At 37.0% G+C, this 144179-nt stretch overlaps 1 protein-coding gene across 2 annotated transcripts; it reads right to left on the reverse strand.

The window, feature by feature from the left end:
- Nucleotides 1–14965: 14965 nt before the first annotated feature.
- On the reverse strand, nt 14966–89136 carry HYCC1 (hyccin PI4KA lipid kinase complex subunit 1). 2 transcript variants are annotated; one of them, XM_014830607.3, is made up of 12 exons: nt 88911–89117; nt 56392–56470; nt 49904–50005; nt 45180–45359; nt 44014–44094; nt 43411–43526; nt 42930–43025; nt 37856–37972; nt 34818–34905; nt 34144–34303; nt 19882–20177; nt 14966–19079 (listed from the first exon to the last, which is right to left on the reverse strand). In XM_014830607.3, the coding sequence occupies exons 2-11, from the start codon at nt 56440–56442 to the stop codon at nt 19909–19911; spliced, it is 1260 nt and encodes a 419-aa protein (XP_014686093.1). In that variant the 5' UTR covers nt 56443–56470; nt 88911–89117; the 3' UTR covers nt 14966–19079; nt 19882–19908. The 2 variants fall into 2 exon arrangements, with proteins under 2 accessions (XP_014686093.1, XP_014686092.1); XM_014830606.3 differs by lacking the exon at nt 19882–20177 and having other exon boundaries at nt 88911–89136.
- Nucleotides 89137–144179: the final 55043 nt, after the last annotated feature.

Genomic DNA, 144179 nt, shown 5'->3' on the forward strand with positions numbered 1-144179 from the left:
AAAAGAACCAAATGGAAATTCTGGAGTTAAAAAGTGGAATAAATGAAATGAAAATTCATTAGAGGAGCTCAATGATAGATTTGAACTGATAGAAGAAAGAATCAGTAAATTTGAAGGTAGAATGATAGAGATTATAAAATCAGAGGAACAGAGAGAAAATAGAATGAAGAAAAGTGAACAGAGTCTCAGAGAAATATGGGACACATTTAACTGAGTGGTAAGGAGTGTACCAGAAGGAGAAAAAAAATGAAAGGAGAAGAAAATATTTGCAGAAATAATGGCTGAAAATGTCCTGAATATGTTGAAAAAACATTAATCTACACCTGCAGGAAGCTCAACAAACTCTAAGTAGCATAAATGCAGATATACAAACTTTGACATATGATAATAAAGATGCTAAAAGACAAAGACAAGAAAATCTTGAAAGCAGCAAGAGTAAAATGTCTCATCATATACAAAGGAATCCCAACAAGATTAACAACTGACTTCGCAGCAGAAAATGAAGGCCAGAAAGCAATGGGATGTCGTACTCAAAATGCTGAAAGAAAAAAAACTGTGAACCAAGAACCATATTCAGCAAAAATATCTTTCAAAAATGAAGGCAAAATAAAGACATTCCCAGATAAAGAAAACCTGAAAGAATTCACTGCTTGTAGACTCACCTTACAAGAAATACTAAAAGAAGTTCTTCAGGCTGAAAGCAAGTAAACCCAAATAGAAATTCTAATCCACATTAAAAAAACAAAGACATGGATAAGGGCAATAATGTAATTATAAAAGTATATTGCAGTATAAGTGCATGCTGCTGCTTCTTTATTCTCTGATTTGCAAAGCAATTGTATAAAACAGTATGTATATAATTGTGCTCTTGGGCCTATCACATACAGAAATGTAATGTATTTGGAAATAACACTACAAAGGGGGTGGGCTGGAGCAAAGTATTGGAGTAAGAAAATGACACCAGATGGTAAATCAAACCAACAAGAACTAGGGAAGAGTACCAAAAAGGTAAATAAGAAGTTAAAAATAACAAATGCTATATATACATACTTTCTCTCCTTTCTTTTCTCAGCTTCTTTAATAGTCATAAAATTACATAAAGTAATAGTTATAACAATGTATTCTTGGGTTGATAGCATATAAAGATTTAGTATGTATAACAATAATACCACAAAAAAGGGGGAAGGGGAAAAGGAATAACATTTCTATAGCTCAATGGAATTAAGTTAGTTTAATCTGAAACTGATTCTGACGTGTTAATATGTATTTGGTGAGCTCTAAAGCCACTACTAAGAAAAACTCAAAAGCCTATAGTGAAAAAAATAAATGAGTTAAAACATTACCCTAGGAAATGTTCACTTACTGCAAAAGAAAGCAGAAAAGAAGAAATGGAGGAGCAAAAAAGACACAAGACATGGAAAACAAAAAATAAAATGGCAGGTAAATCCAACTATATCAATAATAACATTAAATGTGAATGATTAAATGATCCAATCCAAAGGCAGAGATGGTCAGACTGGAAAAACACAAGATCCAATAATATATTGTCTACAGAGTATACATTTTAGATTCAAAGACATAAATAGGTTGAAAGTAAAAGTATGAAAAAATATGTATCATGCAAACAGCAACCATAAGAAAGCTGGAGTGGCTATACTAATATCAGACATAACAAAATTTAAAACCAAAAAAAAAAAACTAGAGATAAACAGTGACTCTTTATAATAATAAAAGGATCAACCCATCTATAACCCATCTATAACAATTATAAACACATATGCACATAACAACAGAGCCCCCAAAATACATGAAGCAAAAGCTGGCAGAAATGAAAGAAGAAATATACATTTCAACAATAATTGTTCGAGATTGCAATAACCCACTTTCAATAATGGATTGAACAACTAGGCAGAAGATCAACAAAGTAACAGAAGACTTAATGTTTCCCATAAATCTGAGCTAACACACATCTATAGAACACTTCAGCCAACAGCAGAAAACATACTCTTCTCAAGTGCACGTGAAACAATCTCAAGGATAGACCATACATTAGGCCATAAAAAAAGCATAACGTATTTCTTATTAACATAACAAATTCTATAAAAAAGATTTTATACCTTTAACTCGTAGGCTTTATCCCAGGATTGCAAGTTGGTATTACATTCAAAAATAAATTAATGTAATACACCATATTAATAGAATAAATAATAAAATCTACATGATCACGTCAATAGATGTAGAAAAAGCATTTTTGAGGGGCTGGCCTGGTGGTGTAGCAGTTAGGTTCACACGATCTGCTTCAGTAGCCCAGGGTTCGGATCCTGGGTGCAGACCTACACACTGCTTATCAAGCCATGCTGTGGCAGGCATCCCACATATAAAGTAGAGGAAGATGGGCACAGATGTTAGCTCAGGGCCAATCTTCCTCAGCAAAAAGAAAAGAAAAGAAAGAAAGAAAGAAAAAGCATTTTTGACAGGGGGAAGGGGAATGGAGGAGGTGTTGGTCAAAGGGCACACAGTTTCACTTAAGCAAAATGAACAAGTCCTAGAGATCTACTATATAGCATGTGCATACAGTTAACAATACTGTATTAGATACTTAAAAATGTGTTAATAGGGTAGATCTTATGTTAAATGTTCTTATGTAAAAAAGAAGGAGGGAGGAAACTTTTAGAGGTGATGGTTAAGTTTTTGGCATTGTAGATGGTGGTCGGTTCCATGAATGTATACTTATCTTTAAAATCATTAAATATGTACAGCTTTTTTGTATGTCACTCATATCTCAGTAAATAAATAAAAAAATAAATATCCACACTCCCCTCAAAAAAAGAAAGAAAAAATATTTGACAAAAATCCAACACATTTTCATGATAAAAACAATCAATGAACTATGAATATCAGGGAACTTCCTCAATCTTCCTTCCTCTTCCTCAAATGGCATGTATTAAAACCCCACAGCTAGCATCATAATGGTGAAAGACTGAACCTCAGAATGTGGCCTTATTTGGAGATAGGGTCTTTGCAGATGTAGTTAGTTAAGATGGGTCATACTGGATCAGGGTGGGCCCTAAATCCAAAGTCCTTCTAAGAAGGTCATGTGAACACACAGGGAAGAAGGCAATATGATGAAGAGCCAGAGATTGGAATGATGCAGCTAGAAGACAAGGAATGCCAAGGACTGCCTGGAGCCACCTGAAGTTAGGAAGAAGCAAGGAATGATTCTCCTTTGAAGCGTTTAAAGAGAGCATGGCCCTTCTGACCTGTTAAATTTAGATTTTCAGGCTCCAGGACTACGAGAAAATAAATTTCTGTTGTTTTATGGCACACGATTTGTGGTAATTTGTTAGAGTCACGCTAGGGAACTAATACAGATTTTGGTACCAGGAAGTGAGGTGCTGCCATAACAAATATCTAAAATTGTGGAAGTTGCTTGGAATTGGGTAGTGGGTATAGGCTGGAACGATTTTGAGGTGCATGACAAAAAAGCTTATATTGCATTGAAGAGATCGTTAGTAGAAATACGGATGTTAAAGGTGGTTCTGGTGAGAGCTCAGAATAAGATGGTAGCAAAAGCTTCTAACATCTTAAAGAATATATAACACCGTGAATGGATTGTTGGTAGAAATATGAAAATTAAAGATGCTTCTGATGAGGTCAGAAGGAAATGAGAAATAGGCTATTGGAAACTGAATAAGTGATCACTGTTACAAAGTAGAAGAAAACTTGGCTTAATTGTGTTCTAGTGATGGGTGAAAAGGAGAAATTGTAAGTGATAAACTTGGATTTAGTGGAGATTTGGAAACGAAGTGTGTAAGGTACAACCTAATTTCTTCTTGCTGCCTATAGTGAGAGGAGAGAGATAAATTGAGAAAAGAACTGTTAAGCAAAAAAGAACCAGCACTTGATGATTTTGAAACTTCGCAGTCTATCCAGATAGAAAAAGATTAGAAAGCACAGTCTAGAGAGAACACCAAGGATGTGGCTGGATGAAATTTTGCTGAAAAGATTTGTGTGACTTGTGGATACAATAAACTATCTCCACAGAAGCCAGGAATAGAGTTGGGGTTATCCAGGAAAGACCTGTGAAGGACCCTCTTGTCTGATGTCTTGGACTCCCATGAGCTGCATGGAGAACTAACAACGTTTTTGGGGAACACTGCTAGTCTGGAGTGAAAGGGACAGAGATGGGATGAAATGGAAGAAGAATGACTCCAAGGATCAAGCCATGAATGCAGAGGGTGAGGTCTCCACTACTGCAGGCCCAGAAGATGGAGCATGAAGCTACAGAGGATTTATTCTTAGACTTTGAAACCTAACGGAATTTGGAAACCTGCTGGGTTTTGGACTGGCTGGGTATCAGTAACCCCTTTATTTCTTCCAATTTCTCCCTTTTGGAATGGGAATGTCTATCCTATGCCTGTCTCACCATTGTATTTTGGAAGCAGATAACTTGTTTTCTAGTTTCACAGGTCCACAGATAGAGAAGACGTTTGCCCCAGAATGGAACATACCAGTTCTCACTCATACCTGATTTAGATGCTGAGACGTAGGACTTTTTGAGTTGACGGTATTTAGATGAAAATTTGAACTCAGTGTTGATGCTGGAATGGACTAAGACTTTGGGGGAATGTTGGGATGGGGTAAATGTATTTTACACTTGGGATGGGTATGAATTTTGGGAGGCCACAGGGAGGACTATAAGGGGTTGAATAATGTCCCCCCAAAATTCGTGTCCACCTGGAATCTCAGAATGTGATCTTATTTGGAAACAGGGTCTTTAGAGATGTAATTAGTCAAGTTGAAGTCATACTCAATTAGGATGGACCTTAAATGCGATGACTGGTGTTCTTAAAAGAGGGCCATGTGACAAGAGAAGCAGACATTGGAGTGATGCTGCTACAAGCCAGACCTTCAGGGAGCTACCACAATTGAGTCAAAAGCAAGGAAGTATGCTTGTCTAGAGCCTTCAGAGGGGGCACGGGGCTGCTGATGCCTTGATTTCAGACTTTCAACCTCCAGAACTGAGAGAGCATAAACTTGTTGTTTTAAGCCACAGAATTCGTGATAATTTGTTACTGCAGCTCTAGGAAGTGAATACACCATCCTTGAATTACTAGGGCAAATTCTTGTTGATCTTCTGCCTCATTTTTATATCAATTATTGAAAGTGGGATATTGAAGGCTCCAACTATTATTGGATTGTCTATTTCTCCCTTCAATTCTGTCGATTTTTGCTTTATGTATTTTGGGGCTCTGTTGTTAATGCATACATAATTGTTATATCTTCATGATGGATTGACCCTTTCATCATTATAAAATGTTTCTCTTTATCTGTAGTAACATGTTTTGTTTGTTTTAAACAGTAATGGTTTGATATTAGTATAATCATTCTGGCTCTCTATCGTTGCTGTTTGCATGGTATATCTTTTCAGATCCTTTTATTTTCAACCTATTTGTGTCTTTGAATCTATAGCGTATCTTCTGTAGTCAACATATACTTTGATTTTTTTATCCAGTCTAAAAATCTCTTTTGATTGTTTAATCCATTCTCTAATCTGCTTAAACATATATATTGAGTTCTTAATTTTAGCTAATGCATTTTTCATTTCTAGATTTTCTAATTAATTTGAGAAAAAACAGATTCTGGCTCTCATGAAGTTCTCCATCTTGATTTATTTAATCAAAACTATTTTTAAGTCCATCTCTGATAACACTAATAACTGGGTCATCTTTTGATCTGGTTTTATTGCCTTTTTCCTCTTTGGCATTCTTTGTAATTGTTGACTTAATGCTGGATATTGTAGATGATACACTGTACAGTCCCTGGATGTTATCTTCATACAGTGAGAGATCACCCTATTTCCTGGGATAGGGTGGTAGCAGGTAGATTCCATTAATTCAATCTATAATTCAGTGGATGTGAAACTAGGTTGCAATTTTTATAAGGCTGAATTTACTCTGATTCTCTCCCGGTCTTAGAGTGTAGCCCTCAGAGTTCTTGAATGAGATTCTGGGGTATGCAGTAGGCCCTCTCCCTCTTGATGGGTCCTGAAATGCAGTTTTTGCATCTTCAATGCCATGATACAATATATATTTTTTAAAAAAATACCTCACTTTGGCTTTCAGCAGGTTTCTTTCTTTTTTTTTTAATCTTTCTGTTCCAAGCAGTCCAAAAATACAGCAAATACTCAAGAGAAAAACCAGCAGAGTGTCAGGCTCACTTCTCTGAACCTTCCTGTCTTAATGAGATCTCAGGTCTCCCAAGTGCTTGTTGGCTTGGTGACCCTCACCTTTTTGTCTCTCCAGGCCCGTGTGGTTGCTGGGATTTGTTTGCTTCTCTGATTCTTAGCAGTAGCTCTTTTCCTGGGCCTTCTACCCAGGTTTGTGTCGATTCCACAAATGGAAATTCCATAAAGGAAGAAGTAGCTGCAGAATGCTCATATCTCTGGTTACCTTCTGTGTTGAGAGCCCCTAAGACAATCCCCAAGTTCCGTGAGTCTGTGGAAGGACTCACAGGACTCAGAATACATTCATACTCATGGCTACAATTTATTAAAACAAAACAATACAAAGCAAAATCACCAAAGCGAAAAAGTGCGTGGAGTGAAATCCAGAGGAAACCAGGCACAAGCTTCCAAGAATCCTTTCCTTGTGGAATCACACAGGATACACTTAATTCCTCCAGTATTGAATTGTGACAACATATGTGAAATGTTTCTTCCAGGGACGCTTATTAGAGACTTACTGCTCAGGGTCTGCATTGGGAGCTGGTCACACAGGCACCATCTGCCTAGCATATATCCTAACTACACGCTCCCAGGAGGAAAGTAGGTGTTCAGCATAAACCATGTCTTTTGTATCAACAGTTTATACATAGTAAACTGCCTGATCAGTTAGAGAATGGTGGGAACATTCCTGTAATCCAAGTTCCCAGATGCCAGCCAAATGCCAACCTTGCAAACAGGGCTTTCTAAGGATAGTATCAGGCCTGTTTTTTTTTTTTTTTTATTAAGGTTATGAAAGTTAACATCCTTGTGAAATCACAGTTGTACATCATTATTAGTCATGTTGTAGGTATGCCACTTCACCCCTAGTGCCCTCTCCCCACCCCCCTTTCCCCTGGCAACCACCGATCAGTTCTCTTTGTCCATATGTTAACTACCACCTATGAGTGGAGTCATACAGAGTTCGTCTTTCTCTGACTGGCTTATTTCACCCAACATAATACCCTCAAGGTCTATCCATGTTGTTGTGAATGGGACTTTGTTCTTTTTTATGGCTGAGTAGTATTCCATTGTATATATATATACACACCACATCTTGTTTATCCAATCATCAGTTGCTGGGCACTTAGGTTGGTTCCATGTCTTGGCTATGGTGAACAATGCTGCGATGAACATAGGGGTGCATGGAACTTTTGGAATTGCTGATTTCAGGTTCTTAGGATAGATACCCAGTAGTGGGATGGCTGGGTCATAAGGTATTTCTATTCTTAACTTTTTGAGGAATCTCCATACTGTTTTCCATAGTGGCTGCACCAGTTTGAATTCCCACCAACAGTGTATGAGGGTTCCCTTTTGTCCACAGCCTCTCCAACATTTGCCACTCTTGGTTTTGGATATTTTTGCCATTCTAACAGGTGTAAGGTGATATCTTAGTGTAGTTTTGATTTGCATTTCCCTGATGATTAGTGATGATGAGCATCTTTTCATGTGTCTATTGGCCATCCATATATCTTCTTTGGAGAAATGTCTGTTCATGTCCCCTGCCCATTTTGTAATTGGGTTGTTTGTTTTTTTTATTGTTGAGTTGTGTGAGTTCTTTGTATATTATGGAGATTAATCCTTTGTCGGATAAATAACTTGTGAATATTTTTTCCCAATTAGTGGGCTGTTTTTTTGTTTCAATCCTGTTTTCCCTTGCCTTGAAGAAGCTCTTTAGTCAGTATCAGGCCTGTTTTTAATGCTTTTTTGAGCACATACTTTCTAGGATTTTGCCTAAAAGTTCTTCAATGGTTTCAAACAGAAGTTTTAAACAATTTTACCCAGTGTGGCTAGTTGTTCTCAATGAGTGTTGCTCTGCTGTAGAAGTGTCTGGTTATTTTTTCTTCTCTGCTAGACATTTAATTTGAAAAATTGTAGAACTTGAGGCTTAAGATGATGGGTTTTTTTCCCTCCATGCAGTATTTGTTTGTTTGTTTATTACCAGGCACCTAGGGGGTTACTTTAATCCAATTTCAGAAATTGGGATGATTTGAGGCTATGCTGAATTCCCTGTGTATGTGTGGGGGGAGGGTGCATCTTCAGTTCATTTTTACTTCTCTGGTGGAGCTTTTTAGTGTCCTGAACTAAAGCATGGGAGTTTTCTAAGCCCTCCCCATGACTTGGCAGGTACCAGTATGCAGTTTTTGTCCTCCTAGCCTTCCAGGGGTAGTATAAAGCACTGCTTATCCCCTTAAGTGTTTCTGTTAGAATCAGCCAATACCTCTAGGTAAGAAGTGGCCCCAATGCTGGGCTTGCTTGTCTAGATTTTCACATTTTAAAAAGACTTTTTTTCAGATTATCAAGTTGTCCACGGAAATTTTGATGTGAATTACCTAGCCTGCCAGTACTGGAAGCAGAATTCCCTCTCTACCTTACTTCTTACACTATAAAAAAAATTCTTTAGATGCAATATTTTTGATGAAAATCATGATGGTAAATAGAGTGCTCACTGTTGCATACAGAAGCATGGCATACAGGGATGGGAGATCTAAATCCAGATTCACAGTAACTATTCTACAAGGACAAATAGCTGCCTATCCAGAGAAAAGAGATTTGATATAATCAATCAATCGAAAGTTGCCACTAAGCAACTATTTGGTCACCCTAGAGCATGATATCTTAGGGTTGGTCTCTCCTGTTGGCAGATTGGGCTCTTAGCAGTGGCAGTAATCAGGGTAGCCTTGATGAAAGGACGGCCATATTGTTGAAGTCCATGGATAGCCCCAGTCCTTCCAGTATAGCTACTTTGTTCATAAGCTGATTGAACAAGGATTGGGATATCAAAAAAGGAGATCTACTGACATCCTCAGAATCATCTTGACTATCATCATTTAGCATCTCCTTCACAATGGGGCCCTTCTTCAGTATTTATGTGGGAAACAATTATTTCTACAATCAGAGCCCATTTTGAAAAGTCCAACCATACATTTAGCTCCCAAATTTTCTCACTCACCCTCCAAGCTTATTACTTCTATGTCCTCTACCACCTGGCCAACCATGAGTCATAAAATGGTACAAATATGGACCTTGAGACATCTCACCTTCTGTGCAGACAACTAAAATACTGCTCAGGGGGCTGGCCCTGTGGCCGAGTGGTTAAGTTCGTGTGCTCTGCCTCAGGGGCCTAGGGTTTACTGGTTTGGATCCTGGGTGCAGACCCACACACCACTCATCAGGCCATGCTGAGGCAGCATCCCACATAGAACTAGAATGACCTACAACTATGTGCTGGGGTTTTGGGGAGAAAAAAAAAAAGCAAGATTAGTAATAGATGTTAGCTCAGGCCAATCTTCCCTCACTGAAAAAATAAATAAACAAACAATAAAAATCTAAAAAAAAAACTGTTCAGATTTATTCTTACTATAAAGAGTTTCTTTTTTTTTTTTGCTGAGCAAGATTCACGCTGAGCTAACATCTATGCCAATCTTCCTCTATTTTTCACGTGGGTCGCCGCCACAGCATGGTTGCCAATGAGTGGTGTAGAACACAACCCAGGCCGCCAAAGTGGAGCATGATGAACTTAACCACTAGGCCATGGGGTCAGCCCCAAGAGCTCCTTTCCTTACTGTCCTCCATAACTGCTGTTGACTGCAGTTACAGTACCATAGTCTGCTTCTAGCCACTACCAGTATACCATGCGGTACTGCTTGTATAACCAGGCTCAATTTTTTCCTCCTCAGTGAACTGGAGAATAAAATATCCTCTCCTATTATAAATATAGTTCATGGGTTTGCTTCCTTGCTTTCTCCTTTTTCAAACATATACCGCCATGTTAAATTCAACTTGGTGGATATAAATGAATATTGAAACAAGTTCTACGCTAAAGTGGAATTAGAATACAAGAGGAAGCAGTGACATGTTGTTCCAGAGGGTTCCATTTCAAGAGATTTAAAGACGACAACGTTAGTAAAAATTATACAATACAGGGGGCAAGACAGAAGTAGAAGCATCTTGGCTAAATGAAGAGAGTAAAAGTTTTAAGATAAACGCAGCACAGGCCTTCACTAAGTAGCAGTGGACCTGGGATACAAAAATTAAATATACTTGTAGCTTCTATAAAATGAAGAAAGTGAAGGAAGAAGTGAGAATTTGTAGTGTCAAAGTTAGGTCTTTCCTACTTCGTTTTCTGACAAGTCTAGATATCATTCATGTGTAACACAGATATACAGAAGAGAATACAACAGAAAATAAGAAAAAAAATAAATAAATGTCAAACACTAGCCCAGAAAAATCTTCACGCTATTCATTACATTAAGTAAAAAGAAATATGATGCATCATAATTTACTCTCAAAAAACTTTTATGCAGATACACTTTAAAGAACCAAAATAGTCAAGTTTTACATCCTTCCTCTTCTCCTGAGACATACATTAGAGAATCAAAGGAGTCTCACAGACTTCCTCTGAATGGAAGAGGAGTAACACAGTATCTCCTATGTTGCCACCCATTTCCTGGATTGGATTCACAGTCTATCTAGTAAAACAAACCTTTATTTATTGTCACATTTTAGGTAGTCTACTAAACTCCTACAGGGCAATGGTCTAGTGAGGGAGGCAGATGTGTGAAAAGACAATCACAGTACAATGTGATAAGGATTATGTTAGAGCACTCAACAAGTGTGAGCCCAGTGTGATAGGGCTCAAGAAACTTCAGAAGACATTTTTGAGATCTGTAGTAGAACCCTAAATAATTATTAAAGACATATCAATATGCTGTATTTATAATATTGACTTACAATCTTTGACTAGAGAGAGATAAACAGACTTGAAACCATCAGGGTCAATACAGCCAAGAAACTTGCCAAGGAAATATAAGACTGTAAACAAAACAAAACAAAAAAACAAACAGAACAATCTCTAATTTTTTGTTTGCATAATGAAATTCCTACAAGATGGAGCCAATAATCTGCTTACCTGGGCAAATAGCCGGCTTATCAAATAACTGTTTACTTATCAAGACTCTTCAAGGCCCTTGCTGGTTGTGTTTACCAAGCCTAAACCATTTCATTAACTTTGCCAGATCCAATTAGTTTCCTGTCTTGACAGATATGCCATAAACCAGTTGAGCACAGATCCTAAAGCTCTACAAATATCTAATTTTCCAGTTCTGAGACACAGCTAAGTATATCAAGGTAGTGCATTCTCTTACTGCAGTAAGTTTTAGTACTTAGTTTTGCTTTATTAACAGGTCATCTGATGATATTTGGGAGAGTTCAACAATAACAAACTCTCTTTTTCAAGGATTGCTCATTTAACTTGTATGTACTATACAGTAGAATCATTTTTCTGTCAGGCCCATTCATCTTTCATTAACAGGTCTATGTTGATGTTAATCAGTGCTAATTGGCTTTATCTTAGGGAGGCCCTGGTTAGAACACAAGATCTCTTCAAGAAGTCTGAGCGTTCTGAAACAAGCTAAGTGTCCATCGATGGATGAATGGATAAAGAAAATGTGGCACATATATATATACAATGGAATATTATTCAGCTATAAAAAAAGAAAGAGATTTGGCCATTAGTGACAACACGGATGGACCTTGAGGGCATTATGCTAAGTGAAATATGTCAGAGGCAGGAGAGGGGGGCAAAATGGGTAAAAAGGGATAAAAGGTACAAACTTCCAATTACAAAATACATAAGTCATGAGGATGTAATGTACAGTATGGTGACTATAGTTAATAATACTGTATTGTATATTTAAAAGTTGCTAAGAGAGTAAATCTTAAAAGCTCTTGTCACAAGAGAAAAAAATTTGCAACTATGAATGTTGACGGGTGTTGACTCAATTGTGGTGATCATTTCGGAATATAGACAAATATTGAATCATTACACTTTACGCCTGAGACTAATAAAACGTTACATGTCAATTGTAGCTCAATAATAAATAAAGTAAAAAAAGATTGTCCTTTCTAAGTACAAACCACTACCAGACACACAAAGATAACCAATTCACTGCTGTCAGCTACTAGGCCAAAGGTTAAATTTGTATAAGAATCAACTGAGGAACTTCTTAGAAACCTAGGTTTCTATGCTTCACTCACAGTGATTCTAAGGGGATTAGCACAAGGCCCAGGAATCTCCACTGTATAAAGCACCAGTTTTTCCTAAACCAGGCTGTCTTTAGATCACATTTAGAGAAACAACGCTTTCCTCTCTGCATACCAGCAAACACATGTGTGTGCATGTGTATTTATATAAATATATTAAACATATATATGTATATATAAATATACATATATACACACTCATATTAAATGTTCCAAACACTTCATGTGAAAATGGGATCATACTATACACACATATATAGTTCTATGACCTACTTTTTTCAAGGAATATTATATAATCTTTCTGAATCATCACATACAGATGTGCATTGTTTTTAACGGCTACATCATATTCCACTATATGCAAGTACCATAATTTATCCAGTCCTCTATTTAGATTGCTTCTTTTTTTGTTTTTGTTTTTCGCTATTATAAGCAATGCTGCAATGAATACCTTTACACATTTGTGCTGAAGTTTCTATAGAATATAGAAAGTGGAATCAACACAGAAGAGTAGGATGGCTAGGTCAGAGGGTTATGTGCACTGTGAAGTTTGACAGATCCTGCTGAATTGCCCATCAACTTAGTTGTACCAATTTAGATTCCTGCCAATGGACTTGGAGATTAATGATTTCTCCACATCTATACCAATACTAGTATTAATCTTTTAAATCTTCATCTGACAGATTAAAAAAAAATCGTAATTTGCATTTTACCATGTTTTTAATATCAGAAAAACCAGCATTCAGTTTACCACTGAAACACAATTAGCTGACGTTCTACAAAACATATCATAATCCATTTTTGAAAAACTTTCATTTTTATCTTAAAACTTTATCACCTATAAGACAGATGGGATGAGCGAATTTCAAATATATGTCCATTATGTAAGTATTTACCTAGTAACTTCTTTTGCCAAGTGATATAAAAGAAAAGTCCGAGTCATAAGACCTGTATTCAAGCCCTCGCTTTGCCACCCAGCATCTAGGTGACCTTGGGCAAGTCAACTGCTCTTTTGAGAGCTTCAGTTTCCTCTTTTGTAAAACAGGGATTCTACTCCTTTTATGGATTTTTTTTGAAGCCTAAATGAGATTATAATTTTAATTATAGATATTAGCTATTATTACCACCACAATAACGATGCAAAGGAAATTACCAAATGACTACAGTTGTTTGTTAGTCTTTCTTAATAATTATAAAATAATTATGTTGGTATTACTAAAGTCAGACTCAGTTAGGTGAGTGGACTATTTATTGGGATAACTAAAGTCACTAGAAGAGTGAATATTTCATACAGCTAACATACTGGTTACAAAGTCACTGCTCTGGCTCTCTATGAATACTCTTCTAACAGTAGTTCAGAGAATATCTCCTCAATTACTTAGTTCCTTAGATGAAATGGAATTATCCAAATATACATGGAGATTTCCTAGAGCCAATAAACAAAATTCTAAAATTTTATTGTAATATAATACATTGGAGACCTTATCCTTGATTCTTTCCCCAAACTAACATCAACCTAACTTACTCATCCATTAAGTGTCTCAATACCTACCACGCACAAAGTCCCATGCTAGGTACTAGGGGCACATAATCTCTGCATTCAAGAGTTAGAGTCATATTAAAGACAAAAAGGCAAAGCATCGTTACCTAAATTTGCCTGTGCTTCTGCTGTGACAAATAATCAGCCAATGGTGTGTGACCCACGGACCTCATCTTCTTCTGGATAGACACTAATAGACTTGTCACACTTTTCATCCCCAGGCCATGTAAAACATAAAGCCAGGAATGAGACATCACTGTCCTATGGCTTACTCCCAAAAGCTCTCAATGGCTCAACTCACCTAAGTCTTCCTCCCTTACTCTCTTCCTCTGCATCATGACTTGTGCAATATTTTATGATAATTCTTTAATGAGTAAAATAATCTGGAAAAAATACTTTTTCAATTTTTATTTCAGTAAAATAAGAGGCAACACTGCTGTATACGTATTGCATGTGGAGAACACTTACGCAAATATACAAAATTTCAAAAAACTGAACTCCAGTTTATTTCCATAACCTTAAAAAGTAGAGAGCACATAAAAATATCCAAAGTCATAGTTTAGTCTTTAGGAATGTAAACTCTAGGAACACAATTAGAAGCAAGTATATCTACTATGTAAAGATCACTATCACTACATGATTAGAAGCAAAGATAAGAGGGATACAATAAACTGCATATAAGAGAAAGCAACAGTGTGCAAAAAAGGATCTTGAGTTTACCAGTAAAAACTTCATACCAAGACACAGATACTCTACAACTCTACTACAAAAAACAAAAACATCTTCCAAAATGTTCGCTGCCAGTCTCATTAGATATGCACAAGTTACAAAGCACAGAAGACAACATATTTATGTTCTGTGATGAAGAATTTAACAATATTAAACATAAATGTGAATAACTCAAAGTACTGAATATAATTTTACTAAGCAACAAATCTAAAAGTCTAAATTCATGCTAATTAAAAGGACTAGTGAGTTCAAATTTTGTCCAAAGATTGGGAACACACTATTACATGTTAATTTCTATCTACAATGCTTAACTTAACTACCTATCAAATTACTCTTCTTTTTAAATGGATTCTTAAAAATATTTTTTCAGTTACATTATTTAACATATATATTTCCTTGATGTGCTTCCCTTTAATAAAGTGTAGGTTTATTGTGCCTATAAACTCAAATGTTAGTCTTACTTTAAACATTTTTTTAAAATTATGTCTCAGAGTACATTTTTTCTCTATAATTTAAATGTAAAGATTTTAATACTCTTATTCTTCCAAAATAGGCAAAATCCCTTAAAACTAGGATCACTTTTATCTATTTTGGTTTAAAAAGTATATTTCCCTTTAATTCAACTTTTTGTTTTTAAATGAGCAATGTTTGTTAAACAGTTGCTTCATAATTGAAAAGGGCCATGAAATATTGCTTTTTCAAAAGACAATTTGCTGTCATTTAAGAATTGAGAATTGCTGCTCTTCAAGTCTACAGAGCGGCCTTAAAGAGTCCAGGATGGTATACGAGGGGTTCCAGGGCGCTCACTTGCCCTGGGTCCTCTGGGACACTCCCTTGAAAAGTCTACTTCGTTTCTCTTCCCACTTGGATTTCAAAAGGCAAATGGCGGGGTCTAGCTTCACTAGAATACCCCAGATAGTTGGGTATTCGAAGAGTGAGAGGTTAGGTAATCTCAAGAATCTCTAGAGATTTAAAGTGTACAATTTCTGCTCAAATCCTGTGAGCTGTGGGGTGCAAGGCTCCAATTTTGTGCAGAATCCTTCTTGTGATAAAAGAGATTATTCTGGATGTATAGGAAGTCTGTGACTGAATGGTCACATGAACGTCTGCATGAGAAAATGACCTACGAAAGCTACCCCAATATTCAAATTTGGAAAGGTGAGTGGGAAGAGAGTAGTAGGGATAATTACAATTGTTACCAGAGATAGCATTATCCAAAATTTATAATTGCTATAAAAATTTTCAAATGTATAATCCTTATTTGACACAGTATCAAAGGTACTATAAAAGAATTTTACTGTTAACATAACGCCACAGAAAATCAACTGGTGTAAATTACTTGGAGCAAAAATTCTGAACTGCTCCACTTAGTAAGCCTTCAGGGTTTTTAAAGGAATATACACATACAGATTTGTTGTGCACTGTGTAAAAGGGTGGTACCCCTTTCATACTTAAAATTGTACACATTTACAGCTGATTCCACTTATGGTTGACAAGAAAAATACAAAACCTTACATTTTCGTTGTAAAAATAAATAAGAATCATTAAAAATTTAGAATTAGAGGACTTAAGTCAAGTATCATTGACACTATTAAGAAATTAATTAGTTGTTAGAAACAATGAAGACTACAATGATCTAATATCTAACATTTGATCTAGGGTGGTGAGACCACTGAGAATTCTAAATATTAGGTAAGCGATTTGCTTGGACTTTGATCCTCTCTTAAACTTTAATGTGCATAAAAATCACTTGAAGATCTTGTTAAAATGCAGATTACAATTCAGCAGATCAGGGGTGGCTCTGAAATTCTGCATCTTTAACAAGATGCCAGGTGATGCCAATTACTACCTACTGGTCCTCAGACCACATGAGCAGCAATGATCTAGAATATTACCAAAATGAGGTTCCACTACAGAGGTTAAACATTAAAATCTGGTCTCTCATTTGTGCCAGCTAATGTTTCCTCATACTTATTCTACAATGTTTCCTAAGCACCTTAACTTGCGATCTTTTAAATTAGTTAAGACTATTAATACTGTTAGTAGCTATGCCTAGGGGAAATTCTTTGTTAAAGAATTACAAAAAGGCAATAGGAAATTCACAGTGACATTTTACAAATATTTTAAATTGTACACAGGATTCCTACTAAATTAATACTATATCAACTTTCACTGTCTGGTTGCCTTACCTTTTTTTTTGCGACAATTTATGCTAGTAGATCTTATTCCATTTTTATTACTGGAACTAAAAAAATCAAATTCACTTACATTAAGAATCATATTCTTTTTAGGGTTGATGAATGAAAATTAGCTCATGCCTTTTGAAGAATTAGATTTAAAATGGTAGCCAAAGCAGTTATGGTCAAAACTGCATTCATAGTGTAAATGCTTTAGCACTCTTCAACACATACAAATTTTTCACATATTTGAGCTCTGCATAAGCAAGTACAAGAGGAAAACTAGCATTTTCTTTGTGTGACCACGGGTAGGGACTGTGAATAAGGAAACCACCATGTGCTATCAGTTAAAGAGACCAAGTGGATAGCCCCCAAGGCCTCCTCCCCAACCAATTTACTCTCCTCCTCAGGCCTGCTTTCTCTCTCACTCTGAGTTATTACTTATGTATTCTTGATTTACAGGGAACCTCAAACATAGCTGAGATCACCACCACTAGCAAACACCAAACTTTTACTTTGATCTAGAGGTCACACAGTTCTCTATAGCTACATACAAGTTTGTTTAGCTTTTCTGCCATGTTGCCTTTTTTATTTTTATTTTTTGATTGGGGCAACTACACTGATTATTCTTTCTCTCATAACAAGAACATTTAAAATAGGCCTGTTCACAAAACAAGAAACACATTTAGTTTTTTCCATATTTTATAATTTTAAATTTAAGAACACAAAAATAAATAACCCTAAATTAGTTAACATATACATGTCCTTTGTCCATATTTCACTATCTTTATTTTCTTTCATGACATTTTATAGATGAAAAATTACCTAATTTCCTTCATTTGCAGACCAACAATTCAATATCACATGGTTGACACTGGTATCTTGAGAGCTGTGTTGCAAGATTTACAGCGATTTCCAGGAAGTCTTCAGTGATCTGTGCTCTGAATTATAGGAATCCAAACTAACTAGGATTTCCAAAGCCAAGTGGCAGGATAAGTCAACTTTATGGTTACATGTTAGGAAGTGAAAGGGATTTTCACCTGTTAAATCCAGCTCAAACACTTCAAACAATACATCTACTGCAATCTGACTTTTGATATAAAATGTTCCAAAGATAACCACAGAAATCTGTCTGTCCATCCCCTGGAATCCTATAATAACCTAGATACTGAGTTACCAGGCACTTTCCAGTGCTTTATATAAATTGCTCTACTAATCGTAAAGATGATCTGGTTACAAATATTTTTATCGGGCACTTTTCACACACTTCATTCTTGTTTTTCACATGCCTGATTTTCAGACTGGCTTGCTGAACAGGCAGCTGTAGAGTTCCTGGGCTTGCACCTCTGCCTCATCCTTTAAAAACAGTTCCCACACATGGAGATTCCCTTTTACTCTGAAGGCCAAACATACACTACCAAAAGAGGAGGTACAAAAAAGCAAAACAAAAAACTAACCACCGCACATGAGATGTACCCAATCTGATCAGACAACCTGCCAAAACGTATTGTCACACTGACAATCTTAGGGCAACAGAAACAAAGAAAAGACTCAAATCAAGGGGAAATAACAAAACCATTATTTCAACTTACTGCAACCTAGACATTACTCCCTTCATAAAGTCAAGGCAGCCTTCAGACTTTTAGCCATCAGGGCTCCTGTCAGCAACAGGGATGAAAGACCCTGGGCACTTTCACAAAGAAGCAGTCGTATTCCCAGATTCACTGGTTATGTAAGAAAACGATTACAAATTAATCTGTGGTTAGAGTAATGCTAATACTAGGAGGTCTCTGCTGACCTGGTTGATGCTTCATTGGAAGTTCAATCCTTTCAGAAACATAAATAAGCTTTTCTTCTTGGAGACTACAAGCAGAAAACCTATTGGCATCTGTCCCAGCCCCACAGCCAACAGCAGATGATGGGTTATGTGGGACTGTGACACCACTGACTTGTTCAAAGGATTTACTAAATACAGTTGCGGCGGTCTTAGCCAAACCATGGCTACTAGGTTTAGGCAGGGACTGGCTGGTTGTTAACGTAAGTCTCTTCAAAGAGAGAAGCTCAAGATTCTCACTTTGGGCTCTCTGAGTTTGTTTTCGAGCAAAGTGATCCTTGCAAGACTCCCCTGTAGTTTCTTTTTCTTTTCCTCCAGTTTTGCTTCCTCCTGACCGTCTCTGAGTCTTTCCTACACTTGTCTTGTTACTAGAATTGTGATTACTGTTTGATAAACCCGACTGGCTGGTATTAGACGCAGCCCTGGAATAAAATCCCTCGTCAACTTCAGATATCTCCATCAATTCTTCTTGACCTGTTAATTCGGTATTTCCTAAACAAAGAAATAACAAAGATAAATTAACATTAAGTATTTTAAGTAATTCTTTTTTCATGTTTAATACCAAATCAATTATACTTTAAATAAATTAAACTTTAGCATAATTACATAAAGCAACAGATTATAGACCAAAATCAAAGGATAATCAAAACATTCTACAAAACGTCAAAAAACAGTTCAGTGTAATTAAATGAGCAATTTTGAGTGTATTAAACAAAAAGCATGCCATAAATCACACCCCACTGTGCTTTTAGAAAGAGTTCTCTTACTACTCATGCAAAAGATCAGAAACAATTAGGAAAAATATTACACAGTAAAACTAGGGGTAAACTCTCCCCCAGTAGCAAAGAATATACTCTCAAAGGCCTTACCAAGGAACTTATTAAAAAATGGTATTAAAATATTTTAAAGATTTCTTTTAAAAGGTTGCATTCTACCTACCAGATTATTTTACTAAGAGAAAAAAACATAGAACATTACGTAGTCAAGCTCAAACTTGTTAAAATTCTATATACATTATCCTTCATACTAAAGATGGCAAAATACACAGATGAAAAAATAATTTTAGACCTCAAAACATGAGCAGAAAGTTATTTTGGAAGCAACTTTCCACCTCAGTTTTTGTAACATTTACTCAGAGACAATATAGGTATGACCATTCCAAAGAGCATTAAGAGTCATTGAGAAATTGTGGTGCATAATTCATGCATTTTGATTATTAGGTGACATGCAAAATTTTTGTGACTGTGCAACTCTTGCTTAAAACATGCAGCAGTGGCCCTCTGCCATGAGATACCTTGGAGTGCAGCTATAAAGTGCTCTGCTAAAACTGCACTCTGCCAGGTGAGTTTATTCCATCCTCCATCATTTTTCTTACAGATTTTTGCCTCCTGATCTCTGGCAAGCCTTTGCTCTCAGTCCTAGGATCTGTGGCTGTTTCCTGCACACCCTGTATATGCTGAGCATCAATCTCTCCTAGTGTTCTGCCTTTTTCCCCATTCCCGGTTCTCTCTCCGGCCACATTTGTGACACTAATCTCAGGAATGACAAGGATGCCCAATTCAGTAGTATCATTATTGTTGTCAGGTTGCTCTAGAATTGAAGATGATAAGACAAAATGATGGCTGAAAACAAAACAAAATAAAAATGCAAAACAAGAAAAACAAAATATCTCAAACAAAAATTGGACGACTGAATGTTATGAGTTAAGCCAAATATCTGTACTGTAAAATTTCCATAAGTTACAATACTCTGACAGCACTAGGGACAATAGGGTCATGTTCTTCTATTTGAAATGACAATGAAAAAACTCACAGAGCATCAATTCGTGTTCTGCATTTTTTCACACATATATTTGACATGGACTATGAAACAGACTTTTTTTTATAAATCAAAATAGAATTTCTATTGCTTTTAAGATAATATTGTGACCACTTGAACTTAGGTCAAGCCTTAGACAAATGTTCAAGGATGTACAGCCAAATCACTAGCTCTTGTCAACATGAGGAACCAAGCCACTTAGGAATTCCCCTTGCACACTTAAAATTCTACTTTTTTATTAGATTACATTGAGGCTGACAATAAACCAAGATACTGGAAAACTGCTTATTCATGTATGACACCATGGTTAGTAATGCTACAGGTATAGTATTTGTCTCACATACCAATCATCTTGTATATTAGTAAACATTAATATGCCTGTGACATAATTAAACAGTCTATTCCTTCAGACTCATACTAATTCCATAAGTTCAGGCCAGCTTGTAACAGTTCATTACTAAACTGGAGACAAATAAAAACGTATTTGGAAAAACGAAATGGCTGTTGGTCTTTTATTGTGAAAATGGCAAACTGTAATCAAAACAAAGGAATGAAATTCCTAACTAATTAATACTTGTAGGTATTTTATTCAGTGTCTTAAGGCATGGTTTTATTTAAAGTTGTCAAGCAAATATCTGTAATAAATGGGAAAAAACAACATGAATTTATCTACCATGGGCCAGTAATGGAAAGTGAAAGTTCAAAACAACATAAGACTATGTAAAACTGTATATACTCTTAAAAACTGTAGACCAAAAATCTGCTTGAGGGACAATTACCTACTACTTTCAAATGTTTTTTCATGAAAGGATTATGGAGCTCTCACTAATGGTGCTAAAGCATGTGAAACAGAAGTGGGTGGTAACAGAATGGAGGCCAGAGCCACGTATTCCTGTGAGTCTCAAACTCTGCTGTACACTGGTATCACCTGGGCATCCTTAAGAACTAATGCCTGGCTCTCACCCTAGATATTTTAATTTAATCAGCACAAGGTATAACCTGGGCACTGGGATTTTTACAAGCTCCCCAGTGACTGACATGGAGCAAAGTTTGGGAAGCACTGCTCTATTCTGATTCTTTCAAATTTTGAAAACTTAAAACAAAAGTTAATATGGATGGCTTGGGTACTCCAGACCTTGCAGCAATATGCACTTCTAGGGTCCTCAAAGCTTCATGTTGCCCTGGGCTGGTGAACCCATGTGTTGGTATAATAATTTCCCATTTACTTAGTGTTTCATAAAGTTTTGACTTAAGAGTCTCTAAATGAAATTTTCATTTCCTAGACAGGCCAAAGCAGGTTGGTGAGATAGTATCACACTGCTGCTTCTGGGTACTCCCTAATAGGGGTTTAATGAGACTAAAAAGTTCCAACCAAGCCTATTTCCCATTGCTAACAGATGTCTTCAAAGTGAGGGCAAGTAAAATCTAATTGAGGTAAACACCAGAGGCCACTGCAACTGAGAGTAAAATCACCGTGGCACTGTTGGGTAACAACCATGACTTGGCCATTTACATTGTAAAAGCAGTTTCACAAAATCTATTAAAGGGACCATCAGTCCAAAAAAAAATGATAAACTATGGAAATTATCCAGACAAAATCAATGAATATTAAAATTTAGCAAAACTTTAAAAGATAAGCATAAGTGGTCTAATAGAATAGAGAACAATACTACTTACATTTTTGAGCGTGTTCACATATTTTATTCAATTATATTCTCAAAACAATGTATTGGTGAGCCTCTTAAGTAGGCAATTTGACTCCCATATACAGACAAGGAAATTGAAATTCAGAAAAAGCTACACAACTATTCAGTGGGGGAGCCACACAGTAAAATCTTTTGATCTCAAATGTTCATTCTAACATACTATAAATTCTAGCTCTTCCATTCCTTAAAGTCAATTTGAGTTAAATATTCTCTGACATCCTTCAATTAGTTTAACTTATTTGCTTAGATTCCTGGTTATTTCATAGAAAGCAAATAATTTACTTTGGCTGAACAGAGGGCAATAGCAAATAAAAGTCTCTAAGAAAACCTAAATAAGTCATAACTCTCAAGGTTAGTTTATTTTTTTAAAGTTGGATTTATTTTTTAAAAGATGCCAATGAAAATCATTCATTTAAAATTGTACTGCAATGGTGAAAATGTAGAATTTTTCAGGAAAAACTAGAAAAGGACAAGAAGAATATTATGTAAAACAGGACTAGGTGATTGGATTGCTAATTACATTTACTGGCATAGTGGTAAAGATCTGCAGCCCAAGAAACAACAATATTAAATTTTTTTAAATCATGAAATTAAACGGCAAGTAGAAAAATGAGATCACGTGTTTTCCCACAAGCACAAATCTTTGACTAGTTTATGTATGTTATCACTCAAAAATGGTAAAAATGGCAAATTTTTTAATTGTTTATTAAAGTAAATTCATAAAAAGAAAAGCATGTAATTCTGTACAGAGCTAGAAAGAACAGAAATATAATTCTCAGCAAAATCATAGAATAAAGAAAATTATGCAATTCAAACAAACATTTGTTACATGATCGTGCTCTCTTGTTTCTCCAACTTCTTCAGCTATGTAAGTCTGTGATCCAATCCTCCTACACAGACCTTCTTCCTTGTCTTGCTATTCCCTAGGCCTGGAATGCTCTTCCCCACATAGCTACATGGCTGACCTCTTTACTTCCTTCAGGTCTTTTCTCAAAAATTTCTTCCTCAGTGAAGCCTTCCTTGATTATCCCATTAAGTTTCAATATCCCCATATCTCATAAACCCTCTTTCCTACTTTGTTTCTTCTTAAAGTTTAATCACTCCCTAACCTACAATTATTTATCTTGTCTCTTAGATGTAAGTTCCATGAGGGCAGGGATTTTTCCCTGATCAGTGCTGTTATACGTAGTACCTGGGAAAGTAGCTTGCATATAGTAGGCGCCCAATAAATATTTGTTTGAAGAATTGAGTGAATCTTCTGTTATGAGATGAAATTATTAAAATAAAGAGGAAAAACCATGCAGAAGACATGAGAAAGGTAAGCTGGGAATATGTTACTTCATAAAAGGACAAACAGTATACAGCCTATGCTATTAAGAATTTTTAGATGGCAGAGGAAAGCAAACGCTCTTTGTTTTGGAAACGTGAAGTAGCCACCTCTAAACGAAGGTTTAATAAAACGCTTAGTAACATCAAAAACATTTTTTTTAATCTATAGTTCTTTTATTATGTTATCTAGAGGATATGTTATCTAGCTAAGGAGAGGAAGTTAGCATTTTCTTTAAGAAAATTATAGAAGAGATGTTTTAAGAGAATATAAATGCATAAGAAAATAGAATCTATTTAAAAGCCCAGAACTTAAAAGTCTATGCAAAAGGTATCATAATTGTTCTATACCTATAAAAAATAATACTTACATTTGACTCCAAATAATTTGAAAAGTTCAAAAAAGATCCAAAGAGAAACTTCTCAGAGAATACTTTATCTGTATAACCTCTATAAATGAATAGGTAACCTTCTCTCCATATTATAAAGAAATGGGGAGTTAAAGAATACTTCTAATAGACATTTCCAAATTGGTTCTCAAAGGCACTCAAATCATTTGTCCCTACAAAATTTCTTCCAGCTTTGAGGGGAAAAAAGGTGAAACAAATTGTGAATATTATTAAAATTGATCATGAAAAGTTGTGATTTCTGTCATGTAATTTTATAATCTCAAATACCTATTTCATTATGTTACTCATGAAACTCTTTATCTTAATTTTAGCTTTTAATTTTTATAGCTGCTCTGTTTACTACGTGACAATTTAAATAAAGGAACATTTTATTTATTCATACAATTTACACAGCTCTGTACTCAGACCACTTTATAAGTCTAAAGGAGTCTGGTTATGACCCAAGGCATTTACAAATTTATTTGCAAAAATAAGTTGAAGCTCTAAAAAGATTAATCTATACCTTAAATGTCTGTATCATACAATTTTGACATTAATTATGAAAAATATTTTGGAGTAAATCCAAAAAGAAAGGCATACAAATTCCTTTACAATTTATAAGATACAAATATTTTTAAATGTCATAAAACACTTGAACACCTTCATACTCTTTAATCCAGTCAGTTTATGTTTATAATTTGTTTTATTCAATGGAAGGAAAATGCTATCTATATTCATTAAGCTATTCATTGCAGTGTTATCTATAATAGCAAAAAGTTAGAAACAAATTATTTAACATATTAAGGAAATGGTTAAGTAAATGATGGAACATCAACTCAACGCACTATTATGTAGCCATTAAAATAACTGGACTTACTAGGAGAACTTGGGAAAATGTTAGACAATGTTAACTGAACAAAAACGAAATATCAAAAAAAATTAAATAGAGCATAACTATGAAAAACATATACACATACAGAAAAAAATGTAAAACAGTAACTCTTTAAGTACTGGGATTATAAGTGACTACCCCTCTACACAGCTTCCTGTCATGATGTTACACTGTTAATAAGAAAAGAAGGAACAAATTGTTCAGTCTACGTTATAAATTTCTTTACCATTCATTCACTCATTCATGCATTCAACTACTATTTATTCACCTCTGTTACATGCCAGACATTTTTGTAGGTGCTGGACATACAATGGCCAACCAGACAAAGACCCTGCCCTCACAAAGCTCACACTGTAGTATGAAAATTAGATAAATGGGAGAATTTTAGACAGTGGTAAATGCAAGGAAGAAATAAGAATAATGCGAAAGAGTAGGTAGGGTGGTAGAGGAGAAAGTCTACTTTAGACGGGTGGCCTGGGAAGACCTCTTTGAGGAAGGGCTATTTGAGCTGAGATTTGAATGATGAAAAAGCACTGGCTACACGAGGATGTGGAGGAAGAGAGTTCAAGCTGGCACTTTCTCATCATTCAAATCTCAGCTCAAATAGCCCAGATTGTTAGTACAAAGCTCCTAGGCGGAAACAACTTAGTATGCTGAAGGGCTAGAAGGAAGGGTAAGAGTGGTCTTCAAGGGAGGTCGAGGTCGAGGTCGAGGTCGAAGCGATAGGCAAGATGTCATATCACTAGGGTCACCAGTGCCGCACTACAGAACTTGGACTTGGTTCTCACTGCAATGAGCAGCCATTGACAGGTACACAAATAAATTATCTGCATACTTCATTAGCATTTTTTATTAATAGAAGTCATATGTGTGTAACACACAATATTGAGCATGAAGTGTGTCTTGGGTTAGAAAGAACAGCACTGTAACAATCCACAGCCTGGCAGGTAATTTGCAAGGCAGATAAGAGGAAAGTGAAGCTGCCATAGAAACACAGAATAAGGACCTGGCAGTTACAGGGCTGCACTCTGAGCAAGGACATAAACAAAGCCTAAGACTTAGAAATCTGGATCCTGAAGCCGGAAGCAGACTTTCCAGATAATAAAAGAGTACCCTGGGGCACAGAGAAAAACACAGTCTGGACCAGAACAATTTATTTATAGGCACACTGGTTAGGAGCTATTACCAGTTTCCTTAAGTAAAAAATAGTCAAATCTTTAGCTTTTGTTGTGTTTATAGTAAATGATATCATTCTCCTTATCTAAGTGGATTCAGTCACTCTCAATGACTTCTTTTATCATCTCTACTAAGTTTCAAGTAAAAAGAAAAAAAATTCCTTCAAAAATTGCAATATATGGATGCTGCTGGACCAGACGAATTCTTCTAGATAACTAGATCCTCGTGACCAGGCAGACCAAAAGGAGGTAAGCAACAACAATTACAAAACTATCTATACAAGCTTACTTCTTCCTCTGTGTGCAATGTGCAACAAATGCTCCTAAAGAGGTGGTGGGGGTAGTGCTCAATAATAAGTAACAATAAATAACAACTTCCCTAACTACAAGAATTTGTAAGGCCTCCTTAGTAAAAAATGTGGAACACAATAATTTATAAACAAGTGTTTTTGCCTCATAAGACCAAAAATTCTGAAATATCTTGCTTCTCTGTGTCAAAAGTTATTTTGTTTTATTCTACCTAGAAATAGACTAAGATTTTTTGTTTTTTTCTAAAGTTGGCTAAGCCAGGATTCTGAGACTACTGTCTTTCCTCTTTAAACCTAATGTTCGTATGTGTCTGTTGTACCAATGTTATATTTTAGCTTTTTGGTTAATACGTCATATTTCTTTGAGTCATCTAATATTTGCTAATATTTTATTTTGTCCTCCATGAGTATAAAGTTCCATATCAAGAATGCCAGTTCTAATTCACACAGTGGTCACAAGGAAATGCTTATTTTTGGCCCAAATGTTTTATCATCTATATTGGGAAAGGAAAATGTGTTCCTCAAACAGCATTTTAGAATCTGAAAATAATGGAGCTTCTCAAAATGATACTAAAATCATTTAAGCCTTTTTATAAAACTAGCAGATAGGGGTTTTTTCCCTAAATTTCCTTAATAAGTATGGACAACTTTTAAAATAAAAGTATAAGCATTATAAATTTCTAATCGCAGATGTAAAATTCCAATAGCCAAGTGTTTAAAATTTGCTACTATTGAGTTTAAAATGACAATTTCTGCATTTTTCAAAACACTTTTGTAATTATTAGCAACTTTGTTTCTCCTCAACTAAATGCTTTATAAAGTCAGAAAATCAGATTCACAAAATAAATGTTCCATCCCAAGACTTATGACATTTATTTTCTGCAGTATCTCAAAATACTACCTTAAATGTTTTGAAATATTTATAAATGATTATTTTTAAAATACCTAACTGAAATGTATCTCTTATAATTACCCAGATTTGTGCAACAGTTAGAAAGTAATGTCCTGTTTCATTAATGTTATTATATGATAAAAATTTATTAACATTTTATAAATCAATAACCAGTTTTAAGTACATTATTTTCCAACATGAATTGCATCTTTTTATTGTTCTTTTTATTTTCTCATCTAATAAGTTAGTGCTAAATCACTCAGAAAATTGAAACAAATCACATTTTTTGTCATTTTAAAAACATAATCACAGGGCTCTGTGAACTTTGTTGTAATTGTTTTTATTTATTTAACTACCTTGGCATTGTTTAAGTAGAAACTTAATACTGAAAATGCAATAAAACTACAGTAACAACATGAAACTTCACTTTCTTTAGATTCAATCTATGTAAACTGTAGTTTGTTTGATTTTTCACTTAAATATTCCATACAATTAATTCAATACTCTAAAATTCTCAGGGTACTTACTTTGTATTACTAAGTTAGAAGACTTAAAATATATATAGCTCTTATTTTCAATTCATTTTCACTACTTAAAACTTTATACTCTTGAATCCCCTAAGTCAAAATAATGAAATGCAATGTTATACAAATAAACCACTTAACATACGCCAGGACCAAAAGCAGTCGGCAGAATCCAAAGGACCTATGGTTTATAAGTATGGCTTTTATTATTGATACCTACATGTTACAAACAGTTGTAAGCATACATAAATGAGAAATACAAGTTCAGTCTATTCTATTTTCATGTTAATTCTGGATTAAAGTGAGACAATAGGTATTAAAACAACATTCTAAAAAATCCTGACGGTAATGGTGATATGAATGTCAGATAATAGAGTTGCAGTACCGTGCTTCAGGGATATAGAAATTACAAAAAGATCATTAAACTGACTATTATTCCTATACAACATATGTGTCCCTTTGTGTTTGATACTACACTCAAACTAAACATGTTTATCTCAAATTGAGAAAATCTAAACTATAAAAAACTTATAGTTTTGCCCATCAACCAATGATTGGATAAAGAAGATGTGGAATATATATATACAATGGGATACTACTCAGCCGTAAAAAAAGACAAATTCATCCCATTTGCAACAACATGGGTGGACCTGGAGGGAATTATGTTAAGCTAAATAAGTCAGACTGAGAAAGACAAATACCATACGATTTCATTCATATGTGGAATATAAACAAACACATAGACAAAGAAAACAGCTCAGTGGTTACCAGGGGAAGGCGGGTGGGGAGTAGGCACAGGGAGTGAAGGGGAGCACTTAAGTGGTGACAGACAAGAAATAATGTACAACTGAAATTTCACAATGATGTAAACTATTATGAACTCCATTAAAAAAACCTTACAGTTTAATGAAAGAACTAATCAATCACAGGACCATTCAAATAGCAAGCTAGCTAATAAAAATTTATCAAGAATACAATTATTGTGTAGCTAATAAAACAAATTAAATAGTTCTAAATTGATTAACAATCAGCCTGGTGCTTTAAAGCACACCAAAAGCTTTTCACTTATTTGTCTCATTATCTCACAAATGCCCAAGTGGAAAGAATTGTGGGCACTTAAAGAACTGAGATTTCACTAGATAACCCTTTTCATTAGATAACTAATTGAGAAAAATGATAAGCACTCATAATTTGCAACCATAACTTAATTATGGAACTTTTATAGAACAAAAGAGTGGTATTTTAACAACTATTTTAAAAGAAAGGAAACTTGGTTACATTGTTGTTATAGGTGATTTTTTAGAAAGTGGAAGAAGAGTGAGCTATAACGGTGGTGGTGGTGGGGAAACAGACAAAAAAATAGCAATTAGGTTTTCTCTAGAAGAGAAGAGAGAATGGAAAAGCGCAAGGAAATAGATAAGTATAGATAGTATAATAAAATCAAAGTAGTAGAGCATCATCGAGGATTTAAGAAAAAAAGCTCTTATAGCTAAACTGGTAGGTGATGAAGATAGCTTTAGAAGCAACATTTAAGAATGACTATAGAATTGAAGCATTATTGTAAAGAAATGCTTTCTGTTTTCCTTTTAGTTATTCAGTTTATTTTTTTTAAGGAAATAAAGATTTAAGAAAATAAAATTGCATTTTTATTATTAGTGTTAAAAATTAATAGATTATTTCACTGTTTTATCTTATATTTCTTATTGGAATTTTCATTTTGATTCTTGTTATGGTCATAATCTACTCATTCTTTTCTTACCTTATTTAGTGATTTTTAATGTTTATTCTATTATCATGCTTCTCTAATTGCATTTTACTTTCAAATTATGACTTCTAAATAGCCCACAATCTGTAGGTGGTGTGAAAATTTAGGTTCAAAAAATACACACTAAGTGAAACAATATGCTTAAAAGAATTAACAATATATAAACAAAGCTATTAATTCTGAAATTATGACCTTAAAAGTCAGAGGCAGCAATTCTACATTGTGATTTTATTTTTCAAACATATGTATTGACACAGAATTATAAAGTCATTAAAATTTTCTCAAAAATTTACACACAAAGCTTAAAAAGTTTGAAAACACAACATTAAGTTAAGCCACATCGGTACAATATTAAAATAATCAAGTAAAAAGTGGAGAAAACCAGGCAAACATACTATTGTCAGACACGACTCTCCAAAATAATACCTCAGTTGAAACCAACATTTCTTTAAAAATCACCCTATTTAGTCAATATGAGGATGCACTGTCCAGTCAAAATTAAAATTACATGGCCTTAAAATGTACCTCTCTGACGTGGGATGTTGATAGTGAGAGAGGGTAGGGGCAGTCAGAGGGTATATGGGAACTCTCTGTACTTTCTACTCAATTTTGCTGTGAATCTAAAACTGCCCTAAAAAAATAAAGTCTATTAATTAGAAAAAAAAAAACATACAGGGCCAAGCAAATAATAAAACTGGTCAAAATACAATTCTAGACATTTGTGTTGTTATTTAACAGTAACAAGACCATGGCAAGAGATATATGTTCTGAAACATGTGGAAATGTTAAAGCTAAAGTAATTTTTTCCCTTCCAGAAGAATTCTTTCCATTAAAATATAAGCTGTGGATAATTCTTAACTTTTAAGAAAAGAATGGCAGATCTGTGACACTTCAGAGAATCCTGAAATACATTCTAGAAGGTCTCATAAAAAAATCTTTTAAATGCAAATAATTAAAACTGTTTCAAATTAATTTTAAAAAGACTAAAATATGAATGTTTGGGCTGTAAAGATAAATAGATTTTTCTGTTACAAATAAGAGAAAAGAATAAATGTGATTAATTGCTCCAATTTAATGTACTTGTTTGCATGTGTAATTTCTGGTGACTCCAGGATGCAAACACACCAATATGTTCACAGGACTTAATTATCTATATTCCTTACAGATAAAGGCAGATGGAAAGAAAAAAAGAAAATCCTGCTTGGCTATATCCATGGGAGAACCTCATTTACACCTCTCCCTCTTCTCCCCAGAAAGGCTGAAAAAAGGAGAGAGGCGATAAATAAAGACATAAATATGGAAGCAACCTAAATGTCCATTAGCGGATGAATGGATAAAGAAAATGTGGTGTGTATATATATACATACATAGTGGAATATTATTCAGCCATAAAAAGAAGGAAATCCTGTCACTTGCAACTACATGAGGGCATTATGCTAAGTGAAATAAATCAGACAGAGAAACACAAATACCATATGATCTTACTTACATGTGGAATCTAAACAAATAAACAAACAACAGGAAAACCCCAAACTCATAGATACAGAGAACAGACTTGTGGTTGCCAGAGGAAGGGGTTGGCGGGATGGGGGAAAGAGATGAAGGTGGTCAACAGGTACAAAAGTCCAGTTATAAAATAAGTAAGTCCTGGGGTTATTAAGGGTACAGCATGGTGACTATAGTTAATAATACTGTATTGTATATTTGAAAGTTGCTAAGAGAATAGATCTTAAAAGTTCTCATCACAAGAAAAAAAATTTGTAACTGGTGGTGATGAATGTTAACTAGACTTGTGGTGATCCTTTCATAATATATACATACAGTGAATCATTATGTTGTACACCTGAAACTAATGTTACTTGTCAATTATATCTCAATTTTTTAAAAAGACATAAATAAAAGAAAAAAAGAGGAAAAAAAGGCCAATTGCTTCCTTCATTCCTGGCACTGGCAGTAAAAAATAAAGAGGCAAGGAGAAAAAAATAATAATATTCCTTAAAGGTCATGTTTCTTGTCCGTTCTCTTTCTCCAACCCTCATCATCACTGGCTTAAAGTTGCATATTCCATCTTCCTACTGGGTGATACAGTTTAGAGCAGCGCTGGTATGGTAAGAGAGTGGTAGGGATACAGGTGGAATGGGAAATGCACTTAGAGTTCCAACAAATAAAGAAACTCTAAATGTGTTTTCACACAGTCATAAACTAAACCTACATTCTACAGTACTCTGCTTCAGAAACATGGGATGAAAAGGTTTTTGTGGATCATCCTGGAATCAACAAGCCCTTGAACATTGTTTCTGCAATGTATAAATAAATTACATTTTGTCATAATTTATATATACAATTTATATATAAATATAATAAAATTTATATATAAATAAACAATTTAAAAATCTATTTCTAACTTGAGAATTGTCTACACAGTCACGTGTCACTTAAGGACAGGGATATGTTTTGAGAAATGTGTCGTTGGGCAACTTTGTCATTGTGTGAACATCATAGAGGGACTTACACAAACCTAGTATAGCCTACTACACACCTCAGCTATATGGTGCTAATCTTATGGGACCATATATGAGGTCCATCATTGACCAAAATGTCATTATGTGGTGCATGATTGTATATTTAAGACCTATAGCAAAGATACCTATCTTCTCCACAAGAAGCCAGTGTCAACTAGAGAGCTCAGAATAATAATCTGTTCAAGTAGGAATCAGGACCATGAAGATGGAAAACAGAAAAGTTTTTAATTCAGCAGAACAGGGTAACAATGAAAAATATTGCTTTAGGAAGGAAAGCCAAGACTACTCTAAAAAGGGAGAAAGCAATCTAGCAATAGAGATAAAGATCTTAGACTAGAAATACTTTAGAGTCCGTTGGATAAAGGAAATTCACATTCCAGAAGAGTGGTAAACAAGACTAAGCCATATTCTGTACCTGCTCCATGCACCTAACTTGCTTTTTATAGTTCATACTTTTCTAAATCCTCATCTGTCACTTTTTTGTTACCATAATCAGCAGTTGCCCAAGTGTTAGAGTTGTGAATGTTGAATAAATGCGGGAGGGTAGACGATAAGGAAGGTTACTTTAATGAGGCTGTAGTCCTAAGATACAGTGCCAACCCCTCAAGTGGTAATCAAAACGGAATCTGGGAGATATATGAGAATCTAATAGATAGAATATATTCAAGTAGTCTTTTCTCTTGTTTTCGTAATTTATTCCTATAAAATATTTCTGAAAAATAGCTTCCATTTTATTGCAGGGTATACATCTTATTCTGTCAAATGCATACATTGACACATACACACACACTCTCTTTTTCACATACACAGGCACAAATACAATTGAACTTCAATATTTCATGTTTTTAAGTCCAGCATTTATATTTCCCCCTCTAATTCCCAACATGTCCACCTAAATAGCAAGCAGAGAAAGTGAAAAGGAATTAAAATTCATTCTTGCCTTTCCTGCAGTGGTAGTTTGGGAGTAATTATGGTTACAATGACCCATATGATCTGGTTCATTGCCTCTGTGCCTATTTTTACCTATTAATGCCAAAACAGAAAGCTGATCTCTAGGGTACTAACATATATAATTGAATGACTTTCTACCTGTAATCTAGTCCAATGCAGTCGCATAATTTTCACTGAATAAACTGAAGTATGTTCAGACTCTGACTGTATATTTTAAATAGTAGTATAATTTGCCTTGCTAACGGCAAACATTATCACCTCTTTCGTGCCTTCCTAAAGGACTTCCAAGAATTGTCACACTACGTTAAAAAAGAAAAAAATTGAAAGTGATCATTAAAATGAAAAATTTCATCATCATTCTTTTCTGATATACTATCTCCTAGATTCTCTGAATAGAAACAATGGCAACAGTTCTTATCATCAACTTTCATAATGAATAATCTCATTCTTCTCACTTTTGCATTTTCTCTGTAGAGACCATAGAGACAACTGGAATCAAATATACCAAAAGGAGCTACCATTTTCATCACAGTTGGTATGAAGAAGAAAACAGAGAATGGATTTTGTTTTACCCCTAATATATATTTGCTTGGGGCAAAAAAGTTTCTTGACACTACAATAACTTCTAGGTAGGAGGGGAGTAACAAAAGGATAAGAAATTAAACAAAAAATAATAAGTTAGAAGAGAAAGGAGAGAAATAGGAAAGCATTTGAGAAGGCCATGGTGAATAAAATGAACTTCCACTAGAATTTTTAAATAATAAAATAAAGTAGTCAAGAAGAAATATTAAAACTAACAATCTTGGAAGAAAATTAACTTTTAGAAAAGAGAAATGCCTAGAGTTGCATCACTACTATGGCATTCTTTACCAAGAAGTCCAGAATAAAACTTTAAAGTCCCTATTAGTTGTTCTGCTCCAACATGCAAGTTTACCTTAGTCGAGAAATCAGAAACGTTAAGGAACATTTGCAAATAGTTGTCAATAGAAACCTAAAATGTATAAGTACTTTTAAAATTCATTTTCTACTCTCCTACTCTATTGAAATTTAAAAGCCAATACAACGTTTAAATAAATTTTCTTTCATATATGTAACATAAGGGGCTCTATTTTCCTTATTGCTTGTCACTGATGGATAATAAGTTAGGAGTTAAAGGTGATCCAACAGCTCTTTCTTCCATGCCATTATGACACCATTTACTAACGTTAGAAGTTATAGTGTTGTAAGAACAGAGAAAAATGTGATAGCATCAACAATCTTTTAATTTGGAGAGTTTTTTATTTCTTACCGTGTCTTTTCCACCTATGACCTCTTATTGACATGCTGGTTACTGCATTTCTTGATATTCTAGAGGAAGTGGGTGTGATTTCAACTTGAATACACCTTGTGCCCTCCTTACTAGATTTCATGGCACCATGAGGCAGTGAAGCCTTTATTGCATTAGCAACCTAAGAAGGAAACATATAGTTTAAGATTGATATTAACAGATGTATTATTATACCCTTAAATAAAACAAGATGCTAAATTTTAACAGATTTTAAAAAAGAATACTTTTTCCAAAGTAATTCATAAGATGATGCATAAATCCTTTGGAATAAGGAGTAAGAGCTCAGAAGGAAACGTATGTTAAAAATAATATACGTGATAAAATTAAAAATTCCAAAATATTAAATTATATTTCCAAATATCTAATGCTAATTAAGAAATACAGCTGTAGCATGTTAAGGAGAACATTCTTAGAAGTTAAAAAGACTATTTATCAGGTGCCAAAAATTTAGCCTAATGAAATTTTCAAATTTTATTATATATACCTTTTCAAGTATAAAATTTTCCTAGTATAACAGGAGCATGACTCACTGAGTATTAATGACATATTAATGCATTATGAATGGCTACTTCTCAATTTATAGTTCTAAATTGAGAAATTTTAAATTACAAAATTTACATAAGTGAGGCACCTACCAGCAGTGGCTCTGGATATAATTCTAGCTGTGCTCTGTATATAATATCATCCAATGCTTTTTGAGCTAGATCCCATTCTCCATTATAACTGAAAATTAAATGAAGAAAGTATAATTATTTTTTATTAACTCTACATAATTGAATAAATATAATGAGAAACTGTCTTTACTGATGAAAATAATAGATCATATTAGCAGATTGTTTAGCTTTTCACCCTCCTTAAAAACATATTTAAATCTTTGAATTCTTTTCAATTGTATCTGAAAGCCTATTAATAACAAAGAAAATTTTATAGATGTACATTTTTTCTCTAAAGAACATGCCTATTTATAGAACAGATATCAAAAAAGCTAAGCAATCTCAAAGCATTTTATACTTTTTTTTTAACAAAGCAAGTCAGAGCATAATAAATTATACACCTCAGAATAATGTTCAGAACACTTAATCGTCAAATTACTCTATAACTCCCATGGTTTTTAATGAGAATCTGCAACTACTGTGTCTTGCAGTTTCCTAACTAGTTACTTCTTTGTAGTCTGAGAGTCATTTAGAAATGTACATGATTTACATCACAAGTAGCAGAGAGATTTTAGAAAAAAAGTGTGTGTGTATATTAATTTTCAAATACATGGCCAAACTCTTCCTACAAATTGATTGATAAAAATGGATAGAGAAATAATGGCTTGGTCATCCGCCAACAAAATAAAGAAGTGTGAATTACATTGAGAGTATAAGTGAGGCCTAAAAAAAATGGAAAGAGCATTGGTTTCATTCCAGAAACAAAGTAAAGCCAGGTAATCTACAAAATCAGAACTTTTCATGAATCCAGCAAGGAGCTCTGGCCATAGGTCAACCAAGTAGCCTGAAACCTGAGGGGACAGGTGCCTCTAAGGAGAGACAGGCCACAATGCAAGTGGGTAAGAAGAATTCAGCTAAACTTTTTAACAAATTAGTAAAAGCCAAGCATGGACCAGCATGAGAGTACGGAATCTCTGGGAGTAGATACAAGGGATGCTCACACCCACTCACAAGCTCTTCTCCACAAAACTGCTTTAGACACTCACAAGAAAAACGGGGCAAGGCAAGGGACTAGAGCAATCAGATAAAGCTGCCCTTGGTAGTCCCAGCCTGAAGGAGAAGAGTGGCTGCCTCAGCAGGAAAGGCATGAAGATGCAGCCAGACCTTCTCTCACTGGAACAGAAGTTTTAAAGCCTCTGGGGAAAGAGCAGCAAACCCTTTCACCCTGAAGGCAGAGATGAAGACAGACTGTGGCTGTTCGGGAAAGAAAAAGAAAAAAGAAAGCTCTTCCTGTGGGGAGGATCAGGAAATGGTCCTATGCTGAGACCACTAGAGATCTCTTACCACTGGAGGAGGGGCCGGACCACTGAGAAACTCCCCCTACCCACACTCCCCTGAGATTCAGGGACAAAGGGCCTGCTTAGAATGGAGGACAGACCAGGACAGAGAACACAACTTCCTCTCCCCCTGCCCTGCCCCAGCAGGCTAGTACACATCTAGACACAAGCAACAGCACTCTACTGCGGGAGGAGGGGCAAGAACAAGGAGAGAGAGTCTCTCTGAGGTACAGACACACAGGGAAAGCTGAAAGCTAAATATGAAGCAAGAGTATTGAGGAAAACCCTCCAGCAATCCAGCTCTCACCCTAAGTATGAGGTAACATGAGAGGAATTTGAAATAGGTAGTGCCATGAAGGTATGAAGGTAACCATAGAAGCGACAAAATCCAACCCCAGCTCACTCTCGCCTATAACAACTCCACTAATGGCCTAGAAGAAAAAAAGCATGCCCATTTCCAGGCATAAATAATATTTACCTCAGCCTCTACTGTCCTACCTGTGAAAAAAACGATGATCAACCAAATATTACAAGGCTCACAAAAAGCAAGAAGAAAACAACCCTATGTCAAGAGACAAAGAACAATAGAACCAATTCAGAGATGATTTAGATGTTGTAGTTATCATGAAATTACAATAACTATGATTAATATATTAAAGGCCCCAGTGGAAAAGATGAACAACGTGTATGAACAGATGGAGATTTCAGCAGAGAGATGGGAACTAGAAGAAAGAGTAAAATGAAAAGGCTAGAAATAAACCACGGTAAACAGAGATGAAGAACACAATCAAGGAAAGAATGAATGAACCTGAAGACATCAACAGAAATTACTCAATCTGAAACACAAAGCAAAAAAGAGAGAAAATAAAACAGATCAGAGCATCCAAGAGATGTGGAATAATAATGGTTTAACACAGCAATCAACAAACTTTTTCTTAAACAGCTAAATAAATACTTTAGGCTTGTGGGCCATACAGTCTCTATCACAACTAGTCAACTCTGTTACTGTAGCGCAAAAGCGGCCATACATAAAATATAAACAAATGCATGTGACTGTGTTTCAATAAAACTTTAAAGAAAAGGCAGCAGGCCAGACTTGGCCCAAAGATCATAAATTCTGCCTTCAGTCAAGAAGTTTATAATCTACTAGGGAAAATTAACATATCAAGTGAATATACTGCAGAGTATAGTAAGATTTTTGTAGTAAGAGAATTACCAAGTAAAAGATAGAGTGCAAAGGAAAATACTACTATCTAAAGCATTAAGTAAGACTGAGCATCAACATTAGAAACTAATAGTAAATTAATAATAAACTATTTGTGATCAAAGAGGATCTAAGATGTTTTTAAAGACTTAAAATTTCTGGAAATGCAAAAGATATTCATTGGGGACAAAAAGCTATCTGGAAATTATGGCAAAAAAAAAAAAGAAGAATGGAGAAAGGAACTGTGAGTATATTTAGTTACTTGAATTAAAGAAAGACGATGAAGTCTTTTAGTTGATTACTTCAGAATGTGAAAAGGTATGTTTTAAATAATAAAACTATTATCAAGATCTTGATTCATATTCTTCCACAAAAATATGCTGATTTTTTATCTATTGAGATTAGAATATAGTAACAATAAAACAGACCATAATTTTTCAAAGGGATCAAAGGTTACTTTATATGTGAAATAAACTTACAAGGCAAAATAAATCCCTGTTAACATCTGTACCATGAATCCTGAAGAAACTGGTATCCTGCTACTTATACCTTTGTATTTTCTCACATGTTGTCGGGGATATCCACAAACACAGATTCTAGAAAGACCAAAATAAACATATTGTTAAAGTTGGTAAAAATTTAGGTGATTTATTTTGCAGCATTTATAAGCCAGTAATATACTAGGTGTACTCTCATAACAAACCTAATAGCTATGAAATAAAGAATCTTTCCAAACGAAACATTTGTCTGTAACATTTTCCTGAGTAAGTTAGACCAGGAAAAAAACGTATAAAGTTAGAGGTATATTAATATATAATAAGTGAATCAGATTCTCAGAGCTGGTTCACTAATTTGGTTCACTTCAATTATTAATACCTTTTGATTACCTAAAACCAATTACATGGAACTCAGCACTACTTATCATAAATAGATCTGTGGTATGATCCTCTATTCCTGACAAAGTTCTTGCCACAAACTGCAGGCTCCAAAGAAATACTCTAAAATTAGACTCAAACTTCATACAGTACAGCTCAATAAATTTCAGATAGATTGAAAATTTTAATGTTAGAAAACCATAAGAGAAATAAAACACAAGCAAATACATATTCTTTATATGCCTAAACATGACACTAAAGGTAGAACCCCAAAGAAAGTTCAATAGATTTTACTAAATTTTTTTAAAGAAACTACTATAAGCAAAATTGAAATGCAAAGAAGTACTTATTATAGTGAACAATATTTAAAGAGTACTTAAGTTAAGGAGTATTTATTATAGCGACTAGGAAGCCACCTAAAAATCCAACTCAGGGGACCAATTATATAAATCATTCAGAGAATACTATGAAAAAATTAAACACGATGTTTTGAAAGTCTATTTAAATGACAGGAAAAAACTGCACAAAACAACACATACAACCTAATCCTACTTTGTAATAAACAAATATGTGAATGGTGTACATCACAGCAAAAAGAAGATATATACAAAGTCATAAAGTTATCTCTGAGTTGTGAGATTATAGACTCATTTTTTTCTTTATATTTACATGTATTTTCTAAATTTTCTATGATCAACACGTACTGCTTTTAAAATAAACAGTAAGTTTCTATTTTTAATAAAATGGGAAAATAGCTGTTTTTTCATAATATGTAGTGGTTGCTATAATTCAACCCTCACTTAACATAGTGCTTGTCAACAGATTGTAATTATTTACCCCTTCCTCCCATACAATTACTACCTGAAACTTAATATTTCCTCTACTCAATAAATCAAAGCCTTCACTTAAACATGCCCAAGCATACCACAGATCATTTCAAAAATATGTTCCTAGGACATCATTAATTCAAAGCAACTTTAAAGAATAAATATAAATTCATTTGATATTGAGAGGATCTTAGAACTCTTTAGAATCAAGAGTAAAAGGGAACAGGGATATTTATGGTCTGAATGTGCGTGCCCCCTACAAGTTGAAGCCTTAATGCCCCAATACGATGGTATTTTAAGGTGCGCCCTTGGGAGTAACTAGGTTTAGATGGGATCACCAGGGTGGGGCCCCTATGATGGGATTAGTGCCCTTATAATAAGGGAAAGAAAGACTAGAGCTTGCTCTCTGCCATGTGAAGATACAGCGAGAAGGCAGTCACCTGCAAGCCAGGAAGAGGGCCTTCACTAGAAACCAAATCTGCTGGCACCTTGACCATGGACTTCCCAGCCTCCAGAACTGTGAGAAATACACACCTATTGTTTAAGCCACCCAGTCTATGGTATTTTGCTATAGCACCTGAGATGACTAAGACAGAAACTGAGAAAAATTAGCTGTACATGAAATAAAACCAACTCAAATTTTGTTTCATATTACAAAAACTTATATCCAAACTAGAATAGAGACTCCTCTTACTCTTATTATCTAAGGGAGCAAACTTAGAAAAATTTTATTTTCTTACGCCTTACACCTTTATGATAGGGATGGCAGTAAATAATAGAGAACCAATATTCGATAGTATTCTTCAATTATTTCATTTATTCATTCAGCAAATACTTATTAAAGATTTATATTATTGTCAGACAGTAGGGATACAAATGAAAGATGAGTTCCCACAGGGATTCACAATCTAATCATGGAGACTGTGTTGTAAATATTCACCATGAACAAATTACAGAGGTGGCAAAAGGAGAAAGTGGTAAACTCTAGGGGAAGAAGAAGAGGGTCAGAGAAGAGTTCCCAGAAAGAGATTCTTTTGAACTGAGCCTTGAGTGGTATTTTCTGAGGGAAAATATAGGAAAGGGCATAAGCAGAGAGGGATGAAACAGCATGACATCGAGGAGACTAGGGAAATTTTAGTAGGATAGAATATGAGGACAATAGAAAATCACAGAGACGCCAGCTGGCTAGGGGTCAGATCACAGAGTGTCTTATAACCTGCTAGGCTTTATCAAGCAGGCAGTGGAAAGCAAGTAAAGGTTTTTGTTTTGTTGTTTTAAGCAAGGGAGTGACATGATCAAATTGGTCTTGGGTAGCCTGGGTAGTACTATTGGAAGAGTAGTGTATCAGTGTAAATATTGGTCTGGCTGTTTTAACAGAGGTAAATAATGGTAACTTAAAGTAGATATTTATTTTTCTTTCACATAAAAGTCCAAGCTGGCAGATGGTCTGGGGGTAGATTGGCTATGTTCCTAAGGTGTTCAGGCTCCTTCTTTCTTGGGATTCTGCCATTCTCTAGGATGTTACCCTTGTCCATATGGTGATGGATCACTACTATTACATCTGCCTTCTATCCTGCAAGGAGGGAGAAAGAGAGAGTGGAAGGCGTGGAGGTGCTTTTCAAGGGTACAACCTAGAAGTTGCACCACTTCGGTTAACAGATCATTGTTCAGAACTAGTCACATGGTTACACTTAGATGCAAGGAAAGTAGAAAACGTGGTCTCTAGCAGGTGACCATTGTTCTAGATAAAATTCTTTGGGGAGAGGTGAGGGAAGTGTATCTTATATATTATTAAAAGGAAAAAGGAAAAAATAGATATTAAGGTGGTGATCTCTTGTCACAGATAATTTTATCGGCAGCCTCACCATAATTACATGATTATACTTGATTATATAGAGGAAGATTAGTTCCTAAAGGTAAGAGAGCTAGAGGTGCTATTAATGGAAGATGTTGGGGGTGGGGAGAGAGGACACGACAGACAAAAGTGACATCTATGCCATATATCTAAAAATCAACATATCTGAAACTTAGCATCTTCCAAAACAGTATGTCTTATTTATCCAAATTCATTTAATGATACTACCATCCAGCCGGCTATTCAAACTAAATGTAGGAATAATTACACACTCCTCTTATTCCTTCAGTCTCACCCCCTGATTATACTTCCAAGATGTGACTCAATCCCACCCTTCCTCCTTCTCCCCACAACTACTTCTTTAGGTCAGGCCCCCTTTGTCTCACTCATGGGATATTTTGACCCTCCTCTCCACTTGCAATGAACTCTTCTAATATAGCCTGAATGACATGATCAAACGACATATATATACATACACATGCATTCCTGGGTCCTACCTATCTAAGATGCTACTTCAGAGTAGGACCTGGGTTTTGCAGTGTGTTTTTAGTTCTACAGGTGAAACTTGCTGCATCAAGTTATTCCTTAAACCAACGTTTCTGAAGTATTGGTCCTTACACTCATTTTAGTCCAAAACAAAGTTTTCACTGGACCATAGTGAAACAGGAAAGAAACAAGGAAAACTAAACATCCTATTTTTAATTTATAAATTGTTGTCCTTCCCTTCCACTCTTCCCCCTTTTTGGTGCTAAAATAGTTCCCCATTTGTTAAATAATGTGGATGGCAGATATTTAAAATATAATGACTTGGCAAAATAAGAAGTTGACAACACTATGTAGATACCCTACCCGCTCCAGCTTTTTTGAAATTTTACAGATCTGTGAAATTCAAAACTCTGGGCACCTCTACCTTTAAAGGATTTAAAACAAGAAACATATTGGAAAGACTCAGTAAGCGGGAGAGACAGCACATTGGTACCATCTTCCAAGGCCTAGGAAATGTAATTATGCTCCAGTTCAGGACTCATCTGAAAGACTCTCACTTCTCTGTTGTCTCTAACAAGCCCCTTGCCTTCGTTACCTCCCTTCTCCCTCTGGTCCTGTATGGTTTTCTATCCTATGCAGTATCAATTTCTGCTTTTTTGTCTGTTCTGTCTTGATTTGATTTCTAAGTATTGCTTTATGTACCCTCTCTCTTACTAACTTTCCAAAGCTGAATTTTCTAAATAAGTTCCCCAAATCTAAATTATTCTACAAGTTTTTTATTTCTATATTTTCCCTTATTTACTTGAATTACCAAAGGCATTTTCTATGTCTTTTTTTAGTTGCTTTAAAAAGGTAACATGTTCATCATAGAAAATTTAGAGAATAAAAGAAAAACACACAGGAAAAAAATTAAGCCATATTCCACCAACTAGACATAATTTTTGTTAATATCCTGGTCATATTCAGTCAATGCTGGAATCACACTATATATACTATCATTAAATACTCTTTTTAATAGGAATTTTTAAGTGTTTGCATAGTATACCTAAGTACTACATTATTTATTTAACCAACCTCTTAGCTCAACTTTTTTAAACAAGCAAAGCTTAAAAATCAGCATCTCTTACTTATTTCTTTTACCAAATTAGAGCATAATAAAATAATAATTTTTTAAAAGCAAACAAAACAGAAACCAACCACATGCCCAAAATCAAAAGGTCATAACAGTTTTATCTTTTTAACTATATAGTATGATCATTTTCTGATTAAATATTCCATTGAAATATTATTCAGCTTTACCCTCTTCATTGTGTTTTTTGTGACTATCATTTATAGGGAGCAATTCCACCATAATCGGTGTAATTATGGATTATGTTTTGGCTAGGCTGAGCCTCATATTAATTTTATTTAATGTTTTAAACAAATGATTAAATAAAACAAAAATAACTTAGATATGTAGCAAACTAGTAATCTATATTTCAATATTAAAAAAATTTGAATTTTAATTTACCTTGAACAAATCTGACACAGTGACTGAAGAGAAACACTGGGCATATAGGTTAAGGCAGCATTGTAACACAACAAAAGGAATGTCAACACTTCAAACCTAAAGATAAACCAAAACAATATTCACAAATCTTTAGAATTCTAAGAAGTCAACCATAACTAAGCAAGCATTGGGGAGAGAGATTATGTTACAGAACAGACATGTACAATGTAATCATACCAATAATAATATGAAACTAAAAGGAAAAAGAAGACTTCCCAAGTAACAGTCATATGAAACTCATCTTAAAAATTCAGTGTTCCAGATAACACCTGAAGCACAGTGTAAGCGACAAATCAGGAAGACGTGTTTTTCTCTTGCATAAAATGACTCTATTTTTAAAAAATTGTTACATACAACTCATTAAACATTATTCATAAATCTACTAAAATAATTTTTTAAAAATCAGTGCAGTAGGATAGCAGGTGGTGTCTCTACAGTATACCTATTCTGTGCTGTCAGCATCTCCCTCTGGGGGTGAGGTCCACTGTACACAACTTTTGACAAACCATGCTGGGATAGTGCACTCTCGGTCAGAGCCATGGACCCAATGCTGGAAGGCTAAAGAAAAAAAAGCCATTCTGTGGAAAATGTGATATTTAGAATATATATACCACTAAGAGTGATTGCCATAAGCATCATTTATCATAAAAATATTCAGACTGCCTACTAATTTTCTGCTCAAAGATTTAACAAATAATTAAGAATTAAATCACAAATAGAAATAGATTAACTTCAAAAATTCTACCACGGAAATATATAATTGCCATACAAAAAAATTAGACTAGTTTTATCCACCAGAAGGAAAGAAAAATATTTCAAAATGAATACCTTCAATAGATCTCTTACAATCAGGTTTTACTTCAAAGTTTAATGATTTTGATTTCCCATTTCACTTTCGGAATAGTAAATACTTTGTATGGTATTCTATACTTTTTAAGGTACTAATAAATTGATCAATATTTTTTTGCTGCAATAACCAGACCCTAATTTATAGCAACTTCAAATCTTAGAACCAATAAACTTACTTAGAAAAAATGTCACTTACTTCATGATATACAGATGGTTTAGATAAAGATGGAATCGTAAAACTCAATACTTTGCTATGTCCCTGTTTGTCAACTATTTCCTACAAAAGTGAAAGAAAATATCTTAAAATATTTATTTTTTAAACATAAATTTAAAAGCTAAATTTAAATTGTTAGTCTAAAAAAAATACCTGAGGAGAAAAGAATTTTGAAGTCAATCAAAATCCTAAACTATGATAACCCATTATCAGTTATCCACAAACACCAGGAGTTAACCGTCCACTTTTAAAGTATAAGTAACATATAGTTTTAAGGATGGCTAAAATACAGATGTAACGTCTTCATAATCACTCATTTTTCTCATGTGAAAAGTTACATTTTCTAAATCAATTAACATAGTTATGAAATACACCAAGAAAAAGGCCCTTACATATCTTTTCCATTTTAAAAAGTACAAACTTTAGGGGCCAGCCTGGTGGTGTAGCAGTTAAGTTCATGGATTCCACTTTGGTGGCCCAGGGTTCGCCAGTTCAGATCGCAGGCCCAGATGTACACACTGCTTATTAAGCCATGCTGTGGCAGGCATCCCACATATAAAGTTGAGGAAGATGGGCACAAATGTTAGCTCTGGACCAATCTTCCTCAGCAAAAAGAGGATTGGCAGCAGATGTTAGCCCAGAGCTAATCTTCCTCAAAAAACATTACAAACTTTAAATAACTAAAATACCGTACAAATTAACATACAAATACAATTAGTAATACAAACTATATGTTAAATCAATGGTGTAAACCTGGAGACAGATTCCATGAAATTATTAGTGATAGATACCAGACTAGATCTTTTCTCCCAAACTTTTCGTGAAGGTCACAAACAGACAATTTATAGATAACGAATTTTTAATTTAAAAAGTTTAAAATTCAACATTGATATTTTCAGATACCTCTATAAAAGAACTGAAATGGTCTGATTTTCAGTCTTCAATCAATCCAAAAAGCTATATTTACATAATTATATGTATGTCCATCCGTACAGCCCTCAACTTCCATAAAGTTAATTTTGGGAGAAGGAGCTATGCGTCACTTGATGTATGAAAAACAAATATTAGCTTTACTAAAATGAAAAGTAGCTGCTATTATGTATTTGCTTTAGCCAAAAAACATTTTATTAACTACATTAAATACAAACCAAATTGTAAACCCCTAGAAGAAGAGCTTCAATGCATCCACTGCTATGCACATTTCGGCTGGCTGAGACCGCAAGGTAGCACCAAATCAGTTCTGGAAGAAACTGCAGAGTAAATCGAAGCAACTGCTCCTCTCCACTGCGGTAGAATTCAAAGAGCTGGTGACAGACAGGTTCTAGCAACTGGAAGAAAGACGAAACGTTAATTCAAGGATTGGACTGTATTTGAGTGACACTGATATAAGAAATACAAAAGGTTTTCCCTGATTGGTAATTACTGAAATACATAAATGTTTGCATTTTGTGGGGAGGAAAACTATTCACTGCTAAGCTATTTAGTAAACCTTCGAACTCTAGTGGAAGGCCAAATAGTGCAAAACAAGTGTATATGGAAGCACTTTGTAAACTTTAATATTCTATAACTCTAAGGTAGTATTGTAGTTAAACCCTTATCTTTTTAACTTCTTAAAATAGCTAGGTTGTAAGAAGTTTCTTCCTTAATATTCTTTCCTCTTGATAAAACATGCCAATATATAAATGATTAATTACCTACAGGGCTGGAGAAATTGAAATGGGAATCCTAGGTAGTTACTGTCATATCATCCTCCTGAGCTTATAACTAGGCAGCACCTGACAGCAATGACTGGTGTGCAGAGTAGCTGAATAATAATAGAGCCCCTAGGTCTAGATCCCTACTGCAACCATGGTTAATGGCCCCTGGATAACCTAAACGTTGTTGTCATTTTGTTTTAAACATTATTTGGAGTTATCTATAACCTTTTCCTCTCCCACCACACCCCTAACATTATTTAGTTAATACAACTGACTGTATCTTTATAATAGACTTTTTTTTAAATTAGAAAGTCAAGGTAAGAGACTCTTATAGGTAAGTGTTACCTTAAAGCATATGCAATCATCACACAGTCAAACAAATGTGTCAAAAAATTCACAGGGTATTGATTTTTCAAACCATCAGGATATTACATTTTCAATGAAGTGTAGTTCATTCACTTCACTAACTTAGGCAATAGATTTAAGTCAATTTACTAAATAGATTTTCTACTACCAATAGGTGTAATGAACAAAAACTAATTCACAGTGGAGGTTCTGATTTCAAATAAGTTAAATATGTAAGCTGGGTGTAATTAAAGTCAGTATTATTTATACAAGGTATAGCAAAAGTTACACTTCAATAAGTCAAACTAGTCTTAACTATTGAAAAATTATCTAACTTCTGACAAGGAATATTTTTTCCACTCTCAACATGGTGATTAGAGGGCAACAGGTGTCCACAGTGGCATGGCAAAGGTAACAGGAAACTAGAGGTTAGAGGCAAAGTAACCCCATTCACAGACAGCAAGAAAAGCATCTAGGGCAGGAATTTGGAATAATAAAGTCAGGGGTGGTAGGAAGAAAGACAGACTGCTAAGGGGATGGTTAGCTTTCAGGGTGGAGTTTTTAAAATTTCTTTGTGGCCCAGTATCAATAATCTTGTAATGTGGTGTAACATCCCTCATCTCTAAATACCTGGAAAAGCTTTGATTAAATCAGTTGATATAGTCTAACAAGCATTTGCAAAATTATGAAACCTTATGTTGAAAATTTATTCAACAGTCTGCATGAACACATAATCAATTTTAATCAAAACGCCTTCAAAAGGCCTTATAACCAGCTTAAATCCAAAACTAAAAGCATTTTTGCTTTATGAAAGCAGAACCAAATGAAGACAGATTCAAAGGGGATGTAGAAATTATATGTTGCAATGAGATTAGATGAAATTATGCATATCAAACCAATAGAGATAAATACCAGTAACTGTGCAGTGTTTTACAGCTTGCAAAGTACTTTCACGCACATGAACCTGTTCAATTCCCACAACTCTGTAGGGTAGAATATCATTATCCATACTTTCTACATAAGGAAACTGAGACAAAGAGACTATCTGCTATGATCGAAATCACACAGCTCACGAAGGTCAGAAGTAGAGCCAAGGCTTTTTGAACTCTTTATAAACATAGCTGAAAAATGTCAGGAGGGAATAAACCGACATAAAATGTTGGAAATACAGGCAGTGTTTGACATACCTACTTTGAATATATTTGAGACAAGCAACGGAGCATTAGAACATGCTGTGTTCCTGTTGTCTGGTTTGAATTCTTGAATGTATTTTCTCATGGGAACATTGTTATATTTGGTGGGGAGGTTTTACAGTACTATTAGAGAAAACTGCACCTCAAACATATTTTCTTGTGTTAAATGGACTTTTGATGGATCTAATGAGAACCTAATCATCAGGTACCTACTTTCCATTCTAAAATACACTCTGAATTCTGAAACACCTAAGTTACAAATGAACTTTTACAACAATCCATTCATATGTAAAAAGTCTGTACCCCAAGAGATTGATTTCTACTGGTAATAGAAATGTGACATAAAAATGCCATTAAATGGGGGCTGGCCCCGTGGCCGAGTGGTTAAGTTTGCGTGCTCCGCTGCAGGCGGCCCAGCGTTTTGTTAGTTCGAATCCTGGGCGCGGACAGGGCACTGCTCATCAAACCACGCTGAGGCAGCGTCCCACATGCCACAACTAGAAGGACCCACAACGAAGAATACACAACTATGTACCGGAGGGCTTTGGGGAGAAAAAGGAAAAAATAAAATCTTTAAAAAAAAAAAAAATGCCATTAAATGGGGGGCTGGCCCTGTGGCCAAGTGGTTAAGTTCGCGCGCTCTGCTGCAGGTGGCCCAGTGTTTCGTTTGTTCAAATCCTGGGCGCGGACATGGCACTGCTCATCGAACCACACTGAGGCAGCGCCCCCCATGCCACAACTAGAAGGACCCACAACGAAGAATATACAACTATGTACCGGGGGCTTTGGGGAGAAAAAGGAAAAAAAAATAAAATCTTAAAAAAAAAAAATGCCATTAAATGACTAAAGCAGGGATAGAAGATGGGAAAGAGTAGCCTATCCAGAGTAGCCTAGTTAAGACAACTTCATCAGAGGCATAACTTTTAAGTCTTTCAAAATACTAAGCAGTAAATGATAAACAAGATTTAATTTGTTAAAAATACTAATAAAGCATATAAGTATACTTTATTTGGTGAAATAATTCTCAACTAAACATGGAAGACCTTAAAACAGCTTCTAACCAAATACTTTAAAAACTAAAACTCTTCAAGGAAACAAGCTACCTATACATTCTATGCAAATTAAGAAGCTTTGGGCAGGAGGAAGGGATAAGGAAAATATCATTGTTCTAGTCAGTTATTCCAGTTCAAGTTTTTGGCTTGTCAATATAATCCCTAATCTTTTCTTCAGCACCTAAAATCTATGATGCATAATCAGAAGCTGGGTTATTCCAGATTCCCACCAAAAGGGGTAAACTACTCAAACAACCAAAGACTCTGGTTTTGATAGTTTTATCCCAAAGACACATAGGTCCATATTGGACTGGACTCCAGGATACAGTTATTTTATCAGTGAATAATAATATTAGCGGTGTTAGAGCCTATCATGTCATCTACCAAACTCAAGCACAAAAAAAATTACATACCTCACATCTCTCCCTTCCGCTCCATCTCCTTCCATTCCCACTGACATTGCCCTAGTTCAGGTTCTCAGGGGCTTCCTCTCAGGCTATTTTCATAGCCCCCTAGTCTTCTTGCTTTCCACTTTTCCATTCTCCAATCTACCCTCCAAACAGCCACCTTCCTAAAACAATAATCTGATCAAGTCATCCCTTCAGTGCAAAAAACCCTCTAAACTACTTATGGAATTCAAGGCCCACCATGGTTACCACCTAAACCTGTCTTTCCAGCTTCAGTTCCTACCATCGTCTTATCCTCTCCTGTTAACTACTATATCAGCCTATTTGCTTTTTTCCAAATGCCATGTCTTTTTGTTATCCACACTATTTCCAATCCTTTTCTATTTCTACTATGAATGATGAGATTTATAAGCACTAGAATCTAAAGTACAGATCATTTTATCATTTTCAAATTAAATTTGCTATCCAAAAAGAGGAAATGAGATGGAGGGCAAAAGGAAAGAAGGAAAGATTGGGAAAAGCACCAGCTGTACCAAACTACTGGCCACTCCTTAAACGCCTTGTATTTTCTCAGGCCTCCATACACTCTCCCTATGACTTGGAATGTCCTTTTACCTGTACACCTGGAAAACTTGTGCATATCCATCTAGACTCAGTTAAACATTGCTTTGAAAGCATGTGTTTACTTATTTTCTCACCCTTTCCTCTTTCAGGATAAAGAACACGTGTTATTCATCTTTGATTTTCTGTTGCCCAGTATTGCAGCTGGCTCATACTGGGCACACAAATATCTGCTGAATGAATAAACGAATGTAGTGACCCAAACTTTCTAGGCTACCTCCAGCAAGACAGGTAGATAGATACATGAGGAGGAAGAACATGTTCAGAGACGGCTTTGGAATATGGTAATAATTCTATTTCTTGGCCTGGGGGATGGTAAACTGGAATTCTTTTTATTATAGTTTTTTTTCACTCTGCCATTTTTTGGACATAACATAGTCTTCTCTTATACCTTCTACTTCATTTCTCAAGGGTAATGAGCTAAACACTCTACAATATATATTATAGTTCTTTAAAAATATACTTTTCTTACTTTTATATATGTTATATTGCACAATAAAAAATTAAAAATCAATCAACTTAATACTATCAGCACAATAATGTGTAAGAGCACTTACCTCACTTTGTGGTTCCTGGATAACTTTATAGAGAGATGAAACTAAAGAACTCTTGTCTTTCAAATTTGTGGCGTAATTTGGTAAAGATGTTTCTGGCAGTGTCTAAACAAATTTTAAAAAATACATCTTATTTTTGAGCAATGTCCAGAATAGGCAAATCCATAGACAGAAAATAGATTAGTTGTCGCCAGGGAGAGGAGAGGGGAGGAGGAATTAGGAGTGACTAACAGGTATAGAGTTTCTTTTGGGGGTAATAGAAATGTCCTAGAATTAGATGCTGGTGTTAGTTGCACAATATTGTGAATACACTAAAAACCACTGTGTTTTCACCTTAAAACAGTGAATTTTATGTTATGTGAATATCTCAACAAAAAAATTGCAAAAATAAAACAAAAAATATATTTAATCCTCTTATCATCAACAGGAACATAAATTAACAACACTTCATCTCTGATCACAGTTTGGGGTTAGAAATGAGAACACAAACCACATCTAAAGCCAGAGATATATTTTTTGTAGCATTATACAAGTTACAAATTTCATTAGCGCTACTGATCCTGCTTCTTAATAAATATGTTGTATAAGGATCTAGTAATGTCTCAAACCTTCAAATGTTTAAAGGCACAGATTAGCAAAGTCACTCCTGAGTTACATATTGTGACTGTTAAGTTAGGTAAGGCTCTTCTACTTTACAGAACTGGAAAATTTTAAACCTCTTAGAACTGGAGAAAAAGATAGCCATGCTACCAACAAACTAGTTTTCCTAATGCCATTTAAAATATGGAGAATTAGGGGCTGGCCCCGTGGCCGAGTGGTTAAGTTCGCGCGCTCCGCTGCAGGGGGCCCAGTGTTTCGTTGGTTAGAATCCTGGGCACGGACATGGCACTGCTCATCAAACCACGCTGAGGTGGCGTCCCACATGCCACAACTAGAAGGACCCACAACGAAGAATATACAACTATGTACCAGGGGGCTTTGGGGAGAAAAAGGAAAAAAATAAAATCTTAAAAAAAAAACCAACATGGACAATTAGTCACAGCTTGCCAGTACCACCCATTCAGAAAGGACACCATGACTGAGAGGAACGAGAAGAGGGAAAACTCCAGTCAGATCATGTTAGGTAAAAGGAGTAGAGAAATCTGAAAACAAAACAAAACACTTCATTATAACATATGATAAAAAAATCTATCCCTATAGAGTATACTTCTTAACAACATCTGTCTCCCAAGTCACTATTCTTTCTCATGTAAATTACTTCAATCAATCAATCAATCAACAAATGATAATCTCAAGATATTGTTAACAGTCAGTCTAAGATATACTCTCTTACTTACATGTCCCATATCCTAGTATTTCATGATTTAAAATGGGTTATGGTTAGTATATACAGGTGTGTGTGTGCATAAATAAACACAGAAAAGTAAATGGCATAATTTTTTATACTAAGGATATTTGATTCAGTTTTACTTTACTGCCAGCTCCTTGAGGTCAAGAACTATCTTTTTGTCTCTCCATCCACAGCACTCAGCACAAGGTCTCAATCCTTTGCTGAAGGAATTTATTATGGATGAACAGAATAAGAAATAAATACTGTCACTGTTTACACTTCAGCAGATTCTTTAAAAATAGGTCACATTTCACCTTAGGATATATAAGTGAATAGATGCTTTTTGTAATTTAATAAGATAGTTTTGTTTGTCGGAGTGGTAAGTAAATGTGAACTATCTGGGAACCTTCTACCATTATCCAGAGCAGAAAAAAAAGCTTCCACTGCAACTGCTTACATAAAGAGGAGATTAGGGCATTCTTCAATATTTCAAAAGCAGGTAACAAAAGATCCCCAGGCAACATTCCATTTCCATTATTTGATCAAGAGTAACCTAATAATAGGAGAATTTATATGTAAGGAAATCATAGTCAAATAAGCAGCAGATTTCTAATCCCCTGAATGGAAATACATCTGAATTATATATGAAACTACATTATTATATATATATATGTGTATGTGTCTAACTGTAAAATTTAAAACTAAGTGAATTGAAATATAAATCTTAAACTATTAGTGAATAGAAAGATCATTATAACATTATATATACTATTCTAGGCTAAAACTGGAACATTAAAAACGTGAATTACAGTTTTCAGTTTATGTACCAACTAACCCTCATGAGGTAAAATATTTTCTGTGAAACAGCCAAAGGCAAAACGACAGCTCTTTTTCTGAAAAGATAAGCTGTAGAAAATATTCTAGACTTAGGCTAATACTGTTAAATGAGAGGAAGGGTCTCCCAAAAATTAGTGCAGTGAACTATTACATTTTATCACAATTCTGTCATTATTTCATTTTGTGAAGGTGGAAAAAGTTACTTTTGTCTAAAGAAGGAGAGAAAATATAACTGCTGTGTTTATGAACAGTGTTTTGAAAAACTTAAGATCTAAAAGAGCCTAATGGATTAAACATTGTTACAGCAAACCTTTAAATTTTCTTGTACTGTACCAGTTCAAAAGTACTGGCCTTCTTAAATACCAGCTAAGCTTTCTCATTTTTCAGAAGACAGAACTGGAGACAAAAAAAAAAAGTACTAATGGGAAATTAGTCTTGGCAAAATCTGAAGAAGACAGATGTTTAATAAAAGTACCGTTTGGCAGATGGTTTTTAAAAACTGTAAGGAGGTTGGGGGCTGGCCCCGTGGCCGAGTGGTTAAGTTTGCGCGCTCCGCTGCAGGCGGCCCAGTGTTTCGTTGGTTCGAATCCTGGGCGCGGACATGGCACTGCTCATCAAACCATGCTGAGGCAGCATCCCACATGCCACAACTAGAAGGACCCACAACGAAGAATATACAACTATGTACTGGGGGCTTTGGGGAGAAAAAGGAAAAATAAAATCTTTAAAAAAAAAAAATGTAAGGAGGTGATATGGGTTGGGTGGAGGAGAATTAATGAAGACAGACAGATGGGTGGAGAACCAATAAATAAAACAGCTCTGGTTTAACAACATCACACATAAGACAGGATTTTGAGTCACATATTGAGATTCAGTGACTACCAGAAAATTGAAAAAATTAGGAGTCTGGAAATCTGCTAGATAAATCTACACATCGTATTAAGAAAAACATCTGAACAATAACATCTGAATAATAATAAGAAAAACAATCTGAAAGATAATATTTTACAAATAAATTTTTGAAAAGATAGAGATTGAACTATTCATGAAATCTTAAATAATGAAATCCCAGTCTAATCACTTTGTTGGTATATAAAGAGAATACTAACAAGGGCCCATAGCTAGAATAGATACTGAATAATTTTCCCAAAGGCAAAAAAAAAACCAACACTTGCACAAGCAGATTGTGTTGCCTTTGTGCATTTGAGAGAAAGTGAGTGAGGTTATGAGGAAGGGAGTTCAGACTGTGACCGTGGAACAGTGTAGAGTTAAAACCATCTTCGTAGAGCATCTACTTCAATTTTTCTGATGAAGATACTGAGACTAAAGAAGCATATGATTTGTCCAACATCATAAAACCACCTAGTGGAAGAATTGTGATTAGATCAAATGGCTCTGACTTCTTAGCCCAATGTACTCCGTATCACTTTATCAATCACCATGACCTTGGCCTTATTAGCACCATAGTTATTAAATTAACCAAGCAGAGGCTTCTTAAAATATATATATACACCCCCAAACTTCCTTTCTTAAATATTTTAACCAAAATATGTAATTAACATCACAAACCATTTCAAAAGACAAGATACTCTATTTTAAAAGTATTTAAGAAATTTGTTCTCAAGAACTTTCTATCTTCTATTACATTTAGTATGTTGCTGATTTTGCCTGATAACCTTAATCTCTTTATCAAACATAAACAGAGCTGAATTCAACACACATTAACACAATTCAGAATAATGTTCTCAAAATAATTTTCAGGAATACCTACTAAATTAACCAATGAATAGGAAATAACTTCCCTTAAACTGGCTATGATATAGATGACAATAATTTAAAACATTTGCTATATCAAACTGATTGAAAATTGGGTAAATTTAATCTTCGGGAGTTAAAGAAAAATTAAATTTCTTTTTATTTTATAGGTCCCAGGATTTCACTCCCCTCCTCTCAATGGCAAAATTTCCTTACCCTTGAGTTAAATTTACGAAAATTTTTATAAAATATCACTACTCACATAATATGTTATATTGATAAAATATTACTTAGATCATACTTTGTTTATTCATATCCTAGTTTCTTTTAATAGAAGATGGTATTTAGAAAACAAGATCTGGGAGTTTGGTGTACTCATTGCTACTGGAGAGCCATTGCTTCATGGCTCTCTCAGTAAACAAAGCTAGGAGATACATGTATGCATTTATGTACAGATACACATACATAAATATATCATATACATATTTAGACCCATGAGTTCACACTGATTCCTCTGATTCTAATACAACACCTTAGGGTTCTTTCTTGTCTTTCTCCATTCTAATTCCTTTCTCAGACATGAAGAAATCTAACTCCCATTATTCTCCATGTATTTACTTATTTGCTCAAAGTAACCAAACTACCAATGTAACCGCCCTGCTGAATCTTCTACATGCCACCTCTACAACCCTTTGCTCCAACCCCCACTTCTTCAAACACTAGGGCACACTGCTGTCCATACTGCTTCATTATCCCCTTCCCCTCACTACTGCACTCTCTAGGCGACTTACATATGGAAGCTAGGAAGGGAAGGAAATAAACAGATGGAAAGGGAAGGGAATCAGTCATGATTTTCAATTATTTGCCTTAATAGTTGACCCCTCCCCTATGCCCCATCCTTTAACATGCCTTCTTTCCACAACTCCCATATTAAAGAACGGCCAACTGGATATTTGCTTTGGCAAATTTGACTTCACCACTAAACTTGTCCTAGACGTGGTACTCAACTATAAACTTGACAACTTCCATCAAGTGGCTAAAAAGAAAAAAATGTGATAGAATGAACCATATTAAACATTCTTGAAGCAGAAAGAAAGAGGCTTAAAAACACCTTGAACACTTACTCACAAAGACAACACTGGCAGGAAAAAAAAGCATATATAAGATTCAATCAAACTATTAAAATACGAAGAAGACACTATATAGAGTACATTTTTATAATATTTACATCACTTTATGATGACTTAGGGGATCCACAGAAGGAGATTCAATTCGTGACTATAAAAGCTAACAAAGTAAAAATCTGCCCAGCCATTCATCAGGATGAGATAACAATGACAAAATAAGGCCAGCTGCAATATTAACAGAAAACATTGCTTCTCTCAAGGGCATACTGCAGCTGAAAAGTGTCATAACAACCTCTTTTTTTGATTGACTACTGTACTCTTACTCACTGAGAAGCCTTGTTATCTAAAATCATAGATATCAAAAACTTCTCTGTTTAAACATGTATCAGTAAGAATGAAACATCCTACTCTTCCCGGAGGATCTAAGTCACCTTGAAACAGAGAAGTAGGTTGGGGATTTCCCACCTAGGTGCAGAGTTGTGAAAAGTGGTTTCTGAACACAACATTCCACAGAGATGTTAACTTTGTGGTTTCCAAGACAACAGGAGCCTGGGTTCTCTTCACAGTCCAAAGCAGATTTTGATCCCATCACACACAGTTCTGCTTTATATTGAGCCCTTCAAAATACAAAATAAATTTCTTCTAAACTCCACCCTTCCTCCAAATCCTGTAGGAATTTTACCTTTTTCTTTGTTTGGTGAGATGCCCAAATGGTATCTGTTGTGTAGTCTCTCTCATTGAAACAAGCCAGTAAGTCTGACTTTGTCAGACTATACATTTGTCCCTAAAGATCTTGGGCTGATTGAGCTGGACAAAAAAGTGACAGTTGTAGCCCAAAACCTTCATTCCTGTCGTTCCAGATCATGAAGCTCACATAATTATGTGTAACAATGAGACTCAGAGGACAAGGAGAAGGTAATTAGCTGGTTAAAGCAACACAATTTCAGCTACCGGAGAGAAGAGTTCATGAGACAATAAAACAGAAGTTTTCTTTTCTTCGTCAACTAACCAAAGTTATACACCCCTTATATAGGCACTGGGTTAGCCAACTAGATGAAGATCCACTGGCAGAAAGCTGGGCAAATAGCTTCCCATCTTCTCCTCATTGTTGATCATGGCTACTCCCATTGCCCCTCAAATTGGGAGAAACGTTTCAACACTGAATCTTTGATGATGACTAGAGGGAGTGACATCAACATTCAGAGACTGTAACCATTCTTTGTGGTGTTGTCATGAAGAGAAGAAAACAAGCAAACTCTTTGAACTACTTGGGAGAAAAAAGGAATTGATTTCCTAGAAAAGATCATTAAGATATGTTGGAACATATTCTGCTTCCACAGATATTTAGCTTTTCAGTCATAAAAAGTAAAAAGTCACTGGAATTTAACCCCAGATAAACCTTCTTTGGAATATAATTATTATATTAAAACAGTAAATATTACCTTAAACTCTGACAACCATTCCTCCACAACCCCTTTCTCTGAAGTGAACATCTTTCCACATCTGTTCTAAACCTTCAACCTGAAAATTAACATAGAAAAATGTTAAAATTTTGAATATATTTTCTTTGTAGCCAGATCACTACAGATAGAAGTAATCCTATAAAATTTAGTTACTTATTTTGGGAAATTAAAGCAGTTTCAAACATAAATTACTGGGTTCATTTCAAAACCAATGTGCACAAACAAGCATTAAAATGCAAGAATTTTGAAAAAAGTATAAATATCATAACATGATGAAATTGGATCTGCAATTTTCATTTAGCTGTCAGGAATGCCAGCTGCAAAACACACTGGACAAGTTCCACTAGTGTCAATTAAATAATTCCACATAGATCATGCATCTTAAGAAAACTGCAAAAAATATTTTAAAACTGTGAAAATATAAAAAAGACATGCATCCAAAATTGCCTTTTAGAAAGCATTAAAGTAATTTAATTTGCTTATATTTCAGTTCTTTACAACAGTACCAATCTATCTAGGAAGCAACTTGATTCCCTGAAACCTTAATATTCACAAAACAGAAATAAAAGTGATAATATCCAAGACAATGACCATATTCAACAATAGTTATTCAGAAGAATGGGATTTACTTAAGCATTAATAAGAAAAAAAAAAAAAGGAAGCTAAAGGAAATACAAAACAAATTTATCTCAAGCAAAACTTTTGTCAAAGCACAATGTGGTTTTCTTCACCCATCCGTCAATATGAGAGTAGACTTAGAAACTGTTGTTTTGTTTTGTTTTGTTTTTGCTGAGGAAGATTCACCCTGAGCTAATATCTGTGCCAATCTTCCTCTCTCGTTTTTTTTTTTTTTGAGGAAGATTAGCCCTGATCTAACATTCAATGTGAATCCTCCTCTTTTTGCTGAGGAAGACTGGCCCTGAGCTAACATCTAGGCCCATCTTCCTCTATTTTATATGTGGGATGCCTGCCACAGCCTGGCTTGATAAGCAGTGTATAGGTCCATGCCCAGGAACCAAACTGGCAAACCCTGGGCTGCTGAAGCAGAACACACGAACTCAACTGCTATGCCACCGGCCTGCCGCCAATCTTCCTCTATTTTGTGTGTGGGTTGCCACCACAGCATGGCCACCACCAAGTGGTGTTAGGTCTGCACCTGGGAACCGAACCTGGGCCTCCAAAGCAGAGTGTGTCAAACTTAACCACTAGGCCATGGGGCCAGCCCCTATGAAACTGTTTCTTGAGGGAAAACCTTAGCTCTATCTGAATTTCCTAAGCTCCTAATTCTGGCACAAATCCTGCATTAGGCTTTTTAATTTTCATCAGCATTATCATGTAGAAACTGAGGCAGAATTGCCAGAAACTGCATCTTGATTCTATTGCTTACTTGTATATAACCTTGGGCAAGTTATTTGACTTAATTTTTTCATCTATTAAATAGGAATAACCATGGTACCCACTTTCAAGGGGTTATTGTGAGGATTAAATGAAAAAATACAAATAAATCACTTATTACAGTACCTGGCAATAAAGTATTATTACTATGCATTATTATTATTGAAGAATATCAATTCATTTAGCCTCTGTTCAGCTGTCTATCAAAGCATACAGATATGCCTTAATGAACAACACAGATTCTTGCCACAGAATACATTCTAAGGTTTCTGTTGTCTAATTCCCACAAAAAACATGGTTAAGAAAAAAATATATAAGGGCCAACATATGGGTCTAAAGGTTAAGTTCAGTGAGCTCTGCTTCAGTGGCCTGGGTTCAGTTCCCAGGCATGGACCTACACAACTCACTGGTGGTCATGCTGTGGCAGGTGATCCACATAGAAAATAGAGGAAGATTGGCACAGATGTTAGCTCAGGGCAGATCTTCCTCAGCGAAAAAAAAAAAGAAAAAAATATATGTATCTATACATTCCTTTATGAAGAATCAAGTCAGTCTATCAGAAAACCACATATCTGTACCATATTACTGATTTTCTAGAACTGCCCATTCAGATAAACTGGGCTTTGGAATTATGTCCAAAATGTTACTGAAAACACTGCTAGATCACACGTTATCCTCTTTAAAATCCAACGGAGAAGAAAATTCACATCTTCAGTTTTCAATACCAGGAAAAACTCTTCCTTAGAGTAACTGATTTGCTTTTATATTATAGATACTATGAATCTCAAAACTGATTCTCTTTGCTTTGATTCTAATAAAATGGGAGTCAAAGTTTCTGCCCTAACTCTGTCCACAAAAAAGCAGGCCTGGATTAATCTTTTCTATTGTTTTATATTATACTCTTATTTTCTTTCTGCCTGAATCTACCTATTTTTATCCTGTTATATTATACATTTTTGTGAGGAAAAATGAAGCAAAGAAAATATAAATGCACATGAGTTTTATATTTATGCATTGTTTAGTAAATTAAAACAGAAAGTTATGACAACTAGAACCATGCTACATCAATTTACAGAGAACTGGAATGTAAAATTTTACAAAAATTCAAAATAACTCTCTAGTTAAATTAAGACTAATTTTTAAAAGAGTAAAAGGAATCAAGAGGGATACACAAAGGATCAAGAATAGTTAAAGCAATCTGAAGAATAATGGAGCTAGAAGACTTGGATTTCTAAATATCAAGGCTTATTATAAAACTAACTAAAACTATAGTATTTAAGCCAGTGTGGTATTATCATAAGGGTCAAAAAAAACCAGTGGAGCAGAATAAAGTGGCCAGAAACAGACCTACATACACACGGTCACCTGATCTATGACAAAATTGACACTGTAATTCAGTAGGAAAAGGATAGCCTTTATAATAAATGGGTCTGTGTCAACTAGACAGATACATGGTATAGGGTGTGGGTAGGAGAACCAGGACCTCCTAGCTCATACCATATGCAAAAATCAGTTCCAGATGGATCACAGATCCATGTGTGAAAGGTAAAACATAAAACTTTAGAAGAAAACATAAGACGATATCTTCATAACCTTGGGGTAGGTAAAGGTTTCTTAAACAATAGGCACAGAAGAACTAATCATAAGGAGGTAAAAAAAAAAAAAAGATAAAGTGGACTTTATTAAAAATAAGAACTTCTGTCTATTGACAGATGAATGGATAAAGAAAATGTGGGTTATACATACAATAGAATATTGTTAAGCCTTAAAAAAGAAGGAAAACCTGCCATTTGCAAGAAAATGATGAACCTGGAGGATATTATGCTAAGTGAAATAATCCAGACGCAGACAAATATTGCAAGATCTCACTTATATGTGGAATCTAAAAAAGTCAAACTCATAGTTACAGAGAGTAAAATGGTGGTTTCCAGGGGTTAGGGTATGGGAGAAATGAGGAGATGTTGGTCAAAGGGTACAAACTTTCAGTTATAAGATGAATAAATTCTGGCAACCTAATGTACAGCATGGTAACTGTAGTTAATAATAATGTATCCTTGAAATTTGCTAAGACAGTAGATCTTAAGTGTTCTCTCTACACACAAAGGAAATAATAACTATGCGAGGTGATGGATATGTTAATTAGCTTGATTGTGATATATCAAAATATCAAGTACACCTTAAATATACACAGTTTTCATTTGTCAATCATACCTCAATAAAGCTGGGTCAAAAAAAGGGAAGAACTTCTATTCATCAAAAGATACCTCTAAGAGAAGGAAAAGGCAAAGCCATAGAGTGGGAGAAGATACTTGCAATTCATATATTTGACAAAAGTCTCATAATCCAGTATGTATAAAGAACTCATAAATTATTAAGAAAAAGGCAGACAATCCAAAAGGAAAAACAAGCACGTTACTTATCCAAATGGAAACTTAACATATGAAAGGTACTCAACTTTGTTAGTCATCAGGGAAATGTCAATTAACACCCACAATGAAATATATCACACACATAGACACACATACACACTTGCAAATATGGCTAGAATGAAGGATAATACCAAGTGTTGAAAAAGATATGGAGCAAACAGAATATTCACACACAGCTAGTGTGGATGTAAATTGATACAACATTTTGAAAAACTCTTTGGCAACATCCTATAAACTTGAATACAGGCATACTCTATGGAAGCAACAATTCTACCTATAAAAATATACCCTACAGAAATGTGGATATATGTTCCCTGAAAGACGTGTTCAGGAATATTCACAGCAAGAGTTTCTGTAAATAGGCAAAAACTAAAAACAAACCAAATGTCCACCAAGAGTACAATGGATAAATTACAGTATACCATACATGGAGTTTTATCATATTTATTGATATTTACTGTATTCAAAAACCAAACAGAAATTTTTAAAATACAAGAACACATAATCACATATCCCACTAGTCATCACTTACTGTGTAGCCTCTGGAAAGTGCCACTGTATACTCAGAACGAGAGTGAAAAAGGCAGATAAAAGTCCCAGTATTATTATGAAAATGGTTTTGAGGTTGCAGACCACATAAAAGGGTCATGGGGACCCCCAAGAGGTCCCCAGATGATACTTACAGAACCATCACCCTTGCCCTTGTCATTACCCACTCTGATCTCTCCTATCTTTTCAGCACACCCTTTTATGCATTAGATTAGACTCTAAAATCTTTTGATCATACCAAGACCTAATGTCATCTCCCAATATTCTCCTTTCTCTCCTTACTCATTTCAAATTCTTTAGTCAATTATAATCACGATTTTGAATATACTCTCTCAATTCCTTTGCCCTTACTTGTTTTACTCCTTTGACAAAATACAATCCTGGTAAAATACAACTCTCCACCTAGTCCATGTCAGCACCCACACAGCTGTATAAGGTGGAGAAAACAACTAAAATAACACAAAATTTATCACCAAAAACCTGAAGTGGGGCCCTTAAGGTTGCCTGGCAATCACACAGTGTTCCCCTATAGTCCATTCACTTTCCCACTCTCCTACTTGTTTCATACAGTTGACCTGATCCTCAAAACTCCAAAATCTCCTCCCCATCCTTACTCTCAGCTGATGATCTTAATTCCTACTTCTCATTTCTTCTGAACAATCAGAAGAGAACTCCCAAATGGATAATTTCTATTGATGTATCCTCTTTATTCTGCTATCTCCAATCTGCTAAGTTCATTCAGGAAATTTTTCATTTATTTATTTACTCTTCAGTTCCAGAATTCCCATTTGGTTCCCTTTTTACACTTTCCATTTTTCTCTGATACTCCCTATTCATTCATTAAGATACTATTTTCCTTTAACTCTTTAAACATATTTTACTTTAATTTTTGAGCATATTTATAATAGCTGCTTTAAAATCTTTTTCTGCTACATCCAATTAATGGAGCACCTTGGGGTTGGTATCTATTGACTGTTCATTTTTCTTGAGTATCAGTCTCATCCTTCTTTGCATATCTATAAATTTTGATATATACTGGACATTGTGGATGATATATTGTAAAGACTCTGGTTTCTGTTATAATCCTCTAAAGAATGTTGACCTTTTTTTTAGTAATCAATTGAAATACTGGCTGATCACCTTAAATTAATTTAGGTTGAAACAGACTTTGGGGTCAGGAAAAGCTTCCCAAAGTAACTGACACTTGAGCTGAGATTTAAATAAGTATGAGTTAATCAGGACGAAAAGAAGAGGGGACGAGAAGGCGTGCCAGGCAGAGTGAATCTTTTAGGAAAAGGCCCTGGAAAATGAACCATCAGGTTTGTTCAAGGAAAAGAAAGAAATCTATGTGGATAGAGTGCAGAGAGTGAGGGGGAAACCAAATGTCCCAGATAAGGGCTGCTCCTTTATCCAGGGATGAGAGACATGTGGACAGAGCCACAACTAATCAACTATCACCTACAGGTAATATAAGCAAGAAGTAAATTATTGCTGTGGAGATTTGCTGGGCAGCCTGTTTTTGCAACATATGTAAATAATATACCAACTAGACTGTATGTGCCTTAAGAGCAGGAACCAAGTCTGGGTTTGCCCGTGTTGCACTGTCAGCATCTAATCCAGTACCCATCAGATAGGAGATATTTGAGAAAGATTTCTTAAGTTAATGAATGGCTTGCATTTACATATAACTGTAAGCAATTTTTTAAAACAAATCTATCTTATTTTATACACATATATAGCTACTGTCAATATAATAAAGCTGACATACATTAGTTGAGCAACTTGAACAAGTTTTCAAAATTGCTCAGATTTCTTGACTCCAACTTGAAACCACAACTTGAAAGCTAATTCCAAAGCAAATAACTATAAGTTTTAACTTTATTCTCTGCAAAGAAGTAACAAGTTCACTAATTCACTAATGAATTACTAACAGTAATTGAGTTCAGTTCTACTTAAATCCTAATTGCACCTGCCTTACTTGCTATTCATATCTACTTATCCTACTCTCAATATGGAAGATATTTATAAAATATCCTTTAAATTCCACTCCACCATATCATACCTACCTCTTCAATCTCCCCAAAAGGGTATTCATAAGGTGAGGCCTGAGTTAACACAAGGAAAACTGACATTGATCTTGCCAAAATGAGAGGTGAGTATGATAAGAACTAGGAAATCAAGAAAAGAATGAGAGTGAGATTTAGAGATCTTTAAATTAGGGTAATAATCTCTATCTCTTTCTTTCAATTCCTGTTGCTGTCACATTCTAAACCAAACTACTCAAGAAGGAAGAAAATATTTTCTACAGCTAAAGTCTGACCACAGCCACACAGCATTTTTCTATGAATTCATCACAGTTTGTTCCCATAGAAGTTCACAGAATTTGAATAATTTTTTAAACTTTTTATTTGGAAATACTCATAGATTTATAGGAAGTTGCAAAAAATAGTATAGGAGCAATGTTACCAAAATGGAGGAATAGAGAATTCCAGAGCTCCATCTCTCCACAAACATAACTAATAAGCTGGCAAAAACTGTCAAGTCAACTCCTGTAGAACTCTGTAATCTAGTCAAAAACGTACAAAAACCAGGGGAAAGATTAGTGAAGAAAGAAGCCACTGCATTGTGGTAAGAGAGCACTGGGGCATTTTTAAATTGCCCACCTACAATCCTAAACCTCTCAGATCAGCAGTTGCCACGAAAACAGAAGCCTGCATTCTTGGTGCAGATTGCTAGCGACAGATGAAGCAACATGGACCATATTCTCAAAGAACTGGCATTGTTTCAAACTGCCTGGCTACTCCTTGAGGGACTAGTGTAAGGGGTTGCCTTTGTTTTGCCCATTACAGAGTATTCCCTAGGTGAGGGCAGCTTCCTGGGTGACATATGCTGAAAGTATTTAAAGACAAAAATATTGCCACAGCAGCGTGGGTTAGGGATAACAGTCAGCATAAGCAACAGACAGACTGAAAAGCCTGGGAAGGATAAGGTTGGAAAAAGAGATACAGGAAGTAATAAGGGCTTTTAAATACTCCTTCTCCACTGGTGAATTCTACCAAACATTTAATATATTAACGTCAATCCATCTCAAACTCTTCTAGAAACAGAAGAGGAGGGAATACTTCCTAACTCTGTATATGAAGCCAGCATTACCCTGATACAAAGCTGGGCAAAGACGTCATAAGGAAACTATCGGTCAATATCTCTTATGAATATAGATGCAAAAGTCCTCAAAAAAACATTAACAAACCAAATACAGCAGCATTTTAAGAGGATGCTATATCATGACCAAGTAGGATTTATTCCAGGAATGCAAAGATGATTCAAAATTACAAAAATCAATCAATGTAATACAGTACATTAATAGAATGAAGGAAGGAAGAAGTAGAACTATCTCTATGTACTGAAGACATGACCCTATACTAGAAATCCACAAAGAATTCACTAGAGAATCCACAGGAAAAAATGTATTAGAGCTAATAAAGTTCAGCAAGGCTTCAGAATACAAAATCAAGATTAAAAAAATCAAAAGCATTTTCTATACACTAACAATGAACAATCTGAAACTGAAATTAAGAAAAGAATTCCATTTACAATACCATCAAAAAGAATAACATACTTAGGGATTAATTTAACAAAAGAAATTCAAGACTTGTACACTGAAAACTACAAAATATTATTGTAAGAAATTAAAGATGATCTAAATAAATGAAAAATATCCATGTTCATGGATTGGAAGACTTAATATTGTTAGGATGGCAATACTTCCCAAATTGGTTTACGGATTTAATGTAATTCCTCTCAAAATCCCAGCTGCCTTTTTACAGAAATTGACACGCCAATACTACAATTCATATGGAATTGCAAGGAACCCCAAATAGTCAAAACAGTGTTCAAAAAGAAAAATGAAATTGAAAGACTCACACATCCCAATTTCAAAACTTACTATATAATGCTACAGTAACCAAACTACTGTGGTACTGGTATAACGATAGACATATAGATCAGTGGAATAGAATTGAGAGTCCAACTGATTTTCAACAAGGGTGCCAAGGTCATGCAATGGGGAATGAATAGTCTCTTCAACAAACAGTGCTGGGACAACTGGATATCCACATGAAAGAGAATGAAACTGGATCCTTACTTCACACCAAATAAAAAAGTAACTCAAAATTGATTAACGACCTAACTCTAAGAGCTAACACTATAAAACTGCTATGAAGTATTAACTATAAATTACTACCAAATCTTTTATAACTATTTGCTTTATATGTCATTATGAAAATCAAGCTTCTCTAAATCTCTAGAACAACCAAATTTCTATAAATGGACTGTGACATATTACAAAGTTTTAAACTTCGTATGAAATAAGGCCACTGCAGTAATTTAAGCACCACCAGAAGATTATCAAGATTCTTAGCTGAATTTCAGGAAAACAGAGCAGAAGAAAATGTTCAGATTATGTTACAGAATAAAATTAATTTAATCTTAGGGATTTTACTGCTTAGAAACTGCCAATCAACTGGAGATCCTATGAAAGAGCAGGGTATCTGTGCTGTTGCTTGAAGGGAAGCGCTGCTGATTGCTCACTGCCTACCTGTGTCCTGAAGTGAATAAAGTTTCCTCTCAAGGCACAGGGAGAAGAAATATAATATGTAGGCCAGTAAGAGAGGTGTGGGAAGTCTTTCTGAAAACCAGTAACTTAGCCCTATTTTCCTCATAAATCACAAAACAAGTATCTGGCTATCAAAAATGGAGCAGAGATTTTTACTATGGAAAAAGTTTTTTGACAAAGCATCATTTGCCTACTGCAAGGACAAATAAAATTATGTTGGGATAGCAATGTGCTATGGCAACCAGGCCAGTGTGTTTCTGTTGGAAAAGCTAGGAGGATTAGAAGAAAGGTAGCAGTCCCTCTTCTCATTTCCCATTTCCATCTTACTACTCTTTTCAAATCCTCCAGGAATTCAGAAGAATATTTTGTCTGGGGAAAGGATATCTGATCTGAACTCAATAGAAGGTAGAAAAAAGCTATTTGTCAACCACCGTTTTGATATCTGGGCTGCCCCTATAAGTCAAAAGAACTTGATCAAAAAAATGCAGTGAACACAGTGCTGTGAAACTTCTGAGGCCAGACCTTAAGAAATCTACAGCTTCCATCTTCATGCATTTGGAATCCAGCCTCCATTCTGTAAGAAGCCCAAACCATCACGGCTGCAAAGGCTGCATGGAAAAGAACCAAGGCCCCTGCTGAGCTACCAGCTGAGAGTCAGCACCAAGTACCAACTAAGTGACTGAGCCATTTTGGACACTCCAGCCAAATCAAGCCTCCAGATGACTGAAGCTTCAGCTGACAACATGGAGCACAACATCTGCCAAGCTAAACCTAGTCAATTTGGGATTTGCAAGAGATAAAAAAAATTTGCTATTTGAAGTCACCAAATTTGGGGATGGTTTGTTAGGCAGCAATAGATAACCAAAACATTGTCTTAATCAAACATTTAGGGCATATCTTTCTAAGTGCAAGGCATTGTATTAATTCCTATCAGAGAATATTAGATTGATCAAGACATGGTCCCTGCCATCAAGGAATTAGATTTTTCTCTGAAAACTTGTAGTAATACTTATTGTAAATAGGACATATCTATGAATGTCCAATAAATTTGATTACATTCTGCTGATGTATACTTTTTTGCCTGATTCTCTTATTAATAATGGCAGACGTTGTGAAATGGTTGGCTAGAATTCAAAGTTTGGAGAAGTCCACAGCCACAAAACAAAACAAAACTCACTAATAACCATCCTATCATAAATGCTATACTTAATCAATGGAACCAACATGCCACAGTAACCATCACAGTTTCCACTATATTATATAAAAGTTGCTTTTATTCACCAGTACATGTGGATATTCTGATTACAGCACCACAGAATTTTTCTGAGATGTCAAATGACTTCATTTTGATTTTCAGTTAAAAGAATAAAGTTTCATCTTCATTTTCTGCTTTATAGTATAAGATCTTTGCAAATTTTAAGACAACTAATATAATACCAATTTTTTAAAGTCAAACAATACTATAAGGGATTCAGATTTGATAGAATAATGAATAACTCTTACTATTGGGAGCTTCAATATAAAATATGCTACTGAGAGAAAACATACAGTTTTCAAAATTCTTTAAGACTGTGATAGATTTTTCATCTGTCTAGGATGTTTTAAGTAAAGCTCTCATGAAAATTAGGGTATAAACTAGAAGATTCTTAAAGTCCCTGCTCATCCTACATCCACATATAACAATAAATTATTCAAAAGAAAGTTTAGTAAAACGTTATTACATTGTTAGACATTTTCAGACAATGTACCATCTTAATGTTACATAAAGGGATATATGTAGAAGACCACAAAATCCCTACGTCCAATATCCATATCTCAAAGCACAAGACAAACATAGGTTGCTTTCATAGTGTTGAGGCTATCCAAAGGGATGATTTTTATTAATTTGTTGGCAAAATTCAGAGCATAAATCTATATAAAATACCTTTAAACTAATCTTGAATATTGGAGCTTACAATCTCTTCCATTCTACAAAAGCTGAGGAGAAAGACAGAAAAAACAGAAATGGTAACTGCATAATAAAATCACCAAGAAACATATTTTCACTCCATCAGGAAGCCACAGGTCATAAAACCCATCACAAACCACAGTATGAAATAGAACACTTAAAAATAATGCTGAACCACTGAGGCACATGTTATGTTAATCTCAACAAGAAGTGCTCATCCCAATGACAGAGTTCCCAGAGATCTCACCATCCTGGCTGCTCTTACCTAAAGGACATCTATCTTGTCAATAAATTACACATTATTTTAGTCAAGGCTATTTAAATGCTAGCTAAAAAAATTAGGGAGAATATTTGCAAAGGAGCTTGCAGAAATCCAAGGGCAGGAACTGTAGCACAAAAGGCACTTAAGGAAATTGAATCTAAAAACCAGAAACTAGAATTTAGATCCCTATCTTCTAAAGGCAGTCAATCTATTGTAACTTCGCTGCTTTACTCAGTGCATCTGTCTCATTCTTGATAGACTGAACGGCTTCCTGACTCACTCATCCTGCCTATGGCCCATTATGGCTATTCTAGTCCTAACTATCATGACTTTTTTGCTCTAGGCACACACTCTCCTCTGCACCAAACCTGTATTCCTCAGTTTCCCAAATCTAAATTCTTTAAGTCTTTGATTGTGCCAGTCCCTTATTTCGATCCTGACTATAACTCACTAGCCAGCGCGGAGATTGGCCATCCTTGGGACAGATATCTCCCACTGGTCCAACAGCTGAGATCAAGGATGTAGACTCATCTAAAGACAGGTTTATTTAGAAGGGGTTTTACATGGGAAGAAGTGATCAACACAACTAGTATTTAATATAAATATAATATTCTAGGAGAAATCTAACAAGCTGAATATGAAGACACAACATTTCAGTCAAGGAAATCTAAAATTTTTTACTTTCCTTCTCACAGAAAGAGCTCAGATTATGCTTGGAGTGTGCTAAACTCCAAGACCATTTTCAAACAAACTGCTTGCAAATCAGATGACTCCTATCTTGTACTTACCCAATTCATTCTTAAAAACATAAGTTACAATTTAGCCTTTTTAAATTGACTCGCACATAACAGATACATAAACATTTGCCCAGAGAATGAATAAATGAACAAACCTTTGAATCTTTGCTAGTTTGGGCCCTGAATTACATTCTGAGTTTTTAATATAACATTTACCTTACTAATTAGCCCTCCATAGTAGCTGACAATGTGGCATGCAATAAAAGTCATCCTCAATGCAAGAAACTTTGTACTAGAGAAAAAGTAAGGACTCAGAGCTAGAAATATGTTGTAAAGCCATTCATGCATAAGTAACTATTAGTGCAATAACAACAAACAACTTTTCCCAAATTGGACATAGGCTAAGTATAGGAGGCTCCAATCTAAGTAAATATCCATGGCAAAAATACATTTTTAATATGTTTAGTATAGAGAAGGAATAGGGGTCCACGCTGAGGAAGATTCCAGATAGGCCAATGAAACAGAATCTCTGAAATAGATAACAGGAGAAACATCAAGGAGGAAAGCAATAAAAATGCACAGGAAGACAAAACAGAAAACAAAACAGCTCCAATGGAGTGAAATCACTGAAAGCCAGGGCTTTCACTGGGCTCTACTGGAGAGCAAAATAAAAGCAATTAGATAGGCAGTATATTCGCAGTTAAGGCGGCAAGGGAAAAAATGCATTTTTGCTTGTTGTAAGTGAAGATAATAACATTAGGTTGAAAATTTCAAGTTTGACTTTCCCATCCACAAACGAAGGTATAAATTATTTATAGCATGATGATTTACCTCCATTGCCTCACTCTGCCCTTACACTTGTATTCCAACGTGCAAACTATTATGTATTATTAATCTTGCTTAAGAAAAATGTTCTTTTATTTTATAAGTATGATTAATGTGGCTCTCTGAGTGAATTCATACATACTTTATGTAATTGTCTTTCATCAGAGAAAGTGACCTTGAACTTAAAGTACTTTACGGTTTCTTTTAAACTAATGACCTATTTTAAGCACTGCTCGATGCAGAAACCATACTTAGAAGATGCTAAAAGTATGGCAAAAAGTGGTAGTTGGCATTACAAGACTGTAAAGAAAAGAGTTTTTATGCACTAGAACATTCTTAATCGTTCACGAATATAAATGTAAGCTTTCTTGAAAAATAAAGCCCTTTGGTTAAGAAATGTCCATTTGCTTGCCAGAGGATTTCTCATATGTATAATTAAGTAGCTGTCTTTCAATTTGTTAAATTTGTTAATTTTGTACTTCAAATAAAGTACAAGTTATTTTGGAAGATTAAGAAAAAAATGTTTGCTCTTCATTTTAGACAGGTCTATAAGAGTAATAATTTCTAAAATTACAAATCACCAGAAAAGAGAATATTAAGAACTTCACTACCAGTTTACTTAAGTTTGAAGTTTAGAATTGTGTTGGAACTACAGGTAAAGTTCAGTCCAGATGTTAGAAGCGTAAATACATACAGTACATATTTAATAAATACTTGTTGAACAAAGGAATAAATTTCATCCTTCATAATGCCTGTCAGATTCACCATCTGCTCTCCATCTCTAAAGCAACACCCTCAGTCTGGGCCTCTATTGTCTCTGCTCAGTTCACACAGCCTTCCCACTCCTGTTTCTTCTCCAGTGTGCCACACACATTATTGCCCGACTAATCTTCCTGGAACACTGCTTTCTCCTGGAACATACTATGACACTTTTCCACATCATTTCTATCAGATCTTCCACCTCAAGCTCCCCCTATAATATGGCGATAATTTACCTATCTAAATTTTACTTACTGCTATTCTCCAAAATACGTCATGCCATTCCAACCTCCATATCTTTGTCTACACTTTTCCTTTCTACTATATCTTCCTTTTACTCCTCAGCTTTTTACAACCTACCCAAGAAAAACTCAGGGCCCATGTTGATGAAATATATGGGCTGGGAAGGCAGACTGTCAGGAGAGAACTATGGCGCTGCATCTACGAGCCACAACAGCATCATCTGATTGATTGTTTTAAAGATGAATTGACTGACATTGGCTGAGAAAATCTCATACTAGAATTTTATAAGAATTCTAAAGAGTTCACTTGTATTAGTTTTGCATTTCATTAAAAAATAAAAGTATCACAAATTGAATGATTTTTAATTTAATACTGGGTAGAAATCTATAAGAGCAATTATTAGCTGAAATAAGATTTTCCAAAATGTTTGTAGCATCCTTTAAAAAATATAATTATGTATATATTAAATGATTCAAGTATTACCTCAGTAAATCAAAGTTCATAAAATCCTAATAACTAAGACACAAACTGTAAAGTTTACGTTGACAGATTTTAACAGAGAAGTGAAAAAGTTTCAAACTATAAAAATTATCTCAATACCACTCATTGACATGCTTATTGCACAAGTAATAAGTAGTATAGTGATTAGTAATGCTTTTTACATATTCGCTAGACCAGAACCTCAAGTTAAAGATTTGTTATTCATCCCTTGTCTAGGTCACACAATGTATCTAGATGGGAGGCCAGGCAGGGCCAGAGAGGGAACAAAGAAAGAGAGAAAACAAGACTAGGCAAAAACAGACATAGGATGGTTAGTCATGTGGATAACTCACTCAATATTTTTATATATGCAAAAAGTCAATATTATTATATATTCAAATTGCAACATTAATAATTCAACAAGTCCTTGAGTGCCTACTGAACATAATGCAAAGTGTTTCTATTAGTTTGTGCTATTAGCAAAAGAACAGTAAAATATGGTCTTTGTCCGTAGGAGCCTGTAAACCAGATGGCAAAGGGAGAGGAGGATAGATAAGGGGAAAAATTAATCAAGATAGCACTCTATATTTTCTAGAGGAATAATTACAAGTAATAGAATCATGATAAGATCATCAGACATACACAAAATCAGCAACATAGAGTGTAAAACAAGGGTTCTGCTTATTATGCAACTATAAAAAATTACAAAATTTCCATTAAGACAGAAAATAAAACAAATAGAAAATTACAAACACTTTGGCAGAACATTAAATCTCCCATCTCCACTAATTAATATTTTCTTTGTTGGAGAGTTATTTTTAATTGCTACAATTAAATCTTTTCCACATAACTAAAAGAAGTGTTCATCCTTCTCACTGCTGCTATCTCACTCTTCAAAAGAAAGCACTGTTGTACTATTGTGTATTATTTCAAACTTTTTTCTATACATATACTATATAATCAGAAGTTCTCAAAACTCTTTACTCTTAAAAATTGAGAACCCCAAAGAGCTTTTGTTTATGGTTTATACTTACTGATATTCATATTTGAAATTTTTAATGACAAAATTTTAAACATTTATGACAATAATAAATCCATTACATGTCAATATAACATACTTTTATTAAAAATAATTTTCCTAAACAAAAAAAATTATTGAGAAGAATGGTTTTGTTTCACATTTTTGCAAATTTCTTTAACGTTTGGCTAATGGAACACAGCTGGATCCTCATAGCTGCTTCTGCACTCAAACTGATATGAATAGTCAATTTTGTGTTTTGATTTTTTACCAGAAGAAATGGAATCACTCTCCAACAAGACTTGATCTTTTTCCACTTACTGTATCCTGGACCTTTTTGTTCATGTGTGGCAAACTATTACTATTATATTTATAGGCTTCAAAAAAAACCCCTCCTACTATTTACACCTTTGTGTAGTCCTCTCCCACACTGATGTTGTGCTTGGCAACATGACCTGTTTTGGCCAGTGCACTTTACCAAGCATGATGCCAGCAGAGGCTTAACAAGAGCTTGCACCTGGGGCACGTCCTCCTGAAATACTTCCTCTTAGAAAGTAGCCACCATGCTATAAAAGCTCAGCATAGACATCTGGATGAGAAGCCACATGGAGAAAGATTTTGGAGGATGAGAGGCCATCTTGGGGATTTCAGCTTCAGTCAAGCTCCCAGACGAAAGCAGCTGCACAAGTGATTTCAGCCAGACTGATTTTAGCTATACAAAGACAGAACAGCCCAGTTGGACCCAGTCAACCCATAAAATCAAGAGAATAATAAATCTTTGTTATTTTTAAGCCACCAAGTTTTAGGATAATTTATTACACAGCAACAGATAACTAAAACACCATAGAATACATATAGAGAAAGTGGTCTATTTTGAAAAAAACAAAAAACTTCTGAATATTACGATTTTAGTTAAATCTGTTAACTTATGGGTATTTATCATTTTTGAAACATTTGCTAGTCCTTTAACATGGTTATTTCTGATTTTTGCTATTTGAACAATGCTGTGACAAACTTTCTTGTATTTCTGCAAGTACTTCTATAGGATAGACTCACAGAAACAGCATTCCTGGGTCAAAGGTTACTTGTGATTGAAATTTCAATTAAAAACTGCTAAATTGCCCTCCAAAAAGATCATATCATGTTATACTTCCAGTAACATTAGATGAAGGTGCCCATTTCCCTATGCCCTAACCAACTGCAGACACTATCAATCTTTAATTAATTGGCAATTAATTATTGCCAATTTTATGGGCCAAAAAACCCACAGTGCAGACTTCTATTTGCATTTCTTTGAAAATCTTTTCAAATATTTGTTGATTATCTCTATTCATTCTTCTGTGACTTGCCTATTCACATACTTGGTCTATTTTTCTCTTTCTTTTTCTTGCCTATTTTCTTTTAAATGTATTTGTGGAGCTTATCACAGACTATTTTTTTTTAATGTTGCAAATATTTTCCCACTTTTGTCATTTGCCTTTTAACTTTGTTTTTGGTACTTTTCACTATACAGAAGTTCTAAATTTTCTTGTAATCAAGTCTGATCATCTTTTCCTTTATTAACATTGAGTTTTGTTTCATAAAATTTTTCTCCAATATTTTCCTCTACAGTTATTACAGTTTTATTTTTTATGTGATAGATCTTCAATACTTCTGGATTTATTTTACACACATACAGTGTGAAGCTAACTCATTCTCCCCAAATGAATAACCAATAATACCAACCCCATTTATTGAATCATTTCCCACTGATAAGAACTGGTACCTTTAATATACACTAAATTATTTGGGTCTCTTTATTCTTTTTTCTTTCTTTTTTTTTTTTTGAGGAAGATTAGCACTGAGCTAACATCTGCTGCCAATCCTCCTCTTTTATAGCTATATGTGGGACGCCTACCACAGCATGGCTTGCCAAGTGGTGCCATGTCCGTACCAGGATCCAAACTGGCGAACCCCGGGCTGCCGAAGCAGAACGTGAGCATTTAACCGCTATGCCACCAGGCCGGACCCTCTTTATTCTATTTCAATGATCTTTTTTTATTATTCTTGCATCTGTACAACACTATTTTAATTACTATAATTTAAGTGCTTTATTGGTTAGGAATTTAATTAAGTGTACATTATAGCAAAATCCAAAGTAACAGTGACTTAAACAAGATAAAGTTTATTTCCTTCCCACTAAAAATGAATGGAAGAAGTTAGGAGTCCAGGGCTGGTATGGTGGCAGCTGTCTGTTTTGCTCCACTATCCCAGCAAAATGGTTTCCATCCTTAAGCTACTTCACATTTCAAGATGGCTACTGTAGCCATCCTGCCCACATTCCAGGAAAGAGGATAAGGAGGAAAAAGAATGCCCTCCTCCTTCTTTTTAAAGAGACTTCCTTCTCTAAGCCCCTTATAAACTTACATATTTATCTCATTGGCCAAATTTAGTATTAATGGCCACACAGCATTATGGGAGGCTAAGCAAAATCACCTTGAGCAGGGTGACACATAGTCAACTAAAAATTTGGCTTCTATTCCTAAAAAGTGAAAAACAAATATTTGTGAACAACCAGCAGTCTGTGCTACAAGTGCATTTTGTTATCTGATAGAGTTTAGTTTATGTTGCTATTATAAATGAACTCATCTCTTTTGTTTTATACTTTATATTTTATTCTATGTAATTATAATTGCTTATTTTAGGTATTTAGGAAGGCCATTGTTTTCCTATGTAGCCTGTTTATTTTATTTCTAACAATCTTACTGAATTATTTATTCAGAGTTTTTAATAATTCTTCAGTCTGTTATCTTGAATTTTCTAGACAATCATATTAATCATAAATAACTGTTCCATCTGACAGTTAAACTTTTTATTCCACCTCAATGTTAATCTCCAATTTAATCTTACCTATAAGAATTTTGCCATTCAGTTAGCATACCATACTTTGCATTTCAAACATTTTAAACTTACAGATCTTAAAGTTTGCTGCTATGGATATGATAATAAAGAGAAGTTGGCACAGCTGCTAAGATGAGAAAAGTTTCATATAATGTTATTTTATGAAAAGATTCCTGAATTTATAATAGATAAATAAATAATCCAATTAGAAAAAAATATTAACCTAAATAGCTAATAAAACTATCTGCTTGTTTAGTTTATAGATAAGGGAGAACTATCAGTACCACAAACAAATAACCTGTGCCAATTCATCCTCACTCCTCACACACTCACAAAGAGGCACAGACATTTTAATCATGCTGCAAACCTATACAAAGCACGTTCCTGTGACAGCTTGGTATCACACACTTAATCTTAAAAGGTAAAGCTGAATGGAAATTAAATGAAGATCATATACTTGAGTCTAAAAAATGAACTGGATAAACAAAGATGAGGGACACACGATTACATACAGAAAAAATAATTTAGGTGCTTAAGGAAACAGTAAGGATTTTCAAACGTAACACAACCGCCAAAAATGTTAATGCCTTATTGGGCTCTATTAATAGGAAATATTTAGGACAAGGAAGTTGAATGAGTGACACCTGCAATAGAACACGATATTCTAAGGATATTGAAGAACAGCACAGGGAAAAGCTAGAACAGCAGCTCGCATCAGAGTTCTGTTTCCATCAATTCTTCCAATGTGACCAGGCAAATATGGAAACTAAGGCTCAGAAAGTTTAAGTGACTTGACTGTTAAGGGACATTGAAGTGTAAAAAATAATAGCTGTTCTACCTACTACACATAATAGTAGGAGGAAGTAAAATATGTTAAACCACTGTAAATTGTAGAATGATAAGTGAACGTAAGTTACCATTACTAGTATTGGTTTGGGAAAATGCCATTCAACAAATGATCTATATTTGAGGATAGATTTTATTATTTGTTATTTGTTAGCTACAAACTTATCAGGATATGACAAAGTAATCTAAATTAAGACTGTAAAAAAAAACCCTCAAGTTCTTACCATACACAGAATTTGACCTGCTTAAGAAATTTTTCATAACCAGATTTCTCAAAGCTTCTGTAGTTTTGTTTGTGACTATTTCTTTAATGAATTTGTCATCAGGAACTTGATCAGGAGCACAGCTCCTATTTCTAGAACATATTTCCAAGACTGGCTGTATGACAGTTGATACCAAGGCTAAAAAAGTCTAATTTAATAAGCAAGTTTCAATGACATACATTTAATGAAACCAACTCTTTACAGTCATTTACCTCACTTAATTTGTTATGTAAAAAAAGAAGGAAAAAAATATATTCTTTGAAATCTCTATTAAGTCCACAATTTCAAATTTCAGAGTTAGAGGAAAAGAACTTTGGAGATCTAGCCCACTCACCTCACACTAGGAAATCAAGACGTATACAGAGGTTAAGTACAAGACCACTCTCCTAGTCAGTTACAGAACTACTACCAGAATACCAACTCCTGGCTCCTTCCAACTACACCTCATATGATCATTGTAGAATACAAACAATCAGGGAAAATAAGATCACTGTACACTGGATCTTCCTTAATGAGGGATCCCTCACTTCTGATAAGAGTCTGACTTTTAAATTCCAGCTATGTCCCGGTCCTTTGGTTCCGTGGGGAGGAGACTCTTTGGTCTCGTCGTCATTTCAGGTCAAAATTTCTTCTTCTGCACATGCTCTGGCTATGTGACTGCAAATTTTCTGAAAGGCAATTTTTAATCACTCTGCTGATAAGAGATGGAGCCAGTTGAACTGGTCCTCCAGGGCCCATGGTTACAAAAGGACTTCTCAGAGCCTTTAATATGCTAAATCTATGTTATGAATTTCCAAGAAAGGTATTTAGAATGAAATATTTTCCCACATATATTTGACTATGGCATCCCTTACTGTCCAGACACAACTGGCATCATTGGGAATACAGTCTGGAAAACACTTAGTGTGAGTCAAATGTGTCATACATAGCAATGATAGATGTTCATGGATAATATTGTGATAATGACTAACATTCCTCAAGCACTTATGTGTCTGGCACTATGCTAAGTGCTTTATGGGAATTTTCATTTAATCCTCACACCTTTCCTAACTAGCAAATTAATATAATCTCCATTTCACAAAAAAAGGAAGCTGAAGCTTAAAGAAATAACTTGTCCAAGTTCACACATAGTAAATAGTTGACCTAGGGTTAGAACCCAAGCAGCCCAGCTCCAGAGTCCCCATTCTCCATCACTATTCATGCTATCAACAATCCCTCCCCTCCAGCACACAACAGTTCAAAGTTTATGATACCCTGTCTCATGAATAATTGACTCTTTATTCTTTTCTTCTCCTAATATTTTCATTCTAAATTGAAAACTAAAATATTTTCATTCCAAAATAAATTGGTAGGGGAAAATAAATCACCTGGGTGATTCTGTTTGGCAGCCAAGTTGAGAACTACAGGGTCGTAGAAAGAACATGGGAGGTACTGGAGTGAAAGTCTTCGGTTAGACCTAGCTCTGCCACTTGTTAGCATGTGACTCAGGAAATTCCTGGTTTCAGTATTTTTCTCAACAACTGGAATGAAGGAAAAGAAGGATGAAAAGAAATGGTACTCACCACAGTGACTACAGACTGCTAACAAGGGTGCTCCAGAGCACATGGATGTGACTGAAGTTTAAATACCAAAATTAGATTAAAATTCTTACTTGCCCATAAGCTAGAGCTTTTTGTTGCCTGTTTTGTTTAGATTTATGGCAAACACAATTTTTTTTTTTTAACTCTGAGACAGAGAACTTTATTCAGTTTGCTTGTTAATTTAGTTTACCCTATTCTCAGAACTCTGGTAAACTACTTCCAAATGATGAAGGAGGAAGTGTTCCACTTTTGTATATGTTCAAAATTTTCTCTTTTAGCAAAGTTATCTCAAAACACTGTAAAAGAGTTGACTAGGATCCGGCCTCATGGCATAGTGGTTAAGTTCACATGTTCCACTTCAGCGGCCCGGGGTTCACGGGCCTGGATCACAGGTGCAGACCTACACACCACTCATCAAGCCATGCTGTGGCAGCAACCCACATACAAAATAGAGGAAGACTGCCACAGATGTTAGCACAGTGACAATCTTCCTCAAGCAAAAGGAGAAAGATTGGCAACAGATGTTTGCTCAGGACCAATCTTCCTCACCAAAAAAAGAGTTGACTAAAGACAGCACTATTTGATAAATGACCCAAATTAAAAAATGACAAGAAGAAATAAGGTAACAATTGCAAATATATTTAGCTTATGGCCAAAGCATGTAAAGAAAAAAATGTTGAAAATGGCAGTGGCAACTCAGTATGACTGGTTGATATCTGAGGGTATGGCAACTATCAAAGCAATAGGCATGAGCCAAAAGAACATTATACTGCCCCTGTTTTTTATAACACAGGCAAAGTAATGTAGCTAAGATTTTATACAAGCAATTAGTTTAAATTAACATCATATTAAAAAGTATTTTATTCAATTTTCCTCTTCCATTTTCTACTTTGAAAAAGTAACCAGGTCTATTGGCAGAGGCTCTTGAACCCTTAGGAACACAAATACCCTATAAACACTTTCTCCTTGCCAAACCAAACAAATTCAATTGATCTAAATAGCTGGCAGTCTGCTTGCCACTGACTGTACTGTTGGGGAGGTGGAAGGAGGAGAATAGTTATTACTTTCTCCATTAAGCCATCCCAATTTCTCTCTCCCATGTCTTGCCGGGGGAAAATATAAAAAGTTTTAAGGTTTGGCATTGAGCTGGGCACATTGTTCCCTGGGGATAGACAGGTTAAGGTATATGGGATTTTGCTACATCCAAGCATACAAGCCATCTGTATTAGTTTGCTAGGGTTGCCATAACAAAGTACCACAGGCTAGGTGGTCGAAACAACAGAAACTTATTTTTTCACAGTTGTAGAGGCTAGGAGTTCAAGACCAAGGTATCATCAGAAGGGTTGGTTCCTGCTGAGAGCCGTAAGGAAAGGATCTGTTCCAGGCCTTTCTCTTTGGCTTGTAGCCATCTTCTCCCTGTGTCTTCACATCGTCTTCTGTCTATACAAGTCATGTCCAAATTTCCTCTACTTATAAGGACATCAGTCATACTGGGTTAGGGCCCACCCTAATTACCTCATTTTAACTTAATTACCTCTGTCAAGACCCTGTCTCCAAATATGGTTACATTCTGAAGTACTGGAGATTAGGACTTCAACATATCAATTGAGGGGAGGCGGGGGACACCATTCAGCATACTGACACCATCAAAGCTGCAATAAACTAGGATCCCAGCAATTAATCTGATTCTCTTTTCTTGTAGTAGAGGTGCTTAAGTAACATCCATTTATTCGTAAACTATTAAATGTCTATGTCCTAGATGCTCGGTTTACAAAAATAAACATGACAGTCCCTGACTTAAGAGATTAAGAGTCCATTAGGTGGGACAGGTAAACCTAAAACAGCAGAATTAAGTGTCCTTTAATCCCTTTTGAAACAAATCAAGGCAAATCAGGGTATATGCAAATAAAGTAAAATGATAAAAACAAATGCTATGAGGAAAAAGAGGGAATGTAAAAGAAAGCCCAATGTAAATATTATCTTGCAATCATTTTGCTATCATTCACCCCTCCATCCTCTCTCTTTCCCCAAAAATAATAGCATACAGAAATACACTTTCCAAAGCACAGCTCTACTTTAATCCCTTTAAAGCCTTTTGCATTCTAAGTGGCAGTTTTCCCTGCTCTAATGTTGCCAACAAAGGAAGAGAGAAATGTTAAGAGAACTAAATTCCAATTGACTTGCGGGTTGGGGTGATGTCTTAGGGTAAGTCACTGCCCTTTTGTAAATTGGAATGAGCCTCTCAACCATTAACGAAGTCTGCCAATAGAGGCTCAGATGTTCAATTAGAAAATGGTTAGGGCAGAGGGAGGGTGCAATGAGAAAATGCAAGTAAACACAGTTAATGGTGGTAATATGTACTAATAGAGCCATAATAATAAAAGTAACGGATCTTCACTGCACTACAAAACTTTTTTTGATTCTTCTCAATCAGAAACTCAGTAGATCTTATTAATATAGCTGTTTTTCTCGTTTTAAAAAATTATAGTAACCAAAGCAGAAATAAATAGTTTAGTATGATCATGTTGATTTATATTAACTGAGGTAACAGTCAATTTGTTTTAGCAGAGGCTGAATTATAAAATTATTTTTAAAATAAAGTTTTCAATAATATTGTCTTATACTAGTATAACAAAATGTAACTTAGACATTGCTTTACAGCTGAATTTGAAACCAAAATTAGTACAGCAAAAATTTCTATCTTAGTTCCTCCCAAAGCACTTGAAAGTCTTGTAAGAATGTTTAATCCCTAAAGCAGTTCAAGTATTTCTTTTTCAATTATGCATTGTTTCTGAAGAAAGTGTTTATAACAAAATTAAACATCTGTTTGAACTCTTTCATCAATAACCAATTCCTGATTGAGGGCATTCAAATTCAATAAATAACATTATATTATAATAAACTTTGGAGCTGTATAATCTGGTGACATGAAAAGCATCTGCCCTGATTACCATCTGTTATCAGCTTAATGTGATTTCTATGAAGAGGCTGTCCTTTCTGAGATGCTACCTAAAATTGTGTAATATATTTTAAGTTCTCATAGTGAAAAGAACAAGTTTTACTCTTTTCTTGGCCTTCGCCTTTCTTGACTTGTCCTTCCTTTCCCCTCAACCTATCATTATCATGGATAAAAAGAATGTTTTATCTCCAAATAAAAGTAATTGTTAAAAATTAAATATTATAGAAGAGGAGCTTATTAAAAGGAATCCTTTCATAAAACATTTTAAGTAGAGAATATAGTTAACACAAATTACAGCAAGGATAACTGAAATTTCTCTTGCACACCTTTCTATGAAGAGAGGGATTATGATTATATTCTTCCTTTTATAACCCCCCCCCCGTGTCTTAACACAGCTCAATAAATAGAAGTCACAAGGCATAATAAAAAGAGTCCAAAACACTCATGTCCACTTTTCAGCAAGTTACTTAAACTTTCTAAGTCTCAGTTTCCTCAACTGTGAAAAGTAGGTGACAACATCTACATTACAGGAATGTTTTAGGAATTAAAAATAACAAAAATAAAGCACTGGCACACCGTAGATGCTCAATAATGATAGCTCTAATTATCACTAACAAAATATTTATCAACTGGACAACTGAGAACGAATGTCAGGATCTTACAGTTCCTGAAAGAGGAGATGGGGGTGGGGTGGGAGAGAGACTTCAACAGATTCCGAGGCCCTCCAGTTACTCCCCTCCTTACTCATTCTTCACTGATTAACTTTCTGATTTAGTAGCCTAATCTACTGCCACTGCCTCAAATTATTTGACCTTTGATTTATTCCTTAACCCCTTTACAGTAGTACGTATTTGGTTCTCATCATATACTCTCCATGACCTTATAAATGACAAATCTATTAGTTCTTTCTCAATACTCATTCTTTCTCTTTAACCTTACCACAAGCATCTTATTTTCTGAAACTCTACTAAGAAGACCTCACGACTTTGATATTCTGGTTCTTTCACCTGTATAAACATTCTTGTGATTTTCTGTACTTCTCTAACAGTTTATTTGATTTGCACATTTCTACCTTCCCTACTTAGTTGATGCTTCTCTCCCTTTCCATTTCTAAAATACTTCCACCTTCCTCTCAGTTCCCTTATCAGGATCTGCTTAAAGTTTCATAATTTCCAAAAATAGTCTCTCTCTCTCTTCTAAATACTAAAGTGTCCACAGCTTTCGGGGGTATGTTGTCACTCCATCCGCCACGGTAATATCTATGATTAACAAATCAGCAGGAACCTTGAAATTTGGATCAAAAGGGCATCGACGTGCCTGGTAAGTTTACAGAGGCCAGCCTGGCAACTTTTTATGCCCTCCATGGGCGGAGGTGGGTAGTATAGTATGTGTATGTTGATTAGAACCAATACCCTAACTGAATTAATTAAATGCTAGCTACATATAAAGGGGGGGAAAACCTGAAGAGCTCAAAAAGATAAAAACAGAGTTCATAAATGCTTGCTCAATTTAAGCACTTTTAAGGTTGACATTATTCTCTTAAATTTCCAAGCCTATAAATCATACTATAAAAGTGTAAATGCAAGTCTTCCAATAGCTGAAACCTCAAATAATTTTTATAATACAGTTTAAGAACTCATATACAATGTTTTCATTAAGTCAAATGCAAATAACTGAAGGAATCCTTATACATTTATATGAGAAAGCAACTAATGTTCATCAGCTAATCAAAAGACTCTTTGTCCAAGAAAACACACACCAAACAAATATCACTGAACATTTACCACTAAAAGGCCACCCTGATGCAAGCTTCCACAATGACAAATATTTAAACTAGAATGGAGAAGTACTGTTTCCAAAACTCCTTGATCTTTCATGTGTTACACTTAACATTCTTAACAAGGTACAAACAGGATTCAGGAATGCAAATTGATCTTGAACATCCAAAAAATTAAAATATGAATTATATAAACTGTATTACACAAATCTCATCCCATTCCCATTCTGGGATCTTCTCTCAACCACACTGGGCTGTATTTGTTAAAATAGCATAAGATATGATATCAACACAGAACAATCAGTAAAAATTATGATAGGGTACCAAAAACTGAAACTAATTAGCCAAAGAGGAAAACACTTAATAAGACACTCAAATAAAATGATTAAATTTACTTCTCAGTAATAGAGAATGAGGGAAGAGTCCTGATTAGGAAAAAATTAAGGTACTGATTAAAAAACATGAGTTATGGCTACAGGTAGGAATTGGGTTTAAACTTTCTCTACCTCTAACCACCTGTTGATCTTGAATAAGTATCTTAACCTTTTTGAGTCTCAGTATCTTTATCTGTAGAATAAGGATAATAATAAAGTTGTGCACAGATTAAACAAAATTAATTACGCAGAGTACTTAGGAAGTAGCACATATTAAAATGTCAATAAATTGTATTCAATCCAAAAAGACCTAGACATTTTTACAGCTAAACTATTTCAGACCTTCAAGAAAGAGATTAATTGCCAGAGCACACCAAAAGATGGAAAGCTTCTCTCTCTCTTTTTGTTTTTAATTTTACAAAGTTAGCATATTCAGAAACCAAAACCTAAAAAAGGTAATACAAAAGGAACAGTAAAAACCAATCTTACAGAGCAATCAAATCTAGCACTACTTTAAAGAGGTATGCTATTATCAGGTTCCTTGTATTCCAAAGAGATCAATTAGTGAAATCTACTAGGAAATCTTCTAATATAATTCATCAACCAATAGGTAAAAGAAGAAAAACTAGGGGCCGGCTCCGTGGCTGAGTGGTTAAGTTTGCACGCTCCACTGCAGCGGCCCAGGGTTTGGATCCTGGGCGCGGACATGGCACCGCTCGTCAGGCCACGTGGAGGCGGCATCCCACATCCCACAACTGGAAGGACCTGCAATTAAGATATACAACTATGTACGGGGGGTTTGGGGAGATAAAGCAGAAAGAAAAAAGAAGAAAAACTATATGATCATCTTAATGTATATTATGAGGGCATGTGATCAAATTTAATATCTTTTTTCTAATTTTATCTCAATTCCAAAAAAAGGGAACAGAAGACTATTTCCTTAATATGCGAAAAAAATTATCAAAAAGAATACACAACTGTGAAACCCTAAAGGCATTCTCATTCAAATGAGAAATGAGCCAAACATGTTCACTATTCACTACTATAATTTAATATTATTCTAGACATTCTGATCAATGTAATTTAAAAAAAGAAGTAAGGATTAAATATTGGCAGAAGGATAAAATTATCATCATTTACAAATCTACAACTGCCTTATTACAAAATCCAATAAAAATTATTAGAATTAAGGGGCCAGCCCGGTGGCACAGCAGTTAAGTTCACACCTTCCACTTCGGCAGCCTGGGGTTCACTGGTTCAGATCCCAGGTGTGGACCTACACACCGCTTGTCAAGCTATGCTGTGGCAGGCATCCCACATATAGAATAGAGGAAGATGGGCATGGATGTTAGCTCAGGGCCAGTCTTCCTCAGCAATAAGAGGAGAACTGGCAGCAGATGTTAGCTCAGGGCTAACCTTCCTCAAAAAAAAAAAAAAAAAACTATTAGAATTAAGAGTTTCATAAGATGACCAATTGGAAAAGAGTATACACAAATCACCTACTTTTCTATGTTCCATCAGGAAGATGTAATCCTCTTTAAAATACAATGGAAAAAGATTCCATTCACACTAGCAACAACAAGTTTTAAAATACTCAAAATTAATTTTAAAAATAGGCAGAACCACATGAAAAAAACTACAAAACTACAAAAAGATGACTTGATGAAAATACTGTAGTGATATCACAACTAAAAAATTAATTTAGAAATTCCAGTGGGGTTCTTTTGGGATCTTAATAAACTGAATTAAAAGTAATCTGAAAAAATATATGAGAAATGCTGAAAATGTTTTGGAAAAGATAACAGGAATTCACCCAACCATATAGTAAGATACATTGAATTGTATACAATGAAAGAAATTTTCAGAACTCTAAGAAACAATCAGACAAAAGTTTTCACTCCACCTTTGTTTATGATCAAATACAAAGTCAAATAATATTTATATATTAGCCATTCCGCTTTCAGCCCCCTGCCAAAGGTAAGACTCAAGAGCAAGGAACGCACCCCGGAACTCAGAACCGGTAGGGCTCAGCTTTTACCTATATCCAAATCCTGAGCCAGAAATCTTTTTTAAAAAGTGGATGGGGGAAATATAGGTATTATTTTTCTCAGGATACAAAGTATGGGCCTTCCACAACTTCTAATCACAACTCTTCTTTGTCTCATTTGGGAGACAGAGGACTGATTTTCTCCTCCAATGTATTTAAAAGGCATATATACAAAGGGCAAGCAAGCAGGATTTCTTCTGAGCAAAGATGCTTAAAACAGGAGATTTTCGAATGTTAAATGTTCTCTTTCCTCAGTGCAGATATGCAGCCTAACTCCAAGAGGGTCAAAAAGACTCTGGCAGTACTTGGCTCTGAACAATAAGCAAGAGTCAAACTGTTAATTCCATCTGCTTCCCTCCCAAAAACGACAAAGCATAACACGTTGGTACCAGGGGTCTCAGGCTCCATTTAAGTGATTTTCCTGAGCGGCATCCATTTTTACAATATTAAGATGCTCTCCAATTTTTCTGAGTACTTAAGAGAACTAATTTTGATATTACATGATGACAACTTTTATGCTGATAACAAAGAAATATACTACCTTTAACATCACATTCTTGGTTAGTGATGTTGTTCCAGAATTGTCTTCCTTTCTGATTGGTCAAAGCTCTGAATTCCATTCACTTCTATCTCCCTAGGGACTTAGTTCCAATAAATACTTTATCTTCCCTGAATCTCTTACTTCTCACTTTCCTAATGTATGTAAAGGAACAAACAACATTCCTTCAACCTGTATCCCTCTGCAGTGGTTTTCAACCATGCTTGCACATTGGAATTACCCAGAGAACTTTAAAATACCTATGCAAATTACCCAGGGAACTTTAAAATACCTATGCAACGGCCAGCCCTGGTGCTCTAGTGGTTAAGATTCAGTACAGTCACTGCCATGGCCCAGGTTCAATTCCTAGTCTGGGAACTGCATCGCCTGTATGTTGGTTTTCATACTGTGGTGGCTGTGTGATGCTGAAAGAGATGCCAGTGGTATTTCAAGGGTCACCCATGGTGGACAGGTTTCAGAGGAGCTTCCAGACTAAAACAGACTAGGAAGAAGGATCTGGCCACCCACTTCGGAAAAAACCAATGCAATTAATCTACAGTAACAGAAAATAGATCAGAGGTTTCCCAGGGATGAGAGGAAGAGATTACAAAGTATGAAGATTACGAGGAAACTTTTGGAGGTGATGAATATGTTCAATTATTTTGATCATGGTGATGGTTTTACAAGTGTAAACATATGTCAAACATTAAATTGAATACTTTAAATATGCATAGTTTATTATATGCCAATTATACTTCAATAAAGCTGTTGAAACAAATACTGATGCCTGGGTCACATCCCACCCCTCAAATTGGTATGGAGGTTCCCCCGGAAATGAAGATTCTTAAAAGCTCCCTAGATGACTATAAATGTGCAGCTAAGATTAAGAACCACTGCTCTATAGGTATCATTCTCTCCTTTCTTCACTTCGGTTTTCTTGAAATGCCTCACTCAATCACGTCTACTTTATCATTACCTATTCTTTTTCAATCTTCCAATGACTGGTTTCTGAACCACCACTCAGCTAAAACTGTATTTGTTAAAATCACCTATGGACTCCCGACAAATTCACAGGACCTTGGAGTCCTCTACTTACTTGCCACCTCTTTACTGCATTCAAAATTGTTGACTCATTTCCCTGCCCATTTGAAAATCTCTCCAATCTTAGCATCTCTCCCAATGTTCCTCCTACCTTTCTAACTACTACTCTTCTATCTCCTTCACGTTATTCTTCTACCTATTTCTGCTCGTGGTCAGCCTGTTCTCTAGCTACTGCTTTTATCATGCTAAAGACTTTCCCTGAGTCATTTCAACATAACCAAATCAACATGGCTTCAATTCAACCCCCAGTATTCCCTCAAATCCTGATTTCTTTTATAAGTTCCACATCCATAGATCCAAACATCTATCTACACCTTCACATGAATGCTCTACAGCTTCCTCAAATTCAGAAATTCCAAAATAGAATTCATCATTTTCCCTCCATTTATGTGTTCCTCATTTCCAATCAATGCAACCAAGTCAAACCCTCAGGGTCCTTATTCCTCCTTCTTTCTTCCCAAAGGTAACAGGACCTATCAGATTCTAACACACTCTGCCAGAGTGAGGGTCTAAAACACAAATCCATTAAATGTCTTCTTATTCATCCCTGTAGGCAAGGGATACAATGCCCTGGTCTGGCCCTCTACCACCCTCACTATACTCATCTTCCACCATTTCTCTATCTAACTTGTGCATTCAAGTCATGTCAATGACAATCTTACTGACTTTAGACTTATTATTGACAATGATTTCTCTAAACTGCCACAGTTTCTTATGCCTCCTTGCCTTCTCACTTACATTCTCCTCTTGGAAGGTTATTCACTTACCTCCTGCACTTGGCAAAACTATATCATACTTCAAAATTCTACTGTGTGCTCCTGACTCTACCTACATCCACCCTGAGTTAGCCATCTCCTACTCTGCTCCCTTACAACACTAGGCATATGTCTATTCACACTTATTACATAGTATTATAATTGTTACTTTACTCATCTATCTTAAACATTAGACAGTAAATTCCTTGATGACAAGAGCAATGACATTCATTTCTGTACCCCTAATACCTATTCAGCCTGGGTCAGTGCAAAATAAATTTTTGTTTGGCATAATTTCAGTTATTTACAAAATGTAAACTTAATACCCCAAAAATGGTCTTGATGCTAACATTTTTTAAATTTCTTAATATTCATTATAAAATAAATACCAGGCAACAGGGTCCTGAATAAAACAGGTGACTATAAGATATATCTAAACTCTGACTATCAAAATGACACCACTCTAAAAAATGCAAGCAAGAGCAGATTTCATAAAATAGAAACATAACAAAGAAAGCATAGCAGGGATAACATACTGACCTAGCTAATGCTACATCTGGGTAGTCAGATCCAGGTACCTATTGTTAATGTTGATAACTAAGAGGGTTTATAATACCCCTATGGTAAGAACTGTAGTAAATCGAAAAAGGATAAAACAAGCCAAATTCAGAATTTGTTTTCTGAACAGGTGATGATTTTCTGCCTTGCCACTTTGTTTAAAGGAACTAATAAACTATTTGAAAAACTGACTTTGAAGCTACTTATTTATTGGCCAAGCAGATCCTAAAGATTTCTTTTCTCTCTTGCCTTTCACTGCACTTCACAAATACGGTGCTTTGTACTAATATTCACCTTGTAAACCTTAAAATGTCCTTAAAAAAAATCCTTAGAAATTGAGGGGAGGGGGAGTCTGTGGATTTAGGAGAATGTGGAAAACAAGGCCCCCAGGACTATTACATTGATGGCCTCAAGCTTACCGAGATCCTTCCGACTTTGAGCAGATAAGATTTTAAAAGCTGACAATTTCAAACTGTAAAGTGTTACATGAACCAAAGAAGTGGTATACCTGTTCCAAAAACTACTGTGTGACCCAAAGGACAAATAATTTGCAAAAGGACAACCTGGCCCTACAGCCTACAGAACGGGCTCTGAGACAAGTAGCAGCCGCCCGTGGAACAAACTCCCCCTACCTGAAGAGCGCAGCGGCTGCCCGGCGTGTGACAGTGTATCAGAGGACCGATTCTGTGCAGTACGAAACCGCCAGGGCAAAATGAAATCCTTCAGGAATGTCTGAACTCCAAGGGTACAAAGCCCACATGTGCACGCTGAAGGGCGGATACCCAGTTTTGCCAAAGCGTGCAAACTTGTGGTGTTTTAGTGCAACAATTCTTAGACAAAACCCCGACGATTCTCGAGTATTTTAAAATCAGCCTCGGGAGAAGAATAACTCATAGAAAGAAGGGGCAAGGGCTGAAGAGATCTCCAGTGTAATGAGCAGGGAAGGAATCCTGGTTGCTTTCTGAATCTCTTCGCCCTGCAGGGGACCAAAGACCGAGGAGGACGTTGCTTTCAGAGACGAGGGGGTCGACGGTGACCATTTTGGCCGCTAGACTGGACGGCGAGCGGTGGCCTCGCTGGAGTGGGAGGGAGGGGCTGGATGGGGTGGAAGAGGCCAGGCCGGAGCATCCGCCGCGGCGGGGTGGGGTTGGGGGCTCCCACCCCAGGCCGACCCCGCACAGGGGCCGCCGGTCGGGCCGAGGCGGCTGCACCCGGGTCACGCCGGAGTCTGCACCGCTCCTCGCCGGGAAGGAGAAAGCGCCAGTCCGCGCGCACAAAGCCGCCGCCGCCCAGGCACAGGCGGGCTGCGCCCAACTTCGGGGCCACCAGCCGCCGGCCGAAGCCCTCTCACCCGGCCGGCCGCTCGCGCCCCCCGGACGGCCCCCGAGCCCACCCGCGACGCCTCGCGCGGGAGCCGTTACCCCAACGAAGCCGCCGCCCCGGGGACAAAGTCCCGGTCCCCTCCCCACCAACGCCTCGCCCCGACTCCTCCCTGACAAAAAAAGTTATCGGTCACGGGCAGCCCTGGGGGCCCGGCGTGGGTTGCTTGGCAGGACTCACCAGAGTGACTCCTCGAGCTCCACCTCCAGAACCTCGACTTGTCTGGCTCGCAGCGACAGCGACGGCCGCTGCTCTGCCTTCCCCCGAGTGGCAGCACCAACTGCCCCCCTTCTTCCTAGCAGAACGGGTCCGGGCGAGCCATCTTCCCCCTCCGTTCACTGACTGACAAGCCAGCCCCGAGAGCCGCCACTGCCGCCAACCACTCTGACAGGCACGACCGGGGACCGGTCGCCAGGCAGCCAACCGCCACCGCCCCACGCCAGTTCGGCCTATCGCCGTGCCCCAGGGCGGGACCAGAACAACTTCTCCACCAATGAGAATCTTCCTCTGCTAGGCCTGAGGCAGAGCCGTGCGGTGGGAGGGAGTGCGCCCTCGGTGGGCGTGGTCTGAGCAATGGGCGTGGTCGGGGCGCCCAAGGGGAGAAGATTGACCGTAAGATTTTCGGCAGTGGCTAGGCGACAGTTATCAGTGAAGGTAGCTTAGACTCTAAGCCAGTAGAATTTATGGCCCTGTCAGAAGAAAGTAAGCCTTTCGGAGAGATGTTAACTATCATCACAGAGGGGAAACATTGATATTTTAATTTCTTGGTCAGGAGGATTTACTTCCCAGTATTTCAAGTCACAAGAATTTATCAAAATCTTGTCAAATCCCAGGAGGAAAAATGTACGTTTTTGCAAAATGGCGATAAAAACTCTTCCCATCTTATTGTATCATTGCTTTTGGCCTTAGCCTGGAAAAAGTCAAACACAATTCTTCAATTTTCTTTCCATGGGCTCTCTTTATTTTCTCCATGTTCCCTCCCTACTCTTCTCTCAAACTCACACTGAATATTTGGTGTAACGACTGGAACCTGAGAACAGCTGAACCAGCTCCTACGTATAGTCCCTCTGTTCTTTACTTTGCCAACTCTTCCTACCACATCCCTCTCGTCCAATCAGAATTAACCAGAAGAAAAATGGACCTTCGACCGGGAAGACAGGAAGTCATTCTAGATTTACACTGGAAAGGGGAAGGACTTCTCCTAAAGCACTAAGTGATCTCAAATATGCCAAACACATAAATAACAAGGACATAAATAAGAAATTACATTACTTGATATCAAAAGAGCATCAAGCAAATAGTTTCAGGTAATCATTAGGGCAGATCTATAGAACCATCAGACAGGCTTCCCCTTCCGAGAGCATAGCCAGATTTATAAGCAAATAATAACAAATGATGATAAAGGCAACAGAGGTAGGTTCAGCAAGCAAGGAGAACACAGGGGAGAAATTATTGTGTTTAGGAAAATAAGGCAACTTCACAAGGAAGGTGACGTTTGAACTGGATCTTAAAATGTAAATAGGAGTCTGCCAGAGAAGAAAGTCAAAGGGCATTTCAGGAAGAAGGACTGTTTAAAGGCGTGGAGTTGTGAAAGGGTACTGAGTGGTTGGGGAACATTGAGAAAGTGGGTGGGGCTGAAAGATGAGTAGCAGCCAAAAACCAAGCTAGAGCAAAAGGTTAGGATGAGATTGTAAAAGGCCTCATGAGGTCTAAGGTATTTAGACAGCACTTTCCAATAGAGCTTTCTGCAATGATGGAAATGTTCTATATTTGTGTTGTCCACTATGATAACCACCAGCCACATATGGTGGTCTAGTGGTTAAGATTCAGTGTTCTCACGTTGCAGTTCAGGTTCGTGTTCCGGTCATGGAACCACGCCTCCCTCTGTCGGTTGTCATACTGTGGCAGCTGCATGTTGCTGTGATACTGAAAGCTATGCCAACAGTATTTCAAACATCAGCAGGGTCACCCATGGTGGACAGGTTTCCGCGGAGCTTCCAGCCTAAGACAGACTAGGAAGAAGGACCTGGCCACTCACTTCCGAGAAAATTGACCATGAAAACTCTATGAATAACAGCAGAGCATTGTCTGATATAGCACCAGAAAATGAGGATGGCACAAAAAAGACAAGGCAGGTTCTGCTATGATGTACACAGGCTCACTAGGAGTTGGAATTGACTCCACGGCACTAATAACAAAGCCAGACGTGGCTGTTGAGCACTTGAAATATGGCATCGCTGAGGAGCTCAATCTTTTATTTGAATTTTAATAACTCCGATATTGGACAGTTCAGGTTTAGACTTTATTCTGCAGGCAATGAGAGAACAACAGAAACTTTTAATCACGTGAATAGTACAATCAGGTTTCTTTTAAAGGGTGAGAATCCTAAAGACAGTGTAGAGAGTGTCTGTTCTCTTTGAGGGGAATCTTGACAGATCAGACCAGGGTACTGTTGGAGGATTGGCAAGATAATCTAGGTCGGCTGGGCCAGAGTCTGGCCAGGGGAAGTGTTTACCCAAAGAAATACAGACAGGAAGATCCAGAGAGTATGTTATACTCTGACACCTTAGAGAACACAAGCAATCAAAATCCGAGGAATTGAATTCTGTCATCAAGTCCTGGCAAAATAGGGAGTAGGAAAGTGAGGGGCCAGAGAGGGAAAGAAAGCCAAAAGGTCAGCTACATCATAAAATGGGGGGAGGGGCAAGAGTGAGCAGAGGAATACACACACGTAATCAGTTTTACTGGTCATTGGCAGTGTGGGCCACCAATGTATTGGCCTGATTTAAGAGCCTGAGAATCTGGTGTCAGGAAGACCCCTTAGGACCAGGGCAAGACTCCAGGAGAGATGAAGGCCTGAACCACACCTGTGGAAGTGGGGATGGAAAGGAAGGCAAATATTTATTGACTACCTGCACTGTGCAAGGCACTCAGTTTGTCAAGGATACAAAGGAACGCTGGAAGCTTACAGTGTAGGTGGCTGGATAACAAACAGGCGAAAAGTGAAGCAAAGATTAATCACTGAACACAACAATAGAAGAGATGACACAAAGCAGTAAAGGATTGATTCATTGTTCAGATGATCTGCTAAGGAGTAACTGCTATGTGAGTTCAGAAGAGGGAGCAAACCCTCCAGCCAAGGGCAGTCAGGGAACGGTTCACAGAGGAGGTAAAAACTGAGCCAGATCTTGAAAAATGGACATGATTTGAATCACAAAAAAATGTGTGAGGAGGAAACTCTTGGAATGCCTAGAGAAGGAACAGAAGAGGAGAAGCACAAGCAATATACGGAGGGCATTGGAGGCCCTTTGGGCTGGCCAGAGCCTGGCAAGCTGGGCTGGGGATGGATAAGAGAGTGCCTTGAATCAAAATTTGAATGTTCAGATTCTGTCCTTTTGCCTAGTGGCTTCCTGTCTCCTCATTTGAATTACTCAGGATGCCTTTCAAAAATATCAATGCGCAAACCACATCCACACTAAATAAATCAGAAAACTGGGGAGTGGGGCCTGGATATAGGGTTTATTTTAAAATCTTCCCAAGTGAATCTAGCATACACCCAGGGTTGAGAAGAAGGGGACGACATCATTAGCATTTTACTAATGCTATATCAGGACTGGGCATAGAATGGATTGAGTGGAGAAAGACTGAAGACTGCCTATGTATATTTATATATTTGTTTCCTTTCTGCAAGAAGACAGGAAGTATTTATTACCTGACTTCACTTCCTGTTTTGCAGTGGTAAAATGATCAAGAAGGCAACTTGTCTTTCCTCTCAGTCAAAGTAAAACCAAGACACAAATTTATGTTTGCAATCCACTTTCCTTTTCATTACAATTTGAGCATGTAAAAATAATTTCCAACAATAACAGTCTGTAGTTGACTGTTACACATAACCATTTATATTTTAGCAGCAAAGCACCAGGAAAATGCCTGAGAACATTCTGTTTCAAAAGGGAAATGCTTTTAACCTACTTTATGAAAGTCAGCACATTCCAGACCTTCCTTACCCGTCTTTATTAGCCTCTGATATCTGTAGGCACAATTCCACATTAACTATTAAAATGCGTTTACCTTCTTGCAAATAAGTTTATTAAAATGCCAGTTGAACATTATAAAGCTTGAACATTTTCCCTATAATATTAAATTTCAGGAACTTTAAGAAAAATTTAGCTCAATTATATTTCTATTAAAGTCAGTCGGAAAACAGCTAAATAACATGACTATTTTGTCCAACTTTATTGAAATATAATTGACACTGTGTAAGTTTAAAATGTAAACGTGATGGTTTGATATACATATATATTATGAAATGATTACCACAATAAGGTTAGTTAACACTTCTATCACCTTCATAGCTACCTTTTTTTCCCTTTTTTTTGTGGTGAGAACATCTAAGATCTACTTTCTTAGCAACTTTCAAGCGTACAATACAGTACTGTTAACTATAGTCACCAGGCTGTACATAACATCCCCAGAATTTATTCATCTTATACCTAGAAGTTTGTAGACCAACATCTCCCCATTTCCCCCAACCTCCAGCCCTTGGCAACCACCAATCTATTCTTTGTTTCTATGCAACACGACTATTTTAAGTGAAAGAATAAGGAGAATTTTGTCTTGAAAAATATGTTACTTTAGTGGCAGTATATTAACATATAATTTTTTAAAAAATCAAAGCAAAAAGTATGTGCCTCAGAGGTCATTCTGTCTTAGTGTGCCAGAGTATCCCTCTAAGAGAGCTGCTCCAGCCAGTGCCCCAAGCTGAGGCAGCAGCCTGAGCCATGATCTATGCCATACTACCCGCTTCATAGAACCATGTAACCCAAGGGCAGCCAGGCCTAAGGTAAACTGATGGGAACACTCTATCCAAACGGGGACGGTGGTGACTACCCACACCCATTCTCTTTCAAGAATTTGAACTGGAAATAGGAAAAGAAAATCAATCATGTGATGGCAGCAGAAGCTAAAAAGTCAGGGAGTAGAAAGAAACCCTGAGAAGCCTTAAGAGGCGCAAGTTATGAGTAGATTGAAGCCATTAAGGCAGGGAAGAGACATATAAAGTAGAGAATAAAGTAACTGATAACAAAGGAGAAGTAGAAGTAGAGACAGAGTAGAATAGTCATGGTAACAAAGATGAGGATCACTGAAGTCCTGCTGTCAAGGGGACAATGATATAAACCATTTCCTGCAGATGCACTGAATCACACCAGTTCTGTGTGTTTGCATCCAGCATCTGTGAGGTCCAGCTGTAGCTGTTTCCAGAGTCCCATGAGATTCCCGTCTGCATCACCTATGATACTCTAGGTGAATTATACTTTTCACTCTTGTATAAGCCAGTAAATAGACTTCAAGAATTATGGACCAAGTGAAAGAAGCTGGATCAATTGCATTTTGCAAAGAGAACTTTATCCTTCAAGGTTGCTTACAGGTTTTTCTAGGAATAACATCCTGGGAAGAAGAAAACGTTCTCCACATCTTTAAAAAAGGATTCATAAATTAAAATCAAAATTTCAAAATCTTTATAACATATTTTAAGGGGAAAAAAGTCTTCTTTCTCTGCAGCCAATTTTGTTCATATTTATGAGAAACCCATGTAGATAGGGGTGGAAAACCTAATGACTAACTGCTACCCTCAAGTGATTGGAAATGAAAAATATTCACATATACCTTCTAAGACAGTTTATTAGCTAATGTCTTCTAGAAGAATTATTGTTGGAAGAGTCTTGTTATGCAGCTTTTATAAATCATGGTTTTGAAAAATATTTTATGACTTGGGGAAAAAAATGAAAAAGATGGATACAAAACTGCATATATGACATGGTCACAATTTTGCAAATGTTTGTGTCTGGAGGATATATCAGCAACATGTTAGCATGGAGAAATCACGGGTGAATTTTATTTTCTTCTTCATATGTGTTTTTAACTTACCAACTGTTCTACAACAAAGAGATGTTCGTTTTATAATCCAAAAAAAAGTGCACACTATGCACACTATTTTTAAGTTGAAGGAACAGCAGACTGCACATCACTCATTGTTAATTCTGCCTAAGTGAACCTCAGTTAAACATTCTTCCTTTTACTTTTAGCCAATGCGTTATTCAAAATCCTTTCAAGTGGTCTCATAAATCCCACAGGAAGATCTTATTATTGCTGACAAGCAAAAGACCTCACTAGTGAGTGTTTAGTATAAAAGCAAGAACTTGTATGTAGAGTTTCTCTTCCAAATGAGGGCCCAGAGAACAGAAAAAATATATATATAACTGTGATAAACAGTGACAACCCCTCCCCCCAGAGGAACTGGAACTGAGTTTTGTCATCTTTGGGTCCCCTACAATAATAAAGTTCTCATAGAGGAACTTCAAAAACACAGATTTAAGGAGAACGTGAAAAGATGGCAGTTTTCTTCCTCTGTCTCGGTTTGGATTAGGAATCTTTTACAGGTTTGCACACCTATCACAAGTCCATAGGCCAAGTGGAAACATGATTTCTCCCCCTTCTGACCACTAACTGCATTCATCAGATGCAAAGTATTTCAGCTGTATTCAGTATACCACTTAATTGTGTATCACCTTGAATATTTCCAGAATTGCTTCCCACGTGTTAACCTCTCATCTGGAGAGCATCCAAACTGCTCCTTTGTTATCAATTACTTCATCCTCTACTTTATATGCCTCTTCTCTGCCTAATGGCTTCAGTTTACTCATAACTTGCCCCTCTTAACACTTCTCAGGGCTTCTTTCTACTGCTTAACTTTTAAGTTTCTGCTCCCACCATGTGAGGCAGCAATTGAGTCACTTGGTTTCCTTGCCGAGTGGCACCCCCAAAGCAATTCAACAAGCACGAGTGCTGGTTGAAGGGTAGATGAGTCTGAGACCTTGAGGCCCAGCACAAGGAGAGGGATGAAAAGCAACGGCAGGGAGAGGCTCACTCTCAAAGAGTTTTGCCACCCCTCTGGGTTGTAACTCTGGTCTGTAATTCTTGGGTTAAGCGTCCAATGTATGAATAATACTTCCATTTTTCAATTTTGTTCTCATCTACTTAGTCATCATCACCACACCCTGATATTTATGCCAAGAAAAACTTTCAGTGAGTGAATTCAACATCATCACCAATGTTCAGTAAGGACAAGCCTGGCACCTATTTCTTCCACCAACATGTTGAAGTGACCCAGCCCATCATCAAACTGGTCTTTATTGATATCCATTACACAGGCAGGACCAAAGAACACTTTCTCTAGACTTCTCTGCTTACCTGAGGCAAGTCCTCAGCACAGGCATGGGATACATGTCCAGCCCAGCTACCCGGTGCCATTTAAAAGGTGTCATCCCTAAAAAAACCTCTATCTCTATTGGCTGAATCATGATACTAACCCCTAAAGTCACTCATGAGGATTTTTTTCAGTTGAATTACGCCAAGAAGAGAAGTCACATCAGTCATCAAAAAATTAGCAAAGATTAATTGATCATGTCCCTAAGAAAGAGCAGGGCTTTAGGAAAGGCAATTGGGAGAGCAGAGGAAAGGAATGTAGATATCTGAGCCTGGGATAGGATAGCCTGACCTAGGGAGGTCTCCACTTGAGATACCTGGGCAATAAGACACTATTGGGTGATGAGAAGAATCAGAGGGACTGTTGAAGGAAATAAGATATGCTAAACGTGTCATGGAGGGGAAGGATACCTTGACTTGGACCAGTCCTGCCAGCTCTGCAATTGCAATTTTTTTTCTTTTTTTTTTTTTTGAGGAAGATCAGCCCTGAGCTAACATCTGCTGCCAGTCCTCCTCTTTTTGCTGAGGAAGACTGGCCCTGAGCTAACATGTGTGCCTATCTTCCTCTACTTTATATGTGGGATGCCTGCCACAGCATGGCTTGATGAGCGGTGCCATGTCTGCACCTGGGATCTAAACAGGCGAACCCCGGGCCAACAAAGCAGAACATGTGAACTTAACCGCTGCACCACCAGGCCAGCCCCATGCAACTTTTTTTCAATTGAGATCTAATGTACCTATAGAAAAACAGAGAAAACAAAAATATGATTACCTCAGTGGATTGTCACAGGTGGACACTGCGACCACTGACCCAGATCAAGAAAAAGAACATTGACAACAATTGGGAATCTGCCTTGAGCCTGCTCCTGATCACCATTCCCTCCCTCCCAAAGATAACCTCTGCTTAGACTCCTAGTTCTTAAATGTATCTATGTGTATTACATTTTACATAAGTGGAATCATACAGAATATATTTTTGACTCTGGCTTTTTTCTCTCCAAATTGTTTGTGGATTCCATCCATATCTCTTGTTGTAATTATAGTTTATTCATTCTTATTGCTGTATGGCATTCTGCCATATGAATATGCCACAATGTATCTGATAATTCTACAGCTGATGGACATTGAGTTGTTTTCAGTGGAGGGCTATTACAAATAGTGCTGCTGGGAGCGTTCTTGTATGTAGATGCCAGTGCACATGTATGTGCACTTTTGGTGGAATTGCTGGGTCTAGGGTCAGCATATGCTCTTCTTTACATGATGCTGTCAAATTCTTTTCCGAAGTAATTGTATCATTTATACATCCATCAGAGGAACATGAGAGTTCCAGTTGCTCCATATCTTTGCCAATATTTGTATTACCAGTCTTTTAAATCCTATGTCTTCTGAGCCAGCCCCAGTGGCCTAGTGGTTAAATTCAGCAGGCTCCACTTTGTTGGCCCAGGTTTGGTTCCCAGGCATGGACCCACATCACTCATCTGTCAGTGGCCATGCTGTGGTGGCAGCTCACATACAAAAAGAGAAAGATTGGCAGTGGATATTATCTCAGGGTGAATCTTAGTAAAAAATAAATAAATAAATTCTAAGTATTCAGATGGATATGAAATGTTGTTTCATTGTGATTTTAATTTGCATTTCCCTGATGACTAATGCATACTTTTCATACTCTGCAATTTTAAAGTATCTCTACATGTCTGTTTCATTGCAAATCACACCTCAGCCACATTTTTTTTTTAAGATTTTATTTTTTCCTTTTCCTCCTCAAAACCCCACAGTACACAGTACATAGTTGTATATTCTTCGTTGTGGGTCCTTCTAGTTGTGGTATGTGGGACGCTGCCTCAGCGTGGTTTGATGAGCAGTGCCATGTCCACGCCCAGGATTCGAACCAATGAACACTGGGCCGCCTGCAGCGGAGCACACAAACTTAACCACTCGGCCACGGGGCCAGCCCCTCAGCCACATTTTGATTCAGAATCAGCAATAATTTTTTAAGTTGAAATGTATTTGGCATATAACATTGTGTAAATTTAAGGTGTACAACGTGTTGATTTGATACATTTGATTTGATACAATATTGATTTGATACATTTACATACTGTAATATGATTGTAGTATGTAGCTATAATTAGCACCTCTATCATGTCACATAATTATCTTTTTTGTGGTTGGAATGATTAAGTTCTAGACTTCTAGCAAGTTTGATGATTATAATACAAAATTGTTGTGTCTATTCACTATACTATGCATCAGATCTCCAGGACCTATTTGTCTACCAGTTGCAAGATCAACAATCATTTACTAAGCTCCTAATGTGAGCCTGAGATTATGTGTACTAGTTGCCGCTGACTGTATGGCCTGAAGGTGGTGATGAGAGATTTTTCTGGACTAGGTGATTTCTGGTCATTCCTGCTGGTTTAGCTCCAGTATGTTGTCACTGACATTGTGGAAAGAACACTACTCGGAGAAAAATGTGCCAGCAGGGGCAGAGGCAGAGGAATGGAAAAGAGAAAACCAGCTAGATTTTCAAACTTTACCACGAAAATAGTTGATGACAGTATCTACAACTAAATAATTTAACCTATCAGCTACAAAACACGATGATGATCAATACTAACACGGATAATGTTAGTCCTTATAAGAAAGGAAAAAGCGAACTTTGATAGGTGTTTGATGGTGGTGTGAAATAAAAATCTTCCAGAGAGATCTCTCTCTGAATGACTCATAGACAGAACAGGTTCTCTGAAAATGTAGGTGAACCTCTTCTAACATGATGTTCTTTGAAAGCCAAAGAAAGGTTTACCTGGCCTCAAATCCCACCTGGCAGAGTTTTTTCCAGAGCTGGCAACAGGGGCCAACAAGAAGCTCTTTTTTGTTTTAGAAAAAGACCCTGCAAATTACCTTCCTCAGCATCTCAACCGAGAAGAGGTGCTGGACGAACTTCCCCCTGCTGCCTCTGTCACTGGTTGACTAGAGTATACGTATATTCCATCCTAGGTTCTCTTTACCAGATTGAGATCTGTAAATGTGGAGACAGTGGCCAGGAATGAGAATACAGGGAGAGTGCTTGGGAAGGGTAACACATTAACACGCTAAGCAGCAACCTTGAATGGTTAGACACACCTTTGTTTAGCAGATCTGCTGAAATCTCAGAGGAAAAGGAAATACTAAGGACAGATAGGTCTCCACCAAGCAGAGAGCCAAGGACAGTCTGAAGTGCTGGGCCACATTCAAGGAGGTGGGGGGAGGAAGACCAGCTCCTGGCTAAGCTAGGAACTAGCTGTTGGTGACAGGGAATGAGGGTGAGGAAGGAATCTTGGAAAGAGGAGTGGGCATGAGGGGACTTAAGGCAAAGGTCAAGCATTTCCCAATTTTCCCTAAGGCTGGTCCTGAAGTATTGAAACCTAAAGTGCCCTGTATTCCCTGAGTAGCCAAAGCCACCACTGAATCTAACAACAGACCCAGAATTTGGCCACCTTAATTATCCACTCAGATTGCCACACAACACACCTGTGGTACATTTGGAAGGATCAAGTTGACCTCTCTTGGTGAGCCAGTTTTTTATTATCTATCCAGCTTGCCTAAAAAGATGTGGCTGGGCTCAAATATAATCACATTTTCATTTCCGTGCAATTTGCACCGTATTCAGATGAAGAGCCCAGTGCTGGTGGCATATGTCTGCTGGAGAGGAAATCTTCATCCCTTTTTCCTTCTCTAGGAGACACAGGAGATCTGAGAAACCACATTTTGAGGCAGAAGTAAGATAAGGAGTAGACCCAGAGGGTCTAAAAGATGCAGAATGGGAGGGCAGAGAAGATGCACTGTGGAACTAGAAGTCAGGATTGGGCTGAAACCTCACGCGTTGATCTTGTAAGATGTGTGACTTTGAATAAGCCCTGTGGATCTCAGTTTTCTCATCTATAAAATGAGAGGATTGGTCTCTGATCTAAAAGTAAAACGTTCCCTTAATTGACGTACTGGGGTTTTACTCAAAGTTTTTACCTGGAGGTTAGAAGTGTGGCTAAAGAGGCTTAGTTATTCTTCATTTCCTCCCTTAGAGCCTTGCTGGCTGGGTTCCCACGAGGCTCTCACTACTCACACTGCATCTTCTGGGCTCCTTTGCTCTCTAGTTCTGTCTGGGTTTGGCCAGTGGGAGATACCTGCAGGAGAACTGAGTGCTGAAAGAGAGAGAGAGAGAGAAAGAGAGGGGCTGGGTGGGGGAGGGAGTTATTTCTTTCCTGCTTCCTTCCTGCTTTGGTGTACAGGTATAGCCGCTTTGAGGTGGCCCCTCCTCCTGCTGGTAACACCTTTGTTCTCCTCGCCCCCTCAGACCTACTAATGGTATTATCTTCCCACTGTCACAAGTCCCTGGCTACCTCAACACCCTTGCTGGCTCCCTTAACCATGCCCTCATCTCCGTAAATGGCCCTTTTACTAAAACCTCTCCCATTGAGCTATTTTGAGTGGGGAATTCAGTTTCCTACCAGCATCCTGGCTGATACAAAAACTTCCTCTTCAAAAAGGAGGCTATGAATTACAAAACTCCGTAAGTTCCCCCTCTCCCCACTTGATGCTAACTATTACTTTTTCTCATTTCCAGAGAACGATGAGGTCTGAGGGATGTACTCACTTGGAGGAGGGAAATGTATACAGACTTAAGAGATTTCCCTGTTTTATTACTTACACTATCGTTTTCCAACTGGACTTCATCAGTGCAGTAACTCACAACAATACGCAGCTACACACTTCACACAAAAGAAATTCAGGTCTGGAAATGGTTAAGTTATTTGGGTAACGTAAATGCCAGACTACATGATCCAGCTTCCAAAGATCATTTCCTCCCCCTCATCACCTCCTCTGACAAGAATTATTTGATGTGACTTTCAAAAGTGACCAGATTAAGCAGGTAGTTTCCAAGTTTTCCCTTTCATTTTGCATCCAGGATATACAAGATCCATGACTTTAATTTGTATCCATTTTGATTTCAGCCAGGAGTTGGCAGTTGTTCAGAAGGGCTGTGCCAAGTTTCATTTAGTTATTGAAATTTACATTTTTTTCTCTCTGGTTATAACCCTCCTCCCTGTGTTCTCTTCTTCCCTCCTCCCCCAGTCATGTGGATTGAAGCCACTATATCATCCAGGGACGAAGGGATTTGAAAGCTAAATTTCTATTAGATATCTCAAATTTGACTAGAAATGTCTGCGAGGTGTGAAAACTGGATGCGTTGAAGATGCAGAAGATTGGCAGCGAGGTGGGGAGTTTGCACTTGGGGAGAATAAAACCCAGAGCTTTTAGAGAACCAGAGAGCTTTGAAGTGGAGGGAGGAATGAAAAAACTTCAAAAAACAAAAATAGCTTGGATCAATCCTTTCTGAAATGTGTGCCATGGAACCCTAAAACAGGAGAGGGGGTTATGATCAAATAAGTTTGGGAAATAGTGCAAACTGTGGCACCTTCTTGGAGAGCCCCAAAGCATACTAAAGGCACTGAGAACTCCTGTAGTAAAGAATTCTGTTTAATGGTTGAATCCTCATGTCTCCCCTCAAAACTTTTAGCCATGGAAACTTTTAAAATAACACATATTATCATTGTCTTGTGGAAGTATCAAGGGACAAACTTGGAGAAACACAGTGTTATACTGGGAGCAGAAACTCGGGGAATAAAAAGAAGAAAACACGATTTATATCCTCTCCATATCCTACCTCCTGGACAGTATGGCTCTTGCCCTGGGATCCAAAATCAGACTGCTGCTCTTTTCCACCCTGATGAACATTCTAGCTGAAAATGGTCTATGGTACCAGACTGGCAAATATTGGGTGTTCTGAAAATGTTGGTTGAATGAATTAATGATTGAATGAAATGGGATACTTCCTATAAAGCACTTAGCACAAGGCCAGACACAGAGTAAGTGGCAACAAATGCTGCTATTGCTATTCATCATGATCTTTGGATTAGAAGAAACAGAAAAACTCAAAACTTGTTATTGGTGATTTTCAAAATAACTTAAAGACTCTGGCCTTAAGTAACATACATTTTATGAAAGAGAACTAAATGATCATGCCACAATCAAATGACCTTGCACACAGACAAATCTTACATGGAAACGTGTCAGAATCACAGACAAAAATGCCATTTGGTTACAGTCATAAACAGCGAACCCCACGTTTCTACAAGAAAGAAATGAACTGGGTAAACATATACGTATATTCCAGTTCTGCGATGCTAGAAGGAAAAGCTAATTTGTTATTTGAAAGTTTTGTTTTTTTATTTTTAATTTCCTTATCATAGTTGCAGTTACTTACAGTAACAATATAAAACATGAAAGAGGTGAATTAATGTATTTCACGTCCACTCCAACCTGGAGTTATAAAATAGAATGGACGCTCTAAGAGACGGTAACTATTAAGATTATGTGGATCAACTTCCTTAGAAGGAACGTATCCTGTCTAAGAATTTCAAGTGTTTCCTAATTTAGCAATGTACTGGAGTATGTTTCCCACTGACAACTACTAACTAATCACATTGAATCTTTTGAAAGAAAATTGTTCTTCCTGCCCACAGGTTACAATGAAAGCATTAAGAATAGGGTAATTTTTTGAGCACTTTCTGTGATTTAAAGCAAGAAATAGATTTATATATGTATTATCTCATTAACAAAAGATAAAATTGCCAGTTATTTGGAAAAGGAAAAGCTGGCATTAAATTAAAATGCTACTTATTTCAAAGACATTCATTTTCATTTTATTGTGTTTTAGCAATTTATCTGACATTAAGTAGTTAAGCACAGCCCAAGCAACAGAAGCTCTGATTTGAAGTAGGTTAAACTAGGGAATTTGCACAACCTTGTATTGCAGGAGGTCCAGAAGAAGACCAAGCCTCAGGCTTGGCTGATTCAGTGGCTCACTGATGTTTTCAAAGGAGTGGGCTCTATCCTTCTCTCTGCTCTGCCATCGCTAGCACCGGCTTTTTACTGAGGCTGGTTTTCTCCTCATGACAACAAAATGGCTGCCACCAACCAATAATTGTTCATTATTCATCTACAATAGGAGAGAATAAATCTTCCAACCAAGGAATATGAATCCTGGCCTTTAGTCAGGTTGCACGACTTACTACACTTAACCATCCCTAGAACATAGGAATGATTTTGATAGTCCTAAACCAGTGATTCTCAAACTGTTGTCCCCAGATCAGCAGCTTAGGCTTCTGAGAACCTGGAAATCTGTTAGAAATTCAAATTGTTGGGCCCCACTCCAGCTCTACTGAATCAGAAATGCTGGGAGTGGAGTCCGCAAATCTGAGTTTTAACAAGTCTTCCAGGTATTCGAAAGTTTGAGGACCACTGCTTTAGACTAAAGAGAATCCATCCCTGGAGATGGGGAAGGGGTAGACCTGGACCAAATCAGGGTTATGTTAGAAAGGAGGAAGAGGAAATTATGCCCTTTGAGATACTAACAGCACTGGTTTCAAAAATTCCATTCCATGGAGTTTGTAAAGCATGGTTATCATTAAGATGACTATCTCAAAAACTCTCTTGAAATCCTATTGTGAATGTACTACATCTTAAAATGACATTTAGATCCCATCAGGACTCAAAAGAGCTGAGTTCCAATTCTAGTTCTGTCATTGATTAATTCCACATCTTTGAGAAATTCACTTAGACTCTCTGAACCCCAGCTTTTACTTCCTAAGGGTTGGAACAGAAACTCCATAAATTCCTGAAAATAAAAACAATTGCAACCAGCATTTATTGAGCACCTACTATATGTCACGGACTGTTGAGGATTTCATTTAACACACTATCATCTAACGCTTAGAATAGCCCCTATAAGTATGTGACTTTCCCAAACTCAGTGGGCTGCTGAGGGAAGCATCTGGGATTCAGGTCTGTCTGACTCCATAGTCCATTTCCTAAGCCACTGCTATATTCTGACCTGATCTCCTCCCACCCCCATCAAAGTACTTCTTCGTGATTCTGTAGTTCATTTAGTTTCTTATGGTTCAGTTCATTATGCTTTTTAGGAAAGACACAGTTCAGTATAATGAAAAGAACATGGACTTTGAATTCAGGCTATAATTTGAATCTTGGCTTCACCACTCTCCTGATCTATGATTTTGGGAAAGTTGCTTAGCTTCTCTGAAACTTTAATTTTCAATCTGTAAAACATTTTACATGACATTTATAAGGATTAAAGGAGATGAACCATGTAATAGGGCTTAGCACAGCACCTGGACTACAACAGGTATTTAATAAACGTCCATTTCCTCCCCTTCCTATTACCTCATGGAAAATGTTATTCGCTAAATGAGGGGGAAACATTTGAGAACATTTATTTACTTATTTATTTCCACAAATATTTTCATTCATAGGTGACCTTATAAGTAGCATCAGGAATGGAAAAATTCCATCTGCAACTTCCTGGCTAAAACTTTGTTAGGTGTAAAAACCCAGATAGAGAACTTTGTCCAGGACAATTACAACCCTAGATCTTCTGTCAGTCCCCCCATATCCCTGTTCTCCTAACAAGCTCTTCGCAGAGTTTTTTCAAGTGGGCTATGTGGGTCTACACTGGAATTTGGAAGACCATTTCCAAATTTCAGAAGCATTCTTCTTAACCTGTATTAATCTCAAAATAGAACAGTCTCTATGAGGTAAGGAGTCCACTCTCTCCTTTCACAGGCTCCTCTGCAATAGAGGGACAACAGCACCCCCAGACAGAGTTTTAGGAAAGTTATTTGGCTCATGACAACAAAGGCTAAGGTACCCAAGGAAAGAATGCTCCCTTCGAAGCAGCTATATCAAGGAGGGAAAAATTTTACCCTCTGAACTCATAAGGGTATGCATTATAAATATTTCATGATTCACTTCCATGGGGTTTAAAGGATTATTTAGGATAAATTGTTTTATGGTTCTTTCATTACATCATTTTTAATAGTGAAAAGTCATAAAATAAAGAAACACGACCCTTTCCAAACACTTGAAAAGTAAGAAGCTCCTATGTTCGCTTTAAATTTTAATGTTATAGTTGGTTGTAGGCTGTTTAATTTTGTCATCTTGAAGAATAACAGAGACTTATGGAATAAATTTATAATAAATGGCTTCTGAAGTTATTTAATGCTTGTACTTTCTTGCAATATTATTTAAGCAGAGTAGACATTTATGACCTTGTGTTTTCCAAGACCATAACCAATACCCCTTATAGTCATATTTTGAAGCAGGTGTTTGACATCAGATAATTCATCCAGAGAACAACTCTCTAAAATGTCTTTTATTGTAACCAGGAGACAGTAATAGATCGTGAAGATGAATGTATGTTATTATCCCTCTGGTTGATATAGAAAACACAAAATGATAAAAGCTTGTTTTATAGCCTCTTTTTATCTAACACAATGCCAAGAAAACCTATGGCCATTTATCTTGTGTCTTCATGAGAACAGAGGAGAACAGAGGAGAATATAAAATTGAGAAAATATCCAAAAATATCATTATTGATAGTTACTCTTAATAATTCAACTCTATAATTATGCCATGTTTCCCTATAACGTTTTTATATATAATATACATCTATTTTATAAATGTATATTTATATAATATACAGTTGTTCTACTGTTACAATATGGATATATGTTTTTAATTACTAGCCACTAGAACTGGGTTGATAACCAAGGATCTTGAGATTCTAAGGGTGAAACCCAAGCACCAGTGTTTTTTTTAAGCTCCTTAGGTGATTACAATGTGCAAGCAGAGTTGAGAACCACTCATCCAGAGGCTCTACCAACCACACATGAACATGAACATGTATATTTTCTTAACTTCACTGGGAACACCCACTCCTAGTAATGTAGTCTCATAGTACAGACAAGTTCAAGGGCCTTGCTGCTTGCTCTCTGCCTGCTTCCTCACCCTGGTATCCGTTTTTAATTTCCCCTTGAGCAGAGTATCCAAGACAGTGGGGTGTGTGTGTGTGTGTGTGTGTGTAATAGCAAAGCTTTTTGTTCTTTTTCCAGATGATATTCCCTTCAGACTCAACAAATGAAACTGAACAAAGCAGAACTTACAGAATGGAAGTGGAGTGCCTCAAGTTGCTTCTGCTCTCCTACCCTTTCTTCATCATCATCGGAACCCCAGGGCTTCCTAGAGCACCATTTTAAAATCTGCCTCTCAGACACTAGAGAGCTTCGTTGTCTCACTTAGTGGCTGCCAGAAGAAGGCTTACTTCAAATGGACAGGAAGGACCCCCGAACAATCTGCTAAATTGTACAATAAGCAACTCCACCCAGGCAGGCCATTGCCCATGGCCATGCTATGAATCACCAATAACTGTGGATATTTAGAGGAGTGTTCTCCTCCAATTCCTGGTATGAATAGCTCTAAGCAGGGCCTTTTCTAACAAGTGGTGGAATAAAACAAACCATACCATGGACTCCCCTCCCTGCTGTCCCCCTGTCTCTAAATCAGGTCTCAGGGAACATCTCAAAGGACCTGAAAAAGGACTGCCTGTCATGAAAGAACAATATGTGGCCTGAAAGGGGCGTGTGGAGTAAGCGAGGGCAGTTTTGTCTACTTTGCTTTGGCAATTTGGAAAGTAGTTGTGGGCATGTGGCATGTAAGTCATTGTCTTTATTTAAAACAAAAGAAAACAAAACAAAGAAAGGCTGTTTGACAGCATGTTCTCTCTCTGGCCACCTCTGAGTCTCCACCACTAGTCTTCACATCCACTGAGCCCTCCTCCAGGGCCTGGGAACTGAACTAATCTTTGTGATTCATCATACAAAAGACAAAGGTGCTGCCTGAAAGTTGAAGGGCACATAAATGCTTCTGTGCCTTCCGACAACCCGACAGTTAATCTCATTATTTTAAAAGTCAGCAAACCAATGCTTAGAGAAGTTAAGCAACTTGACCATGGTCACAGAGTGGTGAGGATGGGATTCCATTCCACATGTCTGACTCCAAAGTCTACGGCTTTCCACTACACTTGCTTGTCCTTGGGGAATGGGGTTTTGGTTAGAGGATGAAGTAAAAGATGGACAATTTTACAGAACAGGTGAATTTGGGGATAAACCAGCCTAATAATTTCTTTAGTAGGAGTCTCTAGGAAGACATGGGGACACATGGAGCCCAGCCACAAGGGAGCTGGAGAAGAAGGACAAGGAGAGAGAATGCACTGGAGACAAACATCACCTACTCCAAAAACACGAACACCGTTCGGATACCTGGATATTACTAGATGTTGCGTAGAGTAGAAACCAAATATATACATATCATATTTTTTGTTGTGTGACATTTTAATCTGATAGAAGCATCAGTATTTTTTTAAGCTCAGTTCTGCGCTCACTTAATTCTTCATCTTGTTTCTGAAGCAGTTAGCAAAGGAAGCCAAGATAATCTTTGATTTGCCATAGATGGTCAAACATTGTGAAACTTTGCACAATATTTAAGATGCCAAAGTGATCATTTATTTCACACAGATCACCAATGGGATTGACTTCTGGCCATGTTTGTCCTGGTCTATATCAGAAATAGAGACTCACAAGGTTACTCACTAATTCAGTAGTTCATTTATAATTTGTTGTTGGGTTCCTCCTGGTTCCTGTGCATGTGGATACAATGATAGACCAAAATGAGGTGGGGTTTTAACTAATTTAAACAATGTAGGGCAAGTAAAAACCAGCTCCAATCATCCTAATTCAAACAACTGCTGTTAAAAAGAATGTGTAAGACAATCAGGGACATACGAATACTGACTATACATATTTGATGATATTAAGAAACATATTGCTTATTTTGGTGTAATAATGGTATTATGGTTGGGGTTTTCTTTAAGAATATTTATCTTTTAAAGCTACATGCAAAAATATTTAGATAGAATGATATGATGTCTGGGATTTGCTACAAAATAATTCAGTAGTAGAGGGAGGGAGTGGAGAAAAAGTAAGTGGATAAAGGAAACAAGATTGGCTACATATTAATAATTGGAGAAGCTGGGTGATGGGTATGTGGAGGTTCATCATACTCTCCCTTCTTCTTTTGTTTATGCTTAAAATTTTCCATTATAAAGTTTTGTTTATATAGAGAGATAGATCTAATCAGTGTAACATAATGGAAATTTCAAGGGCTTTGGAGTAAGTTAGACCCAAGTACAAATACTGGTTCTTTTCACTAATCAGTTAGGGGGACTGGGGCAAGATTCTTAAACTCACAGAGCTTCTTTTTTTTTTTTGAGGGGGTTGGGGGAAGATAGTCCCTGAGCTAACGTCTCCTGGAGCTTCTTTTTCATCTTTAAAATAATTAGACTAACTAGCACCTCATTGGGATATTGAGAATTAAAAGAAATACTATCTCTAAAGCACCTAGCACAGTGCTTGATACATAGTAGGCACTCAGTAACTATTGTTATAATTGTACAAGATATTGAAGAAGTAGGCATTCCAAAAAAACTTGGAACAACGTGTTTTGAGATTTCAATGGAAATCTCACAGCAGAATGAAGTGAACTGAAAAGAGGAAGAGGCGGTGTTCTTTCACAGAGAGCTGAGGTTAGAACTTATCTTCCTAGGCAACAGGGCAGTTATTGAAACACAAAAGGGAACAACTTGCTTTTTATCTCATTTCTAGGGTAACCATTGTATTGCGAGTGAAGCAGTTCAGGCATAAATTTGACATGGTTTGCAAGGTCTCAGATTCCATTCCATTTCAGTATTTGAATGAGAAGAAGCAAAGAAATGTGTCCTTGACTGGAGAAGAAGAATATAGGATCCAGAATTTTTTTATATTGACATCTTTCTCTAATTTAAATTTGTCCTGTTTTTAAATCTCCTATGTCCAAAGTGGATTCTTAGTAGACAATTGCGTTTAAAATTTGCTCTTTCCTCTTTAACAACTTAAGCCAGTTAATGGTTTCACCATCCATCCACTTGAACCAGTATTCTGCTAGGAATACTCAATTCCCTTTTCTCCCTCACCGCTCCTTTCTCTACACCAAGTCCATAAGTTTTCATCTCTCAGATATCCTTTGAAAGTGTCCCTTAGTCTATATTTTCACTGTCACTGCCTAAGGTCAGCCTCAGCATCCCACACTTAAATTTCTGTAGCAATCATCAAACTGGTTTCTCTATCTGTCGTCTCTTCCTTCTTCAAATCATATTCCAGAATGCTGGCAAAACACACAAATGACATTACTCTGTCATTACTCTGGGTAAAATATTTCAGTAGCTCCCAGCTGTCTACAGGAGAACTCCAAATTCCTTACCACGGAATACAAAGACCCTCATCCACTTTTCTAACCACATCTTCTTTGTGTCTATACGTTCAAATGCACCTTGTCCCTTGCTCTCTAGCCATACTAAACAACTTGTCTTCTTCTCCAAGTGCTATGCTCTCTTCTGCTGCTGTTTGATATGTTATTCCCTCTGCCTTACAAGCTATTCATCCCTTGTCTATTTGACAAGTCTTGCTCATACTTCAAGACTCAGCTCAAATATCCTTTATTTTTGCCAAGATTGCCTTTTCTCTAGAGTTGCTCACAGTTACCATATCAGTTAGACACTCTATTCTCTGAGTAACTTGCTTATGCAGGCACATACCCTGATTCAAAAATCTTATAACATGAATTTCTCTATGTCTGTGTTTTGTGTGTGTACTAACCCATGAGCTCCTGGAGAACAAAAATCATAGCTTGTTTATCCTTACCTCCTTAAGCCTTGCCTCATACCTGGCACAGAGTAGGTGCTCAGGATTACATAGAATGAATGAGGGGAATAAATTAAGCATAAGAAAAGTTAACAAATGTAATACAGTGAATAACTGTGCTTTGATTTTTCAAAAATACTTATCTTACCTAGAATGCACCTTATTCTCTCAAGTCGTGGTACCTTAAGCTGCTCCTTCTGTCTAGAATGCCTTTCTCCTCCGGTTTATCCTTAGCGCCTCCCTCATGAAGCTACTCAAGAGGTATCGTCATTATACCTATTAGACTTGGCCTAAACCTCCAGGCAGAGTTACCTACCTCCTCCCTTGCATGCTCATAGATCTATGTGAAAAAAATGATTATTAGGCTCTTGTTCTTTACAGTATACGCTGTAGATTCTTGATATTCCCAAGGTGTACACCCTGAGACCTCACAGATACAAATATTGAACGTGCAACTGCTTATATGAGCTTCTAGATTTCTTCTAAATTAAATTCCTAGCTTGAATCCCGGGTTTCCTCCCAGCACAAGTTAGCCAGCTTTTTGACTTTACTCAAAATCTTTTTCTTACTTTACGGCCATTTTTCAAAGTCAAGTTTTGGGGGATATAATTTATGTAGATTAAAATTCACTTTTTGGATGTATAGTTTTATGAGTTCTGACAAACACGTCCAGTGATATAACCACCACCACAATTAAGATATAAAACATTTCTACCACCCCAAAAAGTTCCCCCATATCCTTTGTGGTCAATCCCCAGCCTATGGCTGTCCTTATAGTTTTAACTTTTCCAGAGTGTCATATAAATTGAAACAGATAGCATGTAGCCTTACACATTTGGCTTCTTTCAGTTAGCATAATGCATTTGAGATTGGTCCTTTTTGTTGCTGAGTAGTATTCCATTATATGGAATTCCATTGTATGGAATGTATCACAGTATGTATCTATGCCGTATGAATATACCATAGTTTATTTATCTCTTCACAAGTTGAATTTTGGGCTGTTTGCAGGTTATTTGGTGGTTATGAATAAAACTGCTATAAACATTCATGTACAAATCTTTGTGTGGACATACATTTTTATTTTTTTGTGGTAAAAACCTAGAAGATGAGTTGGGTTGTATGGTAAGTATATGTTTAACTTTGCAAGGCGCTGTCACCCTGTTTTTTCCAAGTGGCTGCTCCGTTTTACCTCTCACTCATGATGTATGATTGTTCCCGTGGCACAGCATCCTCACCAGCACTAAGAGTTCTGGAGTGATACCTCATTGTGTAATTTTTTTTTTTCTGATGATCCAGGATATAGCAAATTACATGAAAGACTTTTTTTTTGGACTTTTTTTTTTAAAGATTGGTGCCTAAGCTAACAACTGTTGACAATCTTTTTTTTTTCTGCTTTATCTCCCCAAATCCCCCCAGTATATATGTTGTGTATCTTAGTTGCAGGTCCCTCTAGTTGTGGCATGTGGGACACAGCCTCAGCGTGGGCTGACGAGTGATGCCGTGTCCACATCCAGGATCTGAACCTGTGAAACCCTGGGCCACCGAAGCAGAGTGCTCGAACTTAACCACTCGACCACGATCACAGGGCTGGCCCCCTTCTTTGTGGTTTTAACTTACATTTCCTTAATGACTAATGATCTTTTCAGTGTTTATTTGTTGTCTGTATTTCTTGTTTTGTGAAATGTCTGTTCAAATATTTTGTTCGTTTTTTTAAATAGGATTATCTGTTTTCTTATCACTGAATTGTCAGAGTTTTTTCCTTATTAAGGAACTCAGTCTTTTATTAGATAGTGTTTTATAAACATTTTTCCAATCTGTGGCTTCTCTTTCATTTTCTTGACAGTGTCTTTCGAAGTGTAGTTGTTTTTAATTTTGAATAAGCCCCATTTATTAACTTTTTCTTTTCTGGTTTACACTTTGGGGATGCTATTTAAGAAATTTTTGCCTAACTCAAATTCACAAAGATTTTTGCCTGTTTTCTGCTGGAAATTTTATACTTTGGGTTTTCCAGTTAGGTCTATGACCCGTTTTGAGTTAAGTTTCTAATATGGTTGACGTATAGGTCAAGATTCATATTTTGCACGTATATGTCCAATTGTTCCAGCAGCATGTATCTAAAGTCTATATTTTCTCCATTGAATCATCTCAGGATGTTTATTTTAGGAACTGGCCAACTTGTGCTGTAAAGAGACAGATAAGAAAGAGTTTAGGCTTGCAGGTCATACAGACTGTGTTGTAACTACTCAATTCTGTCATTACAGCACAATAACAGTGATACATCATATGTAAACAAATGAGCCTGGCTATGCTTCAGTAAAACTTTATTTACAAAACAGACAGCAGGTCAGATTAGGCCTTCGGGCTGTAGTTTGACAACTCTCGCTCTAGTCTGTTGCACTGATGTGTGTCCCTATCCTTTTGCCAATACCACACTGTTTTGATCAGTGTGGCTTGTAAGTTTTGAAATCAGGTACTAACTAGTGTGATTCTTCCAACTGTTTTCTTCTTTTTCAGAATCGTTTTGACCATTCATTTGTTTTAGTCACTCTTTCGCAGAATTGTTTTGGCTATTCTTTGCTTTTTCATGTCAGTTTAGGATACACTTAGTTTCGATAAAAGAAAAATTCTGCTGGAATTTTGATTAGGATTTCACTGAATCTATAATTAATTTGAGAATAATTGGCATCTTAACAATACTGAGTCTTCCAATCCATGCACACAAATACTTCTTTCTTTAGAGATTTTAATTCTATCATCAATGTTTTCAAGTTTTTAGCATACAAAACTTACACATATTCTGTTAGATTTAGACGTAGGTATTTAATGGTTTTAGTGCTATTGTGAAGTGATATTTTTTATTTCAATTTCCAATTGTTCATTGCTAATATATAGAAATACAACTGATTTTTGTGTATTGAGCATGTAACCTACAACCTTGCTAAATTCCCTTATTAATTCCAGGAACTATTGCATAGATTTTGTTTTGGATCTCTTATGTAGATAATCATGTCATCTATAATTAGAGACAGTGTTATTTCTACATTGCATCTCTTTGCATTTTTTTTCTTTCCTTATTGCACCCGCTATTGCCTCCAGTAAGGTGCTGAATAGCAGTGATGAGAGTGTACAATCCTCTTTTGTTTCCTACCTTGAGGGAAAAGCATTCAGTCTTTTGTCATTAAGTATGTCAGCTAGAAGGTTTTCATAGATGTCCTTTATTAAGATGAGGAAGTTCCTTCTATTGCTAATCTGCTTAAGAGTTTTTATTATGAATGAATATTGAATTTTTTTTATTTGAGGAAGATTAGCCCTGAGCTAACATCTGTGCCCCTCTTCCTCTATTTTATATGTGGGATGCCTGCCACAGCATGGCTTGATAAGTGGTGCATAGGTCTACACCTGGGATCTGAACCAGTGAACCCTGGGCCACCAAAGTGGAGAACGCAAACTTAAGCACTGCGCCACTGGGTCGGCCCCCAATATTGAATTTTTTTTAAGGCTTTTTCTGTATCTACTGAGATGATCGTATAGTTTTTCTTCTTTAGTCTATTGATACAGTGAATTACATTGATTTAGTTTCAATATTGAGCCACTTCGCCTTTCTGGGATGAACCCCCTCGAGCAGGATGCATTATCCTTTTTATACATTCTGGATTTGATTTGCTAATATTTGCTGGGAATTTTTCAGTCTATGTTTATGCAGGATATTGGTTGGTAGTTTTCTTTTCTTGTCACAGTTTTGTCTGATTTCAGTATCAAGATAATGCTGGCCTCATAAAATGAGTTTCCCCTGTCAAGCCTCCCAGTACAAATTAGGTAGCTTTTCAATTTTCACCTGCTTATTTGATGAACATTTAAAAACAAAACAGGGGTCGGCCCAGTGGCGCAGCAGTTAAGTTAACATGTTCCACTTCGGCGGCCTGGGGTTAGCCGGTTCGGATCCTGGATGTGGACATGGCACTGCTTGGCAAGCCATGTTGTGGTAGGCGTCCCACATATAAAGTAGAGGAAGATGGGCACAGATGTTAGCTCAAGCCAGTCTTCCTCTGCAAAAAGAGGAGGATTGGCAGCAGATGTTAGCTCAGGGCTAATCTTCCTCAAAAAAAACCCAAAAATAATAAATAAAATAAAAAATAAAAACAAAACAGCCTCTTCTGAGTGATTCCCTATATGAAAAAGAGTGTGCGTTGACAAACTTCTTTAGGCTATGGATGCCAAGCAGTAAGCTAGACATACTCATTTCTTCAGTAACTGGATCCAAAGCCCACGTCGCTATTATTAAAGAGAAAATGCTAAGCCTGAGTGCAATTGTGTATTAAGTACCTCACTGGTCTCTTATTGGCTTGGGACTAGCCAAAAAACACATGTTAAGTCCAGTTGAATCTGGGTCTATGTTGCTGCTCTAATTTTTGTTTCCAAGAGAAAAGCAAAAACAAAAACAAAATTCTGTCTCACTAGAGTATAATCTCCTTATGGATAAGGTGTATAACTTACTCATCTCTGTATTCACAATGCTAGTACAAGGCTTGGAAAATCTTGGGCATTAGTATTTAATGTATTAGTAATACATTAAATTATTATATTGTATTAATATACTTTAAATTAGTATACATTAAATTAATCTATTAATTAATGTTAAAATTAATATAATATACATTAAATTATTAATTATATTGATAATATAAATACACCATGTATTTAATGAATGAAAAAAAATTAAAACAAAGCCTTTTGATTTTTAGCTCAGCTTTCCCTTGAACAAAATTTTTCTTATTTCAGAGTAGAGTACTCTCTGAAACCACATATATGTCATAAATGCTAAAACTGAAGTCTTTCACTGCTACTAGAAGTATTCAATTTGCCTTTGGGCTTTACAGGAAAAAAGTCAGATGTTATTAAGTATGAGTAATGGTTATTGTTGGGGTTTTTTTACATGGAGGCTTTAATAAACTTCAAGATTACGTTGAAAGCTTAATAGTCACAAGTTGCCGGCTACATTATATATTCGGAGTTATAATATTGTTGTTTATATATATTCCTTTTGCAGAATTATTTTTTAGGTAGGCTTCAAAATCTCCTTTAACTTTTAAAATAACCATAATTTTATACTCATAGTAGCTCCATGTCTGTGACAGGAAGAGAAAGAAATCTACACAATGCCTTTTAATGTTTAGGTACATCTTGCGTCAAGACAAAAAAGAAAAATACATTTATGAATTCCATGCCTTCAAGGCAGCTGATCAGTTAGCTGGCCTACACTACAATGACATCTACTGGCACAACCAGGACTGAGCACCCAGAGGTAATCTTCAAAATGAAGGAGTAGTCTTTGGGTTTTCCTATACGACTACTAGCTGATAACATGAGTTACACCAGCCTGAATTTCTTAAGAACAGAGGTCGTATGGTTTTGGGCTCTACATCTCCAGTGCCTAAGATTGTTCTTGTCACGTTAAAGATGCTCCAAAGATGCGTTGGATGATGGTGAATGTAATTGCCCCTAGTATAACCTTTTAAAACTCATGGAATCCATTAAAATATTTTTGTTCAAAACTGTAAAAGCGATTTAAATTGAAAATAAAAATAATAACAATAAAATGCTTTAAAATGGAGGCTCTTCATCTTTGTGGTTGAGAAACCTCTTTTAAATTCTAACAATAAAAGTAAATGCCACATTCCAGAAAAATCATACACAATTTTACATAGAATTTCTTGAAGGGCCTAAATTCTCTCTCTCAACTCCAGGTTAAGAACCCCAGATCAGGAGATAACAATATGTTTTAAGACACTTTAAAATGCGTGTGGACAAATTAAAACCACCATGAGATAGCACTGCATACCTATTAGAATGACTAAAACCCAAAACACTGACAACACCAAATAGTGGCACATATGTGGAGCAACAGGAACTCTCATTCATTGTTAATGGGAATGTAAAATGTTACAGTCACTTTGGAAGACAGTTTGGCAGCTCCTTATGTTAAACATATCTTATGTATGACCAAGAACTCATGCTCCTTGGTATTTATCCAAATGAGTTGAAACTAAGTCCACACAAAAATCTGCATACAACGTTTCCAGCAGCTTTATTCGTAATCGCACAGACTTGAAAGCAACCAAGATGTCCTTTAGTAGGTGAGTTGTACGCCCATACAACAAAATATTATTCAGCAATAAAAATAAACTGTCAAGTCATGAAAAGACATGGAAGAACCTTAAATGCATATTACTAAGGGAAAGAAACCAGTCCGAAAAGGCTACATACTATAAATTCCAACTATGCAACATCCTGGAAAAATCAAAACTATGGAGACAGAAAAGTTTCTGTAGTTGTCAGGGGTTGGGGGGAGGGAGGGATGAATAGGGATTTTTAGGACAGTTAAAGTATTCTGTACAGTATTATAATGGTGGATACATGTCATTATAAAGTTGTTCAAACCCACAGAATGTACAACACAAAGAGTGAACCCTAATATAAACTGTGGACTTTAGTTAATAATAATGGATCGATATTGGCTCATCACTTGTAACAAACGCACCACACTAATGCAAGATGTTAATAATAGAAGAAACTGTGAGGAGAGGGGAGGTACTGGGAAGGGAGAGGGGGTATAAAAGAACTCTGTACTCTCTGCTCAACTTTCCTGTAAACCTAACACTCCTCTAAAAAAATAGTCTATTAATTTAAAAAAATAAAAAGAAATAAATTTTCATCATATTGAGACATTTATAGGATTTATTTGTTTCAGTAAAAACAAAAATTGCAAGTGGTCTTATAAGGAATGAATTGCACAAGTTTACATTTCCACGTTTTTCTCTGCTACAATTTTAAATGACACATAATCTGTGCCAGAAGTTTACTTTCTAAGTGCTCATGTAATCAAGTCTAACAGAAGGCTATTTTGCTATTATAGGCCCTAACGAGACAAAGACTTTTCACTTACTCCTTGGGATGATGGAATTAAACACTTCATTTGCTGTGCTTTTCATCTGATGTCCCTTAGGACTGAGAATTGCCTTTCTCAGAAAGTGCTGTGAATCGACTGAATTGCTGGGGTGATAGACAGATGAAGGACGATTCTATTATGGCTTCTGCCAAGAGCTCTCAGGCACATCTAGCAAGCTGCTACCAAGAAATGTTTAATAGTAAAGTAGGGAGTTCTACTCCCTGGATCTTCGTGAAAAACCAAAAACTGCTTTTGCCCTATCAGTTCCATCGTAAAAAGTCTTAGGCTTTAAAATTGATTACCGTTTTATCCCAAAAAGCAGAATGGCAGCTCAGCCAATCAGGATTCCTGTAAGTCCTCATCTGAGTCCATGATGCTTACCAAAGCAGAAATATTTTTAGTCCATCTCCATAAAGCTCAAAGAGAAGTGGACATTTGGGTAACGGCTTGAGCAATTTCATGACAGCAATTTGTCTTTTGGCCTGAGTTATTTGAAGTTTGAGTCTATTATAATAAAAATTTCAAAAAAATAACAACTTTCTGCCTTCACTACTGAGCAGGCATAACCTTAGCTAACAGAAAAAAAATTATAAGATCATAGCCATAACTGTTCATATTATCCAGGTTAAAAGACATCATTTTGGTCTGATGCTATTAAATGTGCTTGGTTTGTGTCTAAGGAAAAGACTCTGCCCCAAATAAAGACATAATCCCAAAGGAAGCGAATCTCTGCACCCCCGTTGGAGTCCTACCTTGCACTTAGCTTGCTTGGGGCATAACTTGGTGGGTATACTAAAGTCTAGTCCACCAGGACTAGAGGATCTCTCTGATGGAGAGAGCAGACCACGTGAGATGTGAGGGGCCTTAGAGCGTCTCCTACTCTAAAATCTCTACCAGCCTAGACTCTTGTTAGAAATGCATTTTTTTATCTTATTTTGCAAGTTGCAGTTCTTTCTGGTCACTCGCTGTAAACTGCAGTTACAGAGATCGCTGACACCCTCGGGTGAAAGCATTTGTCAAATTTCCTTCTTCTGTAGCATCTGGCCAAGAACAGGGCCCTAAGGAAATCATAGACTCTTATGCATATATTGAAGCTAGGGAAGAGGAATAATTTTGGAAGAAGAAAGAACTGGGACAGTTGAGGGATTGCTCAAATGCCCTGTGGCAGCAGCACTTCTGCTTCAGAGTGTTTATTACAAGCAGAAACAGCAACTAATCATGTATCTTTGCCTCCTACTCAGTATCCAGATTCCTTTACTGAGAAATTCAGAGGAAAAAACACCTTGTGGATAACTGTTGCCACCTTTCCTAACACTCCCCCTTCTTTTAGTACTAAATGTTTTACTTGTGGCACTCATGTAGCCAGACATTAATTTGAGATACTGCACTGAGGTCTTGTTATCGTTAAGGTAGAGGAGCCTGAGGTGTTACACTCAAAGCAGCATCAACCTGATTTTAATAAGTCACTTGTTATCAATTAGACCTATCAAAATAGGAAGAAATGAGTATGGGGAAAGCGTAATGTTGTAGACATAATATTAAAACAGGTCATATTCTTCGAACCCACTTATTAACGCAAAACGTATGTTAGGCACAGATAGTCTAGCATTTTGGCCCAGGCCACACAGCTGTTAAGTAGCAGAGTCAGGATTCAAACCCAAGCCAATCCGATCTGAAGCTCACATTAATTCCACATCCTTTCAATAACCCATTAAGTTTCAGCCACTGTTTTCAGTGCTTTATATCATTAACTCACATAATGTTCCCTCTAGCTCTGTGAAGTAGGTACTATTATCCCTATTTACACACGAAGACACTGAGGCAGTGACAGCTGAAATAATTTGCCAAGGGTCATGCAGCTAGTAAGAGGTAAAGCTGGGATTTGACCCTGAGCAGCCTTGACAATACAATAATGCTTCTCTAAAACTATAACTCAGGATTTGCCTTCTTACAAATAAATTTGGAATTCCTCTCCCATGGTGATCAGTTTCAGCCATTAGAAAACATCTCTTTTCCCATTCGCCTTCCCCACCCTGGTTCTTCATCTGTAGCAGGTGAGGACATGAGCTTAGTGAGAGCAGCACACCACAGTCATTCCCCAGGCTCATTCTGAGTCAGTCGACAGGATTCAAAGTCTGGCTCCATGCCATGTAAAATTGGGCAAGTCCTATAACCTCTCTACCTCTTAGTTCTCTTATCTGTAAAATGAGGATATTTAACCTTATCTCACATAATTGTTATGAAGATTAAAAATATATGTGTATATAAACATTCTTAGCCCAGTGGTTGGCACCATTCAATAAATGGTAGCTATTACTATTATCATCATCATCATCATTATCATCATTACTGTTATTAATTACATTACTGTGTTACTATGATACCAGGAACACAAAACACAATGACAAGAATACTTGCCATTTTTGGTTATATATTTTCGTGCTATTTCCAAAGGGTGGTACTCACACTTCCAATCCTGTGAAAGATGACTCATCTCGTTCTTTCTTCAAAAATGTTTGAAGCAAAGTAGTAAGTATTTGGAACAATAATATGTTTTATGTTAAAACAACATGTAGCAAAGAATAGCAGTTATTTCTCAGAAGTGCAAAGTCAGAAAATTGCATCCAACTTTTTGCATTAAGCCGTGGGGCAATGACGAGAGAGAGGCATTAGTTATTAAGGAGGATCTTCTCCAACACATAATCACAGTGACTCAGCACAGTGGACCTGCATGGGCAGGGCATAGAATCCCTTGATTCTATGAGCCTTGGCATAGACTCCTGTAGCACACCCTGTGGTTCCAACTACCTTTCTTCCTTTCCCCATTGCTACTAGAAAGTCAAATTTATGCAAGTATCAGGCAGCAATATGCTCAGGGAAGCTTGATTCTGCCTCTGAGAATGAATCGTAATTGGCCCAAGCCAATCATGGTATTCTCATTTCCTTTTACTTACATTGGTAATGGGGGTCAATTACATTACATTACAATGGGGGGTCAATTAATTATAATGGAAAATCAGCTGAGAGTTATTAAAAAGATTTTCTCCCCTGATAAAAGAGTCATATGAGAAGAAAATTCTTTCCTTTTGCTGGTGCTATTAGATAAGGATGTAATGTTTAGAACGGTGGCAGCTATCTTGTGACCATGAGGAGAAAGTCAAGAGAATTGCAACCTTGCTGACCATCAGTAAACTTTCTGGAACCTCCCACCTCTAGATTTCTTCTTATGTTTGATAATAGACTCCTATTGTTTAGCTCTGTTTAGTAAGATATTCTGTTACTTGCAACCAAAAGCTTTCTAATTAATTCACACCATAATCCATTTAGTTGTAAACTAAAATTATTGATGTGTGAAGTTAAGAGAGTTCCTTACTTACTAACTTAGGCATATGTTATGGGGAAATAAGCAGTCCACAATTTAACTAGGCTCATAATAACATTATGTTGTTATATATTCCAAAATTCCCTCATACATTACGATGAAAAAAGAATGAAATGAAGATAAGCTTTAGGATGAGACAGGTATGGACTTGAATCTTGGCTCTGCCACTTATCAGCAGTGTGAGCTTAAGCAAATTATTTAACATCTCTAAGTCTCACTTTTGAAATTTGCCAAACAGGAAGAATAAAACTTACCTAGTAGCATTTGTGGTTAGGATCATATAGAAATACATAGAAAGCATACTCTCGCTTAATCTCTGTTTTGACTATGCAGACCCCAGCACATAGAACGGCCTTAATTCTGTGACAGAATAATTTGTTGTTTAAACTGGGGCTAATCTGGGCAACCAAGACATATGGTCATCCTAGGCTTAATAAATGCACTCTCTTTCCTGCCCTGGCTCTCTCTTTCTCCCTCTTTCTCACCTCTATTTCTATCTCTATCTCTGTCTCTAGATTTCTGTTTCTATCTCTATCTCTCTCCCTCACCAATTTAGAGATAATCTTATTTAAATCTTTCATTTTTACATGCAACACCAATTATGGCTGGAGGGATCCCCAGCCTCTCAAATCTTCTGCCACTTTCCTGGCTAAGAGAATTTTGAAGGCCTCTCCAAGATTTCAATGAATCACCTCCTCAGGACCCCTTATTTCCAGTCTCTGTGTCTTCTTGAGCTGCTCTAGCCCCACACCTCGTTACCTCTCATGTCAAACTTGGGACCTTCGTTAGTTTCCACAACATCAAAAACAAAATCACTCACAGCTAACATTTCAGAATAAAGCAGATTCTACTGAAGATTTCAGGGAGATGTAAGGTTTACACTCAGGTAACATAGGCACTGTCATTCTTAAAAGACCCTTTGGTCAGTCTACTACCATGGACATTCACTGGCTTTGCCTAATTCTGGCCTCTTTTAATCGTGACAGCTCCTTTCTCCACTGTCTTTCCTTTCTCTCTCCGTCTCCTAGGTTGATACAGCTTACCCCCAACCCTTAAATCTTGACCATATTCAACATCCATGCCCTTAGCAGGACTTACCTTCTCTCCCAAATGTGGCGGACAGACTCTCTAGGATGCCCTTCATGATCCCACCTCACTGTGTTCATGCCCTTGTTTAATCCCCTCCCGTTGAGTGTGGACAAGACCTGTGACTTGCTTCTAATCAATAGAATGAGGACAAGGTGATGGGATGTCTCTTCCATGATCATGTTACATTGTCTAAGACCCTGTCTTGCTAGCACACTCCCTCTAGAGCCTCTCCTTGCTGGCTTGATGAACTAAGTTGCCATATTGGGAGGTCCATGAGGCAGGGAACTATGGGCAGTCTCTATGAACTATATGGTCTCTAGAAGTTGGGGATAGCATCTAGCTGCAGCAAGAAGCTGAGGCCCTCAGTCCTACCACTGCAAGGAAATGAATTCTGCCAACAAGCTAAGTGAGCTTGGAAGCAGTTCTTCCCCAGTCAAGCCTCCCAATGAGACCACATCTTGATTGCAACTGGGTGAGGCCCTAATCAGAGGACCCAGCTAAGCTGTGCCTAGACTCCTAACCCACAGAAATTGTGAGATAATAATGTGTTATTTTAAGCTGCTAAATTTGTGGTGATCTGCTATATAGCACTAGATAACTAATACACCAACTATTGAGCAAAGTGTTTTTCCAAATGAAGATGGTTCTCTCCCTGAGAGAAATTCTGCTTAAAAGTTGTTATAATATTAAAATAATAAAAATTTCCCCATATTACAATATGCAAATTTTGAACCTCAGAAAGATTTGGTGACTATATCAAGAGGGTTAATTAAGGAGAATTTAGTAAAAGTTCTGTTTATAATAAAGCTGTGGCTAGGGCTTAGGAAAAGCAAACAGAGCCAGCATCATTGGAAAAGCTTTACCATCCCAGGTCTGAAGGAGAGAGAAAAGAGAGCAATTACTAAAACCAGGGGGGCTGTATGGGAAAGGCTACCTGACAGGAGGACCCAGCCAGCCTGTGGTCACTTGGGAGGGAGGGGCTTAGGGAATAAATACCTGACATTACTGTCCTCCCTCCTATCTCCAGCCAGTGCCCTGTTTTTGCTGAATTCAACTGAAGCAAGAGAGAAAGGGGCCCCCTAATGCAGCTCGTTCAGGCTAGCCTCCCAGGGCCAGGAGCAAGGTGGAAGAGAGTAGAAAGTAAATCTTCAGGGGACATTCAAAGAAGTCCTGCACAGTGGCTTACCCAAGATCTCACAGGGAGCTGGTGACAGAAATGGACTAGGATCTATGTCTCTGACCTCCAGCCCCATCTTCTCTGGCCAAAACTAGGTCAGAGACAATTGGGAATGGTGGGGTGTCCAGGGGAAGACAAATGTATTGATTGCAGAAGTTTCTCTTCTCCTAAGCAGTGTCTGGTATATAGGTTATCCCGATACAGTTTTACCAAATGATGAAAATAAGTGAATAGCGAAAGAAGTCTGACCAACTCAACTAAGGGATTCAGCCCGCCACTCTCGTAGGCCCCACGCAGTCCACAGCCACGAGCTTTCCTAATACCATCCCACCACCCTGAGCAGACCAAGCAGCTTTGGGGGAGGCCAGACCACTGAGTCCAAGGCTACTTCAGTGCTCTCTCTCCACCTTGCAGTTCTGGAGAGGCGACCCCAGCATCTACCAAGCCTTGTTTGTCCTCAGGCGAAGGATGTCCCTGAAACAACCCTCTGGTTACCAGAAGCACAGAACATTAAAGTCTGCAGCCAGACCTTGATCTATGTAAGTTCTATATAAGTTGTGTGTCCAGACACTGGTCAGCAGGGAGAACACTCAGCTAGAAGTAGGCTGAGCTGGGTCCCAGCTCTGTCCCTATGTTATACATTTGTTTATTCGTTCAACAGACCTCTATTGAGAACCTCTCCTGTATCAGGCACTGTGCCATGTGCTGGGATTACAATGATTTTTAAGACCTTATATCTACTTTTAAGGAGTTTACACTAACCAGTTAGTGGACCCTGGGAAGCTCACTCAGCTTAGTTTTCTCATCTGAAAACTATGAATGGTAACACCCACTCCACTTCCCCTTCTTTTTAATAGTATCAGTTTATAGATGGATTTCACATGGTTGTTATGGAGCAAAACAAAATGACTTACAGGAAAATGTTCTGAAAAGAAGATAAAATTCTATAAAAATACACTCTTTCATTCTACCTTTCCTTTGAGCATCTGCCTAAGTGGGAAACATCTTTTGACTTGAGGATATTACAAAAAGCAAAAAGGTTAAACCTATATTATCATTATCATTATTCTTTCCTATCCTCACATTATCACTATCATTCCCAAATGCTGGCAGCTGAGAGATGAATTATTTTTTGTTTGTTAGTTTTAAACATATGACACTTGTAGAAAACAATTTGGGAAATAAATACAATTATTTTGTATTTGTATTATATACTCTCTCTATAAGAGGAGTGTTTGGTGATTCTCTATGTCACGCCTCCTTTTAATAAATGTGAGTATCTCAACCCTCTGTAGTTTGTTTGAGAAAACAATAGGGGCTTGTATTTTCCAAATATAAAATTATAACCAGTTCATTAAACAATCCAGACCCTATAGGGGGCAAGTAGAAAACAACAAAATTTTTTCTCCCCCCTGCCCTTGTCAATCCTCTCTGATTGTTCTTTTCTGTCCCTCAGATAAAATCTTTGGTAGGGCTCATAGCTTTTCTTGCCATTCTCAGGTAATAAAGGAATGTTCTCTTTTTTTTCCAGGTCTTAAATAATCCAGTCCAGTGAAATATCAAAACTCGAAACTCCCAACCACTTGAAAAAGTCTCTCCTCCTTCCTTTCTGCTTGGGTGGAATTAGAATCGAGACCTACAGCGCCGCTGCCTCAGGCTCTCCTCCCTGTCTCAGGTTATCCTTTCCCCCTCCTACTGGCTGCGGTCCAGAACCCCTTACAGGTTTGGAGCAGGGATGAAGGAAAAGTACAGGGGGCGAGAAGGGTCCTGCTTACCCAGTACAGTTGTAACCTGGGTGAGCTAGTTTCCAAATGCCTCCTCTTTCTCTCTGGGGCACCATTTTGGGTTCTCTGGTGAAGCCCCAACTCTTCCCCCCTCGGCACCTTCCCACCTCTGGCATCAGTGGTCTCCACTTCCCTTAATGTAGGTGATGCCTCCTCAGGCTGCCCTGCCTCTGCTTCTGCATCTGAAGGTTCATCCTCAGCTTCTTCCTGCTGTGTGCCTCACCCTTATCAGGAGGCCCTCTTGGGCATGGTCCATTTCAAGACAACAGCAGGACCCATGCTCAGGTTTAATCTGCAGGGTGCACTCCCGGCCCAGGGGAAATATGCCTGTGCTCTAGACCTGCTGAAGTGCTTTCTACCCTGTCAGACCCAGTGCAGCCAATCAACTTCATATTTTTCAGGATTGAGTCCACTGTCAATCTTCGTGTCCCTCTAACTCCAGGGATATATGCCAAGTTCTCCAAATGGCTCTACTGAAGCCTCTTTTCGCCTGGCTTCAGATGAAGTCAGTTAAGTATCTCTCTTCTGCATCTCTCCTTCTTGGAGCAGGAAGAAGAAATGCACAGCACCCTGCCCCTCTATCCACATCTCTTCAAACTCTAACACTTCCCATCCTCTGAAACAGTCTGGGAGTCGGTCCTGGGCTCACGGCAGCAGAATGGGGACATCCTGAGGTAGCCTAGCCTTTTTTTTAGGGTGTGGGAGTACTTGGAACCTATTGTACTATTTCTGGCCATTGAAGCTTCTGCTGAAACTTTGAGATAATAGGCAAAATTTATTTAATATCTCGTTCCCAAAGTATATTATAACAGTAAATAAACTTTAAAGAGCTCTGAGACATCATTCCAGGCATTTGTTTGCTTCCCTTATGCCCAGGAGCAGCTTGAGGTTGGAATGCTTGTATAACGCTGTGAAATAGAGTCAAGAAAACTGTACCCTGGAGATCTGAACATGCAGCTTTAGCCTCACTGGCTTCATGCTCATACTGCAGAGAGTGGTGAGTAATGTAGTAGTGGTCCCTAGAATGCTGTTCCTCCCTTTGCCCAGAGTGGTTCTCCAATACGAGCAGCTCTCCTCCTGACTGGATAATCAATCTAAAAGTCTACATTTTCCCATAAAGTTTATATCAATATGGTTCTGAGTTTTAAAAGGATTTTACAGTCCCGGGGAGATATACGAGGGAGATAATATCTTCTACCGAAAAGGTTGAAACTCTCATAGTCTCTCTCTACAGGGCATGATGCTATCCAAGTGTTTTGTTATCAAGATATCTCTGCTAGCCCCAGTGCCAGCACAGTAACAGAACAGAAGCAGTAGATGTGGCTTTTCTCTCCCACTGGAGAAATCAATTTATCTCCCAAATCTTAGTAAGTCCTGATGGAGTTGAAGATGGGTTTGAAACCTCCTTTAGGGGATTCTACAAAACTCTACTCTGGATAGGATTTGATAAACTGAACAGTGTGTATGAAGTGGTTTCCGTTTCTTAAAAACCCTGAAGAGCAGGAGCAGCATTAACTTTGTGAGTTATGGCTCCTCCTAGAACAGTGCTCCTAATCTCCCCAGGCGGCTATCAACCAAGAGAAGAGGCGGTATCTCCTTCTGAGACGTTGAATGCCACAGACAGCAGCTCATTGTCCTAAATTTGCATATCCCAGAATCTGGCCACAGAGAGAGGGCACGGGGAATCATGACAATGCAAATGAGACTTCTTTTGATCAGATATTAAGGATAAGTGATAAACATGACAAGGACTCCTATTGCCTAGCCTGTAGTGATAGGTAGTTTGAAGATAACTAATTTATTTCTCTTTCCTATTCTTAGATAGTTCTCATCATCCCTGGCTGCCCTCTAATCCCCAAAATACACACATACTAAGTTAACGGCTGTTTACAAGTGAACGTCAACCTTCATGTCTTGTATGTCCTAGATTGCTCTCCACCATATGGCCTAAGAAGATAATAGACCTAAAAGTGGAAATAAATCTGGCTTTCTGAAATATTATTCAACTTGAGCCCTGATCAATACAAAGTGTCAGTGTAACAGCAACGAAACTTTGAAGAATTCACATGCTTTTCTCTTTTGCTTTTCCTACTCATGACTGTCTCGTCAAAGAGCTAAAAGCATCCACCTGGGTGCCTTTTGTGGGGAGGATGGTAATTTGGAAAGAAAGAAGTAACAGTCAGTTTCTGACATGTAAGCTAGGATTTTACCATGAGAAAATGTCAAGGTGAAAGAGATTTTCTACATCCCTTTATTTCCCACTTAATATGTTAGGAGCTAGACCTGGCAAACCAGATCACAGAGCTTTTCCCGCTAGACCTGCTGAAGTGCTTTCTACCCTGTAAAACTATGCCAAGCAACTTCCTATTCTGTGATAGAAAGAGGATGTGATAAAGAACTAAAGTAAACCTTCCTCTTGTGCTCCAGGGGATGATGAGAAGGAAAAGATGGATCAGAGGAAGGGAAAGGTGGACAGTGAAAAGTGCATGCTCCAACGTGGTCATCTTGCCCATGTGGGATCCTGAGAGAGCTACGCTGAGCGGCTTCATCTCAACGTGGGATGTCTGAGCATGATTAGGAGACTGGAGTTCTGAGGTCCCTAAGAGAAAGAGAGACAGAGAGGGAGAGAGAATGAGAGAGAGAGAGAGAGAGAGAACCTAATTTGCACTCCAAAGCCTACTTTGGTAACATGCATGCAGAGGTGAGAGCCAGCAGCCTGACATAGGACCTGTTGTGGCAATGGGAGAGATGATCCCATAGTGGAAGTATCAGGATGGACAGCCTGGCTAGGGGCTGGATAGGGGGAGACTTGAAAGGTTCTGCAGCCAGAGAGAGCTGAAGCTGGGCCAGGCCAACAATGAACATGACTAGGCCCTGACAGAACCGGAAAAAAATAGACAACTTTAGCAACCACTGAAGTCTGTAGCCAAAACTTGGATGAACTGATCAGTACACAATCAAGAACCAGGACAAGGCTATAGGGGCCCCTCTCCCCACCTCATACCATCAGAATATGGTAAGCTATAATCCTTTCCCATGTACTTTCAGATAAGAGGGCAACGAGGAGTGAAATGTGGGAAATCGGAGAACCTGAGAATTACCTAATGAAGCGGTTTAAATTACTCGATCAGAATACACGTTAAACCAGATTAAATCGAGTTTGTTTGGTTTTGTTTTTCCTCTCCCACCACCTACCAGCTCACAAGACCAAATCAGCTATAGACAAAATAGAGAAACTAAATCTTTTCTACATTTCTGTATCATGAGTAATTTTGTAATCTTGCTACAAAAACACTAAGATCAAATAATGTTAAGTTCACATCATAGTGCATTTAACCCCACAAAAATAGTCTTTCACTACTCCAAACTTTGCTATAAAGTCTTTTATTTATGAGAAATTTTAGTGCATGGAGAATGATCACTAATATTTGTGCTTTGGTTAGTATCCAATATTTTTATCTCATGATGTATTAAGTGTGGTAGATTACATTATTTGCTCACAATTCTTCCTTCCCTCCTGACTGTTGCCATGGTTCACTGCAGGCAGAGCATTCTTCCCTCCTTCTTTGATGTTGGCCTTGGCCATGTGACTTGCTTTAGACGATGGAATGTGGGTGGAAAAGAGCCTGCCAGTTTTGAGCCAGTGAATTAAGGTATTCACATGTTTGCACCCTTCTCTCTTCACCTGGGCCGTCTGCCTTGGGAAGAGCCCTGAGCACTGGTCCCACAATAGAAACAAGTGGAACATGCCTAAACTCAACTCACATTCTGAAGGAGAGCCTCCCCAGTTCACCTGCAGGCTAGGAGTATGAAATAAGTGATTTGGGGGTTGCATTTCATACATCAATATTGCAGCAGAAACCTGCCTGATGCATTAAGCAATTAGCAGGGGTTTTTTTGTTTTTAAGATTTTATTTTTCCTTTTTCTCCCCAAAACCCCCCGGTACATAGTTGTATATTCTTAGTTGTGGGTCCTTCCAGTTGTGGCATGTGGGATGCCGCCTCAGCATGGCCTGATGAGCGGTGCCATGTCGGCGCCCAGGATCTGAACCTGTGAAACTCTGGGCAGCGGAAGCAGAGCGTGCGAACTTAACCACTCAGCCATGGGGCCGGCCCCTTAGCAGTTCTTTAAATATGAAACAATCAATATTATTTTAAACATTCATACACAATTCACACAGCTGATAAACCCAATCAGAGTTTTAACAAGTTAAAATTTCCCAGATATTCAAACATTGATTATAAACTTATTTAATTATACTCTCTAAATAATTACTTAAAATGACAAATTTAACTTACAAGGTTTTTATAAATGTTTTAAGCAACTTATAATAGAGATAGAACACACACAAACTACTACATTGATTACCTGCGCTGCAGGATTTGAGTGGTCAAATGATTGCTTTTCAACTGATTTTGGAATTGAATCATACAGTCCAAAATGATTCTGCCCCAAACCACTAGTTATAAAATTAAGCTTCTATTACAACTAAAACTCACTTTTACTTTTAATTAATTGCCTTTCCTATAGATTTTAGCTTTTTGACACATGATTTCTCTCTACTAAACGATACATTCTTTCATGTTTTCTACGTCTGGCAGTATCTAACCCATAGTCTTACCACTGCGGTGTAATAGTCTGACCTGAAGGAATCACTGGAGACTTCTGTTTTATGAGTATCTCATTATAGCTAGCAGAAGATCTAGATCAGGGTTTTGCAAACTTTAAGGTGCATGTGAATCTTCTGGGAATCATGTTAAAACACAAACTTTGGTTTAGTAGGTCTGGAGTGAGACCTGAGATTCTGCATTTCTAACAAGCTCCCAAGTGATGCAAATGCTGCTGGTCCTTGAACCACACTTTGCACAGCAAGTATGTAGAGATTCTTCTCCTGGGTGGTGAGGGATTGAGTCTATGTCATTAATTCTCTTCTTTGGGATATCTCGCTCTTTTATTTTCTTGGAATACATTATCTTCCAGCATGGCTATCTTGTGTACTGAATAATTGTCAAACCCCCATTCTGCTGGTTACTTCATGTGGCTGCTGGTGTCGATCAATTTTTCTCTTTCTTGGAACCATATCTACTTCTTCTCATGTTCCCTGTGTATATTCTTTTCCGTATATAGACATAGAAAAAAGACATTCATAAATTATAAACAGACTGGCAGGAAAAATTGTGAAAGACTTTGAAATAGGCAAAAAAAAAAATTGTTGGCTGTCCTGACTAGCACACTTTTCCAGGTTTCATTGTCTTTGAACTTGATGGGATTTGGGACATGCTACCCCAAAATACGGCACGTTGGTATACTGAATATTTTAAACTGAAGGAATTTGAGAAATGACCAGTGCAAGAAGGACTTTCTGACCTTCCCCTGAAGAAGGCCATAAAACCCTCACGGGAGAAATGCTCTCCCTATGCCAGGAGGAAAGGAACACCCTTATCTCCAAGATTCCAAGAGGAATCCGAACAAGCAGGAACAAACTATACTTAGATGTTTACTATACTTCGTTCATACTCTTTTTTTGTCCTATCACATTTCTCCACCACTCTCCACTCTTCATCAAGCCTCGCATTACAATACTCATGTCTTCATTTCTTAATGAAGCCTCCTGTGTCATGTAGAACTTAAACAAATGTGAATGCATTTCTCTTGTGAATCTGTCTTTCGGTTACAGAGGTCTCAGCTGAGAACTTAGAAGGGTAGAAGAAAGTATTTTTCCTCCACTACAAACTATGTTACAACTCTGTAATTTGCAGTAGCAAATAGTAGTACAAAGGATTCTTGAACATAGGAATGCAAATTAACTGTTGAACGCAATTTATTATTGTCTGTGGATAGACACATTTTGAATCTATTTGTAAATTCATTTCAGCATTCCTTATTTCCTAAATATGTGTGGTTCTTTGAATTCTCCTTTGACCAAGTGGTAACTCAGGGCTTGTTCCCTCATTAATTAATGAGTTAAACAAAATTTTTCACATGGATTCGTTTTATACCTACATAAGAGAGTCATATAGATACAATGCTCTTTTAAAAAAGACATCCTTTAGCAAGACATTATTAAATAAAAATTCAACTCAGTAAATTTTAAAGATCTAATCAGTTTTATCGAATGATTAACGACTTGACAGCATCCATCTAGCAAACAGAAAGGAGCTCTGAGGAGCTGTACAAAATGGAAGACTTTTATAGGCAAAAGAGGAAGGGATAAGGAAAGAGCAGATTACCTCATCGTCCTTTAGGGGATGGAAAGGGTCTGTGGGGCAAATTACCTCACTGGTGCTGACCAGAGATTGCAGACTGACTGGTTGAAGGTCACAGCCCTGAGAGGTTGAAATTGCAATTAGATTAGGTATTAAGTCTTGGTTTGCCGACGTGGAGCTTAGCACAAGTGACTCCATTTTAGGCCTCTTGTCTCTTTTTTAAGAACATATAAATTGAAAAGAAGGGGCCAGCCCCATGGCATAGCGGTTAAGTTCAGCGTGCTCTGCTTCAGCGGCCCCAGTTCACAGGTTTGGATCCCAGGTGTGGACCTACACGCTCGTCAGCCATGCTGTGGTGGCAACCCACATATAAAGTAGAGGAAGACTGGCTCAGGATAATCTTCCTCAAGCAAAAAAAAAAAAAAAAAAGAGGAAGATTGGCAACAGATGTTAGCACAGGGCTAATCTTCCTCAGCGGGAAAAAAATTGAAAAGAAGAAACTACCCACTGTCTTACTTACTTTTACTAATGAATTTCATTAATAAGTAAAAATTAAACAAATCTGTTCATCTTCACCATTCTTTTTTCTTATATCCACCTTTTTTCTTATACTTTATTTTACCTTTTTTTCTTTTGAGAATCATTATGAGCTTAAAATAATAATTTGATTCTTGATTTTTCAAAATATAGCAATAGGAGTACCTCTAATTTGGCTCCTTTGCCCTTTCAGCCTTGACTCTAATGTATTTTTAAAGAATCCTTGTTTTCTGGTGATAGGATATTTCCTGATCCATTTAAATTTTTTTCCAGACTCTAATCTTGGAAACTACTACAGTCTAAGGAGTCCAGTCTCCTTCTAGTGGAGAAAAATATCAAAGACTCAAATCTGACCATTCTAAGTACACATGAGTGTTGGAGGTAAGTGAGTGCTACTTGCTGCTGGGGCATTTGAGAAGTCACAGAGCTGGTAAATACGTCTTTTTAAAGTCTTGGGTTTACACTGATTTTCCCAAGTATATTAAGTTGCTATATCCTACTTTCCCTGTAGGCCAGGGTTTTGTGGACCTCTGAGACTTTCTCCCGTGTGTGTTTCTGCTTGGGAAAAGATGCTGGACCCATAAAAAAGCACAGAGACATAGGTTTCCAGATACAAAGGAGAAGGGTTTGGGGGAGGGCTGCAAAACAAAGCTTTGTATTTTAATTCTATTTCCTTGCATTTTCTTTAAATTAAATAAATTTAATTTTAATTTATTTATTTCTAATTTATATCTTGTATGGATAGTTATTTATATATAACCAGAGAAAGGAAGAGAGTGAGAAACCACAAGGATTTGGGAAAATCACTTTAGAAACAGAATGAGGACAAGATACGAACCATGAGCAAGAAATCAAATATTCTGTCTCAATCAGTCTCCGTTCCTCTGGGTTCAAACTAGGTTCTGAAACTAGATCAAGTAAAATATTCATTTAACCTCTCCCTTAGCAGTGACAGGAGTCAATGTTCTCCAAGGACACTGAACCTGTGGATTATGATCCCCTGGACCTTTCTCTAAAGCAGGAAATACAATTTTTTCCATTGTGGGGTTTTTTGCTTTATCTATGAGAATCAAATATCACTTGATTCTAAAGAATTTTCCTCTTGCCAGCTAATTCCCCACTGAGTTTCCTCCCCTTAGTTGCAGTTTTCATCAGTACAAATTGCACCCTGCCTTCCTCTACTCCTCTAGAGGACTGGAACCATGGCTAATGTCAGATTCTTGTATCTAGCCGTTAGATACAGCCACGTCCAAGTTAGAGGGCTCCAGCATCCTCCCAGTCCCCTTGTGAGGCAGTCAGCAGGCAGAGAGAGAGGACAGCTCCTGTCTCATGGATTGGCTGTGCTTAGCACAGACCTCATGTCACCTGGGGCTGATGTCTCTCTAAAAATCTAGATTGTCCGTCAAAGACAATCACATCAAACATTTAAGCACCTTCTCTCTCTCTCTTACATACACCACACAAACACACACACACGCATACATAAGAATGCACACACAAATTAGTTAAATGCTATTGTGTTATAATAAGATTCTTCCCAAGACTATGTCACAGATTACTAGGTGAAAAATATACTCACGGTACCGGCCCTGTGGCCGAATGGTTAAGTTCACATGCTCCACTTCGGTGGCCCAGGGTTTCGCTGGTTCAGATCCTGGGTGCGGACATGGCACCACTTATCAAGCCATGCTGAGGTGGCATCCCACATGCCACAACTAGAAGGACCCACAACTAAAATATACGGCTATGTACTGGGGAGATTTGGGGAGAAAAAGTAGGAAAAAAAAAGAAGATTGGCAACAGTTGTTAGCTCAGGTGCAAATCTTTAAAAAATATATAAATATATATATATACTCAATTTTTATTCACTTTGTGGGAATACTATAGGGCCTGTCAACTGACATTATTATATTTCAGTCATGAAAACAGCTTCTTCCCTGCTTGTCTGAAGGAAGTAGCAGTTAATGCCAAGTGAGTATGAAGCAACGAAGTGCTGTGTTCGTTCCTGATCAGCGAGAAGTTATATTACCCCAAAGGACAGAAGCTATCCTTTACAAACCACAAATGAACCAAATCTGGGAGCACATTTAAGTTACTATGCCTTTTGAAGCATTGATAAAAGACAAAGTTTGGGGTACTTAGTGTCACAAATGCAGGAGGATGAAGAAATGCATAAAAGATTTTGCATAATCAAAGACATGAGGGTGAGGTTTACAGGATACTGGATTGCCCCCCTTTCTGAAAAGATACTGAAATTTGAACAGGCAATTCACAAACTCCATTTACCCAATTTTATCACATTCCAGTACTAGGTCAACTTCATGGACAAGCGGTATTTATCATCTAGCTCAGTTTGTGGAGGCTTACTTCATTTACTGAATGCCTACTATGGGCCAGTCCCCATGTTGGGACTAAGGATACAAAGGTTAGGAGGAATAAATCCCTGCCACCAAGATTTCCCTTGGTCCTTTGTAAAACGGTTCTCTGACTCTTGCATTTAAGAGAAGCAGCACTACATGTGAAGGTAGCTAGAAAGGGAACGGTCATTTTGCCTAAAGAGAACTCAATGGGGAATTAGCTGGTGAGCAAAAGAGGTTTCTGAGCAGCCAAAACCGATTGCACACATTCCAAATACTAAAAGTCATGGGTTGAATTCCTAGACACGCCTCCTGGAGCCTGTTTATTCCTACTCTATACACAATTCTAGTAATATTGGCATACGAAAATACCGGCTCCCTTACACAGATCAATTCTGAGAACTCTCAGGTTAACATTGGAAGGAGACTCTCCAGCAGGAAGGCAGAGTGAAACCGTGCAGTCCTGGTTTACCTCACCTGATTCTAGTGGCTACTGTAACTTTGTTTTCAAAGTATATTTGACTAACAACCCACAACTGATAAAAGGGCAAACGGTGCTACAGCCCTGTAAAGTTGGAGGTTACCTTGAAGGATTTGATAAGGTGTTATGATTTTATACCCTTTAGAGGAATTAACACAGAATATGTTATGGTTCTCTTGCCCTGTCAAATGTTAACCAGTTTTGTATCTCAATTAGCAATTTTTTCTTTTACTAACTGTACACAAATTTGTGCATGTGTGTGTCTGAAAGCATTCACGGAAGCCAATCTTTTTGCCTAATTGTCTAATTCCCGGTTCCTTCATTAGTGATTTAAATTAAAATTAGATACACTCTAACAAATAACTTGTTCAAGAATTTTGTTTTTAAAGCTCTGATTGTTCCACACATTATCTGACATACCTACCGCCCTTCAAAGACTGACAGACGTGCACAGGTACTTGACCTATGTCACTTTCTTCTTAGCGCCTACCTGTCAATAGAAGGAGGAAGCCATCTTAACATCCACTCCAGAGTATTGCTTTCTTGATAGTTTGGATGCCTTTGTGCTTGTGAGCAAGAGAGAGATTTTTGGCTAATGGCAGCTCCCCAGACCTCTCTTTGTCAGCCTCTCATCAGCTGACTGCCGCTGTGAAGGATCTGACCTGGAGTTTTAAACACAACACTATAACCATCTTACTGTGAAAAAATATCAAGATCTCACTATAATAAACTACCAAAGCTCTGTGCCAAGAGAAATGGGCCCAGGGGACCTTTCTGAATGAACTTTGCAATATTTGTAATTTTCTTATATTTTCTGTTTCTGTTACTCCTTATTTGTTTGTCTCAAATAAGTGGTAAAACTTAAAATAAGAAGAGCCTATGTTGAGGGGTTATAAGAATATATATTTGTTTATTTATTTATTTCTGTTCAAATATCTCTCATCTCCTATATACAAGTACTGTTAACAATTTGGTTTATAATTTGGTTTCCAGATAGTTTTTTCTATGTATGTTCAATATGTTCGGCTATCTTGCCATGCCAAAAGCCTGTCTTTTTGAACCATTTCTTCATAATTATGAAAGATTTTCCCAACAGATTTTGAATGTTTGGAAACAGATAGCAATGGAATCCTCGGGAATTGTGTTCAACCTGTTTGGGGATTTAGCAAATCACTGTTTGCAATTTTTCTGTTTTTTTATCTATTGTTAGAAACACTTGCGGCCTATGGGGAAAGGTAGGTGGAAACGTGGAGGTGAAGAGAATAGGGAATAAGTCTAGAGAAGCTGGAAAGAGTTACCTAGAAAATCTGGTCTGCAAGTCCTCAGTGAGAAGAGAGTGGGGAGCAGAATTCCTACTGACTTTACAGTCACTCTGATGTGGGTTTGTGGCATAGACGGGAGGGCAGTGAGGAAGAGTGAAGATAAACTTAAGTGTGGGAGAACACAACTGTTCTTAAAAGGAGGGGGAGGCTGGAGGAAAGAGGCAGCAGATGGATATTCAAGATAAGCTGGACAAAGATGTTGAAGCTTGGTGGGAAGGAATTCAGGAAAAGCATGTGCTTCCTCCAGCCAGCTTGATCTGAATTCTGAGGCAGAACTAAGTGCCTTGGACTGAAATCCTTTCATAGAAGGATTCATTGTCCTGTTGTTTTCTTAACTAAAACAGCATTTCATTTACAAGCAATGGTTACAATGAATTAGTGTATGACCCGCAAGCAAAACAGCCAATTAAGCAATTATAAGAAAGGTTTCAATCTCCTTGGATTTCCCCTGTGGTCCAAATAATTGCTTGAAGGTATATGAGATATTGTCTTTCATTCCTGAGTCTTTTTCACTAGAGCACCTGTGCATATAATTCACATCTTTTAAACTGAGGATGTGACTAAATTATACTCCCCCCGCCCCTTAAGACGCGTCTGAGTTTGGAAGACTAAATATGTTTGGCACTTGAATGGGAAAATAAAAGAACCACTACATTCCTGGGCATGGCCACTTGAATTGACATATTGACATATAGGTTGAAGACTACCATCTTGTCACTTTCCCATTGCATTTGAAAGAATGTTGACACCTTATACTTTCAATATCAGATTTTCATTTTGAGATTTAGACCAAAAGTAAATGGTTTTGAAAGACATTTTATAGCCTTCTTGCCTGGACGTGAAAATTTTTTGTAGTATAACATTGGGAAAGTCAAGGAAATCTAGTGTGCAATTGAAAAAAAGATGGAGTCTCTCATGTTAAGGCACTAAAATGGAGCCGGGTGGACATGAAGAGGAGAGGAACAAATTGCTCCTTCAGGATGAACTCTTGAACTCATTACATGCCTGAAATACACCTGTAAGTCTTCTCAAGGACCATAAGATTATCGAGACAGAGACTTCATTCCCAAGGACAATAAGATTATTGGGGGCTGGCCCCTTAGCCGACTGGTTAAGTTCGCACACTCTGCTTCAGCGGCCTGCGTTTCCAGTTTGGATCCTGGGCGCAGACCTATACACCACTCATTAAGCCATGCTGTGGGCAGCGTCCCACATAGAAGAACTACAATGACTTATAACTAGGACATACAACTATGTACTGGGGCTTTGGGGAGAAAAAAAAGAGGAAAATTGGCAACAGATGTTAGCTCAGGGCCAGTCTTCCTCACCAAGATTATTGGGACAGAGATGTTCTTCCTATCAGAGTCATCTCCCACATTCCTAAGTTTTAATGGCTCGTTTCAAGCAACCCTCACCCTGATGATTAAATTGCCTTGTGCCTGGGATTTGCTAAAGCACATTCCTTTCCCTTTTTTATTTTGCCTTTGTTACCATGACTATAAAACCTTTCCTTTCCCTTCGACCGACCGCCAGAATGCAATTCAAGCGCTACTTGAAACTGTGTTCCTGGGCTGCAGCCCCAAGAAACCCCAAATGAACTTCTTTTTGTTTAACTCTATCAGAGCCTACCTCATAACTGGTCAACAGTAGTCACCCAGAAAACCTCAAATTTGACATATGAAAGAAGAAAATAGTGTTTGGTAGTTGAATTACTCAGCTAAGAGCTCAGAGCAGAGCCCCATTTTTCTGGCTGCTTCTTCTTTCTCATTCAAGGCTCATTTTGATCAGGTCTAGGTATGAAGTGAGAATAAATCAATATGTAGGAAACATGGGAAATAAGTTCCCACTCTCCAAGAAAGATATTTATGCAGTTAATAAAATAATAATAATAAAAACCACAGTAACATACAACACTTTTTGATTACCTACTGTGTGCCAAACACCATACTAAGTGGTCTAATTCCCACAACAATCCTGCAAGACGCACGTTACCATCTCTATTTTCCAGCTGAGGAACCTCAGGTTCAGAGAGGTTAAGTAATGTGCCTAGCATTGCACAGCTAGTAAGAAGTGGAAGCAGGGATGGAATCAGGTCAGTCTGATTCTATTATGCCACTTTGCCTCTTAAAAGTTAAAATAACAAAGTTTTGCCTGAGATCAGGTAATGGAGCCAGGTTTTGTGGAGCCTAAAATTTACGTAATTGGGGAGAAAGAACTCTTTAAGAAAAAGGATACAAAAATATCTTACTTTGCAAATTTTACAAAAATATATGAGCATGTGAATACATTCTGAAGGCCCTGTCACCTGGAAGGGGCCAGGGCTAGTGACACTTAAGCTTCATTGACATCATAGAAAGCCCACCTCAGCTGGGGATTCAAACTTTCAGGTCAACTCTGCCAGGTTAAGAGAGAGAGAGAAGGTGCTTTTGTGATGCAACAGGACATTTTGATAGCACCCTCCCATCCCCAAATGTGTCCATTGCTGTTGAAAATTTAGATGCTGCTGGGAATGAGGGTGAGTCAGTTAGTACCCTCAACACATAATGGTGCTCTTGAGAGGAATGGAAATGAGAACTTGTCACTTTCGCTCCCAAGTTCAAGAGGACCAACCCAAATTAGGAAACAGGAAAGAGCAACAAGATCCCTAGGGTTTAATTACAATGAAAACAGGAAAAGATAGGTGAAGCGATCAGCCGGGAAAGGCGAATCCCAAGTCTGGATTCATTAGTGAATACGTCCCCAGCACAGCCACCCAGAGACAAGCTCAGGTTCCAGGGAAGCACCTGTGTGAGTAAGAATTTGAAGGTGGTAAAGTGTGGTCCTAATTTGGTGTAGATCCCATTTGCCAACAAATTTTGCATTTCTCCTCTGTACAGTGAGGAACAACCACAGCCTGGGTCAGGATCTGCAATATCCCTGGTGGCATAATTAGAGCCACAGCTGTTTGGCTTAGCTTGGGTCAGCAGACAGCAATCCTGAGATTCAGCTTCAGCAACAGTAGCGATGGTGCAGACTGTCAGTGGGCAATGGGAGCATGGCCCGGTAAGGGCATGTCTTCAGACTGGTCAGGTTTCAGAAGGCGGTGCACCCGGTGTCTTAGTCTAGCGCTGCATCAGAGGACATTCTAGAGTTACAGCATCAGGGCCACTCTGTGGAATCCTCTAGCCTCCAGGGGGCATACTGAGTTTTGGGTTTGCTAAGAAAAAATGATACCTAGAAGGACAAACATTTGGACATGAATCAGCACCCCTGGGGCTTCTTGGATATACTTGGAGAGGAAAACTAAAAAAACACTGGGCTTCCTGCAGTCATTCATGCCACACTAAATTGTACAGTAAAAGGAAGTGTGGCTGATAAGGATCATACGAAGACATGTTTTTTCACGTCACTCTGAATACTTTGCCTCTGCTGGATCCAGTTCCTCCTTGAGCTATGATCAGCAATCTGCTTTTGATCATTTGTATTCTTTTCTTGGAGACCTCATCCTGCATCTTCAGTGATTTACTGGACATTTTTACACATACATTAACTCAAATTCAATTTGCCTAAAACCCACCTCAACAAAGAATGCATACAAATAGATAAGCAAAAAAAGTCCAAAAGAAAAATGCACCAAGGATCTAAATAGGCAATTCACAAAAGAAATAAACACAAATGGCCAATAAACATATGAAGAGATGTTCAATCTCACTAGGAAATTTAAAAATAACACTGCAAAATCATTTTTTGCCTGTCATATTGGTAAAGCTTTCCAAAACCAAGGGTTCCCCAGTTATAGAGCTCTTTAAAAAGGTGATCCCACTGTCTCCAAACTTGTTACCAGCTTCCTTTGTTACTCAGGACCCTTCCCTCCAGGTGAATGATCTTCCATTCATCAATTATTTTAACAAAACGAACAAGGGAAGTCATCTGACATTTAAAAGCGAAGAAAACAATGTGGGTCAACTAAACAACCGATTTCTTCTCAGTGTCCATTCTTTCATTTACCCTTGAGCACAGCACAGGACAGAGATAGATAAAAAGACAGTCTTGCAAACCACTCCTCTGACTATTTTCACTTGCTACCTTTGACGCTTTCAGGTGTCTTGTAATCCTAAAGAGAATTGAAGCCTTTGAGGGAGGTAGAGGGAGCCAGGAACCATGTTATATTTCTTTGACTTCTCCTATGGTATTTCTCATAGAAAATGAGAGATAAATGTTTGTTCATCTCTTGATTACCTTCCACACAGTATACAAATTTCAACAATAAATATAATTCAAAAGAGCATATGGCATGGTTGTTAAGCACCTGAGCCCTAGAGCTGGGCAGATTTAGTTTAAAATCTTGGCCCGGAGGCCAGCTCCGTGGCCGAGTGGTTAAGTTCAGATCCTGGGTGTGGACATGGCACTGCTCGTCAGGCCACATTGAGGCGGCGTCCCACATCTCACAACTAGAAGGACCTGCAACTAAGATATACAACTATGTACAGGGAGAGTTTGGGGAGATAAAGCAGAAAAAAAAAAAAAAAGATTGGCAACAGTTGTTAGCCCAGGTACCAATCTTTGAAAAAAAAAAAAAAAAATCTTGGCACTGCCATTTCCCAGCTGTTTCTTAACTTTCCTAAGCCTCGTCTTCTTATCTACAAAATGAGGAAAATAGTAGCATGGTTCTTGACACAAAGTACTCGGTAAGTGTTAGATTTGAGAAGACATCTTGCATCTAGTAAACAAGCTGCAACACTTAAATCTGTTAAATCCTTAGATGCTTTTTAAAAATACAAGCAGTTCAAATAACAAAGTGTTATTGCTGATATATATACAAAAGGATCCATGACCTCATAGTTTTTTTAAAACAACTTCATTGAGGTATAATGGACATATAATAAACTGCACATGTTTAAAGTGTACAACTTGATAATTTTTGATGCATGTATGCAACTATGAAATAATAACCCCAGATAATAATGTATCCAGCACTCAAAATTATTTTCTTTTTTTACAGTTTTATTGAGATATAATTGACATATACGTATGTATGTATTTATAATTGACATATGTAAGGTTAAGGAGTACAATGTGATGATTTGATAGACATATACTGTGAAATGATTGCCCAATATGGATAGTTGACACCTCCATCACCTCACATACTTACCTTTTTCGTGTGTGTGGTGAGAACATTTAAGATCTACTCTCTTAGCAACTTTCAAGTATATAATACAGTATTATTGACTATAGTTACCATTCTGTACATTAGATCCCAAAACTTAGTCATCTTATAACTAGAAATTTATACTCTTTGACCAACATCTCCCTATTTCCCCCACCCCCCAGCCCCTGACAACTACCATTTTACTCTGTTTCTATAACTTTGCCCTTTTTAGATTCCACATATGGGGAGATCATACAATATTTGTCTTTCTCTGTCTGACTTATTTCACTTAGCATAATGCCTCAGGGTCCATTCATGTTGTCACAAATGGCAAGAGTTTCCTCTTTCTTGTGGCTGAATAATATACATATGTCACATCTTCTTTATCTATTCATCTGTGAATGGACACTTGGTTGTTTCCATATCTTGGCTGCTGTGAATAATGATTCAATGAACATAGGAATGCAGATGTCTCTTTGAGATCCTGATTTCATTTCCTTTGGATATATTCCCAGAAGTGGGATTGCTAGATTATATAGCAATTCTATTTTTAATTTTTTGAAGAGTCTCCATACTGTTTTCTATAGTTGCTGTACATTTCCACCAACAGTACAAAAGAGTTCTCTTTTCCCCACATCCTTGCCAACACCTATTATCTCTTGTCTTTTTGTTGAATAGGCCTTCTAACCGATGTGAGGTGATATCTCATTGTGGTTTTGATTTGCATTTCCCTGATGTTTAGTTGAGCATCTTTCAATGTACCTGTTGGTCATTTGTATATCTTCTTTGGAGAAAGATCTATTCAGGTCCTCTGCCCATTTTTTAATCAGATTGTTTGTTTTTTGCCATTGAGTTGTATGAGTTCCTTATATATTTTGAATATTAATCCCTTATTGGATAGATTGTTTGCAAATATCTTCTCTCATTCCATAGGCTGCCTTTTCATTTTGTTGATTGTTTCTTTTGCCATGCAGCTTTTTAATTTATGTAGTCCCACTTGTTCATTTTCACCTTGGTTACCTGTGCTGTTGGTGTTCTATCAAAAAAATCATTGCCATGACCATGTCATGGAGTCTTTGCCCTCTGTTTTCATCTAGGAGTTTTACAGTTTCAAGTTTTATGTTTAAGTCTTTAATCCACTTTTGAGTTCATTTTTGTGAGTTGTGTAAGTTAGGGGTCCCACTTCATTCTTCTGCATGTGGTTATCCAGTTTTTCCAGACCATTTGTTGAAGAGACTATCCTTTACCCATTGAGTATTCTTGGCTCCCTTGTCAAATATTAGTTGACTTTTAGGGGAGGGTCTATTTCTGGGCTCTCAATTATGTTCCATTGGTCTACAAGTCTGTTTTTACGCCAGTATCATACTGTTTGATTACTATAGCTTTGTAGTATAGTTTAAAATCAGGAAGTGTGGTGCCTTCAGTTTTGTTCTTCTTTCTCAGGATTGCTTTAGTTAGTCTTCTGTGGTTCCATAAAAATTTTAGGATTGTTTTTTCTATTCATGTGAAAAATGCCATTGGAATTTTGATAGGGATTGCATTAAATCTATAGACGGCTTTGGGTAGTAGGGACATTTTATTTATTTGTGTCTTCCCCAGTTTCTTTGATCAAAGTCTAATAGTTTTCAGTGTACAAATCTTTTACCTCCTGGTTAAACTTGTTCCTTAGAATTTTGTTGGGTTTGATGCTATTATAAATAGAATTGTTTTGTTTATTTCTTTTTCAGTTTGTTGTTAGCATATAGATACACAACTGATTTTTATATGTTGATTTTGTATCCTTCAACTTTATTGAATTCATTGATAAGTTCTAACAGTTTTCTGGTGGCATCTTTAGGACTTTCTATATGTGAGATCATATCATGTTCAAACAGAGACAATTTTACTTCTTCCTTTCTGATTTGGATGTCTTTTATGTCTTTGTCTTGCCTAATGCTCTGGCTAGGACTTCCAGTACTATGTTGAACAGGAGTGGTGAGAGTGGGCATCCTTATCTTTTCCTGATTTTAGGGGAAAAGCTTTCAGCCTTTCACCATTGAATTTGATGTTAGCTGTGAGCTTGTCATATATGGCCTTTATTATGTTGAGGTACATTCCTTCTATACCTAATTTTTTGGGAGTTTTTATCATGAAAGGATGTTGTATTTGGTCAAATGCTTTTTCTGCATCTATTGAGATGATCATATGATTTTTATCTTTGGTTCTATTAATGTGGTGTATCACATTTATTGACTTGTGTATGTCAAACAATCCTGCATTCAAAGGGTAAATCCCACTTGATCATGGTGTATGATCCTTTAAAATGCTATTGAACTTGGTTTGCTAATATTTTGTTGAGAATTTTTACATCTATATTCATCAGGAATATTGGCCTATGGCTCTTTTCTTGTAGTGTCGTTATCTGGCTTTGATATCAGGATAATGCTGGCCTCAAAAAATGTGTTTGGAAGTGTTCCACCCTGTTCTGTTTTTTGGAAGAATTTGAGAAGGGTTAGTATTAATTCTTTTTTAAACGTTTGGGAGAATTCACCAGAGAAACCATCTGGTCCTGGCCTTTCTTTGTTGGGAGGTTTCTGATTACTGATTCAATCTCTTTACTCATTATTGGTCTGTTTAGATTTCCTATTTCTTCATAATTCAGTCTTCGTAGGTTGCATGTTTCTAGGAACGTATCCATTTCTTCTAGTTTATCAAATTCACTGGCACATACAATCATACACTCCATAACAATGTTTCAGTCAATGATGGACTGCATATGTGCTGGTGGTCCCATAAGATTAATAACACACAGCCTAGGGGTATAGTAGCCTATATCATCCAGGTTTGATCCTTTATATTTCTGTGGTATCAGTTGTAATGTCTCCTTTCATTTACTGACTTTGTTTATTTGAGCATTCTATCATTTTTTTCTTGGTTAGTCTACCTAAAGGTTTGTCAATTTTGTTTATCTTTTCAAAAAAAACCTGTTAGTTCTGCTGATTTTTTTCTATTGTTTTTTCTGATCTTTATTTCATTTGTTTTTGCTCTGATCTTTGTTTTTTCCTTCTTGCAGCTAATCTAGGCTTAGTTTGATCTTATTTTTCTAGTTTCTTGAGATGCAAAGTTAGGTTGTTTATTTGAGGGTTTTTTTCTTTGATTTAGGCATTTATCACTATAAACGTCTCTCTTAGAACTGCTTTTGCTAGATTTCATAAGTTTTGGTATGTTGTGTTTCCATTTTTGTTTGTTTTAAGATTTTAAAAAATTTCCCTTGTGATTTCTTTTTTGACTTGGTTGTTCAGCAGTGTGTTCTTTAATTTCCATATATTTGTGAATTTTCCAATTTGCCTCCTGTTATTGATTTCTACTTTCAGACCATTGTGGACAGAAAAGATATTTGGTATGATTTCAATCTTCTTAAATTTGCTGAGACTTGTTTTGTGACCTAACATATGATCTATCCTGGAGAACGTTCTGTGCATGCATGAGAAGAATGTGTATTCTGCTGCTGTTGGATAGAATGTTCTGTATATGTCTGTTAGGTCCATTTGGTCTAAAGTGAGTTCAAGTCCAAAATTTCCATATTGATTTTCAGGCTGGATGGTTTATCTATTGTTGAAAGTGGAGTATTGAGGTCCCCTAATATCATCATATTATTTCTTTCTCCCTTCAGATCTTTTGATATTTGCTTAATATATTAGGTGCTACAACGTTGGGTACATATGTATTTATGGTTGTTTTATCTTCTGGATGAATTTACCTATTTATCATTATATAATGGCCTTCTTTGTCTCTTCTTGCAGATTTTGAGTTAAAGTCTATTTTGTCTGATATAAGCATAGCTACCCTTCCTTTTTTGGTTTCCACTTACATGGAATATTTTTTTCCATCCCTTTACTTTGAGACTATGTGTGTCTTTAAAGCTGAAGTGAGTCTCTTGTAGGCAATATATTGTTGAGTCTTGCTTTTTTATTCATTCAGCCACTCTAAGCCTTTTGATTGGAGAATTTAATCCATTTACATTTTGAGTAATTATTGATAGGCAATACTTACTAATGCCATCTCATTCATTGTAATGAATGAATAAGAATTCTGTCCTATTGAAT

This window comes from Equus asinus, chromosome 1, assembly GCF_041296235.1.
Source record: "Equus asinus isolate D_3611 breed Donkey chromosome 1, EquAss-T2T_v2, whole genome shotgun sequence".
NCBI classification, from domain to species: domain Eukaryota; kingdom Metazoa; phylum Chordata; class Mammalia; order Perissodactyla; family Equidae; genus Equus; species Equus asinus.

Coding starts and splice junctions, on each gene's coding strand:
- HYCC1 (XM_014830606.3), bottom strand. CDS start 56,442: ATGTTCACTTCAGAGAAAGGGGTTGTGGAGGAATGGTTGTCAGAGTTT. Junction 50,006..56,391: donor AATGGTTGTCAGAGTTTAAG/GTAATATTTACT, acceptor AAATTTGTTTAG/ACACTGCCAGAAACATCTTT. Junction 37,973..42,929: donor CTGTGTCAGATTTGTTCAAG/GTAAATTAAAAT, acceptor TGGTCTTTCTAG/AATCTGTGTTTGTGGATATC.